This window comes from Mirounga leonina, unplaced genomic scaffold (genome assembly GCF_011800145.1).
Source record: "Mirounga leonina isolate KUSES-001 unplaced genomic scaffold, KU_Mleo_1.0 Mir_115, whole genome shotgun sequence".
Classification (NCBI taxonomy): domain Eukaryota; kingdom Metazoa; phylum Chordata; class Mammalia; order Carnivora; family Phocidae; genus Mirounga; species Mirounga leonina.
The window spans coordinates 74,140,023-74,264,565 of NW_023270268.1; the positions used below are offsets into that span (position 1 = coordinate 74,140,023).

A 124,543-nucleotide genomic window follows, 5' to 3' on the forward strand; every position below is an offset into this window, starting at 1 on the left:
CTTTCCCCTCTCCAACAAATCACTTCCTTCTTCCTCATAACGTTGTTTGAGAAACTTGACCCATCTGAGAGCTTCCCTAGTCAACCCCACCCATCCCTCAGCTCTTTTCTTCCCAATGTGCCAGCCATCTCCCACAGTGGTCGTTGCCTTGTTCTGGGTTGATTCCTTAGCTCTGTTGTCTACTTTTTATGTCTGCGCCATCTTTTCCACAGTAGGGCAAGCTCCTAAAGGCAGGCACCAGGCCTCCCTTTCTTCCGGTGTCTCCAGCTGCTTGGAGTCCTGAGTTGCCATTGAGGGATGTGGGCTCACTGACAGAAGGACTTGGTGGCCCCCAGGATCCAATCCCACTGTGCCCAACCTTCCTCTGTGTGAGCACACCTCAGTGTGCCCATTGGGCTCCTTTTGATAGGCCCAGACTCTTTGGCCATTTCCTCTTCCCACTGCAGTGTGAGCTACTCGAGGCCAGTGACCATTCTCACCTGAAATATGTAACCTAGAATACCGTTCTAGCCTTCAAGTTAATTCAGATGGTTTGGCAGTTTGGGTACATGTGGATGGTAGTTTTGAGGGTGCTGGTGGTCGTGAAGGTTTTGATAGAGGCTTTAGCAGAGATGAAGGTAGTTGGGCAGTGGTTGTGATGGTGACTCTGCTTTTGGAGTTGGGGGTAGCATAGAAAGAGGGGTCTGTCGTCTGCCTTGTGTCCTCACTGATCACATTCCTTTTGGCTTCAGCTGTTGTCTCAGTTTCTTGGCCAGGAATGTTGTCCAGAGTCTCCTCAAAAGCAGCTGTGGCATCTGAGGCCTTTTCTTTAAGTTGCAGAAATATATTGCCCTAGTGGGAGACTTGCCTGCTCAACGCTCCCCAGTGTGTTGAGCTTTGAACTTGCCCTCCTCCCGCTCCTGCCCAAGGTCACACTGTCTGGCTGCTGAGGGTGGGATGCGGCTCCTAAGCCAGACACATCCAGCACACAGGGCCAGATGGCCACTGGATTCCAGGGATGGCAGACCCAGGGACACAGATCTGGAATGGAGGCCCCAGCAGGGTACTAACCCCTTCTTCATTGCTTGGCCAAGGCCCTTGGTGTCAGGTTGTGAGGTGTGGGCTCCCGAATGAGATGGTGGAGGTGGGCCACAAGGTTCCCACTTAAAGGGAAGCCCCCATGCAGAGTATGTCTGACCCTGTGGCAGGCAGCCCACCCTTCAAGGGGCACCTTCATAGGCAGTCTCCGTGAGTCTAGCCATCATCATCACCCAAGCCATGGGGCTCCCTGTGTTCTCTTTCAAATTCTAGGGCAAGTATGGACAAAACTCAGACCCCTCTCTCCTGGTCCTCTAGGGACAACTCAAATCAGTAAGATGTCTTGGCTAAGTACCTTCCTTGCATGAGGTATTTGCACATCAAATTTCTAAACCAGGCCTCTCTACCATACTGTGAAGAAAATTGCTTCCACCTTACAGATGAAGAAGGAGAGGCTCAGAAGGGTGAGCTGATTTGTTTAATAATCCAGGTCTTCTGTCTCCACATTCAGTTTTCTCATTCCACAGCTGCCTCCCAGCTGGGACAGGCCAGCACATACTGAAAAAGAAGTTTGCTAAAGGCTAAGAGAAAACAGGTGTGAGACACTCACAGTTAGTCATGCTTCCAGAGGTTCTGATGAAGCTGAAGAAGCCTCCTGTGCAGGGCCTTGCCTGGCCCCGGGAGTACCTTTGCATCCAGCCTGATGCTGCACCCAGAAACCCCTTCTTCAGAGCTGAAATGCCCTTTCCTCTCCGCCTCCCTTCTCTGCCCACAGGGCCCCCTCCAGACCCCCTTCTGTGGCCCTGGGAGAAACAGTGGATAAGGACTGCATATCACAGCCTCGGCCCAGGGGGCTGTGCCCCAGGCAGGAGCCATTTCCCGTAACACACTGCCCCCCACTGTAGATCTCTCATCTCCCCCCAGTAGACAGGGCTCAGGTGGTTTTTCCCACCTCCAGATCTACCCAAATCCAGTGCCAAATCCAAGCTCAGTGCCTGAAGGATGTTCCATCCCACCCCCTACGTCTCCATCCACCATGAACGGGAGAGGAGACAAATACCAGGAGATACAGAAGCCACTAGAGACGGAAGAAATGAAAGGTGAGGCAGGAGAGGTCCCAAAACTTATCTCCACACACCTGAACAAAGAGGGGCTTTTCTGCATTTAACTTGCGCCATGTACCCAGTGCCTCCTGGGAGTGACTAGAAACAAATACAGGTGGCCTGACGGCCTCAGACGCTTGGGTCCAGTCCCAAGGGACTGTAGCTCTCACTAGGGAGGGTTGGGAGAGCCAGGAATCCCTAACCAAGAGAGGGCTTATAGACTCAGACACCATATCCAGGCAACCGGGGCAAGGGCCAGTGGTAGAGGACGCGGCACCGTTGGCACATTTTATTACGAGCCGTGCTTTCTTTCACTCTTGTGAGTATCCCAGTTTGACTGCTCCCCGTACAGTGCTCTACTCTACAGTTGCTGACTCTGGTCTCCAGGCTTTGCCGAAGGGGAAATGATGATGTGACATCTGACGGTTTGCAATGAACTTGGCATCTAGAATTCTGCTGAGTGTTCAGTGGGGTTCCCACAGGGAGCTGCTTTCTTTCAACCTCCACTTTGAAGGGGGGGAGGGGCAGCACTATTCAAGACTCAGCTGAGTAGCATGATACTTGTTAAGCACCTACTGTATGTAAAACATAATATTTAAGCCAGGAATGAGTAGGTATACAAAAATAAGATGATTTAATGCCTTTAAGAAGTTTGTATTCATGGGCAGAAATACAAGAAAGTAATCAGTTACAATATGCAAAGAAAAAGGAAATAAAAATAGAAAAAAATAAAAAATAATAAAAAAAATAGTAAGCAAAGGGTTGTAGGAACCTAAAGGAGTCTGAAGAGAAAGGCCTGTAGAGGAGATAATAGTTGACCTGAGTTTAAGAAAACATGGCTTATTTATTTCTTTACTTTAAGTACGCTCTGTGCTCAATGTGGGGCTTGAACTCACGACCCTGAGGTCGAGTCTCACACTCCACTGACTGAGCTAGCCAGGTGCCCCAAAACATGGCTTTTTTAAACAAGAGAGGATTGGGGCACCTGGGTGGTACAGTCGGTTAGGAGTCTGACTCTTATTTTCAGCCTAGGTCATGATCTCAAGGTTCTGAGAGTAAGCCCTGCATCCAGCTCTGCTTCATGCCTGCTTAAGATTCTGCCCCTCCCCTGCCCTCAACCAACCAACCAAGAGAGGATCAAGGGATTACAGGCTAATAGCAAAGACTTAAAGGTGTGAAAATAGTGGCCTGTTTTTAGGAATACTGAGTAGAAATGGAGGGTTGGAGCCAGATAATGAATGGCAAGCTAAAGAACATGGGCCACTATATAGGCAACTGTCCCCTGAGGAGTTTTGGTGGAAAGCATTTGACCAGCTTGCATTTTGGGTCAGCATTTCGACAGGAGTATATACAATGGTCTGGAGAAAGACACTGAGGTGGAGAGACTGGTTATGAGCTGTAGCTACAATATGGAAAAAAAGGAGGTGGGCCTTAATTAGGGCAGAGGGAGAGAGAGAAAGCGGTGGTGGTGGTGATGTTTAGGACCTGGCGTGATGGAATTTATCTGGAAGGGACAGGAGAGCTGAAATAATTCAAGGCTTCTAGCCTGGAAGACTAAGGAGGCCACAGGACTGCTCACTAAGGCAAGGAGCACTGTTAGACTTTCGAGAAGCTGTCTGAGGAACCTGGAAGATGCCAGTGGGGGCGCTCGGCACTAAGGAGATAGGCCAAGCCCGCTGCTGGTTTGTCATTGTGCCTGTAGTGAAAGATTCACCGGGGGGAGAGCAAACGCCGGGGGCAGAAGGCAGGAAATGCCTCTGTTGAAGGGGCAAAGCAGGGTGAGAAAGGTGAAGGAGACCGAGAGATAAGACCCTGTTACCTTCCTGGAAGGTAAACCCAGGGAATCAAAAAAAGGGGCTGTTTACCTTAGTGTCCAACAGAACAACCTGCGATGATGAGAATGTTCCATTCCTGCACCATCCATGACGGTAGCCACGGGTCACATGCACCTACCGAGCCCTTGGCATGTGACGAGGAGGAACTCAATTTTAACTGTAGAGCCAGCCCCCTGAATTTTTAACACAGTAGTTTACAAAAATAGCTAGGTTTAAGATACGATTTCTGCCGATGGTCAGCAGAACCAATACGAATAGCTTAAAAGCTTTCTTGGCTGCATTCGACACAATGTATTGAGAAACTTTAGAATGAGTGCCTTTGGAATGGTCCTTAATTCTCAATGAGTTCATCTGAATGAACGGGCTGAAAGGGCAACTGCACTGTTTGAACTGCTGGGAGTCCTCAACAGGCTGCTCATTTGAACTCTATTTCACCACAACTGCCCGCCTCCCCACAACCATTCACCCTCCCCACTCCACCTCTTGTGAGCAGCGTGGCAGCTTTGCCTGGGGACCGTGCCCAGGAACACAGGCGGAAGGGACCAGAGCCCACGCCCAGGATTCCAGGCACGCTGGGCCCCACACCCCTTGCAACCAACCGGCTCTGTCACTGGTCCTTCCAGCACGTAACCCCAGCACTGGATATTCAGAGCCAAGGTTCTTATACCCCAAAGCCATTCCCAGAGAACAATTTTATACGCCAAGAGTTTTACAAAATCCAAAATAATTTTATTCACTTTTTCAGATCTTTGCTTCCACGAGGTGTTCAGCAAACATGCTAAGGCGACAGAATGTCTAGTTGGTCACGACATGCAACGCTGACCGTTCGGTGGATGACAGCGGCGACCACGCCCACCTGAGCTACTGGCCCCACAGCACAGAGGGGGTTTGCGGGAACACACGGACCCACACAGCAATCAGCAACCTGAGGTAGGTCTCTTTACAGTACAAGAAACTTCTACGCCAGTGTGAGACACTGATCAGCGAGAGCTGCTTAAAGTCGCAGACTTTGGAGAGAGACAGACTCTGTGACAACTGCAGCAGGAGAGAACAGACCCACAAACTCCGGACCCCTGTCACTGAACTGTGGAGGCGTGGGGCCCGGCAAATGACACAGTGCCACTGACGAGAGCAGCCACCGCTCTGGGGCTCGGGGCCGGCAGGTGTGGGGCTGGAGAGCTCTGTGCAGCGGCCGCGTCGGGGAACCCGGGGCCGAAGCAGTCTGTGAACGGACGGGATTCTGGCTAAGAAACGACAGCAAAGAGAGGGAGGCAGGAGAGGGACTCCCCCTGTCCGAGGAACGTTCTTCTGCGACTCTCCTTCCTGACGGAGGGAGTGAAAAGGGGGCCGGGGCCGTACCCCGCTGCTCTCCTGGCAGAAACAGTGAATGACAAGAGGACAGAAAGCAGGAGCCCTGAGAATTCACGGCGCTCTGCAAGGCCTCCGGCAGCCCCCTCCGCTCCCCGTCGCCCGGGGGTGGCTGTGAGGAGGCGCAGAGGGGGCCCCCCGGACGGCCCGCTATTGCCACACGTCTTCCTTTTGGACGCCCAGAGGACCCGGCACCGTGAAACCACCAGAACGCTACCCTTCCTACAATCTAATAGCAAAATCAGATCTCTAGTACAGCAAACTGTACAAAAATGATAGAAAGGAATTCGCACTGTTATCGGGACAGTGCTTATTTTAATATAAAATAAACAGCTTACATTTTCACTGTAAATATAGGCTATGTACAGAATTATATATAGATATAGCTACACGTATAAAGCTTCATTATAGGCCTCTGATACATTTATAATAACGGTTCCCTGAACCTTTTAGAGTGCAATTAAGAACAAAAACTAAATTTTGTTTACATGAATATGGAATAAGTACAATAATCAAAATAGGACTCTCCCTAAAATTGAAACACCCAAGCCAATCCTGAACTGCTGTGCGAAAGATCAAACTGGGAAAGGCAAGGTTTCGGCAGGAGGACGCGACGAGGGGCCCGCCCTAGGCAGGGGATGGCAATGCTCCAAGGAAAAGAGCCAGCAGCGGGGAGGAGTTAGCCCTTGACAGCGACCTTGTTCTCCACTGCGGCAAACATGGCATAGAACCGGGAGCTGTCATTGGACAGAAGGACTGATGGGGTGTCGAACTCCACCACCTGCAAAGGAAGGAGACACGTCACTCGGGCTCACTCGGAGGACCACTGCCAAGGAGGGGGCAAACCCCAAAGCCCCCTGGGGGTGGAATCGCAGTGACAATTCCATGAGTCCTGCCATGCCCCAGTGGGTTCCACTTTGGGTTTTTTGTTTTTACTAATTCGGGCATAAGGGAAAGGTTAGGGACAAAGACATCCAGACCTCCTTCACATAAATCTCAGGGGGGGGAAAGTTGCAGCTCAAGTCAAGGGCATAGTAGGCAAATGTCATCTTGTTGGACAAACTGGAAAGAGAACAGCTCAAAGTACCCAGCTGGCAGAATAAAGTAAGGGATTCATTCAATTATCCACTCCTATGATGGACTTCTGTGCAGCCACTGAAAATCCTATTGTAGTAAAAAACGGAATGAAATGCTGGCAGAACCTGCCTTCCAGGAGAGAGGCAGCAAATTGTCGCCTACTCACTTTCCCAGCCTTTCTTGCCACAGGACCAAGGCATGGGGCACAGCCCTGACCGAGGAGAAGCCTCTGAGGTGCTTCTAGGACAGGCTGTTCTGCCCGGAAGACGTAGGCAGAGGACGAAGTACGCTTCCCCAGGCCTGCCCGTGTGAGGCTGAGACGGTGGGTGCTAGCACAAGACATCCTTCCCCAGGAGGGGGAAGGGAGGGGGGTGCTGGCTGGACGCTGACACAGATCCTGACATCGCTGAGCTGCCGAAGAACCAACCCTCTGGCCTCCTGCTGGGGGCTAAGAGAATCCTACTGGCCAAGCCTCTTTCCTTCTGATAGTGCGTGTCCGCAGCACAGCACGTCCTATCCGCTAGAGTCTGTGTGTACGGATGCATGAAAAATGCTGGCAGGGGGCAAATGAATGTATTCATGATGCTTATCCCTGGGGAGGTAAATGACTCATCTTATTTTTGCCTTTACGCTTTTCTCATGTTTTTCAGGATTTCCGAAAATTGCAAGGAAATTTTAATTCGCAAGAAACAAAAATGAAGGGAAGGGAAGGACAGAGTTCCTCAAAAAGAGCCAGTGGATCCCCATTCCAAAACACTAAGCCACTCATAGAAACAAAGTGGTCTAGATGTGTCCTTAAGGAAGAATTTCCCAGAAGGTGTTCTTGGTCCCCCCGCTTTATTTTATTACATTCTACTTAATACCTGTGTACAGAGTAATAGCTCTGTATATCGAAACGTGTAATAGAATCTCACTAAACATTTAGGATAATGCAAACCAAAAACCACTAATGTTAACATAATCTCAAGATGAGGAGAAAAATCATTAACTCCTATATTCTCTCGAAGTCAGCTCTGTAGAGCGCAGCCTACATCTGTTGCAGTTAATGTTTTCCTCAAGACTTCTCCACAGAGAGAGAGGGACGGGGCAGCCCGGCTGCGTAAAGTGCCGGCTTTGGCGTCGCTGGCCCAGCTCAGCTCCGACTCTCCCTTCCTGTGGACTGGAGATAGTGCAAGTTCCCTGAGCCCATCTTCTCTTCTGGAAGGCAGGCTTAACACATCCGTATCTTTCTCGGTGGTTGTGATGACTAATTACATGTTGGGGGACTGTATGTAAAGCCCTTAGCACAGTGCCTGACGTACAGTAAGCATTCAACGGAAGAGGCTATTATGGGGGCCATTATTATTAATCACACAAGTTCCCCATTGCAACTGGCTTGTTATTTCTGCCAAGCCACTAATTTCCTGCCATCCCAGGCGCACACAAAGGAGCTATCTGTCCAACATAAATTTACTTAACATCTTAAGTGACATACTTAACATCTACCATGGGCAAAGACTGTAGCATGGAGCCCTGCCAGGGACCCAAAGATGAGTAAGGCGTGACCCCTGCCCTTAGAGCGTTTACAGTCGAATAGGGGAGAGAGGGCATTAGCCAGTTACCATGACAGGAGGCAGAAGAGCCACACGAGAGGACACATAAAGTTTCAGGCGGCAGAGGCCATTAGGGCATGTAAGCTGTGTCTTTCAGAGGAACAGGAGGCTGCAGGAAGCAGACGTGGGGATGTGGCAGAGGGAACGAAAGGAAAAGGCATTGGAGGTACATGGCACTGAGTGAGGAAAGACACAGAGGAGAACCAGTTCAGGGGATGCAAGATTGTTTGTAGCCACTGGCACCTGCAAGAACAAGTGGGAAATGAAGGCGGCCGGGCTGGGCCAGATTGTGGGAGAGCTTGGAACAGCAGTGTAAGAAGTCTGGCAGCACTACGTGATTGCAAAAAGCAGACTTGAGGTGGCTGGTCTCAACACACCTTGGGCAATCCCTGTGTGCATGAGTTAATTAGTAAGCACATGAGCTCTCTGACCTAAGTCAAAGTGTCATTTTTTTTTTTTTAAAGATTCTATTTATTTATTTGAGAGAGAGAGAGAGCGCGCACAAGCAGGTGGAGTAGCAGGAAGAAGGAGAGGGAGAAGCAGGCTCCCCGTTGAGCAAGGAGCCCAATGCGGGGCTCGATCCCAGGACCCTGGGATCATGACCTGAGCCGAAGGCAGTTGCTTAACCAACTGAGCCACCCAGGCACCCCTCAAAGTGTCATTTTTACAGGCAACAAAAAAGCAGGTACTAAAGCAAAATGAGAACCAGTAAGAGTGCCCCTACTCAATCTCTGGCTTGGGAGGGTGGCATCCCTCCCAGCTGTGGCCAGATTAGAGTTGCTAAGGCTGCTTATCTGAAAGCTAAGAATCTCACTAAGATGGCAATCAGCCCAATCCTGCCAGGGGCCAGTTTTCCGCCCAGACGAGGCCACATGCCAAGCCATGGTCCCTCAGGGGCTCAGTACCTGTCCCTGGGCCAGCACCATAATCCTATCAGAGCCTAGGACTGTATGTAGGCGATGGGCAATCGTCAACATGGTGCAGTCAGCAAATGCTTCTCGGATGGTCTCCTGGATTAGCAGGTCTGTCTCCGTGTCCATGGCAGCTGTGGCTTCATCTAGAATCAAAATCTGCCACGAGAGAGGAGAAAGAGAGATCCAACCATTTCCCTAAGCCTTTGCCTTAATCTAGGTTTCACTAAAATGTATTTCATTATTTAAATTTTACACCATAATGTTTTTCCTAAGTAGGTACACACCTATGTAAAAGGACCATTTTGCTTAGAACAGATACAACTTCAAACCCATGTGTTTGCCTTCATTTCCACACACAAAAGGACATGCATGTAATATTGATGTAACAAAACACTTGCTCCTACTTGCCCTGTGACCCTGAGCATGAATAGTCATCTTTCTGGATCTTCTATTTCCAGTTACAAAATAAGGGGACTGGATTTGATGGCCTGGAGGTCTCTAAGTCTATGGTTTCCAACAGTACTACAACCACTCACTAGCCAGAAACAAAAGTCACCCTTGGAAATTAAAGGCTCAGGAAGTCTGAAGGCTCAAAAACACCTGCATACCCAGATGGTGTCAAGGTGAATTTAGAAACATCTGTGCGCATGCTCCTAAAAAGCTTCGGTGGGCTTGGAGCCAGGAATGCCTTTGGACCTCATGCTGGGAAAGGCTGTAACCCCTTCCCTGCCACTCCACAAGCCACCTTACCTTACAGTGACGGAGCAAGGCTCTTGCTATGCACAGGAGCTGCCGTTCCCCCACCGAGAAGTTATCCCCATTCTCCATCACTTCAGATTCAAGTTTCAGAGGTAGCTGAGCAATCTAGAGAGAAAGGAAGTAGAGACTAGAAGAGTCAAAAAGTAAATTTTGAAGAAAAAAAAAAACTGAACTAAATTTTATCCAAAATCCAGTGGCAAAAATAAGCTGTTCTGAAACAGATGCAACAATTACTAGCCAAGAATCTGGCTCATCTAGAAAGAAGGTACAGAGGTGATGATCATGTGTACTAGGACCCTCATTTTCTAAGACATTCCATATTTCAAATATACTATTCTGTTAGCCTCATACCATTAAAAGGTCTTAGAAATTCCAGTATTTTCATATCCCCAAATCCTGTCAGACTGTGGCCCTAATTTTTGGTTCTGAAAATATGGTCACGCCATAGGAGATGGGGAAAGTGAGATCACGCTTTCTGATTTCCAAGGCTATAGATACATGGTTGTCAAACTTGCCTTTATAATAAGCTAGGAGCCTATCCTTCAAATGAAATGGTTTGAGGAAGCCCAATATCAAAGTGATAAAGGCGGAGCTGACCTAGCTGAATCAGGGCAGGGGATCCTGAGCTTAACTCGGCTCAGGGGCATGAGAGATCCTACTCCCGGGCTGACCGTGGCCTCGGGAGGGTGTGTGCTGAGTTACCCTAAGAGATCAAGGACCCCATGTGCATGCTGCATGCTTTCTGCAGACTCGATTCATATCCAGATGCTGCAAAAGCATGTTGTACCAGTATGATGAATAAAGTAGAAATTCATTTAAAAGCATTCCAGAATTCTGAGTGTTTGTCATTAACATCTTGCTTAATCAATGGACAGCAGAAGGGCAGTATGACCATGGTTGAGGGATATCAACTTTTATGCCCTTTCTGAAATGCCTGGGAAGCCTTATCTAAAGTGATCCTACACAGATATCCTGGAAGTAAATGGACAGACCAGGCTGGACAGAGGCAGCCAGAGCAGGCTGGGGAGTGACCACAGCATCATTACGTTTCCACTCTTGAAATTCCAGCAAAGCCCTCCCTCAGGGCTTTACTTACACATTCTTTCATGTGTGTCCTTTCTAGGGCATCCCAGATCTGGTCTTCAGTGTACTGGTTGAAGGGATCCAAATTTGACCTAGAGAGAGGCACAGGAGGACTTTCTCAGTGAGCCAACATGTAAGTGACTATATTGCAAAGGCTGTCTGTGGTAAACGTTTAAACAGGCATGGGAAAAGGAGGGATCAAACTCCTCAAGGTCACAGATGCCTCGCTCCCCAACCAGCCTTAGGTAGCAGTTAGAAATGCTGGTGCCTGCCCATCACAGGAATGTATCTGAGAACAGGCTGGGCCTCTCCATCTTCTTTATAACACTTTATTTATTATAATGTCTATTATTTTTATTATGTAAATAATACAGGTTATAGAAGAATTAACAAATACAGATATGTGAAACAAAACCAAACTGATGATGTTTTAATCACCTCTAATCAGACCCTCGGAAGCAAACACTGCATTTTGGCATATACATGTCACAACACATCTCTCTGTGTGTACAATCTTAGAAAAACAGCCTCTTTCTTCCTGACGCACTAGGGTGAGAGCCTGTCAGTGAGCAAGGACCCGAGGGTGGCTGGCTCAGCGGAGGAGAAAGGAGAGCGTGAAGAGCATCTCAAGAGGAAGGAATTTACTGGTACAGAAAACCAGTTTGGGGACTCCTCTTGCCTACTGTACCAATAGCAGCTGTCTCAAGAACATCAAGGAGGATACCAAAAGGACTAGACATTTCCGGAAACGTCAAAGACAGGGGAAAGAGCTTTTTGTCATGGAGGATAAAGGTGGAGAGGTGGTGGTAGAATGGATAACTGGTGGAAATTGGGAGGCTACATTAATATTGGGGTGTCTTGTCTCCATCTAAACATGACATTTACAGGTCTAGTAACATGAAAGGTATGAGGTGTAACTTTGCTCATAAACTTATACTTCATATATGGGAAACAGGAAGTCTTTGGGAGAACTTTAGCTCTATGTCTCATTTGTCTCCAGGTTTGGGGTTACTAACTCCAGGCATGCAAATGCACGCAGGACATTATCCCAGAACTCCACCAAGCACAGGCTGGTACCTGCCTTGCTCATCCCTTTGGGCCACCTCTGGACTCTCCAGGGAGACTCTAACTGGCTCTGCTTTCTTGTGCCTCTTGCTCTTTGCACATGGAATATGTGCACCCCTCCCCACCCTTTGGCTTGAGAGACACTGGCAAAAGCAAGGGCTCTGGGGTCCGACTTGCTGATTCCTACACAGCTTCTATCTATTACAACTGTGTGACCCTGACCAAGTTAGCCTAACTTCTCTATGCCTCAGTGCCCTCATGTGTAAGACAGGGGTCAAAAAGCACCTCCTCAAGAGGTTGTGACGGCTGCATTTCACGTGTAGAAACTATTTAGAGCAGCCCCCACTGCATGGTTAGCCCTGTGCATGCAGGGGCTACGATTATGATGATGTCCTTATTGTCACTGCTGTTACTCCTTGACTAGGATTCCTTCCTGTCCTTCAGGTCACAACTTAGATGCAGAAAGCGTCTCCTGACCCTTCAAGCCTGACTTAGGTGTCCTTATGCTCACCCTCTTTCTGGCACTTGTTCATGTGTCTCTGCCCCCATTGGATCAGGATCCTTGTCTGGATCTTCTTCACTGTTGAATCCCATGTACACTGTCTAATATTTGTTGTAAGAATAAAAGAACATATAGCCTTGCTTGACTTCCTGAGAAAAGGCATCAGTATGTGACAATTTAAGCATTTTCTGTCATGACAGAGGCAAAGAACAGTGTGTTAGAGGGAGCACGTGCACATGTAGTTCCAGGCAGACTGGGTTCAAATCCCCACTCTGCTTCTTACTGTCTGCATGACCTTGGGCAAACCACTCCTCCGTCTCCTCCTCTGTAAAATGGGGATATGGTGACATGACTCAGTAGGTTGCTGTAAACATTAGAGACAGTACATACAGTGCCAGTATACAGAGCAAACATTTACTTAGTGGCAACTGTTAAATTCCCAAGATACGTGTGGACACGTTAGCTGCCTGGTTCCAGTGCTTGGTGGTTTTCTGATTTATATTCATTGCACTTTCCAAGTGGACACAATAATCCCGGGATCCTGAATACCAGGCTCAGAAAGAGTTCTGATAAAGTCCTATCTGTGCAAAGTCTGGACGGGGAAGACCGATCTTCTATAGGCATACCATCTAATATCTCATATCTCCATAGTCCTATCTCTTAAACAAGAAGGTGGTCCAATTTGCTGATAATCTAAACTGTGAAATGGCAGACCACAGGCTAAGTCTAAGGAGAAGTGTACGTGTTTCTAGCCACACTGGAAGCCCCTGACCCTCCCTATCTAACACTCCAGAGTCTGCACACACATCTGGGTTGACGAGATTACCATTTATTGTTCTGTCGGTTTTTTTTTTTTTTTTTTAAAGATTTTACTTATTTATTTGACAGAGAGAGACACAAGTGAGAGAGGGAACATAAGCAGGGGGAGTGGGAGAGGGAGAAGCAGGCTTCCCACGGAGCAGGGAGCCCGATGCGGGGCTTGATCCCAGGATCCTGGGATCATGACCTGAGCCGAAGGCAGACGCTTAATGACTGAGCCACCCAGGTGCTCCTTTTTTAAAGATTTTACTTATTTGAGTGTGAGAGAGAGTGAGAGAGAAAGTACGAGTGGGGGGGAGGTGGGAGGGTCAGATGGGGAGGGAGAAGCAGACACCCCGCTGAGTAGGGAGCCCAATGCAGGGCTCAATCCCAGGACCTTGGGATCATGACCTGAGCCGAAGGCAGACGCTTAACTGACCGAGCCAGCCAGGAGCCCCTATTGTTCTGGGGGTTTTTTGCGGTCTCTTAGGAGAATCTTCTACACTTACACACCACCAGGTTAGGGACCAACTGAAACCCATGTTCATTATCCGAAGTCTGAAGAATAAGAGATTAATCACACTCTTGCCTGGTTCAACAATGACCGACTGCTGGGAATTCCCATGGGGCAAAGTTCACAAGACAATCCTCCCCATCCAGACTTTGCACAGATAGGAGTTTATCTAGGTGGCAATGCAAGTTTTCACAATATTCTCTCCTACTTGTGTGGTCTCATATGGACCTTCTCATGTTTTATAGCAGAATTTTCGACGCTTTTGAACCGTAAACTTCAGCACTCTTCTAAAAAATCACTTTATTAACTAACCATTATTATTATTTTACCTTTTTTTTTGTTTTTAACAAGTTCCTCAGAGCTCTTTACAAGAGCCTTTTGGAAGTCCTTATCAAACCTAGAAAGAAGGGCACTCCACACATGGGCAATCGTGACTGGTTACAAATAGGGGTCATGTTCTACTTTGCCTGGTTTCCTGCTCGTAACCCTCACCATGGTCTATCTGCAGCCAAGCCACAAGACTCCATGCTGAAGAATCACCTTTGCCCTTTAGGGGGAATCAACTCTGACCTTAGGCTGTAAGAACTGCAGTCAGAAGCAATATGTGCTTCAGTGCTGGGCTGCTCTAGATCCGCATTCTCCTCTGACTATAGTTCCCATTTAGAGCTTCTGGTCCCTCTTCTTGAGCTTGAATTGCCTCCTGGCAATCCACTTCCAGTAATTCAATTCCTGTTGTGCTTCCATGTACCCGAGTTCCCATCTTGACAGCCTGCTCAGGCTCCCAAGGTTTGGGGCCCCACCTTGCCCTGGTTCTACCCCTGAGCTCCCTGGTTATAAACATCTGTCTTCTTTGGTCTCTGAATGCTGCTCATTCTCCACTGCTGAGGTATATCTGCCTGTGGAAAATCCATGTTACCGAAGGCTGGAATTTCCAGTCCCAGTAACTTGATAAATTGCCACGTATGGTTTGACATTTCGCTTTCTGGATTTCTAGTTTAGCCCATCGCCTACTGCTTCAATCTGCCCCTTCTTTACCTCTTCCTGGCAGGATTGTTTAATTGTAGGTTCTGGATTTTACCACTCATTCACATTCCTCCTACCTCTGCTGCACTGAGTCCGTTGCACAGAGGAAGACTTCAATAAATATATGCTCCAGACTGAAGGACTCTATAATGCTGGTTTCCAGGCTAGGAACATGTGGACCATTCTCCTAGACTTAGTCTAGGAAATGTTCTTTAAAACTATACAGTGATGCCTACTGTTATGGGTTCAAGTGTGTCCTCTCCAAAAAGATATGTTGAAATCCTAGCCCCTGGTATCCAAGAACGTAATCCTATTTGGAAATAGGGTCATTGCAGGTGTAATTAGTTGAAATGAGGTCATTCGGAGTAGTGGAATACAGCGGGCCCTTAATCCAATATGACTGGTGTCCTTATAAGAGAGGGTCACGTGAAGGCAGAGAAATAAAGGGAGACCATGTGACGTTGGAGGCAGAGATTGGAATGATGCACCTATAAGCCGAGGAGCACCAAAGATCACTGGCAAACCACTAGAAGGTAGAAGAGGCAAGGGAAGGATCCTCCCCTCTAGGTCTCAGAGGGAGCCTGATCCTGCTGACACCTTGATTTCAGACTTCTAGCGCCCAGAGCTGTGGGAAAAGTTCCTGTTGTTTTAAGCCACTCATTTTGTGGCACTTCGTTGTGACCTCCCTAGGGGACGAATACACCTAGGCAGCCCCTCACAGACCCCTTATCAGACTCAGAGTATGCACGTAGGTGTGCAGTTGCCTGCTCACTGAGGAGGCTGCCCCATCAGATTCTCTGTGGGTGAAGACTCAGCAGACACATGGGCAGGCTTGACGCTAGGCCTTCCCACCAGCTGAACGAGCCTCCAAAAACTAGACAATGGCTTCCAGATATATAAGGAATATTTACATACACCAGGAGGTGGTGTACATACACATTAAGGCACACCAGACTGATCTCAACAGGGAGCTCAATCAGGAATAGAAGAAAATACACCCTCATTAGAGAAGCCAGATGGCCCTGAGTCTGATCCACGAACAGAAGTGAAAGCAAAGTTATGCACCCCTAACATCAGAAGTTTTGGCTGGGTGGATGGATAGAGAAAGGCGGCGTCGGAACAGGAAGGCACCTATTTTTAGTAGTCAGAACTCCTGGGGTCCTAATGTTGCCAGAAGTGCACTTTCATCTTTGGTCCTTCGTATTTATTTTTGGCAGTATTCTAAGTTGGCCTCCTGGCCACGGCTAAAAGAGGCGAGAATCTCTGTGAGAGCGTGAGAGCATACAGGAGTGCCTCCCTGGCCCGTAAGAAGACACTGCTCCCTCACACTGTCCCGCCATGGCCATGGGCGCCTCCCGCGCGGCCTCGGGCAGGAGACCTAGGAGCACAGACCTCCTGCGAGCTGGGAGCTAGAGGACAGTGCTAAATAGTTATTCAGAGATATGGACTGGTTTTGGCCTTTAGTTGCTAAGCATCAAATCAGGTAGAAAAAAGGCTAGAGGTGGGAAAAGGGACACGGGGAAAGCAAAGTAACTGAGAAAGACTCCAGAGAGCAGCAGAGTGTGTGTGACTTTTTTTTTTCCAAGATGAGGGAGGCCTGTGCAAATCTGGAAGCAGATGAGGAGATTGTGAAGCTGCTGGAAAAAGAAAGGTAACTAAAAGCCAAGACCCCCGGAGGAGCAGGCTTAACTCTGGTGGCTGGAAAGGCGGAATGCCTCCCAAGGTCGCGGTGGAGAGTGGGTATCGTGAGAATCCCAGGAGGTGACGGAGTGAGTGTGGCGTGTAAGAGCTCCCACAGCCAGGTTCAAACGCCTATCTTTGGGCAAATTATCTACCTCTCTGGGTTTCTGTTTCTTCATCTATAAAATCAGCACAATAACCGTTCCTACTTCCCGGGGTTTTGAGAATCTGACGAATTAATACAATTAAAATGCTTAGGACAACATCTGCCACGTAGTAAGTTCTCAATAAGCTTAGTGACTTCCATTATCGTTGTTCTTTAGAGCAGCAGTGTCTGGCACAGAATGACCTTTTCCCATTTCTTTAAAGATAATTTTTTTTTTAAGATTTTTTATTTTTTATTTGACAGAGAGCACAAGCAGGGGGAGTGGCAGGCAGAGGGAAAGGGAGAAGCAGGCTCCCCACTGAGCAGGGAGCCCGATGCCGGGACTCGATCCCCGGACCCTGGGATCATGACCTGAGCCGAAGGCAGTCGCTTAACCATCTGAGGCACCCAGGCGCCCCTAAAGATAATTTTTTTAAGAGCCAGTTTAGGTTCACAGCAAAACTGAGAGGAAAGTAGAGATTTCCCATCTATCTTGCCCAGAATGACTTAACAAATGTTGGATAACACCTCGTGTTCTTGATGTAGTTATTCTAGACTCACGTTACTTTCTGATATTGAAAATAAGAAGCTTTTGGGAAATTCCAAGTTCCACAGAAGCAAAGACTATCAAAAAAAAAAAAAGAAAGAAAGAAAGAAAGAGAGAGAGAGAAAGTAAGAGAGAGAGAAGAAAGAAAGAGGAAAGGGGTCCCCCTTCAGCAACAGGATAATTCAGAGACAACAATAAGACCTTGAGATTCTAAGAAAGAAGTTGCTTCCAAGTTAGAACAGCTTCCATTCACTCTAGAGGGCTAACTGCTCCTGTCGGACTAAACCAAAGCAGAATGGGTCAGTTGTGCTCAGTCATTTTTGCCGTGATTTTGAGCTGGGGACCAGAAATATTCCTCAAAAGTAAAAAAATGTAATGGGCAGACTGAAAGGGAGTGAGGGGATGTGAATAGGAAGAAAGGAGAACACTGCCTCTTGCTGATGAATGGCCACCAAGCAGAGATGCTCCAGGGGATGAGCAGATGCCCAGTCCCCACAAGCAGACTGAGACTCACAGACAGACTATAGAGTGACAGCTGAGGACAACTAGTCTTACTGAGAGGCCAGTTAGCCACCAGCCAAGCTGAGCCGTAGACTGTCCCCAAGGATGGAATGCACTCCAGCAAGGGCTGGTTAGGGCAGAGGGGAGGGATCTCAAGAGGCACAGGGTCCTCTGTGGAAAGGAAAGGAAGGTACTAGCAAGGCCATGAAAGAGGGAAGGTCGGCAAAAATGTTTAGGGTCGGGATGAGAAGAAACCTCTTATCTTAGAGCCAGCTCTCAGGACAAAAGGCACAGGAAAGGGGCTGGTCGCAGAAACACAGGGCCTACCGCCAGATAAGGGAGGGCTGGATGCAGCTATTGGAATGGACAGAGTCTGACTAATCTAGGGAGCGATATGGCCCCAAATGATCTGGTCTGTGATTTAGGTTATATTTGTATGAGAACAATTCAGACATTTTTATCTCATCACCTTAAGTTTTACTTGAATTTGGTTTTACCTTGCTTTCACTCTGAGAGTTCCTTATGATTTTTTTTTAAAGATTTATTTATTTATTAGAGAGAGAGAGAGAACGAGTGGGAGGGGCAGAGGGAGAGAGAATTCCAAGCAGACTCTGCGCTGAGTATGGAGCCTGATGTGGGGCTCGATCCCATGACCCTGAGATCACACCCTGAGCAGAAACCAAGAGTCAGACACTCAACTGACTATGCCACCCAGGTGCCCTGAGAGTTCCTTATGTTTTAACTGCATGTTGGTATCTCAAGATGTGTCCACCCTCACTGCTGGCTAACGGTAGTAAAGATAGTTTCCATGTTCAGGGTCTCCAGGAGACCGCTGGGAAACAGCCGATCTATCCTGCCCTTGCCTTGGGAAACTCATTATAGGCTTTCTAATTTTCTAAGAAAAGCAAAAGAACACCCAAAGCTGAATGTTCTTTGGGATTTGTACGAGACCTGAGAGGACAAAAGGAAGACGACAGTAGGTCGGGGATTTAATTTGTCCTCAGGCTCTACTCCTGACTTAAAAAGCCAAAATTACTGTTGGCAGAACATGAAACTTGTATGATTTCCTAAATTTGTACAGCTGACCGCCCAAACAGCACTCTTAGCTCAATAACGAAAAACTCAGGGCAGCAGAACACCAATTACAAGCTTGTCCGTCAAGCAGCACCATGTCACTAGAGCTGGTAACAAATGGCCCCAACTCCCAGCATTTCCATGAGGTTCTACAAACAGCAGCTGCACAGGCCAGCAGGTCAATTCTTAACCCTTAATTCTAGTACATGTGCTGCCCAAACAAGCCCTTAACCACTCACTCTAGAAGCCCCTGATTCACAGCCACAAACGAAGTGCTGTAAAATTTACAAATGAAGAGTGAGGATTCCTGGTGGCAATGTATTTAACACAGCCAAGTTTAACACACCCTGTTTCTTAATTCTTTTCCAAATGATGACGAAAAAATGGTTCTTTTGTCCTGAGCTAAAAATTACAAGGCCAATTATATTCTCAAAGGCATTCTTGTGGCATCTAAAAATAGGGATTTATGGGAGGGAAGAGCAGATCTGGCAACACCTCTTGATTTCTTAATTTTAGACCTGAGTCTTCGATAAATTCTAATTCTCTTCTGACATTTGTTTGACCTTATTATCTCAGGACCCAAGGAGAATGATGGAGCAGCATCGACAGATCCAATCTATGCTGCCCAAATTCATTAGTGTTTAGAGAAAATGCCAAAATAAATACACTCAAGAGTGCGGGCAGGTGAGAATTCATTCTACCTACCAAACCTCCTTGCATCAGTGAGTTCAGGTGCCATTTCCAAAGAAAGGGAGGGGACCTAATTTTAAAGACAAGTCCATGGTTATTTGAAATTAAGTTGGTACCAATTTTTTTGAAGACTGCTAAAAATTAAAGAATTTCATTTCATTAAAAAAAGTCCAATCTAGGTCAGCTATATGGTTAAAGCTATTTTTAGTTCAAAGAAGAAGCAACTTGAACAGACATGGACAGGAATTACAGAAACCCATTGTTCCAAGGAGGCAAATGCTTAAGGCAAATGCTAAGGGTGACGGTAGGATAAGGTATAGGGAAAGTCAATGGGATTAAATATATTTCCTTCTTAGTTACTATTTTAACAGGTCAAGAGGAGGAATTTTAGGGGCACCTGGGTGGCTCAGTTGGTTAGGCATCTGCTCAGGTCATGATCCCCGGGGTCCTGGGATCGAGCCCCACATCGGGCTCCCTGCTCAGCGGGGGGTCAGCTTCTCCCTCTCCCTCTGCCCCTCCCCACCGGCTTGTGATCTCTCTCTCACAAATAACTAAGTTTTCAAAAAAAAAAAAGAAAAAAGGAGGAAATTTATCTTAGGCATCCCGGCAGATTTCAGAGAGAGAGGGGCACCATTCCAGAGTCAGAATCAAAGGTGGGCGAAGATACTGGAAAATGAAAACACCTGAGTGATAACAAGGTCTGAAAACCACCATGAGAACGGCAAACTGGAGCACATGTAGGACAGATGACAATACGGAGTGGGAGGAAGAAGGAAGATGGGATGAGGCTGACGCGCTGCTACTGTTCACTGCTCACTATGTGCCAGGCTCGGTGCGTGTGTAATTTGTATCAACTTAACCAATCTCCACAATGACAGCCCTTAATAATATCCCCACCTTACAGGTGAGGGAATGAGCTTAGACGTGGGCAGGTAACTTGCCTGAAGTCACAGGGCAGAGATCTGAGCCCAGATCTCTCTGACTTCTTCACCACATGCTTCAGGGCCCTCAGCCCCCGTTTTGTGGAGCTGCCCCTTACTTCTGCAGTAAGAAGTGGTGGGAAAAGCACTAGGCTTGAGGTCACTCGATCCCAGTCCCACATGGAGGCTCTAACGTGCCCATCTGGCCTCAAAAGGCAGCACAGAGCACACGGGCACTCAGATCCTCACCTCACGGTGCCACTGAATAGCACTGGCTCTTGAGGAATAATGGACAGCTTGCTTCGGAGGTCAGCAAGGCCAATATCACTGATTCTCACTCCGTCGATCTTTATGCAGCCTCCAGATAACTCCACCAGACGGAAGAGGGCCATCCCCAGAGAGGACTTCCCTGAGGAGTCAAAAGACATGCAGAAAAGCAGCTCAATTAGCAAATTTCATGAAGACAAAAACTGGTTTAATCCCCCCAACCTCTGGGCAAAATCATCTATTTTTCTAGTTCTCTTCAATTATTATTTCATCTGATTAAGATAATGTAGAAAGTGATAGCCAGAAACAGAAAAAAATGCACTTTCCTGAGCTACAAGTATAGACATTTAAATCACACAGCTTCAGCCTGAGAAGGAGTTTGAGGTACTACCAGGTACTCTTACTTTCATGAGAATAAATTAGAAAAATGCCTGCGTTTCACCTTAGGAGTGGGTACACGGGCTTTCACGCATCTCAGGCAAAGTGAGGAGAACAGAGTTCTTACAGCAAGGGGCTAGTGGCAAACCAGAGGACAAGATGTTTTCTCTCTCTTCTGTCCCCTTATCGTAGGTGAGAGAGAAACAAGACAAGACCCCCCACCATCCTGGGGTAAACACACAGGGAAGGAGTAAATAAGTGGCTGCAGATGACTCTACCATGATAAGGAACTGTGACAGAAGAGCAGGTCTGAGGGGCGGCTGGGTGGCTCAGTCGGTTGAGCACCTGCCTTCAGCTCAGGTGGTGATCCTAGGGTCCTGGGATCGAACCCCGCATCCAGCTCCCTGCTCAGTGGGAAGCCTGTTTCTCCCTCTGCCTCTCCCCCATGCTCTCTCTCTCTCTCAAATAAATAAATAAAATCTTAAAAAAAAAAAAAAAGGAATCACCATACTGTTAAAAAAAAAATAGATCAAGTTGTTCCACTTTAACAAAAGATGCTACCTGGACTAGAAGATTTTATAGTTCTCTGGATCTAGACTACCTTCGCACTGACGGGATGTGCTACTAAAAGAGGCCATGAAGTCCTCGCAGTGATGTCCTTGACTAGGGCCATGGCAGAGTCAGGGTCTACGAGTCGCTGAAGAAGCTTGTTCGGATTAGTTTAGACTTTGTAAGTCAGGCTATTTATAATTACTTTATTTTTTCTTATTTTTTTCCTGTCACTACTTATGGTTTAAGTCTTTTTTTTTTTAAGATTTTATTTATTTATTTATTTATTTGAGAGAGAGCATGAGAGGGGGAAGGAGCAGAGACAGAGGGACAAGCAGACTCCACACTGAGCATGGACGCAGCGCTCAATCTCACAGAGCCTGAGATCATGGCCTGAGCCGAAACCAAGAGTCGGACGCTCAACTGACTGAGCCACCCAGGCGTCCCTGGTTTAATAAAGTCTTAATGAATAGTTCAGTCTGTCCCACCTGTATTAAGGATTAAGGAGAATCACAGGAGGGGACATCAGTCAGAGCCTTCAGGACATCAGTCAGAGCTCCCAGTGTACCCCTGGGAGCCCATATAGCAGAGGGAATTTGAGGGAGAAAGCAAAGGAAGAGCTTTGGGGACAGCCACCCTCCTTGGCTGAACATTCTCCTTGCAGCGTAAAAAACCTACAGACAGGGGCACCTGGGTGGCTCAGTTGGTTAAGCGACTGCCTTCGGCTCAGGTCTTGATCCTGGAGTCCCTGGATCGAGTCCCGCATCCGGCTCCCTGCTCGGCAGGGAGTCTGCTTCTCCCTCGGACCCTCCCCCCTCTCATGTGCTCTCTCTCATTCTCTCTGTCTCAAATAAATAAATAAAATCTTAAAAAAAAAAAAAAAAACCTACAGACAGTGTACTGTTCTGACATGAAATAATTCCTTCAAATAGGAAGCAGGAAATGGCTTTTTCTTCTCTTCTTAGCAGGTTCTTTCAAGTAAATTGGCCAGAAAAGACACAAGGTTTTTGTTTTGTTTTGTTTTGAATGGAAAGAAACAAAGCAAGAAGAGTTTTGACGCCAAGGAAGCATGGAGCCCCCAGAGCTGATGAGAAGTAAACCAGAGAGACTTCTTATTCCAGGTAAACCAGTTAGTAAATGAAAACAAGCCTCAATCTTTGAAATGTTATTCAGGAAGGAAAGAGGGAAAGAAATGAATTACTCAAGTCTTGACCCTAGAAATCTAAAGAAGTAATATGATTCTAAGTGCGAAGTAAAATGCCTAAATGAGAGCCAATTCTCTATTTCTTTGCAACTGATGTCAGATCAAGAAAATAATTTCTGTCTTCAAAGAACACAGGTTTCTTATTTAGAGCTACGTTAGCATCTGATAAATACAAGTCAACACTGGCATTATGTCACAGACAACTTAAATGTTTTGTGTGTTTTGACCTCACGGAAATAAGGATATTCACTGCAGTACTATTCATAATAGTGAAAAATCGACAACAACCTCAATGCCCTACAATTGGAGACTGGTTAAATATAAATTATGATACATCCGTAAAATGGAATTTTATATCCTGCTGAATAGAATTCATGTCACAAGCTATTAATTGACATGGAAAAATATTTGGTAGATTTAAAGGCAGGCCATGAGACGGTGTGTGTAAAATGACCCCATTTTCATAAACATATTTGCTGACAGAAAAAGCCTGACAAGGGGCACCTTGGTGGTTTAGTCGGTTGGGCGTCTGCCTTTGGCTCGGGTCATGATCTCAGGATCCTGGGATAGAGTCCCACGTTGGGTTCCCTGCTCAGCAGAGTCTGCTTCTCCCTCACCCTCTGCCCCTCCCCCCACTTCAGCACGCACGCGTGCTCTCTCGCTCTCTCTCAAATAAATAAATAAAATCTTAAAAAAAAAAAAAAAGCCTGACAAGATACCTACTAAAATATTAACAGTAATTATCTCTAGATAGTGGAGTTATGGGTGCTTTTCTCCTTTTGTACTTCGTATATACTCCAAGTGTTCTGCATTGAGAATGTATACTTTTATGATCAGAAAAAGCACTAAGTGTTAAAAAAGCAGGGTTGAGAATACACTGAGAAAATTGGCTTCAGAGAGACCTTACTCATCACTCATTAATACGGAGCTGGTTTGAAGGGATGAGAGTGATAGTCAATAAACAGCAAATCATGGGCCCCACACTTTTAACTCCGACAGGTTCAAATGTTTCTCCAGAGGCCTTGGCTCGCTCTTACCTGATCCAGTCCGCCCCACGATGCCAATCTTCTCCTTGGGTTTGATGGTGAAGGACACCTTCTTCAGAACCAGAGGGAGATTTTCTTGGTACCTCATCTCTGCATTCTCAAAGGTCACCTCTCCTTCCTGGGGCCAGTCAGGGGAGGGAGCCTTGTTCTTAATTCTGGCAGGTGCTTCCAAAGAGAGAGTCTGGGGAGACAGGAGTGGCTGGGTCAGACTGACCAGCTTCTGTGGGAGCTGCGAGGCTTTCAAAGAGAAGTAAACGCCAGACAACCACAGCAGCCATACAGAAGCAGCTGCTGCCCTCTTCCCTTCCCATGGAAGATGCCCTTGGCAGCACATGCTTATTACCACTAAACCAGACAGAGTGCGATGGTGACTAACTTCACTCTTAGCCATTTACAGCGGCCACGAAGCAGCATGGGGGGGGCGGGGGGCAGTGGCCTTCCAACTGTTTTTTGTCTTAGGGAACTTCTCCACAAAACTGCCTTGGAGGCCAAGGGTGGGGCATGAGGCCTTCCACGGCTCTTCAAACACAGCCCTTTTTATTGGAATTCTTTCACAATATTCTACTTGAAATCTTGTTTCCACCATTTGAAAGCCAATCGCCCAAACCCAAAGGAAGGCAACTACCATTTCCTGAACATTTCATCAGATCCTGGCATTCGGACGTATCAGTCACCCAGGAGACATGGGCTCGAAGCTCAATCTGCCCCCAATTGTGATGTGACCTGGATATATCACTTCTTCACTCTAGGTCTTAGTTTCTCATCTGCAAGTCGTGGGGACTGGATGAGAGAATCGTGGAAATCCATTCAGCTTTAAAAATGCTGTGTAACTGCTTGGGTAATTTTTGTTACCAACAGTCCCACCTTGCAATGTTTGAAAATTCTCTGGCAACTAGTCACGGGACTTTACGGCCTCCTAGGGAAGTGAAAGCCAACAGCTGTGGAGCTATGGGCAGGGACGGGGGTGGGGCTGGGAGGGCAGGTGGAGACTGACATCTTGAACTCCAAGCTGGAAGGGCTCCGTGTTGGCAGAGGCATCCAGGTTGGGCACTGGCAGTGGGAGCCAGTCCTCAGAAATGTGACTGGTTTGTGCAGGGTCCACTCTACCATGACTGACCATCATCGTGACCTTTTTAGCAAGAGACTCTCACCAACAGCAATTTTTTTTTTTTAAGATTTTTATTTATTTATTTGAGAGAGAGAATGAGAGAGAGCATGAGAGGGAAGAGGGTCAGAGGGAGAAGCAGACTCCCTGCCGAGCAAGGAGCCCGATGCGGGACTCGATCCAGGGACTCCAGGATCATGACCTGGCCGAAGGCAGTCGCTTAACCAACTGAGCCACCCAGGCGCCCCACCAACAGCAATTTTAAATCAAACACTACACACCCAGATACTGTCCCCAGACATGAGCACTGGGCAAAGAACCCAATGGATAAATAAAAGGAACAGCTATTAGATATTTATCTGCCATAGATAGCTATCTGCCATTCTTTCTGAGAATAATAATGTATAAGTTCAAAAAATATCCTACACTTAATAAGGTTCATTGTCAAAACAGTTCAGGAAAGCATGTCTGCTGGAAAATGCAATTTACATAATATGCTAGTTCTCAACTGAAAGGGTAGTTTTTCAAAATTATGTTTCTAAGTCAATTATCTGGAAATTGAGATATATTCTTCCCACATAAACCATGATATAAATGCTGATAAAGTCTCTGGGCAGTTCCCAAAATAGGTAACTTCTCTGAACTGAGTTAAATTTGAGAGTCTTAACTACTTGTGACTCTGCTTCTCTCTATAGAAAACTGCTTTCAGCGTCCCAGCTGGGACATGCTCCGGCCGTAAGACGCTGCCCTGAGGTAGCACTGAAGGGTTACTGAGGGAAGGCAGGAAGAGTCAGTTCATCTCAGTATCAACAAAATTAAACTGGTTTCTAAACTAGGAATGCAGTTTAGAATTAGCCACGGAGCTTCTAAAATGTCAGAAGCCTGGGGCTCACCCCGGATCGACTGTATCAGAATCTCCAGAGATGAGGCCTGCGTCTGTCTCTGCCTAAAGCTCAGCAGGGATACCAACGGCCATCCCTGGTTAAGAACAAGTGAACTAGGGTCGCCTGGGTGGCTCAGCCGTTAAGCATCTGCCTTTGGCTCAGGTCATGGTTCCAGGGTCCTGGGATCGAACCCCGCATCGGGCTCCCTGCTCAGCGGGAAGCCTGCTTCTCCCTCTCCCGCTCCCCCTGCTTGTGTTCCCTCTCTCGCTGTGTCTCTCTTTGCCAAATAAATAAATAAAATCTTAAAAAAAAAACAAACAAACAAGTAAACTAGAATAAGATTTAAAACACTCCATGGGGCGCCTGGGTGGCTCAGTTGGTTAAGTGACCGCCTTCGGCTCAGGTCATGATCCTGGAGTCCCTGGATCGAGTCCCGCATCGGGCTCCCTGCTCAGCAGGGAGCCTGCTTCTCCCTCTGACCCTCCCCCCTCTCATGTACTCGCTCTCTCTCATTCTCTCTCTCTCAAATAAATAAATAAATCTTTAAAAAAAAAAAACAAAACACTCCATGGTTTTAAACACTGTAAGGAAAATGACCTACATTCTTAATCAGACACAATTCACAAAAACATTTAGAACCTCTTAGGATAATCTCTTCTCCACTCCACACAGGCTGAAGAGACTGCTGGTCCTCGCCTGTGAGAAACAAGCATCCTCCTTGCACCACCACCCAAGGCAGCAAAAGGGTAAAAGGGTCATGAAGAAAGGCTTTCGCGTCCTGACCTGGATGTAGTGGTTGATCCTCTCCACTGAGGTGAAGCGGGCTTCTGTCTCGGATGCCAGTCTGACGGTAAACTGGAACAGGCCGGTTAACTGATAATGGAAGGCAAAATCCAAGAAGGAATTCATTATGAATACATGTCAGGCCAACGCCAGAAAACATCTTCCAGCTAGGGGATTACAGCTCAATATACCAACGAACCGGGCACCGGCAGCAGCTGGTTTTACGGACCGAGTCATTCTCTAAATGTTTAACATGATGCCTACTATCCCCCAGTCCATTGCAATTCTCAACAAAGGCAGGTGGCATTGTGGGACGGCTGGCGCTGACTTCCCTGCAGCCAAAGGCTTTCCATCCATTTTCACGTTTCCAGCACGCACATCTGCAGCTGAGTAACTTCCGGGCTTCCTGCCGAGCAGCCTGCACCTACTCTGGCAGTCACAACAAATGGAGATCTATATCACCCTGTGAGCTGCTGGTGAGAATGCAGAGCCCCCTGGGCACCTCACACTGAGGATCCTGAACCACAGTACTTAGAACACCTATTCTCCCCCTGATGATCAAGTAAGTCCGTATAACATGGACAGGCATCTTTGAGAATCTGTGAAGATACATTAGCTCTTCTTGGTTTTGTTTCCCTACTTATTTGTTTTGACCTTTCTGACATGGAAAAAATGTCAAACATATACAAGAGTAGAAAGGGCAGTATAATGAACTCCCATGTCTTTAAAAACCTGTCAACTTATAGATAACATTGTTTCATCCATACCACACCACCCATCTGCATTATGTGAAAGCAAATCCCAGACATCCTATCCGTTCATTCTTAAATAATTTAGCTTGTATCTAACACATAAAGACTCTTTAAAAACACAATACCATTGTCCAACACCATGATGACATCTAAAAAATTAGTAATAATTCCTTAACATCTACAAATACTTAGTGCTCAAGTTCCCAACTGTTCTCTGAGCTATTTAAAGACCTTAAACCATCCCTAGGGGTCGGGTCTACATATGTAACAGTTTTGGGAAAATCAGGGGCCTGAAAATAAAATGCATGTAAGAAGCATATTGAGGACACAGTATTTCTTAGAAGACCAGGAAGACGCCAGAAACGAGAGGGTGGTGAACGTAGAAACCTGTAATTAAGAAACCATTTTCAAAATCGTGTTTATTTATAAATAAATGGCACCTACTTCTTTTTTTTTTTTTAAGATTTTATTTATTTATCTGAGACAGAGAGAATGAGAGAGACAGAGCACATGAGAGGGGGGAGGGTCAGAGGGAGAAGCAGGCTCCCTGCCGAGCAGGGAGCCCGATGCAGGACTCGATCCAGGGACTCCAGGATCATGACCTGAGCCGAAGGCAGTCGCTTAACCAACTGAGCCACCCAGGCGCCCAAATGGCACCTATTTCTTAAACATGTGCAACAGACTTAAATCCCTTTGTTCCTATATAACACACGTACCTCTCTCCCATCCTCTCCACCCCAGCCAAGTCCAGGCTGTTACTAAGAAAGTAGGTGGGCAGAAGCTCTAGAAGTCTCAAAGGCTGAGGGAGAGCCCCCTACCATGCCTCTCCTAGGCCAACACAGAACTCACGTGAGCAAAGGTAATGCTCCATCCCTGAGACTGACCTGGACGGCATAGGAGATGGCAAGACCCGAGTAGGCGGGGGGAATCTGCCCGTGCATGAGAACGATCATCAGCCCGGTGGTGGTGATCAGGGCAATGCTGATCAGGTCCAGCCGCACAGCCAGCCACCGCATTGCACATGTGAACAAGAAGAAAGGACCTTGGTTGTTATCCAGGAGCTCCTGGTACCTGTGAGGGTGAGAGGGCGACAGAACACCTAATAGGCAAACAAAGTACCACGCCATCCTGAGAGCGGGTGATGTCAGAGCTCTGGTGAATTATGGGGAGGACTAACTTTTAAGTACTTCCTGTTTGTCCCTAGGAGAAGGATATGGAAATCTAAGGGCTGCAGAGTATTCCAGGCTCTGCACATAGGACAACTTGGGGTTTTCTAGTTTTATTCTTTCAAAGAAACATGTTCAAGACATTAGGGAAAAATACGTATGTTAATGACAGAACAAATGCACAGGGAAAGGAGACCAAATACAGAGGCTGGTTAAGCTTCAGAAAAATGTCTTAGGTCAGGGGTCCCTTCCTCAAAGAGACAGGCTACATAGGCAAACTGCAGAAATGCACTAAGACCTGGAAAGATAAACTTGCAGACTTAAAGTGGGAAAGTGGAAAATGTCTGCTGACACACTGCTGTTGGGCAAAATGGTACTTGTTTCCAAGGCCGTGGAGCACAGAACCAGGAAGTAAACCACAGCAAAAAAGACCTGGACAACCTCTGCCATTTAAGGAGCAAGACACTACTGTCCCCAGGGGTCCTAGAGAGATCAGACCCCATCCAAAGGCTCAGGTGTCACATACACATACAATTAGAACGCCTGAGCAGGAAGTCTTGCCAAGCAAATGTGCTTTGCTTTAAAAAAAAAAATCACTTTTCCTCTTTATGTAAGATATTTGGAGAAAAATTAGGAAATGCAGTAAAGAAGAAAATGCAGTGTTCTCACCACTCAGTTAAAACCAGGGTTAATAGTCTGCTGCATCTTCTCCCAGCATTTTTTCCAATATAGTTAAATGTAGGTATGTATGTATGTATGTACATACACATGCATGGAGCGTATTTTACTGTTCTTCTCTTAAAGTGATGATTATTTTTCTGGGTCATTTAACCTAAACTTTCTTCTTTATTTAAATTTAATCATTAACATATAATGTATTAGTTTCTGAGGTAGAGTTCAGTGATTCATCAGTTGCATATAACACCCAGTACTCATTATATCACGTGCCCTCCTTGATGTCCATCACCCAGTTTTCCCATCGCCCCCACCCCTCTCCCCTCTAGCAACCCACAGTTTTTTACCTATGGTTAAGAGTCTCTTGTGGTTTGTCTCCCTCTCTGATTTCGTCTTATTTTATTTTTTCCTCTCTTCCCTTATATACATCTGTTTTGTTTCTTAAATTCCACATATGAGTGAGATCCTATAATTGTCTTTCTCTGGTTGACTTATTTTGCTTAGCATAATACCCTCTAGTTCCAGCCACATCATTGCAAATGGCAAGATTTCATTCTTTTTGATGGCTGAATAGTATTCCATTATATATATGCCATATATATATGTGCCATATATATATGCCACATATATATATGTGGCATATATATATGCCACATCTTCTTTATCCATTCATCTGTCGATGGACATCTGGGTTCTTTCCATAGTTTGGCTATTGTGGAAATTGCTGCTATAAACATTGGGGTGCATGTGCCCCTTCGGATCACTACATTTGTATCTTTGGGGTAAATACCCAGTAATGCAATTGCTGGGTCATAGGGTAGCTCTATTTTCAACTTTTTGAGGCCTTTTTTTTTTTTTTTGAGATAGAGAGAGAGCGAGCTAGTGGGGGTGGGGGGCGGAGGGAGAGGGAGAGAGAGAATCCCAAGCAGACTCTAGGCCCAACTCAGAGCCAGACATGGGGCTTGGTCTCAAGATCATGACCTGAGCCAAAATTAAGAGTCAGATACTCAACCAACTGAGCCACCCAAGTGCCCCTAAACTTTCTATTTAGATTTTCTTTTTTAAATTACTTACTTAATTTTTGGAACAGACATTAGTTTTTGGAATAGACAATTTACACATAGGATAGAATATTTAGACAGCATAAAAAGTTTTACCATGAGAAGTCAGTTTTTCTCCTGCCCATCCACCAGCTACTCAGTTCCCCTTTGGGGGTGGAAACTAGTACTTCCTTGTGTATCCTTTCAGAGATTTTCTAAATGTTATATGTACAAACACATATCTAAAAGGGAGCATATCATACACCCACATCTGTACCTTGCTCTTTCACTAATGGATTGTAGAGATCATTCCATATCAGTACCTATAGAACTGTCTCATTTTTTTTTAAGATTTATTTATTTATTTATTTATTTGAGAGGGAGAGTGAGAGAGAGCGTATGGTGGGGAGGGGCAGTGGGAGAGGGAGAAAGAATCTCCAGCAGACTCCCTGTTGAGCACAGAGCCCAATGCAGGGCTCGATCTCACGACCCTGAGATTATGACTTGAGCCGAAATCAAGAGTCAGATGCTTAACCAACTGAGTCATCAAGGCGCCCCTCTCTCATTCTTTTTAAGGGCCACATACTATTCTTATTTAACCAGCTCTCTCTTGAAGAACATTTAAATTAGTTCCAATCTCTTGTTAATACAAATCTCAATGACTGTCTATGTACATAAATTTGTCATCTAAACAATATTCAGCAGATAACATAAAATGTCGGTTTAATGTCAATGACCATCACTGTTCCAAAAAAAGGAAAGAAAAGAAAAAAGAAAAACTCCTTCAAATATAGCCATTTAGAGTCCAAAGCCAATAGACTCCAAACCTGTAGTTTTGTCTTCTCATTTGCTTAGAAAGTTCCAGCAAGTGAGTAAATTTTAATCAGAGACCATTACATCACTTGGTAATGAGCTTTATAATCCCCAGCTCTGGCCCTGAAGGGCCTCTTACACTTATTAAATGCTGGTATGTTGACTCCCCTTTGAGCCCTCCGGCCGCCATCAACACTGACCTGTGCAGAAATTCCTGCCCTTTGTTGTAGGCGTGGATGGTGGCAAGGCCCTGTATGCTGGATGTGATGTGGGAGAGGAAAGGGGACTGTGTGATGTTGTCCAGACGCTTCAGCTCTCGAATCAGGACCCTAGAGAGAGAATGAGTTCTGTGTCACAGCAGTAGACAAACAACCCTGGCTTCATCGCTGGGAGATGTGAACACTTCTTGTTTACCTGGAGACAATGTGCAGAACTGAAAAGAGGATGAAGAGGGGCCCCACCGCCACCAGGAACCACGGGAAAACTCCGGCGATCATACCAACACAGAAGAACACCAGGATGACATTTTGGATAAACATCTCGGCCTGGAATGGCAGGCGCACATCGACTGGGGAAACCACAAGGGAGCAAAGATCAGACTGCTGGGACCCACAAACAGGGAGAGTGCGACCAAAAATTTTTAAAAAACACAAAGAGGTTCCACAAATTCTCTATCTCAAATGTGTGTGTTGTCTTTTAAATCAAAGAAAAATCTAGAAACCTGCTTGATCTCATTTTTCTTGTCCCAAGGAAATCTAAGTGGTCTTTCTCCCCCAGGCCCTCTCCTGGGTTTATGAGGCTACCCAACCCCTTTAAACAATTTTCCCTTTAAAAGTCATATACTTCTGTGGTAAAATATTTGGAAAATAAATAGGCAAGAAGGAAACATAATCTTTAGTCTTACCCGTAACAATAAACTGCTGCTAACATTTGAGAAATTTTTCATTATGGAAAAATTTAAACATACACAAAAATCAAAAGAATGTAGAACCTTCAAAAGTTATCAGTATTAGGGGCGCCTGGGTGGCTCAGTTGGTTAAGCGACTGCCTTCGGCTCAGGTCATGATCCTGGAGTCCCTGGATCGAGTCCCGCATCGGGCTCCCTGTTCGGCAGGGAGCCTGCTTCTCCCTCTGACCCTCCCCCCTCTCATGCTCTATCTCATTCTCTCTCTCAAATAAATAAATAAAATCTTTAAAAAAAAAAAAGTTATCAGTATTTTTTTCATCTTCTCTAGAAGGGCTATCTCCTCCTCCCACTTTTTTTTTTTTGGCTGGAGTATTTTCATAAAAATCCCAGACATGTTGATATCACTGATTTTTTCCTTTCCACCTTTCCTCCATTTGTGTGTGTGTGTACGCATCAGTTCTGTGTATCAGTGATGGTTCTGATCCCTTGTTATCTCTGGCCATGGCTTTACATTGGCTTTATCAACATCTGAAACAAACTCCTGTGGAGGCGGCACAGGGTGATAGTTAAAAGCATTAGCTCGAGGCTAAAAAGATCTGGGCTCGATTCCCAGTTTTGTTATCTAATAGCTATGTAATCTTGGGCAAGTTATTTAACCTTTCTAGACATCAGCTTTCCCATGCATTCAGTGGGTGAATCAATACCCATCCCATAGGGCTCCTGTGAGGATGAGGATAATGTATCTAGCACACTGCTGGTTACACAGGAAGCCCTCAATAAACGTCAGGTGCTATTACTATTATACTGAGCTATGAGAAGGAGTTAAATTCTGGTGCTTGCACAGCCCACACAGCATCCAGAAAACCTGCCAGAGGTTTAAATGTCCAGGAACCAATGCACTACCCTCAAAGTAAACATGTTCTGGAATCTCAGACGCTCCCGTCCAAAGTATTTAGGCCAACTCGATCCTCTGAACTTGTTTTCAGGTTAAATGAGCTCAGGTGAGAACTTAGATGACAGGTGAAAAAACCAGATGGGTCCTTAGCTAAGTACTTAGCCTAAGTACTTAGCTAAGTACTTAGCCTAAGTACAAGTTGCAACCTGGAGAGAAGTCCAAAACTAAACTGTTCCTGGTGTGGACCCCAACAGCCGCTGTACTCTCAGAACATACGGATGGATAGGTGAGCACGCCTGGCGGGTTATTTAGAAGGCTGCAGAGCACGGGGAGCTGCAGCTTATGCTCCAGAGCATAAAAGAAGCAGTGAGAAATACCTTCGTCCATGTCTTTGGAAAACCTGTTGAGAATCCTCCCTGTGGGGGTGGTGTCAAAGAACTTCATGGGGCTTCGGAGGATCCTTCGGAAAAGTTCGTCATGGAGCCGGGAGGAGGCTCGCAGTGTGCCCTAAGGAGCAGAGGACAAAGTGATCAGGGCCCAGAGACCCAAGGACTCAGGCAGACTCAGTTCCTATTTACCCAGGTCCCAGCTCCAGAAGACATCCACTCGCAAAGCTGGAGAAGGGCAAATGGTCACAGAAGAAAGAGGTGGGTACTCGGAAAAGGCTGAGGCTAATGGGATACAGGTCATTTCAGCTAAATCCTGCTTCCAAGGAGCTCCCCTGCTCGGAATGACCCCGAGAGAGGCTGACCACACAGTCACTAGGGAGAGGAGACGCAGGAGCCACCCGCTGCATACCTTGACAAAGACAACTCCTCGAATGGCTTTCAGGATCAGCATGACTGCCATGGAGAGGGCGTAGATGCTGGCATAGTACTGCATGAGAGGATTGTCCTTCATGCTACTGCTCAGAGAGGTCTTGTTCCCTTGCGTCGCTGTGGCGTTCTGTTTGGAGGCAAGGCTCTGTGAGGTAAGACTCCTAAGGACAGCCAGGAACTCCTACTCGGGGCCATTCTCAGCTCAAAGGAAGGGGCAGGATAATGACTGTGGGGCTTGGTTGCGGCAAACACAAGGCAAGCTTTGCCCGTCCCCTTCTCGCTTTTCTAGTGGAGGAGGGCAGACAGCCTCCAGGGGTCCTGCTGCTACATAGCTGGTCAGGGAGCAACTATCCTGTGAGGCCACGTTAGGGGCTCATCTTTTGCACCCTGGGTAATCCTTGTTCACTAGTTCTTTCCATCGAAAACGAGAGCAGTTTCCCCGAGGACAGCCAGAGAATACAAAGAAACAGCGACATTCTGAGACAATACACTTTTCCCATTAGTGAGGAAACTTACCCCACTTCCTTGCTTGATCCAGTAACTCAACCACCAATTGCTGAAGGCGGTGCTGCCCACATTCAGCATGAAAAGGGATATAATGACCAGGAAAGCCAAGGGGCCCCCTGCGGCCTGGATGTAGACACCGTATACTGACCAGGGCACTGAACCCTGCCCCTTTTCTTCCAGTTGCACCAGCTGCCCTAGGTAAGAAAAAAACAAAACAAAAACACATGAACTCAGCAGGAAAAAGCTACTTTTCCAAAACTAAGTCACTTATAGGAGAGCAGACTCAAAGAAAACCTATAGTTTCACATGGCTCTAGATTAGAATTCTTTTATCCTGGCTAGAATATTCTTCCATTGAACATTTACTAAACACCACTATGAACCGGGCCCACGATGAGGCCCTGGAGCAATTAAGCCCACGTCCCTGTCCTTGAGATCTGGCAGAGGGTCTTTCCACAGCCTGGTAGGACAGACAAAATGAACACAGAATTATAATAAAATATGCTAAATGCAATGCTAGAGATATATGCAGGGCAGCACGGGAACATCCAGGTGTACCTAACCTCCTTGGGGGAGCGGTTTCAGGGAAGACTTTCTGCCCTCTGTATGGTCTCAAAAAGTACACCAGGTGGGGAAAAGGTGGGCATCAGCACAAAGGTAGGAAAACAGCCAGCCAATTCAGCAAGGATGGACCATTAAGCGCACCTAACAAGCGGCAGGAGATAAAGTCGATTACGGAAGCTTAAGAGAATGGGCTACACATGCGTGGAGATTTGACTCCCAGGCTTTGGATCTGTGGATGGCCAGATCAGCCGCCTCTGGCAGCGAGCAGCCTCGTCCATGCATCCCAGTGTCCCGTACAAATGATGGCATTTTCTATGTGTGCCCTATCAGGACCAAGATGAGAAAACACTGCTTTGAAATGGGAGGCCACTGAAAGACTTCCTGAGGGAAAGTGAGTTGGTTGGTCACCCATTTTTTTTTTTTAAAGATTTTATTTATTTATTTGAGAGAGGCAGAGAGAGCGAGAGCACATGCAGGGGGAGAGGCAGAGGGAGAAGGAGACTCCCCGCTGAGCAGGGAGCCCGACGCAGGGCTCCATCCCAGGATCCTGAGATCATGACCTGAGCTGAAGGCAGACGGTTAACCGACTGAGCCACCCAGGTGCCCCTGGTCCCCCATTTTTAACTAGACCTCTCAGCTGTCTGCATGGGGGCCAGATTTAAAAGGAAGCAGCTGTAACACTCTAGGTGCACGATGATGGGGCTAGAACCAGGGTCGTGGCAATGGGGTTGGAGGTTCGGGAGGTAAATTCATTAGACCATGGTGATCGGCTGAGGAGGAGAGAAAGGCTCAAGGGTACCTCCTGGAGGCTCCCTGGGATGGTCAGGTGACTGATGCTGATGCCCTAATACAGAGAAACAGCCCTCCAAAAAGCCAGTGCCTCTATATCACGGGCAACGTCTAATTATCTTGGAACAAGCCTCACGTGCCTGGAGTACTTGAAGAGTTGTGAGTATCCAGGTCAGGGGCTCTGTAGATGAGAACAAACATTCCCTCAGGGTTCTCTGGGGTTTTTGATACTGCCTGTGCCAGGAACAGAGAGATGACTCAGCCTTCTGTGCTGTGTTTGTTTTGTGTGTGTACAGGTATCTTAAATCACACCCAGTGCAAAGTCTCATGCCTGGTTTACGGAAAGAAAGAAAAGCGGCAGGGTGTGCTAAGTCAGGATGGTCAACTCCTAACACCAAACAACTGTGCAGTTTTAAGAACAAGGAAGTGAAAACAGGCCCAGGGCCAAAGTCCTGGATTCATAACGTGAGGTGACTCGGTGACAACAAAAGAGAGCTTTAAAACAGGGCTGCGCTCTTTGTTCTGTATCTCGGGTAAACTGGTGCAGCTTAAGATTCACAAAGGTGAAAATGCCGGAGGCATTACAAATAGTTTTCCTAACTCTCAATATTTGCTTTAGTTGATAAGATAAAGGATTTACGAAACCAGAGCCAGGACTCTGGCCGGGGAAAGTCAGGCAGGAAAAACCTGCGCTGTAACTCTTCAGCCTGGCCCTGTTGTAGCCTCATCAGAAAAAGCCAGGAGGAGGCGCCTGGGTGGCTCAGCCCGTTAAGCGGCTGCCTTCGGCTCAGGTCATAATCCTAGAGTCCCAGGATCGAGTCCCGCATCGGGCTCCCTGCTCAGTGGGGAGTCTGCTTCTCCCTCTGACCCTCCCCTCTCTCATGCTCTCTGTCTCATTCTCTCTCAAATAAATAAATAAAAAATCTTAAAAAAAAAAAAAAAGCCAGGAGGGTAACATTCTAATGAGGGGGCTACTGAAGATGTAGACACTGCTCGTGCTGAAACATCTCTTCCTGGACTGGCACTGACTTTTATTTTATTTTTAAGATTTTTATTTTTAAGTAATCTCTATACCCGAAGTGGGGCTCAGAACTCACAACTCTAAGATCAAGAGTTGCACGCTCTGCTGAGTCAGCCACAGACTGGCACTGACTTTTGTTTGTTTTTTAAGATTTTATTTATTTATTTGAGAGACAGAGCGAGAGAGCGAGCATGAGCAAAGGGGGGAAGGGCAGAGGCAGAGGGAGAAGCGGGCTCCCTGCTCAGCGGGGATGCGGGGCTTGATCCCAGGACTCCGGGATCATGACCTGAGCTGAAGGCAGATTGGCACTGACTTTTAAAGAGCAGAGGTGAGGGGTGCCCTCTGCCCTCCCCTACCCATGCTTGCTCTCTCTCTCTCTGAAATAAAATCTTCAAAAAAAAAAAAAAGCAAAGGTGAATCACGGGAAGAAGGGTATACTTCTACTCATCATTCCATTTCTCCTTACTCAAGATGACTCAGCTATGATTACAGACACCTGACCCACAGTATGTAGCCAAGGCAGAGGATTAAAGGTCATTCTTACTGTTTTGGTCTGTTTAAGCAAACAGAAGGCACCTCATAGTCTCCCAATATTATACAAGAATTTGTTATTCCAGAAATATAAGGCCAGAGGACTCTACAACACACAATGCTGTCAAACATTATGAATTACCACTTGGCATACTTTCCGATAAACTTCAATGACAAATCTAAAATCTCAAAAAAGGTCATTACCTTCCTCTGGCTTCACTGCTTTCTCCTTCTTTACTGATCCTGTTTTAGGACCTTTGTCTTGTGATTTCTTCTGTGAACCGCTGGTTTCTTTTTTTGAATTAATCTAATATTAAAAAAAAGTGTCTCTGGTTACAATACGGCCATTCAGACAAATGTCCACAGGCACACTGGAGAATCATCTTCAAGCTGCTGCTATTCTTGAGAAGAGATACATCAAACCTCTTAAAAGGGCCACTTTCTTGTGCTTCCTCAACTCCTTCAGTCTTCGGTATCTGGGTTCCTATCCTGTTATTCCATAGACATTGCTTTCCCCAATGTTCTCATCCACTCCAACTTGCCCAAAGTATTAGGGCTGGGGCATTCCCATTCCTTCATCTCTGATCTCCACATTACTAAATCCAATCATAGATCTGACCATTTCCCACTGCGACCACAGGATATACTCAAATTCAGCCTGGTTTTGCAAAACCTCCACATTCTGGCCCTAGCCCGACTCTGTATGTTCTTCTCCCATTCCTGTGACTTCTACTCTCCAGCCACACTGGATTTCACACCATTCCTCACACCATCCTGCCATTCCCCACTTCTGGACCTTTGTCCACACTGGTTCTTCACTTGGAATGCCCCTCCCCTCACCCCAACTCAGTTACAGTTATCCCCATTCGGAGGGATTCAAATCTTAAATCCTCCCTGAGGCAACTTAGACTCCTCTAGGACAGAGCTCACCCCTCCCCTGTTCTCCCAGGCACTCGGTTAGTACTTCATGATAGCATGTTGCAGCAAATGTGACCTGGTGTTACAGTTCCCTATAAGAGCATCAGAACATCGGTCTTGCTTAGCAGACTGCGAGTCCCTCGAGGATGAGATGATGTCTGACTCACGGTGGTAACCTGTACCAGACCTAGCACCAAGCACTGCCCATAATAGGACACAAAGTGACTTAATAAACATCCATCAGATTGTACCTGAGACAACAGAGGCTACTTAATGCTCCCCTTTTGAAGTTCCTCTTATTATCTTTATGTAGAAAATTCCCTTAATTTAGTTTACTACATTTACTTCTTAAAAGATTTTACTTTTAAGTAATCTCTATGCCCAACATGGGGCTCAAACCTATAACCCCGAGGTGCCTGCGTGGCACAGTTGATTGAGCATCTGACTCTTGGTTTCCACTTAGGTCATGATCTCAGGGTCATGGGATTGAGCCCCAAGTTGAGCTCTGTACTCAGTGGGGAGTCTGCTTGGTATTCTCTCTCCCTTTCCTTCTGTGCTCTCTCTCTCTCTCTCTCTCAAATAAATAAATAAATCTTTAAAAAACAAAACAAAACAAGCCTACAACCTCGAGATCAACAGTCCCATGCTCTACTGACTAAGCCAGCCAGGCGTCCTGAGCTTACTACATTTAATTCTATGTCATTGTCAGCCTCATGACCCCAGTTTGCTCTCCAACTAGACTTTTTAAACGGACAGTGAAAAAAACCAGAAAATATAAAATTTAAAGCCATGACAGAACACAAGATGGGGCTCTAATTTTATATTTACTACTGTGTATGAATAAATGCACTAAAGAGAAAATTATCATTTGCTGACCACTTACTAGTAAGATTACATATTATTTCATTTAATTGATGCAACAACTCTAAGAGGCAGGTGTCATCCCCATTTTTAAGATGAGGAAACCAAAGCTCAGGAAAGTTAAGTGACATTCCTAAGGTATGTTCTCTCTGCTGCAATACACCGATTCTCGATATTCTTTTGCTTCTTGGATGTTTCCTATTTTAATTTCTTTCCCTCTCATTTCCCCCCTCCACGTCTACAGTGAGGAGGAAAACTTCTGAAGAGTCCAAAGCACCCTGAGAGCCAGAGGGAGAGATCATAAAATCCATATCTGGATTCAGGTGTCTCAACTGAAGTTCCTGGTGACACTCTGGAACGCCTGTTATTCCTAGAGGCCTAAAACGCATCGGTCACGAACAGTTAATTATACTGTTCGTGAAATCAAACAGGATGACACCCAAGGACTGAAACAGGGCTCCCAGAAAAGGTCCCAGTAACTCTGCTTTTATCCTGTGCAGACATCAAATGACCTGGTAGCTAAGAAGTACCTTTTAGCCCAGCCTGAGTGCATGAGTGCACCCCTAGAATCCAGGGTGACCACAGAATAAGTAAGGAGTTCAAAATGAGAGCAGGGTGGCAAGAAGGAAAAACAACCTCTTTGGCGAGCTCTAACTAAATACCCCTGTTTGGGCCTAACTCGGAGCCCAGGGGAAAGCCATGGAAAACTGCCATTCTGTGTTGCCACAGGAAGCAGGGTAGCGAGGCAGAAGGAGCACGGTGACATCAAACCACCTTTGTTCTCGAGCTCTTAAGGTTTCTGATCTTCCATTCCCTCAGCTATAAAAGTGGGGGATAATCCTACTTTGCCACAGAGCTCTGTTAAAATGACTACATGGGATGACATCTATGACGTGTCTAACCCAGGAACTGGGACCACAGATGTCGGTTAATGAGTGCCAAATTAGCAGCCAAGGCACCAGGGATCATTGTCAAATGTATGCAATATTTAATTTCTCTTCCCTCACTCCTTCTTCACTTGTTTATTTAAAAAGGAGCTTCATAATCCTTCAGTCAGGAATGACAGAGTTTAGGAAGCTCAGTTACGACTGAACAACAGCATGTGCTGAGCCCATAACTTTCTCCCTGTCATTGCCTCATTAATGTGTTCTCAGTGGCAGAAGACATCGGCCCACCAGCCCCATAATCCTGCTCTCATAGAGCAGCACCAGTATGTGAACTAAAGCAAAGGAGTCTGGTCACCAGAAAATAGGGCCCCTGCCAACAAGACACAGACACTGAGTTCAGCTGGGATCTCTCCATCACTCGCTACAGTCAAGTCTCCCTCGCTAGAAAGGAGGAGATGCCCACAAACGCCATGCAAATCTTACCTCAACTGGGGGTGTCTCTCCCAGCAAGAGGTTATTAAAGATGGTAGCATAGTCACCATTTAAATTCATCAGTTCCTCGTGGGTGCCTCTTTCTGTAATACAGCCTTCTTTCATGAAGATCACGTCATCACAATCGGCCAGGTACTGGAGACAAAAAGGCAGGGACAATACAATGTTGCTGACATTTGTGCAAATACATTCAACACCCACACCTTCCTTCAGAGGTTCTCATCTGGAGGCAAGTGAGCCTCCCAGGGGACATTTGGCACTCTCTAGAGCCCTTTTTGGTTGCTACAACTGGGGATGGGTACCGCTGTCATCCAGTGGATAGAGGCCAGGGCTGCACAGGACAGCCTTCCCCCCACCCCCAACAAAGAGCAATCTGGCCCAAAATGTCAATAGTGCCAAGAGTGAGAGGACCCGGTTTCGTTTACTGTGCCTCGTGATGCGGTTCAAAGAGCATCACCTCTCGTTTTTGACACAGATCTGTTGATGGAGTCACACGAGCCTTGCATTAAACTTCACAGCCCTTCGCTGTACCCAGAAGCACATGGTTACAGACTTTCTGCGGCAGAATGGGGGATGAGCCCCCTAAACCTGACAACATATGCAAAGCAGATGGCAACATCCTGGAGCTGCTCTCCAAAGTGGCTGCTTGTCTTGGCGTGACAGAGGGAGAAGAGCTTGTTTTCCTTAAACAGTTCCCACTTGCATATAGATATTAACAAGATGCTTTCCAAACGATCTCATACGCAAACTCCAGTTGCAGCCTACTCCTCTCAGCCCTTTTACTTACTGATTTATATGCAAAAGCTAACAAGCTCTGAGGATTTCTAATTCAGATGGCCATCTGGTACATCAGTACGATGAGCTTTATTGGTACAATGGGCTGGGGGCTATCTGCTGAGAAAATAAACATTGATTCCAGGAAGCTCTAAGGAGTTCCATGGAGGGACCTGGACCAAGCCCACCTCCCTGCTTCTGATTTCCCAAGCCAAGGTGGGCAGCCTGGGCAAGAATGCCCCATACCTGTAACTGGTGGGTAACAAACAGAACTGTCTTGGACTTGAGGTGCTTCTGGATAGCACTGCTGAAGATGTGGTTGCCCACGTGGGCATCTAAGGCACTGAGGGGGTCATCCAGGATGTAGATGTCCCGGTCACTATACAAGGCCCGGGCCAGGCTGATCCTCTGGCGCTGCCCACCACTCAGGTTTGCTCCTCGCTCACCAATCTACAAGAGTCCAGAAAGCACAGTGAAGCCTCCAGCTCAAGTCCAACACCAAGCTCAGCGATCACCCCCAGTCACTGCTCCTCTGCTCCACTAACCTGCTCCTTCTACTGAATTCCCCACCTGGAGGAAGTGCCACTCTGATCCTCCAGGGCCCACCCCGGAACTGCGGGAGCCAGCCCAGAGAAGACAACTCTGCCTTCCCCAGAACTCCGCCTTGACATACCACTCCAATCCATTCTCTGTGGGCAGAAAGATCTTTCCAAAGCACAAAGTTGACCATGTCCCACCCTTGTTGAAAACTGTCTTTCAAGAGCCCTAAAGAATAAAATCTAAGCCAACATGTCATAGAAAGCAAGCTCTTTGCCACCTGGCTCCACGGCAGCTCTCAGTCTCCACTGCCAACCAAGCTCTCTTCCACTCCCCGGCATCTAAGCCATTTTAAACTGTGTGTCCATTATGAACCCTCACACCACTGTCATGCCTTTTCTGTACTGTATCTGCTCAGTTCCAGCACCCTCTCCTCTGTGAAACCTACTCCCACCCTCGTCTCTACTACTGCCCAAAAGAAAGGGGACTTTTTTTTTTTTTTAATTTTTTTTCTTAAAGTTTTGAGAGCTTTTATCAGCTTATTTTATAGTTATTTGTTCGGGTATCTCATCCTCTCAATTGTAAGCTTTTTGAGGGCACAGATCATTATCCTAGTCCTTTATATTCCTAGTGCCCAGCAGTTTCTGCATAAGGAGCTGGCACATGACAAGCCTTTGATAAATGTTACTAAATGAACACATGAATAAATCAATTGTCAAATGGTAACTGGCTCTGTAATTAAAAAAAAAAAACAAAGAACTTGTCCTTAAAAAAACACTGAATTCAGAGATTTCAAATCTGAGCATGTATCAGAATTACCTGTAGGGCTTGTTGAAACGGATGGTTGGGCCCTGCCCCTAGAGTTTCTGATTCAGTAGGTGTGGGGTGAGGCCTAAGAATCTGCATTGCTAACCAGTTCCCAATAATACTGTTGCTGCTGATCCACTATGGGTCTGGGGACTAAGATTTGAGAACCAGTGAACTAATAAAACCATTCACCAAATCCGGTTGGAAGGATTTAACTGAAGTCAGCTGAATAAAATGCTAGCTCCAGAGACCTTCAGGGCAGGTCATGGGAAACAAGAGTCAACACCAAAGAACACAAGCCAGTTCCAAAGAAACGCCTCTGCAAACTGCTCCAGGGCAGAGAGCCAAAGAGAGAAGGGGTTGTGCTAAGGCCTCTCTCTTTCTAATTGAAGAGGGCTCTCCACAGACTGTGTATGAATAAGGAGGTTGGCTGGCAGAATAAAGTTCAGAGAAGAACCTCAACAAGCACATGCTTGACTTACGGTTTTCAAATGAATATTCAGCGTAGAAAACATTAACTCTGAACCAACATTGGGATTTTGTTTAAAATCCACATGACATACAAGGCGCCAAGGTGGCTCAGTCGGTTAAGTGTCTGACTCTTGATTTCGGCTCAGGTCATGACCTCAGGGTCGTGAGATCAAGCCCGGAGTCGGACTCTTCACTGAGTGTGGAGCCTGCTTAAAATGCTCTCTCTCGGGCGCCTGGGTGGCTCAGTTGGTTGGGCGACTGCCTTCGGCTCAGGTCATGATCCTGGAGTCCCGGAATCGAGTCCCACGTCGGGCTCCCTGCTCGGTGGGGAGTCTGCCTCTCTCTCTGACCCTCCCCCCTCTCATGTTCTCTATCTCATTCTCTCTCTCAAATAAATAAATAAAATCTTTAAAAAAAAAAAAAATGCTCTCTCTCCCTTTCCCTCCATCCCCTACCCCCGCCGTGTGCACGTGCGCTCATGCACTCTCACCAAAAAAAAAAAAAAAAAATCCACATGACATGAAATATTTATATGCTGAAAACAAGTAGTGTTGATAACCCTGCCCTAAGGAACAAATGCTTTCCGAACATAAAGTCCCAGTGAAAGCAAAACTCCCCATGTAGGTGCTGCCACATTTAAGATACATTACTAGGAGGTGGCTCTGGCACCGCCCTGCCACCCATCTTCCAGAATCCTCTCTGCTCAACGCACTGCCCCATTAGGGGCAGAAGGTCGGTACCTCAGTCAGGTCACTGTTGGGAAGAATGGCCAGGTCAGGCCTCAGGCAGCAGCTGTTCAGCACAGAGTTGTATCTGAAGGACATAAAGACACTTAGCATCAGGGACATGGTTGGAACAGAGCCTGTTGACGTGGGCTGCCTTGCGTCTCACATGGCCAAGACGGAAAGCATGACAGAAACCAAACATTCCTTGCCTTTCTTCATCAAATTCCTTCCCAAAGAGGATGTTGTCTCTCAGAGTGGCATTGAGGATCCAGGCCTGCTGGGCCACATAAGCGAAGGTTCCACTGACTGCAATGCTGCCCTCTAGAAGTGTCATCTAGGGAGACAGACACCATCCAATGGCATCATGAAGCAAAACCACCACCCTACGCCAACAGAACCCCCCACAATTCCGCAACGGAGTTCAAAGTTTGGGCAATCTCCTTGGATGCTTTTTGGACCTGAATCCAGACCTCGCCTTCATTCCATAGAGAGCTACAGAAGCAAAGAAAATAAAAGTTCTCTTTGCTTAGGTGTGATGGGAACCCCGCGTAATCTAGGACTTGAGTGAACAAACACTTCATTCAGCAGCCTATAAGCTACTCCAGATCCTTTCTTCCTAATTGCAAACTCTTTTAACTAAAGGAAGGACTAGAGCAGAAGGCTCTTTCAGAAGTCCCCTGGGGAGGATGCTGCAAGGATGTAGAGCTAGTTCCTGCCTCAATTCATCTATAGAATTAATTAATCCAGGCTGTTGGCTAAAGCAGCTGCTTCTGTAAAATGAGGACCAAAGGGGGGAAAAAAATCGTTAGACATCAACTAGTATTACAGAGTATCCATTTAATGAGGATAGACCCTCTTGTTCAACGTTGAAGAGACTGTGTGATGAGCCACGTGCTTCGAATTGTGTTTCTGCCACAGTGATTGATATGATTTATCCGTTTTGTCCTCTTTCGGGGTTCCTTTTGGGACTGACAGTAGACATCTGTCTTGGGTTAGGGATGTTATAGCTTGAACAAAGTTTTGTCACCCATCCTGCACATCCAAGCTTGTCCTCTCAAACACCATTAACACACAGTGGACGTACACAGGTGCACCCAGCACACACCATTACAGCGGTACCAACCGCCCCAAAACTGGAAAGCCCCCTGCTCTGCACTCAGTGTTCAGAAACCCACGGAGGGTCTACTGCGGAAACTCAACTCTTCCAGCTGCTACGGGACGAACACGCACACTGCAGGCTGCCAACACAACTCCCAAGAAGCCAGGCCGGCCAGCATTACCAGCCCCCCGGGCACAGAGATTGCTGTCAGGATGTGACCTAGAAGCAAAGCCCCACTCCGTTTTTACCCTAACCATCCCCCATTCAATACCACCTCCCCCTTCATCTCCCATGTCTCTCATCATTGACCCTTAATCTGACCCCGAAATGATCAGAACCCCCAGGAGGTTTTGGCTGTTTACAAAGATCAAGGGCTGAGCCCAACCAATGAGGAGTCCCACAAAGCAGTGGGGTGGGGGCGCTGTAGCTCCAGATGATTTGGATGCAACCTTCCTCAGACCACGCCGGGTCCCACTGCTCCCGAGGAGAGTACCACTCTATCAACTGTGACAGTGACACTGAATAAGACAAAATATTCCATAACCGGGACACTACAAAACACCCTTCCCCAACTCCTTCTTGCATGTGTTTAATTTCCTCAGTATGGAGAAATGACTCATTGGACCTTCTCCACAGGTAGGTAAGAATGAGCTTCAGTTTATCCTCATCCCGACCATCGAAGTCAAGCTAGTTTGATTCAAGATTAAAAGCAGGTGGAAGTACCTTGTTGATTTTCCCTATTATTTGGTTTTAAAACACAGGAAAAGACAATTTGCCTTAGCTGGATGATCCCTGACCCTGCCCCCATGTGAACGCTGACAGCCCTCTGCTGGGCCCTCTGTGAACCATTCACTCTCTGCCTTGTGCTATGTTTGTGTGTCTCGAAGGTGTAACTCCCCAGCTAGGCCATCAGCTCCCAAGGGCGTAATTCTTTCAATGGTTAGGTTGTAATCAGAGCGGGGCTTTGCTTCTAGATCAAATCCTGACAGAGATCTCTCTGACAGGGAGGCTGGTAATGCTGGCCGGCCCGGCTTCTTCACTCTGTTGGCAGTCTGCAGTTTGTTCACGTCTTATCGCTGACATTTCCCAACACACTGTCTGGCATACATATGGCACTCAATAAATACATGCTGAATAAAAGAAGGCAGGAGAAATGGATGGCTCCAGCTAGGTATCAATCAGTCACTCCTCGGGTATCCACTGAGCCCACTCCCAGATACAACGCTGATAAGGGGTGGGAATGTGGGGGCAGGGGGCGGGGGCAGGGGGCAGAACACAGACCAAGGGTTCACTTTGTTTCTACCTTTCCTGACTCTCTTCGGGAAGTTAGTTCATTCTTCCCAAGACTCTTGTGAGGCAGATTCCAGGGAAAGAGGCAGAAAAGGCCAAAGACAAAACAAAATATTACCTGGCCCAAAATGGCTGAAATGAGAGAGGTTTTTCCACTTCCCACACTGCCGCAGATTCCAACCAGTTTACCCTGGACAAAGCACACAGAGAAAGGAAGGTCATTAGGGCCATGGACCACTCGTCTCTAGGGGCTGCTGACTTCTTCGAGGAAAAACACAACGACAGCCCATCAGTAATAGGAAGACGATCATCCTGGTGACCCTGCAAGTTCACTTCCCTGTTTGCTCCCTGTCAGCCACCTACTTCAGAGGGCTTCTGCGGGCGTATGTGGGAGGTAACGGATGTGTGAGCCTTTTAGAAAACGTAAATAAGCCACACACATGAAGGTATCCCACGTTACTTTTAGAAAAGCCCAGCCTCTTTCTTACTTTTTTGGCAACCCATGTTTTGTGATTATTTGTTTATTTTTGTTGTTTTTGGAAATGAGGGCAGGACTCTTGGAAATTATTTTGTTGGTTTTCATTTCATTTTATATGATGTTTTCCTCTAGGGTCTATAAATTATTTTCAATAAAAACTATGTGCACTGTTTCCATTTTTCTACAAAACATTTCCAAGAATCTGAAGACTATTGATATCATCAATCCCACTTAAAAGGGGGGGGTGGGGGTGGGGAGGAGGAAAGCCTGTGATTAACTGAATATCTCCAGGCAAAATAATGAGCTCTCAACAGGTGGTGTTCCGAGTTTTCAAGGACGGGCAGGTGATTTCAAAAGGGCCACTGTTTAGCAACCCTGCATTGGCTCAAATCCCTCAGTAAAGGGAGAGTTGGTGTGCAGAAGAGCATGGATTCTGGAGGCAGCCAGGTCGTGAATGCAACCTCAGCTCCACTAGCACCTGCCAACTGTGTGCTCGTGGTCTGGTTACTTCCACTGTCCGTCTCTCACTGGGCTTTGAGCAACTTGAGGGAAGGAGTGATCTTTGTAGAACCAAGTACAGTGTCTTAGACCAAGTATGTTGGATAAAGTTTCTGACATGGTTTCAGAGTTTGAAAGATTACAGCCTGATGGTAATGAGGAGACCAAGTCAAAGGTTCGATCTCTGCGCAAGTCAGTTAGGTTTACATAGAGAAAACTCTGTTCTCATGACTCCGTGGTGACTAACAGAGATACCAACAGTGGAATGCCCCGGGCACAGAGGATCTCAGGCAAACATTAACTTCCCTTCCCCGCCCTGAAGGGGAGAGGGGTGCACTGGAAGAATTAAGGTACCCCTCTCCAAATAGCTAAAGGTGTGTCATGTGAATGTGGGCTCTAAAGGGCTGGATGAGGATCAAAAGAGAAAGCAGAAGAGTACATTTCAGCTGAATGAGGAATAATCCTCTAATAGGGCTGATGAGAAATGTAATGGAGCTGCCTCAATAATCAAGAAAATCACTATTAAATAAGAAGCCTGTGGTGGGGGCTCCTGGGTGGCTCAGTCGTTAAGCGTCTGCCTTCGGCTCAGGTCATGATCCCAGGGTCCTGGGATCGAGCCCCACATCGGGCTCCCTGCTCCGCGGGAAGCCTGTTTCTCCCTCTCCCACTCCCCCTGCTTGTGTTCCCTCTCTCGCTGTGTCTCTCTCTGTCAAATAAATAAAATCTTTAAAAAAAAAAAAAAAGCCTGTGGTGAAGAGTTAACGGAAGTCAAAAACGGACGTGCGTGGTGGCCAGTGATGAACTACACTCGTGGTTTCAGGTGTGGTCACGAAGGACCATGTGCTCTTGGCGGCAGCTTTCAAGAGCTGGGAGCTTTTCTCTCTCCAGTTTGGCTCTGGATCCACGGAACATGCCTTAGTCAGCTGCTGATACTGATGTACGCCACGTGATAACCCACTACCCCCAGCTCCAGTTATGCCGATACACATGGCTCATCACCCTCCTTGGTCCAAGATACGCTTCTCCGGGGTTAACTGCTCTCCTCCCTTGTTTGCCTCCATACTCTTCTGAATCCAGAAGCTAGGATGTTTCTCTTCATACAGAAGTCAGATCATATCATTCTTCTCCAAACCCTCCCAAGGCTTCTCTTCCCACTCGGAGTAAAGGCAAAGTGACCAGAGGAGGCTCGGCATCCCAGCCGCCTCTCTGCCCCCGGCGTCTGCCCTTCTCTCCCGTGCTCACTCTGCTGGGGAATACGTACACTGCGCACTCGGGGCCTCTGCGCTTCTGTTCCTTCTGCCTGGAATGTTCTTCCTCCAGATACCCATATGGCTCACGCCTTCGCCTCCTTCCAGCCTTTGCTCAGATACCACTTTTTAAATGAGGCTTTCCCTCAGGCAGCCTATTTAAATTGCAACCACACCTGCTCCGGCCCACCACTCCCTCTCATCCTCAGGGCCCTTATCACCATCTGACATACCATATACTCTACTCGTTTACTATCTGTCTTTGCCCACTAAAACCTACGCTACAGGAGCACAGAGGTTTTTGTCCGTTTGGTTTCCAGCGGCTACAGCCCAGCCCCACAACGAACGGTGCCTGGCATAAAGCTGGCACTCAGAAAACAGCCGACGACAGATGTACATATACATCTGTGCCCCTCTGAATGGTCACAGACTGTGTCTGCAAAGCCCTGAACTGGACTCTCTTCCAGCCACTCTGCCCAGGAGCCCCTCGGAGAGATTCTAGTCCTGTGCTATCCAGGCTGTGACATCACACATCATAATGATCCTTCGTTTATATGAAAAATCAACAATTACAGAATCAGTATGTTGTACACCTGAAACTAATAGAACACTGGCTATTATGCTGCAATAAAAATAGATAAATAAGTAGATAAATAATTACAAGAGATCTGTCAATAAGCGCAGCCCTGAGGGCTCTTATATGGACCAGGGTCTGTGCTCTGCACAGCCTACTGGTAACGAGAAGCTCGCCCAGAGTTATGGTAACCAGAAATAATTATTACAGCTCACATACAACTATAACAATTAGAATCTATTCAGGGCAAAGTCTTGGAAAATCCACCTGAACTCTTCATTTCCTTGCTTGTCAAATGAGCATCTCATGAGATCAGCTGGTATTAAGGTCTACTGGTAGATGCCTGAAGACTCCTTTGTGGAGCTGGAGTGGCCGGATTCGCTCGTTAGTTCCAACCAGCCCCAGCCACCAGTGTAAGGAAGGCGGCTGCCCACTCGTGCCGGAGGAGATGTCCGCAGACACCTGTGGACAGACGGGGTGCAGGTGGGGAGTGGGGAGGCACCGGGCTTACCTCCTCGACTTCCAAGTCGATGCTGTACAGTGTCCTCTGCAGGCGGAGGCTCCCCAGGTGGATGTGCTTGCCCTCGTCCTCCTCGGGACTGGGCCGCTCGTCACTGTCCAGGAGGAGGTGGCCCTTCTGCTCTGCCAGGACGGCCTGCTGCTCAGCGCGCTGCAGCGGTCTCACCTTCTCTTTCTTGCCCCTGGCAGCCCTCTTGTCTTTTTTCGTTTTGGGGGTCAGCTTGGGTGAGTTCTGGATACTGGAGTGGGAGGAGTCCCATGCCAAGGTGGCATTTTTCACCTCTATCTTGATGTGAGGGCTGGCTGGTTTTTTCTTTATCATGTGAACCTCTTCCATCAGAAACAAACTCTGATAGGAGTTGTGAGAGAGGTGCAAAGATGAGACACTGGACCAAGACCAGGGGGACAAGCCTAGGGCGCGCACTCACACGGCAAAACACATCAGGCTATACAGTGGAAGGAAGCTGAAGGGCAAAAGGTAGCTCATTAGTGTAGCCCAGCCTCAGGCCCAGCGAGAGGTCACGGGGGTGTGGGGACACCCTCAGGAGGGACAGGGGCCTTCTCAACGGCCCAACACTCTACACTGCCAATCATATCCTAACCTACCTTTTCCTTTCTGCCAGTCTAGTATGGCCAAAGTGCATTTAACTAACCCGTATGCAGCCCTTTGTTCTCACCCATGACTTGCTGAAGGGCAAGCAGTAAAATGCAAGCAGAAAAACCAAAGGGCATGCTGCTCTCCTAGATGGATCCCCATCACTGTGTTTCCCTTCCAGAACACTCCTGTGGAGCCGCAAAGCCTGTGCGCTCCCCTCAGCAACCACATGGCACATGTGTGTGGGGAGAGGCGAGCCGAGATGGTGACCATGCTTAGCTTGCTTGGGTTTATCATCGGCAGAGTGCCTCTTCTTGCCAAGCTCTCATGTCTTCAAAGTTCTGCCTTGAAACTTGTGAGGATTCAAACAACCAAAGGAATGGACTTGGGAAGAAGTGAAGGGAATGTCTCTCAGAAATACACTTGGGAAGACAACAAGACTTTCCTCCCACTCATTCCCACAGTCCCTCTGAATTATGTTAGGGAAGAAAAGTGGAATGATTGAAAAGCTAAGTATTTCTGAAATGAGATTTGAAACACTGACCATAATAAACCTTATTATAAGTGCCCATGATCTTGAACCCACTTCTGACAACTCTCTTAAACTGCAGATCTCCACAGAATCCCAGCTGGATTCCCAATATGATAAAAAAAAACACAACTTTTTTTTGAAATATTAGAAAGACTTAAGATCAAAGGTGCCTTTCAGAGTCAGGACTCTGCTTATTTACTGAGAACCCCCAACTGTTTTAAAGTTTGCCGGTGTTAGTAAATGTATCATATAATCTCCCACCCCTAGAGCAAGTCCTTGCTCCTAGATCCTAAACTCCAAGCTTTGATTGCCACATCTCCTATCAGTTCCTAAACTCCAATCTTCCCAGAAGTGTCGTGGTTCTAAATACCCCAATAACCATTACTCTTCATCAACCTTAGGTTTAAGTTTCCAAAAACAGCTGTTGGTTTCATTTGTTCAGAGCCTTCTGGATTGACTGAGCTAAGAGTAACATGCCAAATATTTTGACCACGTTCAGAGTAAAACCATACGCTGACAGAATTCCCATCATTTCTCTCCTCTAAGGAGTTATTAAAGGGATCTTTCAGGCCTCATGGACTATTAAAAAAATAAGCCAGTGCTCCAGTTTGCACAGCTCCTTCCCCATTTCCTTCCCATGGGCTCCCTGCAGCCTGTCCTCCTCTTGAGACATGCGGAGGCACACAAGGGACTCACAACACTTGAATTTATATCTACTTGGACTGGCACCTGCCAGGACAACAGAATCTTAGAGGTACATAAACCATAAACCTCAACTTTACCATAGGACACCAACTATCAAAACAGAACCCTCATGCACTCAGAGTACATCTGTTGAGCAGAAGAGGAGACAGAGGTTGCCAGATAAAATACAGAACATCTAGTTAGATTTTGATTCTAGATAAACAATGAATAATTTGGTAGTATAGGTATATCCCATGTGGTTATTAACTAACTGGGGGTCCTGTCTCTTTATTTGCTAAAACTGGCAACCCTCTACTGACAACAATCTCCGAAAAGTCACAAGGTGGCTTCTTACCCCTTTCTACCTGTTATCATCCTCCTAGCAGGTGGAGAAGGTAGGGGAAGGGGAGGGTGGGGGGAAGGAGGAGAGACAGGAGGGGCAGGAGGAGCCTGCCAAGAAGAATAAGACAGAATGGAACTGAAGTCTCAAGGGGCATATAATACAGCTGTGGGTGATTTTGCTTCTATTATTAACTCTGAAGTTCCCTGGATAGAGGAGGGAGCTGTGGTGTGAAAAGCCACCTGCAAATGCAAATCCCTACTGGTAAATGGAAGAAAAGAAAGCCCTTGAGAAACATAGGGTGAACAAACCTATATTATCAACTAACAATGACAGGAGGACAATCTTATGGTCAAAACATATGCTTTCTTCCATAACTAGGTATTGCAGACTCAGCAATATAAAGCTCTGATTACAATTAGACTATTTCTTTTTTATGGCTCTGGCTCTTCGCCTTCTAGCAGCCAGGCTGGAGGGAGGGAGGGCACAGAGCTGGGGATGCATTCCTGAGGACTGGCATTCTTGCCCAAACAAAATTCACCTTGTTAACTGTAAACAAGTAGAATATAAATAAATCTTGGAAAGCTCTTCTCCATTCTTCATATTCTCCATTCGTCTCAATTTGTTCCCCCCAAACCTTCAAGCAACCAGCATCGTTTTTTCATTGTTCTGCACTAGACAAGAAGGCTTGGCAGGAATGTAGAAGCTACTCCCTGCAGGGGCATTGTCAAGGAATTCCAGCCCACACAGGTGCTGCTTCTTCCCCTCACCCTCCTGAATCTATCGACCTCTTGTATCATCTATTTGTATTACTCTGAAGGCATAAAGAAGACAGTTAAAGCATGATCAACTAACCACCTCCAGAAAAAACCTGATATTTCCTTAGCTGCACTTTGCAACATGATCTCATTATACAACTATTCCCATGTCACTGCATTCCCTGCATCAGGAGTGGTGACTACAGGGCAGGAAAAAGAAAGTATGGAAAAGGGCGTAGCATATCGACCAATCAAAATGACAAGAGCATTTTGGTAGAGGTCGATGCAACGGTAGATCAAGGTGAGGAAAAGCTGACAGTCACCTAACAGTTCGGATCTTCCGGTTTGAATCACCGAAAGAGGCCCAGGAGTTTTTTAGGACATACACCCAAGTCAGGCCAAGGAAGAAGGGCCTCGCTCTGAAGGAGAACAAAATCCTGGGAGCCCAGAACTAGATGGGCTGTCAACAAAAAGTAGAATTTCGCATTCACTTGAAAAGGTAACTATTCCCATCCCTTAATTCACTCTCCTCTACTGCCCCCTTTCTTACCAGCTGGACAAAAAGCTAGAGGTGAACAAAAGCCTTGTGTGGCCCATTGGAATAAAGGCAGCTGTGGCTTTGCCAGGACGGCTCCTGACATAGAGGAAGAGAAGGGAGCCTCTCACCTTAAATCTGTCAACGGCAACCGATGCTTCCGAGAGGGATTTTACGGAGAATGGGGTTACTTTCAAAGCAAAAGTCATGGAATTGAAGACAGTCACCACTGTGAAAGCCTGGAAATAGGAAAAGAAAAGAAACTGAGCTTGATGAGAATCTGCAACAAAAATAACAAGACATCGATTTAAGGAAGGCAGCAACCTGACTGTCAAATTGGTATGAGTCACGTATGCTTTTTTTTTTAAGATTCATTTATTTATTGGAGAGAGCGAGCATGTGCATGTGCGTGGGGGGGGAGGGGCTGAAAAGGAGGGAGACAGAATCCCAAGCAGACGTCCCCCTGGGCATGGAGCCCAACATAGGGCTTGATCTCACGACCCTGAGATCATGACCTGAGCCGAAATCAAGAGTCGGATGCTTAACCGACTGAGCCACCCAGGTGCCCCATGTATGCTTTTTTTTAAAGGTAGAGTTTTTATGAGACCTGCAATTAAAATTCTCAGTAAATCTGAACCAAAGGATGATCTGTATTTTCAGAATTAAATCCAAAGTTGGGCTGATTTAAAACAATCCACATGTTATCCGTGCTTAGGGCTGAATCGCCACTCTTCCTGGCTTAATCACATGAAAGAAAAAATACCTTCTGATTACTGGGGGCATCTCAAAATCCAGAAACAAGAGCACCAGAACATCTCTATATGTGGTATTTCTAAAATCTCCCCAAGCCCTGAGGGTTCACTGACCTGGGCCGCGGTGAGATCAAAGCCAAGGGTCATGTGAACAGAGAAGGTCACCACACTGGCAATCACCATCACAATGGGAGCCACTCCAACAGTGATGCTCTGAAAGTACCCAGCTTTTTCCAAGATCCGACGTTCCTCCTCTCGGATTTCTAAGAATAAAAAGCAAGCCAACTGATGAAAAGCAAGCCAATTTTAAAGCAAGTCAAAAGAAACCGTGGGATATTGGCCCTCTGTCACCAAAGAAGACTTGGTAGGTCTTCAGCCACATAGGTTTTAAAACAACTCCTTAACACCCATGATGCAAAACCTAGGTCAACATGACTAAGAGTTATCACTATTAATGCTGGTACATAAGCCTGAGGTTTGAAATGGAATCAAGTCACAGAATGAATCTAACAGAAAGCAGTCCCTACATATCAGTGCAATGAACATCTTCTGCCTTCAGTCTGGTTTTTCTTGCAAACATCTTACATCTAGAAGGGATGAACACAGTAATTGTATCTGCAAATGGCAGTTTTGTTTGCCTACCTGGTTGTTGTTTATTTCCAGCAAACAACAGGGAAGACTACACCACGGTAATGGAGAATTTAAAAAGAACGCAGATTTATTACAGTGCCTACCGTATGTCAGTGCTGGGTAGAGGCTTTCACACAAAAAGCAGTGAGATGATTGACAGAAGATGAGTGAAATACAATTTTTGTAGGCAGAATGATTTTTCTTAAATATTTGCAAAACAGAGACCCTTATTAACAGTGCAACCCTAGAGTACTAAAGACCATGGAGTAGGAGGTATGACAATAAAGTGGCAAGTTTTGTGTATGTGTATGTGTGTGTGTTTTTAAAAGTTTTTAAACATAAAAGCAATTCTTCTGAGAAGCTTTGTACTGACCTTAGAGTATTACCACTGCTCAAGACATTGGGAACTATCTTCAGAGCTAGCTCATATGTCATATTTTAAAAAATCTAACCCATTGCTTTCACATTTACCATATACCTTGCCTAAGTCCATAATGAGAAAGAACACTCTTCAAACCAATATACAGAGGTAAAGATACCAAAGTCAGGGGCTGAAGGATGAGTGGCCTCTCAGAAAGAAAATTATAAAACCACAGAATGAGAGAGGCAGAAAGGACCATCAGCAGTCACCCTGCTTGCAACATGCTTGGCAGATACCCAATTAGCATCCATCGGTTCCATTCCACTGGCAATGAAAGTTGCCTAACCCACTGCTGGACACCTCTGAGTGGCCACCTCCTCCTGATGACCACTGATAAATAAAGTTTATGAACTGGACACAATGTTCCTGAAGGTTTAATTGATAAATCAGACAGTTAAAATAAAACAGCTTCCTTGATCTGAACACTGGATTTCTATTCAACCTAAAACTGCATTAACTTTTGTAACTGCACTGTATTCAAGTTAGCTCACTGTGAGGTGATGGTCAATGAACAGCCCACATCTTTTATGAAGTAAGTTTAAATGGAAACATGCCTTCTTTTTTCAACTCTAAAGTGCCTTTAAATGTACCCTTCTGAAATGCCACCTTTTTTTAAGGCCCATTTTTCCAACTTCTGTTGAGACCTTTTTGAATGTCCAGTCTAATGCCAATGATTCCTCTAAGCGTTGTGGCATTCACATATTAGACATGTTTATGTGTGCATTGAATTTACTGATCAGGAGAAGCAGGATAGGACCAGGATGGGGCCTTGTGACTCAACATAAGTCAATTGTTTGAAAAGATAAGAATAAAACAACAAACCAAAAACCCCGATGACCGAGTAGCTGAGGCAGGCCCAGAGTCCAGCTGTCCTGACCCCCAGTGCGGCCCTTCTCCCCCTCCCCCAGGATCTTACACCTCACACATCTCACACCTGCGATGCACACGCGCCTTTGGCAGGTAGGGAAGGGGGGAGCTCTCAGAAGACAACTTGATAACGTTTTCTGTGATGTCTTCATAGACAGGCCACAAAATTACAGGTAGGATGACAGTATAGATAGGGGGGTTTGCAACTGAATGAACTGCTTATAACTAGCTTAGTTATCTTGGGGGAAAAAAAAATCACAATTTTCTGGTCTTAATTTCCTCCTATGCGAGATAAGATTATGAGTTCAAGTCTCTAAAATCCCTTTCAGTATAAAGATCATAAGATATTATAAGAAGATATTATGATCCTATGACATTAGGGTTCCTAGCAGCTAATGTGCTCAGGAAGCAAGGACCTTATGCCACATGCACATATGAAATCTGTAAACTCACTTTGAACAATTTGAGAAAATGCTTTGACCCAGGCATACATTTTAATAAATTTAATGTAAGTGAGGACTTCATTCATCTTCTGGACACGTTCATCTGTGGTGGTCACACATTTTCTCCTGAAATATGCAGTGATCCGTGATACAAACATCTGAAAGGAAAAGCGATGTCATGCCAAGTCAGGGCTTATTCAAATTTAAGAACTGTCTAGTCTTTCTGGGAAATAAATCTGTTTAAGATTATTATAAATAAAATGAGCATCATGTAGTTGCACTGCCTTTTAATAAAAGTGGTCTTTTAAATTATAATAAAATATTATTTAATTCTTATCCTTTTGTAAGGAAGTTAAGACAAGTAAAGTATTTGTTCTCATTGTGGTTACTGAGTGCTACCAAAGGGAAGCAGCAGAGTCCTATCAGCAGCAAATTGAGACGAAGGGACTCAGACACTACCGTGTTCTTAAGGGCAGAGTTCAGCTGCTGGCCTCCTCCTTCACTCAGACTCTCTTTTTAAAATCTCCTTAAGAGTCATGGCCTTTATTCACAGGACATCTTACTTCCTCTCAAGACAAAATTCTGCCTAGGGACTGAACACTGCCTAGCTCTTTCCAGACTTTTCCAAACCAGGTACCTGCTCTGAGGAAATTTCCAATCAGAGATGTGACACCTCAGCGACGCCTACTATATACAACCTAGTGGAGAAGTTTAAGGAGAAGCTGCTACGATACAGCAAGGAGGCTTACTCACCATTGCTGGATAAAAGAGGATAAAAACAGCTGATCCTAGGAAGCCTGTTGGTCCTAGAATAATTACGTTATAAATCATGCCTAAGATGGCAACAATGGGTCCTCCAGCCAACAAGCTGCCCACAGCGGCTGCTTCGAACATCCTCTGCCCGTCGTTGGAGCACAGGTTGATGAGCTACGAGACACAAAGAGCAATGAGAGGACCCCGCAAGGACCCCAGTCACTTGTCTCAGGAGGAAGATGAAGGGCAAAGCAGAGATCCAAATGAAAGAAAGAGCTCAAGCCGGGAGCTTTCTCTCTGCCCTGAAGCAAACACCCCTCACTCACCTCACCCACAGACTTCTCTTTAATGTTCTTTAGCTTAAGGATCTTCTTAAATGCCATGGTTAGGATGGCCCCCCGCAGGCGGACACCAGTTCGGTAATTCAATGCCCAAGTCAGCGCGAGTGACCACGAGCGCACGACTTCCGTCAGGAGGAGGCCCAGGACTAACAGCAAGCTGTACTTGAGGTTAGAATCTGTGACCTGGGTGTATTCCAAGAGGTGTTTCACCACGAAGGCCTACAGGGAGAAACACACACCACTGTCAACATCTCCACGGCACCCACACACCATGCCGCAGTTTTATGTTAAGTTAGAAAGAGGAAGCAGCTCCACTGTGACAGCGCTACATACAGAAGCAGAGGAAGACCTTGAAGGACCAAATACGACTGACGACTCGGCCGCGGATATTTACTCGAGGCGTTTCGCGGGAGGTCGGCCTCATCTGGGTTGTTTTCTTCCTTAAGGACACCACCAAAACCGTTCCTCTTTCTAATGTAACATAAACCTGTCCATAAGCTGAAATTAATTCTAAACACACGGTCATTAAAAAGTATATATTTGACCTTACTCCAGTCTCTCCACACATTGATACATGTCTTTAAATGAAATTAAGACCCTTTTTTTTTTTTTTTTTTGGATCGTTTCAAACGTGCTTATTTGATAAAAAGGAACAGTGTACCTACAGTTGGACTGGGGAAGAGTGAGAAGTGCATTTGCAAAACATTCCTGAAAATAAACATCGGCAGTTTAATAGTACAGAAGAGAGCAAACAAAGCAGACTATTCCAAAATCCAGAAACCCTCCCGTGGGCCCTCCCCACTCCCCACTCCCTCCCAAAAACGAAAACGTGTTACCTCAGGTAGCATATGTCTACCACCACCCGCGGGGAGGGAAGGCAGCCAGCCCCCAAGAACCACCGAGCGCCACCTCCAGCTCTGAGGTCCTGCAACGCCGGAGCACACACTCACACAAGGCACATTCAGCGACAGGATTCAACACCAGCAAGTGGGAGGTAATGTACTTTTATTGAAAATGAAACAAAATAGAAAATAAAAGTACCATCTTCAAAGAGTATCTCACAGACTGTACAACAGAAGGAGCATTGCGGTAACATACATGGGAACATACAGAGTCGAGTTTTTACAAGGCTGGCCATCTAACACGTCATCTGGCCTCCGACCGTTGTTTTCGCTACACACAGTGGAAATACAGAATAGAACCCATAGCTGTTGCCAGAGTCCGGAGTAGTACATCGAGCTGACGGCACTTAATCGATTAAGGCTCCTGAAGTTGCAGTGAGTCTGCAATGGGGTAGATTCTCCGAGAATAAGACCTTGCTGCTAAGGAAAGAGAATTAAAAAAAAAAACAAAACTAAACTAAAAACTCCCCCCAAAGAGGGACCTCTGCTTAAAAAAAAAAAAAAAATCCCTGGGTGCTACTGGTTCAGCAGGCTGTGACGGAGGACTTCTGTTCAGGACAGAATACAAAAATCTAGGCCTCAAGGAAAAATGGGGCGGCATCCTTCAGAGTCTTTTTTTCAAGTCCTTGCAGCTAAAATTGATCTTGCCGAAAATGAGAGAAAACAAACCATAACAAAAGAAAGCCAAACCGATCCCCTACCCTGAAGGAAGGGGGAAAAAAAAAAAAAAAAGAACGAGAAACCCCATCCACCCAACTACCCCGGATCCTTATAGCACAGGGTACTTGTAGGTGGAAGCCAGCTCTGAACGACAGACAAAAATGGAGGCCAGACACAATTGTCCTGAGGCGGCTAATGCTGAATTCCAGAACCCAGATGCTCTCTGGGTTAACTGGCATTTCTCATTTTTCCTGGAAGGAAATTAATACCAGATGTCCGCCAGATCCTAAGAGATCCCCACCAATCAGATTTCTGTCAAGCGTCAGTAAATAACCTGATCAAATAAATAGGAGATTTCAGATCCCGAGAACTATTGTATTCCACGTCTCCCCTCCCTCGGATTTTTAGGTTTATATCCATTGTTTGGGTCACCACTGCATACAGCTGGGTTGTTGGTTTACTAGCAAGAAGATTGGCTTCTTTTCCAGTATGCAATCCAAAATGTGGAACTGAGTCACTGAGTGGCAGGGTCAAAACCCCATTTTTCCTCACGTGAAGCAACTCAGTAAGATGGCGGTGCCGTAAAGCATTTTTCTCACACGCCTCAGCACTGATGGAACAGTCTCCAGAGGAAGGCGTGAAAGGACAGCAGGTTGTAGTTTGGGGTTCCTTCCTTCCCATACCTTTACAGTGCCATTTTTCAGCACTGGGTAAGAGCATTAGTACCTCCCGGAGGTGGGGAGCCGGGGGAAGGTAAAAGACATAATGAAGCTTACATTATGTAAAATTTTCGGAGGGGGGGGAAAAGAGGAAACAGCAGATTAAAGAATTTCCAACACATAGGGTTCTTTAAAAAAACAATTACATTTCAAGCCATTTTGTATGTATGGGATAAAGAAAAAAAAGTTTTCATGAAAAAAATCCAACCCAAATTTAGTTTTAAAAAAGTTACAAACTTATCATTTAAACGTAAACAAACTGGGAGAAAAACTCGAGAGATTGTCAGCATAGCTGTCTGGCTGTGGAAAGCATTCCCAGTGAATAAACATTACCTTACCTGAACTCTTGGCGAGAGATTCTGCCCAGCTTGACTCTCTCATTCTGACCGCAGAATACAGCCATCCTGAAAATTCTAAAGAACAGCTTCTGTCACTGGTTCCACTACAGAGAGACTCCCCCCAAATCCAGATCCTGACAGCATCAAGCAAGCTGCAGCTGGGGGGAGGCTGGAAGGGTGGGAAACTTACCTCTCTAGAGGCTATTCACTGCCCTTTCCCCCAAAAGGCCCCTGAGCAGAGTTAGCATTCACCAAGATACAGCACTGCAGGAGGTAGCCTTCTCTTGCAGATCTACAGGGTGGATGCTAATTCTTTACACAGAAATCATAGGTCAGGCCTGGTCTTTTTAAACTGTTCGTATCCAAGAAGGCCACATATCGTCTCTAACTTTAGCAAGTCTGGCCACTCATCTTAGGTCAGGACCATACCCTTAAGCTTTCTGGTACTCCATTAACACTATTGTGACCTCTGGACACTCTGCACAGAGCTCTGGTCCACTGGCATCACTGAAACCTTGGATCGTCCGGCCAGTTAAAAAAACATACCTACACACGAACTTGGTCGTTTATTCGTATATTCTGCATATGGCTACCAAGGTTCAGCGATGCCTGAGGGGAGAAAAGAAATATCCCCCTATCTGGGGAGTCGGTTCTTACACAGATTTCTGTAAGAACAGACTAAGCCAGTTTGAAAGTTGTGCCATATTAGAAAATGTGCAAAAATCTAAAATGGGTGTTCCTTGAAAGGATTTAAATCCACAGAACAGAAGGTATGCTCATTGCTAGCACTAATCTCAAAACCAGGCTGATTCTTCAATTTCCAATTTAAAAAGAAATTTATTTGAATTGGTACTCCAAAAAAAGAAGTTTGCTTGTAGTTTTAAATCTTTTTATCATTTAGAGAGACTATGGATGGGACCATTGCTTTCTCAATTGTTCTAGGATGGGATCTTATGAAATAACACAGGCCTTAAGTTGCTCTTATGCAAGAGGGTAGAGAGAAGGAAAAGTGTGCATGCTGTTTTCCTGTTAAAGGAAGGTTCTCGGTGTTCCCTGGTACCTAGAAGATTTTACTAGAGTTAGCATTCCAGTATGCCGTACCTTAAGAGAGAGATAAAAGAATATGCAGATGCTCAAGGGAGTGACTGTAGGCCCCCAAACTGAACATGCATAGGTAGCTTTTTTTCCCAAATAAAAAATTAAAATCTCAACAATCTATGGTATTTCTTCCCCCCCCCACCTTTTTTTTTGTTTGTTTTGTTTTTTGTTGGTTTTTCTTTTTCTTTTTTTTGGATGGGGGGAGCCAATCAACTTCTTGCACTGGCCAAATGGAATCAAGAAAGCCTATATACTGTGCTACCCAGCTCAAAGAATTCTACAGAAGATCCAGAGCAGCCACCAGCCCTGTAGTGAAACAATGACAGAAGCTCTTCTTGGGGGAAGCTGGTCCTATGAAAATGTTTGCCATTTTGGTCAGTAACATAATATTCACTTACATGGTCTCTCTTACTTAAAACTTATACAAAAGTGTGTTAGTTGCTCAATTAATATAGAAACCTAATACCAGAAAAGTAGTGTTCTCTGCTTCAGAAAAGAGATCAGAACTTTTAAAAAGGCATCAAACATTTAAAAACAAACAAACAAACAAACAGACAACAACAACAGAAATAAAACAGAAAAACTGCAAATTAGTTTTACCTAATCACCATGCATCTTAGGCACATACTTACCAGAACCATGAACCTCCAGCTTACCCACACACGGAAAACGCACAGTATAAGGAGAACTACTGCTCCGATGCCTCAAGGCAAATATGCAGAGAATAGATTTAATCAAAGTCTCAAGTGTCAGGCAGCACAGCAGGTGTAAGAAACAGGTGTCCAGGAAACAGTGTGAACGTCACTCTCTCACCTACTCTGCTTCAGCACGCACTAGGAAAAACCACGGCTGCCACCCCGACACCTGCCACACGATTTACACTATAAACCAACACTTAAAGTAGACTCCAGGTTGGACTCTAAAAAAAAGCCTCAAGGCTCCTCGGGCTTCTTCAGGCTCCCTGGCCGTGGAACCGCCAAACACGTGACAGCTCTGCCCCCAGGCGTGCGGTGCGTCACCAGCACGAGCCCAGCCGCCTACGCCACACCACACTGCTCTCGCCCACTCTCAGCACCGCCAGACACCTCGCCCCAAACCAAGACTGTCATTTCATGGCAACACGCAACAAAGAAGCACCATCCTGCGCAGAGCCGGAATCGTTCGTGTCTTCACCCGCCCCAGGAGAGCGAGCCGCTTCCGGCTCTTCTCTGGCAACACGGCCCCTCATCCTTCCGGCTGTGGACCAGCCACCATTCACTCCAAAATCAACCGTTCCCTTTCAACAGACCTAGAGGCATCACTAAGGCTGCTAACTAGCCCACCGGTGAGCACAACCCCTGCAACAGAACAAGAGTGTTAGAGCTGGCCGTGGCCGGGCCCCTGGAGACTGTCAGAAAGGATGGTTAGAACTTACTGGTCCACTGAAGCCAGCCAGCTGCGTGATCATCAGGCACACGATGGAGAGGATGAGCCTGGTGCGGCAGAAGATCCACACAACCCTTCGGAGGGAAGCAGCGTCTGGCCCAACTTCGTTCAGCTCTTCTTGCCACAGTCTCTCTAGTCTTAACAAGGGCACATGTCCTCCGTTACACGTCTGCCCAGGTGAACAGAGACCCTAGATTCCCTCCTGCCATTGCTTTCTGTCTCCAGGCTTTGACACCACTCACACGAGCCTCTTCTTTAAACTATGTACATGGACCTCACCTTCAGGGAAAAACACACCCTTTCTGGGCAACTACATATTTACCCTGTATAGGGAGGGAGCCTCTCGGGATATGGAAAATGATGAGAACCGAAGTCCTTCCTTCCCACCCAGAAAAATTATCCCTGAATAGAATTCGTTTCTGGCTAAGAACTTCCTTTCTCAAGGGCCCCCAACCCTTTCTGAAGGATCCTGTGGTCAAATGTAAAGTTGCAAACTAGATTTTAGTCATGATAATCAGCTACCACAAAAATGTATTCTGTCACAAGGCAGCAACATAATTTCCCTGTAGACTCAGGAAGAGAAGCGGGGCTGAGAGAGAGAGAGAAAGCCCGTGGTTAAAACAGGATTAAAGGTGAAATAGGAGATAAAGCAGAAGAGCAAAGAGAAAGTCATCCCCAGGCTACCCTCCCTCCGCAGGACAGCTCAGATCCTAAAAGAACACAGAGCTGAGGGCATCACACTGCCGGACCCCCCCTCCTAGCTCAGGCCCTATGCACCCACTATATGGGAGACAAGGGCGGACCAGAGAAGCCTACCTTCTGCAGTTCACATCGGAAGACTCGTACTTGGACAAAGACCACACGTCCTCCATTGAGAGCTCCCCCTTCCTGTGGGCCATGCGGGCCAGAGGAGAAAGCCAAGAAAAAGTCATGCAGGAGAAGAGCCCAGCATTGTCCACTGGGTGCTGGTGTCTAAGGAGAGAAAACCCAAAACACAAAATTGTCAATGCATACAGAGAGGCTAGCCAGCATTTATGAGACACTGTTTCGTAAACAGAGCTCCTGACTAACAACGGGTCTTCCCAAATGGTCTAATCTTAGCCCGAATTTAGCCCGAATTTTCAAAAACGCTTTTGGTGCTTCACAGACAAGTCATTAGCTGGTAGAGCCTCTTACTTGGAAGTGGTCCGGATGGGCTTCAGAGCACTTAAGCTATGATGGTACTTTCCCTTGGGATGTTCCTCATCCAGGATTCTGATCTGAGAATGCATGGAGGCATCCAGGGAAAGGCCCTCAGCTCGGGCTGCTGTTTCCAAGGCATCTTGGCATTCCAACTGTTTCAATAGAGACAGAGAAGAGGCAAAAGCACAGTTAATGAACATCAGAAAAACAGAGGGGCAAATCTACCTGACGTAACAGCTCAAACTGCAAACCAGATTGGTCTTACCTGAGAAATCCCAAGGGTCAGGGTTAAACACGAACTTGTATGCTAAGAACTTGCTTAAGGAACATTCAACCAGTTACTTAAAACTTCTCAACTCTTGAGCACTTTTAGGTTCAGAAAAACTGAACAAAAAGCACAGAGAGTTCCCGTATACCTCCTCATCTCCCTGTCTCTTCCCCATCTGTTTCCCCCATTAGCGACATCTTGCATTAGGGTGGGACGTTTGTTACAACTGATGAACCAATATTGATATGTTACATTACATAAAATACACAGTTCACTCTTTGTGTTGTACATTCGAAAACTTACGTTTCTATCACCAAAATGTTTCCCAATGTGGACTGAGAATCAATCAATGTACTACTAACTGCAAATTCTCCTGTCCATTTGCTATGACAAAAACTTCACAATCACCCCCAATTAAACAGCTCTGTCACACAGAAAAGCCAGTATGTACACAAGTCTCCCCTCTCTCTCCTTTATCAGCAACAGGGACAGCACAACAGGGGTTCTCACCCTGTGCACAGCTAAAGAGCTCCAATACGCAGATGTATGCAGCATGAAGCACAAGGTCTCATGAGTTGAAATAGAATTAACCATATTTACCACTAAGCTTATAAATTCCAATTAATCACATTAACAAAAAGGCATATCACTCAAAGTCTAACTGAGGCAGAAGAGGATGAGCCAAGAATCTGAACACCTCTACCCTTGTTTACCCTAAAAGTAACTCAAAGTTTACCCCCCTCCTGTTGTGGAAACAGAGGCATTGTTTTCCTCAGACAAGGATAATAAGTACGTCATCCTTTTCTCACATTATCACAAAGATTTCCAGCAATGACTGTGAAAGAGCAAGAAAGAATAGATCCCCAAATCAAGAAAAAGTTAAGTGGTGCAGCACCTACCACACTGTGTCTTACACAAGGCAGAGTCTCGGTTTTTATGCACCACCTCATTTCCAAGAGAACAGTGGCCACTCAAATATTAGCAGAAATGAATTCGTATATGGAGGTACCTGGATGTCTAGGCAGCTCTCTCCTCAAATACAATAGCTTTAGTTCACAACACAGTTATGCATCTTCAGATAAGATAAGGTACTGCTTAATATCAGGAAAGTACACAGCCTTGGCAACTGGGAAACACGTTTTTGTCCTTTTGACAAAGGCAAGGTAGAGCAGTTTCAAGAGAATAAGAACACAACATGACAAATGAGTCAATACCAAGAATTAACTCTTACATAAAGTCCTTAGGTATAAGGTGAACACTTATTTCCTGGTTAGGGACTGTGGTACCTAACAATGAACTAAACGCTGCTGAGAGTCAAGTACACAACAAAGGTAGGCTTTTTGTTTTTGTTTGGTTTTTGAACCTATAAGCTGCCTATAACCACAAGGAGAAGAAAACCAATGGGCTAAGAAAGGAGAAAGATACACTAAAAATACAAACATACCTACTATAAGGAAGTAGAAACTGGGACTATGGACAGAGTAGGTACAGAATGTTGTAAGGACCAGCCTTATTTAGATATCCAAAGCTTCAGAAGAAGACAAAAATCAAAATAATACCACTTCAAATACACATTGGATATCTGCCAAAATGGACTATATGCTGGGCCTTAAGGCAAACCTTAAAGCAAAGAATGACATCACATGGTTAGGTCTTGTCATTTTGATTTGTACTACCCTAATGGTTAATGATGTGGAACATCTTTTCCTGTGCTTATCTGCCACCTGTATTTCTTTTTTGGTGAAGTATCTGTTCATTTTTTGCCCATTGTCTAAGTGGATTGTTTTCTTAGTGTTGAGTTTAGAGAATTTTTTATCTACTATGGGCTCAGGTCTTTTGTCAGATGATTCAAATATATTTTCTCTCTTAATAGGGCCATTTACAGAGCACAAGTTTTAAATTTTGATCAAGCTTAATTTGTTGATTTTTTTGTTTTACGGATTGTGCTTTTTAATGTCATGTCTACAAACTCTTCATTTAACCCTAGGTCATGAATATTTTTCTCCTATGCTTTCTTCTAAAAATTTTACAGTTTCTACATTTAAATCCATCTTTCACCTTGAGTTAATTTTTGTATAAAGTGTAAGACTTAGATGAAGAATTTTTTTTTTTTTGCCTATAAGTGTCCAATTATTCCAGCATCATATGTAGAAGACTATCATCTCTTCCTTAAATTGCTTTTGTACCTATGTAAAAATCAGTTGGCCATACTTGTGTGGTTTGATTTCTGGGCTCTATGCCATTGACCTATTTGTCTATTCCTCCACTGATACCACTAACTTGATTACTGTAGCTATACATTAAGTCTTAAAATAGGGTCATGTGATATCTCTAACTTTATTCTTCCTTTTCATAACTGGTTTAGCTATCCTAGTTCTTTTGCCTAGGAGAACCAAGTTCAAGAGTTAAGAGAGTTATAAAATCTTTTGACATTGCAGCATCAGAAAAGGAAAACTTGGCATGCCATCTCTTAATATTCTCACACAAGAATGGCCTAGTAGCATTAAGAATAAACAAAAATCTTCACACCTTCTTTTATGCATTCTTTCAAGAAATGGCTTACTGAGCACCTACGTGCAAGACTGTTCCAGATGGGAATAAGAATATGCCAATTGCTACATGTATAGTACACTAATTTTTGTTCATCTCTAAAATGCCAACTTACAGCTTTCAACAAAACCTATGAACAGAAAAGCGAATGGACTTAACAAAATCCTCCTATTGCATGAGTTCTGTTCCTTTGGATATATATAATGATGTCATGTTCCATCATCTCCTGGGTCATAAGTGACTTCCTGTGTTGGAGAATGCCAAATTCAGATGTTCTTTAAAAAGACTCAGGTGTTGGGGCGCCTGGATGGCTCAGTTGGTTAAGCGACTGCCTTCGGCTCAGGTCATGATCCTGGAGTCCTGGGATTGAGTCCTGCATCGGGCTCCCTGCTCAGCAGGGAGTCTGCTTCTCCCTCTGACCCTCCCCACTCTCATGTGCTCTCTCTCATTCTCTCTCTCTCAAATAAATAAATAAAATCTTAAAAAAAAAAAAAAGACTCAGGTGATGGGGTGCCTGGGTGGCTCAGTTGGTTAGGTGTCCGACTCTTGGTTTTGGCTTGGATCATGATCTCGTGAGATCAAGGCCCATGTCGGGCTCCGCACAGAGCATGGAGCTGCTCAAGATTCTCTCCCTCTTCCTCTGCCCCTCCTCCCTCCCTCCTCCTTTCCCCCACCAAATAATAAAAATAAAAATAAAAAGACGCAGATGAGAGTTGGCAGGCAAGGTTTCATTACCCCAGACATACCATGAGTACTATACCAGCATTACCAAATGCCTGCAACATAACAGAGACTGAGGGCACTTGTACTACTTTTAATTTTAGAACAAGGCACTCAGTATAATTTTATCCTGACAAAGACAAAGCCCCATAAAAGTGGTTGAAATTGCACAATCCTCAAATTTTCACAAAATAATTAAACATGGAGTAGGAATTCCCACAATAGAGATACAAAGAAGTCTACATTGTTGACCTAAGAGAATCAAAGGTTGCCACTCTAAGTGACCCACTTTCCAAGTCATAGCCCATTTTTCCTTCTGCTTCCTATACCGTCTACCTTGTTGTCATATCTTACTGCCTAGCTGAGGATAGGGAAATATCTGACAGATGAGAGGATCTATGCGTATCTGCACCTAGCTCCTTCAGAGATAGGTCTCTCAAAATAATAAGCAACAGATGTTTTAGCTGTTGGCAAGGATTCTCGAATGTTAAAAAATCAGGAGAAAATCCTCTTTCTCCAATAAAACTATTTTCTCTTCGGTCTTAAAATATTAATACCTCCATAGATAGACTTTTCTCACAATTGGAGGCCACTGTGAAGTACAGTGATTTTGAATATGGATTTTAGAAGACAGGCGACATGGGTTCATGTGCTGATTCTGCCACCAACCTTCAGCACGTTACCTAGCCACCTTAAGCTCTATTTACTCATTTTTACAATGGTGCATGCACCCATCACAGTGTTGAGAGGAACTAATGGGATAATGAAAAGTACTTAGCTAAGTATGGGCATATAATAAACATTTTGTACGTATTAACTATGTTACCCAATTATTCATCTGATAAATCTTACAGCCTACCTCAACTATTTCCTCTCTCCTTTAGCTTTCCCTGACTCTTTTATTTATTTATTTTTGCAGTTGTTATTCTTCTTTTTTTTTTTTTTTAAGATTTTATTTATATGAAAGAGAGAGAATGAGAGTGAGAGAGCACGAGAGGGGGGAGGGTCAGAGGGAGAAGCAGACTCCCTGCCGAGCAGGGAGCCCGATGCGGGACTCGATCCCGGGACTCCAGGACCATGACCTGAGCCGAAGGCAGTCGCTTAACCAACTGAGCCACCCAGGTGCCCGTTATTCTTCTTTTTACAAACCCTTGTGTCAAATGCTAACTCTTTATAGATGCCAGCAAGGGAGGTGCTCTGCTGGATACAAACCCAGACTCAGAAGCAGCTTGTCTAAGAATGGTTTAGCACCAGGTTCCCCACCAATGTGTGTGATGGGTGAGGGGGCCAGCCCCCTTTCTGACCCCACCCTGTTCCCCCTGCAGAGGGGCAGTCTCCCTGGGCCAGTCCCAGAACCCAAGCGGTTGGGGTGGCCCCACTGCAGGGATGGTGGGAAACCAGCTACCCCAGTCCAACCAAGGCCCAGTGGTGCTGTTGATCCTTTACCTGAGCCAGATTCTCACTTAGAGGAATTCAGTCATAATCTCCTGACTCTTTTAGGATCAGAAAATTTATTTCCTCCCTCCTATGTCTTCCCTACACCTGACCACTACAATGGGTTGCTTCTGGTAAGAGCTCCTGGAGTGTAGGCTCCAGTGAAGTAAGACATTACTCTTGTTTGTATCCCTGGCCTCTGACACGGTATACAGCTTGGGACCTATTTTTCAAATGTCAATTAAGGGGCACCTGGGTGACTCAGTCATTTAAGCATCCAACTCTTGATTTTGGCTCAAGTCAGGATCTCAGCATTGTAAAATCAAGCCCTGTATGGGGCTCCAAGCTAAGTGCGGAGCCTGCTTAAGATTCTCTCTCTCCTTCTCCCTCTGCCCCTCCCCCACATGCTAACTCACTTGCACACATTCTCTCTCTCTCTAAAAAAAAAGCCAATTAAAATACCTTCATGTTGGCTCACAATCTGCATTATTATCATTTAATACTCTGTGATATACCACTGAGGAATCTTCTTAACCATTCTATTTCTGTTTAGATTCTCCACTGTTTTGCTTATTATTAATAGTATGATAAATAATTAATTTTTTTTTCTTTCTGGATTACTTAGGATAAATTCCTAAATAATGGGGATTACAGGATTACAGAGTGTAGCTCCTAGCAATTAGCCATCTATCCAGTTTGCTCAATTAACCTTATTATACAATCTGTATTCCAGTATTATTGCAAAAGAGAACTGCTGCTTTGCAAACTGGTCCCTGTACATGCATGCAGGGCAAGGAGAGCCTGAAGAAAGAGGCAGATCACTCCAGACTGGTAGGTGGCAAGTTTAATAAGCAAGGGAATTTACATGAGGCTTATCTTAGGCAGCCACAGGACGAGTAGACCTCTGTGCCTGCCCACCAAATCTCAAGAGTTTATGCAGAGGCCTTAACTGGGTTTAGTCACATAAACCATCTAATGGTCTCAACACCACACTACTACCTCACAGCTGTGTCCTGGGGACAGTTCTTTGGAGTGGGGAAGGCGAGCAGAAGCTACATTCCAACGACAGGGGAGGTCAGGAGCCTGTGATTGCCTAGGTGGAGCTCACAGGTCAGCTGGCAATCGTATCCTCCTGACGACCTTCCCTAACACTCCAGCCTTCACAACCAGCTCTTAAAATCTCACATGCCCCCCCTTCCACAACATGCCCTGAGTAGTCAGCAAGGAGTTTCCCTCGCATGGAGGTAGCCCCTTGGGTGGCTACCTGGCTGCACTGGAGGCGGATGCCACAACCAAAAGAGAAAACACACATTAAGATAATGATTCCCCAAATCAGTGTTAACTTTTCCACCAAGAGCCCCACGTTCTGAGCCACTGATTTATTAAGTCTCCTAGGCTGGGGGTCAGATCACTTAGGTCATTTACTTGTGCCCTCGTGTGATTTAATAAAAATGATACGTTAGAGACTCATCAGGTATGAACACACAGCATTCTGCTTGGAGAATGGGACAGATGGCCACGGTGAGGCAGTAACGATGTCCAAGGCCATTCTATTTTGGAGGACAGCTTTTCTCATTAGAGACATTCAGTGTTCAGTAAGGACGGGCATTGTGGGCTGTCGTTTCTGTAATGTCCTCCAGGCCAATGGAGGGAACAAAGAAGGCGGCCAAATGATTATATCAGTGGAAAACAGAATATACCCACCCAGCCTTGAGGAGAGGGAGGCTGTCAGCTTTGGGAACTTGATCTGGTTGTACACCCCGTACACACTGCTAGGGAGGCAGCACTGTTAGGCATGAGGGGATGGACCGGGGGTGGGACAGGCCAGACCAGGATGCCCACCTCTTCCCCTCTTTCAACGACACATGTTCCATTCCAGGCATAGTGGGTTTCAACAACAGGATCCCAGTGGAGACTGAACAGTTCGTCATCCAGGGATGTGAACTAAATCGCCAATCCAGGTGGGACCTCTCATTGCAAATTCCAGTAGATGACACCTTTCCAGGCGTGATGGGCTTGGTGTTCTCAGCAGCATAGCATGTTGATCCATGGTGAAAGTTGGGACAATGGCTATTTACCACGCCATCCATACCCTTATAATACACCCTGTTGGGTGCCTCAGCAGGGGTCCCCAGTCTGGCATATGGGACAAGAGGCCTTACTGGTTGATCACACAAATGTATTGTATGGGACAGTACTTGAATCCACCTGGCCAAGGTGGTTTTATCTATTAGTAATTAAATCTGCTGTTTGAGATTCCATTTCTCCTTTCTACCAACCCTACTACTTGCAGGTTATAGGGGCAATGGAACCTCCATTCAATGTCATGTTCTTTTGCCCAGTCTTCAACATCATGACCTTTGGCAAGTGACCCCTGATCACTGTCTAGTTGATTGAGGGTATCTGCACATGGTACTCAGCTTCTCTAATTCCCTCATGGTGGCAGCCCAGTTTGCATGGCAACAGGGCAAAGCTTGTGTTCACACAAACCAAGGCATATTGAGAACCCTCACTCTGACAGAGGGGGCCAATATAATCAATTTGCCAATCTCTCACGAGCTGGGAACTGCAGCGGATGGCCCCAGATTCCTTTGGCAGTTGCCTTAGGTATTGTCTGGAACACAGAGAACATGCTGTTCCTACATTAACCACATCACTGTATTTCAAGGGCAATCCGGCATCCCCAGCAATATACCATCCCACCTGGCCACAACGGGCAGCTGCTCTCCCTATGCATTCAGTCAGCCGTATCTATCTACTGAAGGACTCGTACCTGAGTTAGGGCATCAGCCTCTTAACTGTCAGGGGGCGTCAGTACCTTATAAGCTGGAAGACGTTGAGGACTGCCTCAGGTTCTTGCAGGTGAACCCAAATGTCCCCCCCACACACACATCCTGACCACATAAAGGCCCATTGATAATAATCCACTTCTCAGCTTCCCATTGTCCAAACCACAGGGTTAATTCCTTTAGAACAGCCCAAGAGTTGGTGCAAAGGGTTAACAGCTAGGACTCATGAAAGATCACCAGCCAAACCACTCTGAGTTCGGCCCACTGGCCGTTATACTGGCTGCTGCCTGAGAAGCTCTACCTGGAGGAGTGCTCTACCCACTGCTAGAAATACTGGTGTATGGGGTTTCTGCTCCTCGCACAGCTGGGACGGAAATCCTAGGGGCACTCTCTCCTTCTGTTGTCTCTGCCACAGCGCCTGACCCATATCTTCCAGAGGCACAGACACATCTAACTTAAATGGCAGTCCTGCTTGGGAGATGCCCAGAGCTTTAATCTACTTCACTAGATTTTTGTCTTCTCAAAGGAGGTGAGCTGCTCTGATCCCCAGTCCCACACATGCCCTTTCTTTACCAGGTGGCATAAGGGGGTGGAGGCACCGTGTCAGGTGGCGAATAAAAGTCTTCCCAAACTCCCAAACCTCTACAAAGGCTTGTAGCTCTTTCACGTTCTTAGGGGATGGACAGGCTTGCACCTTATTAGTACAGTTTCTGGGATAATGCCCATCTTGACTCCCAAAAACTCCACAGCAGTGCCTGGGCCTTAAATGTTCTATGGGTACACTCCTATCCTCTCCCTCACAGGTGTTCCAGCAAAATCTGCAGAGTGGGTCCTGCAGCAGAGGCAAGTCTCCACACGGTAACATTATATCATCAATGCAACGGGCCCATTTTACTGATGTGGAGAAGGAGAACAGGGACAGGTCTCAGGCTACCATCCCATGACACAATGTGGAGCTGTGTGTGTGGCCTTGGGGAAGCACATGAAAGGTCCATCACTGCCCCTCTCACATGAAGGCAAACCGATCTTAATTATCAGAACCCTGTACTTATCAGAGTCTTTTCTATGAATCTCTTTGAAGATGAAGCACTTTTGCAGGAACACTTTTGCAAAAGCATCAGAATAAAACAATAAATGTCTGTAAATGACAAAAGACTTAAAAATGGCCAGGGTTAAAGATCTGATGAGAGTTCATTATAACATGATGGACAAAGAAATTTGGTTATTTCTGTGACATTCTTTATAAAATAATAACTAGAATCATGACTGAACATTATACCAGGACATATCAGATTTTTAGGAATTTTGTGTAATTTCTGGAACAATGTAAGAAAGTTTAGCATCACTTCTTATTTGACAATGCTTCCCATGAAATTTACCATGCCAAATAAGTCTAATTAGTTCAATGTCTTCCTTTCACAAGGACAGAGAACACATCTTTTGAGATCTTCCAGGGACTCTGTGAAAAATCCCAAAGTTAGTTCAAAGTCAACAAGACTTCTTTAGAATTTGATTTATGGGAAGTTTGTCAAAAATATCAAAAGGCTTACAAGATGTCCATCGACAGATGAATGGATAAAGAAGATGTGGTATATATATACAATGGAATATTATGCAGCCATCAAAAGGAATGAGATCTTGCCATTTGTAACGACGTGGATGGAACTGGAGGGTATTATGTTGAGTGAAATAAGTCAAACAGAGAAAGACATGTATCATATGATCTCACTGATATGAGGAATTCTTAATTGCAGGAAACAAACAGGGTTGCTGGAGTGGGGGGTGGGGTGGGAGGGATGGGGTGACTGGGTGATAGACACTGGGGAGGGAATGTGCTCTGGTAAGCGCTGTGAATTGTGCAAGACTGTTGAATCTCAGATCTGTACCTCTGAAACAAATAATGCAATATATGTTAAGAAAAAAAAAAAAAGAAGAAGAAGAAGGTAGCAGGAGGGGAAGAATGAAGCGGGGGAAATCAGAGGGGTAGACGAACCATGAGAGATGATGGACTCTGAAAAACAAACTGAGGGTTCTAGAGGGGAGGGGAGTGGGAGGATGGGTTAGCCTGGTGGTGGGTATTGAGGAGGGCATATTCTGCATGGAGCACTGGGTGTTATGCACAAACAATGAATCATGGAACACTTCATCTAAAACTAATGATGTAATGTATGGGGATTAACATAAGAATAAAAAAAATCAAAAGGCTTAAAACACTTGATTAGATTATAGGCTGCTGTGAAACAATACTTAGTTATTCATTTTGCCAAAATGACAGTTAAAGACTTCAAAAACTAATACAGAAAGTTACAGAACTGTAAAAAACTTAGCTCTTTTAATATCAAAGACCTGATAAAGATAACATGAGGCACAGGAAATTATTTCCATAAAACAGAATCTTTGTTTTCTAGGCGGATTACTTGAAAGGTAAAGAAAAACCGTTCACAATCTCATCAAGAATAGACCAATAATCCAAGAAAACTTTGTCCTTTTAGCAGATGAAATAAAATTGTTTCAGTTTTACATGAGTACATTATTGATATTAAAACTTAAAACTGTGATGTGATGAGCACTGGGTGTTATACACAACTAATGAATCACTGAACTTTACATCAAAAACTAATGACGTATTATATGGTGGCTAACTGAATTTAAATAAAAAAATAAAGTACATTAAAAAAACCTTAAAACTCTTTTCCTTTAAGCCAATTAAATAGAGTTCTTTTACATAATAATTTTGACAATGCCCTCTGGAGATAGAAAAACATCACATATATAATATATATCCACAGACATACGTAACATGCAGATAGACACAAACAGAGATCCCAGAGCTTTCATTCCAAAACTCTAGCCATGAATCAGATACCACTCACATGGCTAAAGCTTTCTGGGGCAAGGGAACTTCTATAACAGTCTGTATTTTGAAAAGCCTCTTTTTTCCCCATTTATAAATTTAGCCTCTGTGGGCAGTGTTTTGGTTATCTCCTGGGGTGTTTACATTTCAAAGACATGATAAAATTTACAACTTCAAGGGGGAACAGAAAGAGTGCAAGTTTTCTCCTAGGAGTTTTTTGAGTAATTGCTATTTAGAACTTTCCTCTGTAGGAGGGGGTTGGACAGCACTGGCTCTCTCTGTTTCACTGTCAATCACCACAATATCATCCCTTTCGTTCTATTCTCTTCACTTTTTAGCAATCCCCCTCTTAGAATCCTAATCAGGCTTTGTCACACGTGCTCAGACCTCAATCCACAGCAGCCTGCACCCTCCTACCTTTGCACAATGGCACACTAGGATCTCTAACTTATTATCCTGCTCTCCCACCTTGTCTGCCATTCCCAGAGCTAGTAGGGTAGTGAACAGGCGCACATCGTTCTCTAACTTCAGCCCTTTCTAACGCAAGCTTCAGCCTCTAGCTGGGCATCAGTGGCCTGCAGAGCTGCCCACAGTAGAGAACAGCTCACTGTGGCAGCCATTCCTTTCCCTCCTTTGCCGCAGTGTGCTATGTGTCGTTTCTCAAAAGCACATCAAACCCACTGGCATTTTTAGGGTGTCCCAGTACTCGCGTGGTAGTCCACAAGCATCTAACATATAGGCCACAACTCCCCACATCAAGGTTGATAGCCAACCAGGGATTTCCCTCAAGGAGGATGCCTCTTTCCAGTGGCCATTTCTTTGGTCTCCTGGCTGGCTTGCCAATTGCTGGTTTGTAAACTGGTCCCCATACACACAAGAAGATATCAAAGAAAGAGGCAAACCATTCCAGACTGGTAGGTGGCAGGTTTAATAAACAAGGGAACTTACATGCAAGACTTTTCTTTAGTGGCCACAAGATGAGTACATCTCCACTCCCACCTGCCAGAACCTTAAAAGTTTATATAGAAGCAGTAACCAGGTTCAGTCGTGTATACAGTCCAGGTGGTCTCAACAACACATGGTTATCTCAAGGCTGTGTCCCTGGGGCAGCTTCTGGGAGAGCGGAAGGCAAGTGGCAGCCACATTCCAAGGACAGGGGTCAGAGATAAGGAGCTTCCCATTGTAAGGGTCCAGCTCACAGATCAGTTGGTAGTTGCATCCTCTTGATGACCCTCCTCCAGTGACTGTTAGCTTTAAGTATTTTGTTTTATTTTGTTGACCTGAAGCTGCCTCTATCCCACCGTCCCTGGGGCTTTAGCGAGAAATAGAGGAAGCGAGGGCAATCTTCCTTATTTGTAGCCAGATCTCAGCCAAGCATTGTTTCAAGTATTTTATAGATACTAACTCATTTAAATCCTCATAACAACTCTAGGAGTAGGTACTATTATTTCTCCTATTTTATAGCTGAGGAAAGGGAGACACTTAGATGTTAAGTAGCAGCAGGGATTTGAATGCAGGCTCCAGAGCCAAGACTCTTAATCACCATGCTACCTTCCTCTCAAAGAAAAAAACAAGCAAATAAACAGTCACTGTACAAGATGACCTCAAATGTTCCTTTCTAGACAGCGCTCCTCTTTTCCCCAGGATGAGTATCGGATTAAAATAAACTCTGACTCTCTCAACTAACCTCATGATAAGCAAATAGTAGTTTCCAAAGTCAAAGTCACAAGGACATGATCAGAACACTAGAATGTAAATAAACTTTTACTCAATTGCAAAAATGTACTTCTTGATTATTTTTAAACCACAGGTAAACAGATGTTAAAAGATAGATACATTATAGACTTGTACTGAAACATAAAATAAAATTACTTTTATACCACCCTGCCAGTAACTGCACAGATGTCTCATCCTTCTAACTATTCTACTGGCCTAACTTCTTCTCTCTAGGCTTCCTAAAAAAGCTTACCTGGCCAAGAATGCCAGGGAAAAAAAAGTATGTCTGTTCAAAGGTAAAAATAAACGGATCCTACCGTATTAACATTCTGTAAAGTGAGTTATCAACATTCTAAGGTTGGATGGATTAAAAATGGAAATGAACCAAGAGAAAAGACTTAATATATTCAAACCATAAGGGCTTACTATACGAAAGCATAAATAATATAACAGGGTAGAGAAACATGATTCAGTGAATATTGCTGGGACAAACAAGTAACAGATTAAAGATGAATTAATTGAGATCGAGGTTTCACTCTGTGATACTGTGATTTATAAGAAATATATATTTGGTGATTCAGATAACCAAAATATATTTTCATATATATTTGGTCTTCATCAACAGCTACTGGATCAAAACCCCTACTACTCCAAAACCCCTTAGAATTTCATAAGTGCTGAGAGTGATAAAGGTGTCTTTTATTGTCTTAATGAAAGTGACTTTTGGACCCCATCCAAGGTTGGGGGCTGATTGCTGGAAGAACCAACCACATGATTAAAGGGTTGAAACTTTCAATCTTGCCCCCCACCATGGGGCTGCAGGTTGAATCAGCCAATGGCCAATAACTTAGTCAATAATGACTACGTAATGAAATCTCCATAAAAACTCAAAAAGACTAGGTTTGGAGAGCTTCCAGGATGATGAACACATGGAGATTTGGAGAGACTGGTGCACCCGGAGGTCCATGCCCTTTCCCCCCATCTTGCCCTGTGTTTCTCTTCATCTGGCTGTTCATATCTTTTATCACATCCTTTAACAAACTGATAAATGTACGTAAGTGTCTCCCTGATTTCTGTGAGCTGCTCTAGCAAATTAAAAGAACTTTAAGTAGGAGGTTGTTGGAACCTCCCATCTGTAGCCAGTCGATCAGAAGTATAGGTAACAAATAACCTGGGGCTTATGACTGGCGTCTGAGGTTATGGAGTGGAGGGCAGTCTTGTAGGACCGAGCCCTTAACCTATAGAATCTGATGCTGTCTCAGGATAGTGTCAGAATTGACCTGAACTCTCAGACATCCTGCTGGTGTCCAAGAATTGCTTGGTGTTGTGTGTAGGAGATGACCCCCACGTTGGACACCGGGAACACCAACATCTAAAAGACACACCATACATAAATCTATCTGGGAGTAACCCCAAAAAGTTGCATTAAAAAGATGAAATAAATAGAAGAGAACTAAACAGCTTATTTAAAAGCTGAGCTATGGGAGGGAGAGTCTCCATTTTCCCCCAAAGCCAGAAACTTACCAAAGGCAAGATGGATGGTTTTAAATATAAAAAGGAAAACTTTTGCATAATGAAATTAACATTAAGGGGAAGGGGAATAAAGCTACAGAAATTACCCGCTCACTAATATATTTGAACAGCCAGCTTTTATTGAAAAATGTATGATTTTTGGGGGGCGCCTGGGTGGCTCAGATGGTTAGGCGTCTGCCTTCGGCTCAGGTCATGATTCCAGGGTCCTGGGATCGAGCCCCGCATAGGGCTTTCTGCTCAGTAGGGAGCCTGCTTCTCCCTCTCCCTCTGTCTCCCCCCTGCTCATGCTCTCTCTCTCTCTGTATCTCTATGTCTCAAATGAATAAATAAAATCTTTAAAAAAAAAAAAAAGAAAAATGTATGATTTTTTTAATCCATTCATTCAACAAATACTTACTGAAAGGCCTACTATGTGCCAGGCACTGCTCTAGGTGCCGGGGATGCAGGAGTGAACAGACAGACCTCACACCTCTATATCACTACCTTCATGCACATTACATTCTAGTATTTATAAAAGGCCCAAATCCAGAATAATCTACTAAATTCGTTCAAAAGCTTCTATCGCTCAGCCTCTAAATTCAATGTCACCAATTGAAAAATCTAAATTTTAAGATACAACTCTATATACTTCCAATACAAGGAGGGAAATGCTAAGACAAACACACATCATCTGAACATTGAACCGATACTTAATATGCCACAGGCAGGTACTCAGGAGAGCACTCTACATGCTCTTTGTCTTTATAATAGTAATGTATGAAGGAAAATTTTCCAAAGAGAAAAATAATTTAAATCCAACGGTTTATTAGGAACGAAATACCTAATACAAAATTAATGGCTAAACTACATTAGATCAAGTATATCAGCTCAGTGCTGTCCAATAGAAATATAATGCAAGCAATAAATGTAATTTAAGTTTTCCTAGTAGCCACATTTTTAAAAAGGTGAGATTAATTTTAATAAAATATTCTATTTAATCCAATAGATACAAATTTTATCTTTTAAATATGTGATCAATGAAATTGTAATGATGTAAAATTACTTACATTTTAATGTAATATATGTAATAAATAGTACGTTATTTAATGCAAAAATGTAATAATGAAAATTATTAATGAGATGTCTTACACTCTTTTTGTACCAAGTCTTTGAAACCCAGTGTGTATTTTCTATATCTCGCACATCTCAACTCAGAATGCACATGTTCAGCAACATGTGGCTACAGTAGGACAGTGTACATAGTCCCTTGGTTCTCAACGGAGGGTGGTTTTGCTTGTCCCGGGGGCATTTAGCAATGTTCGGAGACATTTCTGGTTGTCACAACTGTGCACCCAGTGGATAGAGGCCAGGGATGCTGCTGAACATCCTACGATGCACAGAATAACCCCCCACAACAAAGAATTCTCTGGCCCCAACGTGTCAGTAGAGCTAGGGGTAGCCCTAGATGGCTAACGAGCTTACACAGTTAGGATTGCATGTATGCTGATCTAGGGGGATGTATTTTATGAGGCCTACTTGTTATGTTACAGTATTTTAAATCCTTCTTATAAGTAACTTTGTAAAGCTTCTCCTGAGATGGGATAAGGGCACCCATTTCTCTTTATTTCCCTGAACACGGCACTGCAGGCTGCAAGGCTGTCCGCAGCCGGGTGACTCGGCCAGAGAAAGGCATCTGCAGCAGTTGATACGTTCCAAAGGGAAAAATACTGCTTGATCCAGGGACTGAGAAAACATGAAACAAGGAAATACTACTGCCACTTATATCTTCCTGAGGATTATGTAGCTAGGAGAGGCTGAGCATTTTTTGTCCTACTAAGGTGATGCTGATGGGGCACAGTGGAGGGGGGATGGGGGACTGGGGAGCTAAGGGGCCCGAAATCCACGTTCTGCTACGGTTCAAATAAAGGTCAGGGAAACACATGGTCATATTCCTGTCTATCTGGTGAGGGAAACAAGGACTCTTTGACCCATAAGCAAACAGAGATCTTGCATAAGAGACTTCCCCTCCACGGTGCACGCTAGCACCATCCCCATGGCTGTGATAATTGGCGCACCTATGACGCAGCATGGCGGCCGCTTAACTAGTTGGCCCCATGTCATTTTAACAGGCTGCCAGAGCGGAATGTCTGCTGACAGGGCAACCATGGGCTTTTCCCTGCATGGAGGCCCCTGGGACAAGGTACCAGGGGCCAGAAATCATTCCCCAGGCTGCACAATCCCTTCCTGACAGCAGGACAACAGCAGGGCAGCCTTCCTAAGCCCAGGGGCTGAGGATTCATCCAAGTTGTTCCTGAATGCAGGGAGGGCAGGAATCAACTGGCAGTGGAGAGGCGCCTCTCGGCTTCCAAGGGGATTAAAGGCTGCAACACTCTTGTCTGGCACACTCCACAAAAAATCGGTATTTGGGACACCATCTGAATGGACCGGCCTCAGATCCTACAGCACATTTTCCCTCTCCTCTCCTTAAGTCAAGATCTTAACACAGACTCAGAATGGGCAGCCTCTTATAAACCTTTCTGGCCCAAGTAAAAGCTTTTCTGTAGGTGTCCCTGCCCTATAGCTGCCTTTAGGACAAACATCTAGACAGACAAACTTATTAAGGGGAACTCTTATATCATCAAGAGACTCAAAATATTAAAAATTAAATTAAAAAGAAATTAAAATTTTCTTTTAAATTAGAAAAGAAATTAAAAAGGTGATACTCTCCCAAGACCAGCTGACTTCAGGCATTCCCATCCTCCCTACCTCCAACAAGGCAAAGAGAACTACAAAGGACATTTCCTCTCCCAGTTCTCATCCCATCCTTACTCCAGTGGGTTAGGAACATGATCTTGACTATCTCAGGCTCTTCCCTTAAGAACTTCCAAATTAGTGGCCACTTCAGTCCAGGTGAATAGCAAAATTCTAGAAGGCAACCTTCAAGAGTTCATCCATAAGACCAATGGATAGAACTTAACACCAACATCATGGTAATCAGGTATTTTTCTGCAGTTCATAATCTAGCATCTTCCAGTAATTGGCAGGAATTTGACGGCGTTTAGTTGTTTCATAAGCTAAATTCCAAGGAATTTATTCAAAGTTCAAAGTTCCTATTATGCTGGGGTGTGAGATTAACATTGTTATTAACAATGATAAGGTCTCAAAGGATTAAACTGAAATTGAACCAGAGGAGAAAAAAAGACTTACAGGAAACACTTGCAGCCCCACTGGTTGAGGGGATAAGAAGAAACTTTATTCCATGAGATCTACAGCAGAGGCTCTCTGCGCTGGCTACACATTAGGATCACAAGCACAGCTTTAAAACAACACGGATGCCTGAGTGCTACTCCAGAGACTGGTTTAATTGGTCTGGGATATGGCCCTGCATTGGCATTGTTTTTAATGTTCTTCAAGTGATTTTAATATGAAGCCTAGACTGAGATTTAGATAGTAGAATTCTGCATTTGACAAAATCTCTTCAAGACTGTCAGGCTTTAGCTTAAAAAAAAAAATCCAAAGTATAATTTGTACGTAAAACTTCCTTCAGTGACTAGCACCACGCACATGCCCACATGAGATGCTTAGTATAAGACCTTAGAGGTTCTGTCACGTGACCCCATACTGCAGAGCAGGCTGCAACCACCGACCAGGGTGAGAAGCAAACACAAAAGTGAAGATTTGGGCAGCTTGGCCATTGTTCTACTGTTAGAATACATTTAAGAAAACCAAGTGGCTGCTCAACACCTTATCTGCTCTGGTAAACAGAAGTTCTCATCTGAGTATCTAATAAGAGTTAAGTTGATTCCTTGCACAGCTAATTTACAAAATAACCTTAAATAATTAAGACATATATAAAGATCTAATTACCTAAATAGGCCAACTCCCTAAAAAGAGGATAAGAAGGGAAGGGATAGACAAGCTTAATTCTGCTAATTAGTGAATTTCAGTGTGCCAAATTAACTTCACATTAATCTGTCATTGTGATATTGACAGATTTGATCATTGCAAAGACTTCTGGAGGCCCTGTTTCCTGTTCCTGGCATTGACCTTTTTATTTTTGATTAAGAGGGGAAAAAATGGTGAGACATTAAAGAAAGCATTAGCAGAAGGCTACCTAAAAGCAGAACCAAGATTTCACTGAACAAGTTTTCATTAACCATTTGTAACATCCCAATTATATATCCTAACAAAAGAAAGACTCAGGTATTTAAAGCTGCTTAAAATACAGGAAGCTGGGGCACCTGGGTGGCTCAGTCGGTTGGGCATCTGCCTTCGGCTCGGGTCATGATCCCAGGGTGCTGCGATCGAGCCCCGCATAGGGCTCCCTGCTTTTCGGGGAGCCTGCTTCTCCCTCTCCCTCTGCCTGCCGCTCTGCCTACTTCTGCTCTCTCTCTCTGTCTCTCTGTCAAATAAATAAAATCTTTTTAAAAAATAATAAAAAAATAAAAAAAATAAAATACAGGAAGCTGTTCCAATACTTCTCTTCCCTTTTGACAGAAAGCTCCTTTAACTCAGGCCAACAGGCTCTATTTCCCTTAAGCAGCATTTCCTGGGAAAGCAGCAGTAACCCTACTGCAGCCAGCCCAGCAGAGCTCCTGATCCCGGCAGCACGCCAGCCTCCGGAGACCCACGGCACTGTGGCTTCATTTCACCACGCAGGAAAGCCACTTGGGCTCCGCACCAGTAACAGAGCTGTTGTCATCTCTGCCAGAGGACTCTGGGCTGCTATTGGAAACCAACGCCTGGCACCACGCCAGATAACCGTATCACACCCGTACTGAGCTTTATCAAGCTTTACAGATGCATACAGGGAAAAGGAAAAAAAAAGAGCAGGTGTTCTTATTCATCCTATCACTGACTGTCCAGAAAATCTGCTGAGTCACTGAGTACCAATCAAGAGAAAAATAATGCAGAGACTGCAAATACTAATCTCCTTCATCCTGCTCTCCTTCCTAACAGCAAGTGGACTCCCAGGTAATATTCTTGACTCTGAAAACACAAGGGCAAATTCACATACCCTTAGTCTATACAGAAAAGCTTTCGGAGTTCAAATCTTTGAAAGTGTAATGTACTAGACTAAACCATTTTATAACAGCAGCTGTTGCGAGGTAGAGGGATTAAGGGTAATCTATGTTTTCTACTATAATCTTCTACAAGTTGCACAGTTTCTATATTGAGACCATAATTCTTTCATAATAATATGTCTTAGAATCATATTTCTTGGAAAGAGATTAGACTCACGTCCTTGATCCCTGGGATATAACTTCAGCGCACCAAAATACTTCAAATCATTAATTATGAAAACTCCAACCAAGGCTAGAGGGTCAGTCTAACACGGAACTAAAGGAAACACAAGTGAAGGTCACTGGACTTTATGAGTACTTGCTTTGTTACCTTTTCTACGGGCAGAATATTCTAACTTGGTAGAAAGAAAATTTCACCATTTTTTTTGAGAGAAGGGAAAAAAAGAGTGAGCGGTCATAATGGCATGTGAGTTAACTTCTGCTTATTTCCATTCTTCCTCTTTTCCTGGATTAGACATGCTTGTGAAAAGCAAGTCACCCTTGGCTTTGGCCTAAGAGCAGCAGGCAAAAACTACCACCACAATAAAAAAGCTTACAGAAGTATCAAACAGCTTTGTCTTGCTTCTGCTTAAATTTTAACGTAAAGCAACTAAAATCCAAACTCTTCGGCCCATTATTCAAGAACACACATCATCTGAAACTCGCTGACCCATCCCTCTACATCTGTGACTCCACACTTCATGCATACAGCCAACAGTGCCTACTCCTCCCTCCCTATCCACAGCAATTTCCTCTGCCAGTTCTTCACTTCTCCACATTCTACCTATTCCTCAAGTCTCCAGTCAATGCTACCTCCTCCTGACATCTTCCCTGATCTCAAAGACTGAGGCATTCTTTCCTTCTTATTAATTTCCACAGCACCTAAATTACAGTCATCTATGTACATGCCTAGGAGTTTCAGGTTCTACAGCAGGACAGGCAGGCCCCTCATCAGTTTCTCTTCATCCGCACCAGCCCACTTTGTTCAGGGTTGTGTGTGCAGCTTGGAGACTGCTGAATACAAAGATGAATAAAACATCACATCTTAAAACAAACAAACCAGGGCTTGTGGAGTTAGTGATCTACATGTGCAATTGGAAGAAAAAGAGCCAGGAGAATCATGCTTCAGACACAGTCAGTGTTAAGGAGTAGTCTAGACATGAATCTTCATGTGGGTTCAAATAATGCCAGCCTAATGCCAAGCTTAGTCCTTAGTCTCAAAAAAACTAACAGCAGCAGAAGGCACTGCAATACACACCTCAGGATTCAAGGATGTCTGCTAAGCATCAAATAGTGCGTGGCCACAAGCATTAACTTAACAGTCCTAAACAAAGGGTAAGTGTGAAGATGACTGATTTTTACCTTCATTATCTCTAAGCTGATGGGACACAAACAACTATCTGAAGATGTCACTGATGAGAGCAATTTTCCCAAAGGGTATTCCAAAAGAAAGATTTGGTCACAATACAAAGAAATAGGCAAACTGTGTACTCCGTAACTTTGCTTACAGCTTGAGGAAAAAAAAAGTCACCGACCTGTTCAAAATCAGGATTTGTTTCTGGGTGCTTTGCTTCTGACTTATGGTTTGACACAGTTTCACATTTCCATGTCAACTGAACACACGAAAGGCTAATGGGGGTGAATAAAACCTTGTTTGCCAATTAAGAGCCACAGATGTATCCTTATCTTTTATTAGTTGGAGGTGTTTTTTATTTCTGATGAATACCTGGGCATCTGAGAGGTCCTGTCCCAGATTTCCTCCTTAACAACTAATACAGAAATGATAGTTACAATCATATGACATGAAATTGTAATCTAACCAGTTAGCTGCTTACATTTTTAAAAAAAAATAAATGTTTATATAGCCATTCTGCTTCCCAACCAGAAACTTTTTATCATCTTGCTGGTTCTGTCAGCAAACTGCTAACATATGAGACAAGTTCAAGATAAACGTGCCTAAGAAATTTGGGGTTTTGACAGGTAATACTCAAGAAAATTCTAGGTGGTATGTGAACGTTTAAAAACATTTGATGTTATACATTCATTTGAATGTATATGAAAACCAGGCTGCATAAACCTGTGATTTTATTGCTTTGGTCAAGGCTGAGCAAAAAGAAACCCAATAGATTAAAAGAAATACTTTCACTAAAAAAAGTTCAGAGGGTACAAGGATAAGATAAAAATCATGAAAACAGCACTCAAATTGAAAAGTCTGGGAAACATGAAAGGATAATGAAAATGAAATTCATGTGGACTCCTGAAATTTTATCAAAGTGGTGTTAGCCTTCCTGTTTCAAGATAAGACTTGATCACATGAAGGAAACTTGCTGTCTGGCAGCTGACTTAATAATTTAGGGGACAAAAGGCACAACAGTGTCTCTATTTCCAGTTCTTCTCCACTGCAGAGGAAAAGCTGGGCTGCCACCGCACATCCTAATGTCAATTCTACTCTAACCACCTGAACAGGGACCCTGGCCCCAGAAATTTCACCAGACCACAAAATAGCTTCCCACGTACCTCCTTCTGCTCTATCAGCCATCCTTGGGCAAGCTTGCTCACTCCCAAGGCTTCATCTACATGGATGCACTAACGACTTCAAATTTTTTTCTCCCGACTCCACTTTTTGCCTGTGCTCTACCTACCTACTGATCATTTTATCTGGATGTGCTCAAATTCAACATGTTCAAAGCAAACTTATTCTCACCCCCTGAATCTTCTTCTCTTCCCATACGTTGGTTTGGGGATTCATAGTTTTAAATTCTTACCACCAATCCCATAGCCCCCAGTACTTCCTTCTCCTTCCAGAGATGCCCCTAAGTATCGCCTCTCTCCTCTCTCCTCCCTATTACGCTTGGACACAGACCCCTGGCCTCTCTCATGTGGACTGGCAGAGGAGCCTCCTGACTGCTCCTTGTATTTTGTCTCTTCCTCCTATATGGGTTTTTTCCACACTGTCTCAAAACTAGTCTTCCTAAGATAAAAATCAAGTCTTAAAAATCCCTCTCAGCTCAGTATCATTAGCCATCGGGTAACACAAATGAAAACTACAATGAGATATCAGACATACCTATCAGAATGGCTAAAAGAGCACAGTGATAACACCAAATACTGGCTGGAATGCTGAGAAACAGGATCACTCATATATTGTTGGTGGGAATGTAAAAGTGTAGATAGCCACTCCAGAAAAGAGTATTGAAGTTTCTTATACAACTAAACATGCACTTAAAAAACCATATGACCCGCCAACTGCACTCCTGGGCATTTATCCAGACAAATGAAAGCTTATTCACACAAAATCCTATATGCAAATGTTCACGGCAGCTTTATTTCTAACAACTACACACTAGAAAGAACCCAGAATGTCCTTCAACAAATGAATGGTTAAACAGATTGTGGTTCCTCTGTAACATGGAATAGTACTCCCAGTTAAAAGGAAAGTACTATCTGTAATATGGACTGCTACGCACAAAAAGAAAGTTCTGATACACATAACAAAGTAGATGGATCTCAAGGGAATTACGCACAGTGAAAAAAGCCAATCTCAAAAGTTACATACTATGTGATTCCATTTATATAGCATTCTTAAAATGACAAAATTACCGAGGTGGAGAACAGATTAGAGGTTGCCTGAGCCTGGGGGAGAGGGGAAGGAAGGTGGCTATGGCTGTCAGGAAGGTGAGGGTAGCATGAGAGACCCCTGGGAGGGTACTGTTTTGTGTTCTGACCATGGTGGTGGTCACACAAATCTACACATGTGGAAAAAACTGCATAGAATATACACACACAAACTAGTACCCACAAAACTGTAAAGCTGGTTGTCTTTTTTTTTTTTTTTTAAGATTTTATTTATTTATTTTTGAGAGAGGGAGAGCGAGCACAAGTGGGGGGTAGGGGTGGGGAGGGGCAGAGGGAGAAGCAGACTCCCCACCGAGCAGGGAGCCTGATGCGAGATTTGATCGCAGGACCCCGGAATCATGACCTGAGCTGAAGGCAGACGCTTAACCCACTGAGCCACCCAGGCACCCAAAACCAGTTAAGTCTTAATAAGGTAGATGATTGTATCAATGTTGAAATACCGTACTACAGTGATGCAAGAAGTTGCCATTGGGAAAAGCTGGATAAAGTGTATATGGAATCTCTTTGTATTACTTTTTGCAACTGCATGTGGATCTATAGTTATCTCAAAATAAAAAGTGGGGGGGAACCCACCTCAATAACTTCTAAGAGCTCCCCAATGGCCATAGTAAAAGATTCCTTAGCATAACATGCAGAATTTTCTTTCAAATTCTAAGCTCCAGACAACTAGTTCTACGATCTAACATTTACTGAGCACAGGCTATGTGGCATTTTGTATGTATCATCTCATTTGATCCTCAGTGATCCTGAGTTAGGTTCTACCATCAACATCAATACCATTTCATTCATAAACCACTAAACACAGATGACACAGTAGCTTGAAAGCATCCCCACCCAGTCATGCTTCGAAGCCTGGCTCCAGTGCTACCTTTGTGAGCTTCCCCAGAGTTAAGTGCTATGCTAACAGTGCCCAGCTCTCAGAAGATATTCAATAAGTGTTGAACATAAGGCCTAGACAAATGATACAAATCAGTCACAAAACTGGCACCCTACGGATCTGACAGTGATTACATTGACTATGTTTCTCCAAAGTTAAGCTTGAATGGGAAAGCACTGTATAATACACAGTGCGGACAGAAAACCCCTTTAGTGAGAAGATGTCAATTAATAAGGCAACGGCTTTCACATACCAAAGAGGGACAGGTAATGCCAGGCTAATGAAACTCCAGTGTCAGCTGCAAAGTTCGCATGTTTCTCAAGTTTGCACGGAACAAATACATGAACACAAACCTCACCTTCCTAAACCCAATCACCCCCATTCTTCCTTGTTAGTTACTTATGCAATTGAAGAAAAGGCATGGTTGTTTGTTTTTGTTTTTGTTTTTGTTTTCAGAAGAAAGATATTTCTTCCAGTTTAAAATGTGTATTTCATTACTTTCCTTGGAGAAAACCAGATTCGTATCTAAAGGCTCCTTCACATTCATGGATTTCCTTGGAAAACTTAAGGATTATACTACAACAATCTAGAATTGTTCCAATACTCTGAAATCTGAATGAGTCCCTCCAAAGGATTTGCATTTTAGACACAGACAACAGAGGTAGGGGGAAAAAAAACAATTTTAAGTACACGCATGAAGTTTAATGGTTCATATTCCCTCTGCTCCCTCCCCAGCATTCCCACCCCCAACCCCACAAGCTGACTTCTCTTAAGCAAAGCCTTTTCAGAAGGCACCAAAGGGCAGTATAAGCCAGAGAGAGGAGAACTCAGAGGGAGAAATAGGTGGGAGGCCGAAGCCAACCTCTCCTCCTTCACGTGCACCTATAAATTCTTACCAGTGACCTAAAGCCAACAACAAAAATGAAACTTCTTTTTAATGATGCATTACAGGAGAAAAGAAGGTGTCCTGCAGCAAGCAGGTAAGAAAAGGGATTCGGGAAAGGAAATACCGACCGGTCGAGTTCTCTTGTATTTGGAGTCCTCGTGGTCTCTGTGGGGCCCAGAAGTGCTGGTTCTCTCCCTCACATTTCTGTAACCAGGACTGGGGATGATATACTCTTTTCCTATGTCGATATCCTTCATCTTCTCTGAGTGGAGGTGCCAGGGCTCACAGACTTCCGCTTTCACTTGAGAATTTCTGAAATTAAAAATCCACCGAGGAAGAACACTGCACGTCAATGATACCAGAACTTTAAAAATAATTTTTAAAAGCTTTTTAAAATTTCATCAAGGAAAGGTATTTCCTAAGTTGTGCTTAAAGCATATGCAAAAGTACTTTAAAATAGGAAAAAAGGGGGGGCGCCTGGCTGGCTCAGTATGAAGAGCCTGAGACTCTTCATCGCATCAGGGTCATGAATTCCAGCCCCACACTGGGTGTTAGAGATCAAATAAATAAATAAATAAATAACTTTGAATAAAATAAAAGGAGAAAAAAGGACAAAAGCATTAAAGTTTTCTTAGCATTATATCTACAAAAAATAATTTTTCAGAAATTTTTCAAGTGCCATTTTTTATTTTTTTTAAGATTATATTTATTTATTTGACAGAGAGAGAGAGAGAAAGAGCACAAGCAGGGGGGAGCCACAGGCAGAGGGAGAGGGAGAAGCAGGCTCCCCACTCAGGACCCTGGGATCATGACCTGAGCTGAAGGCAGACGCTCAACCGACTGAGCCACCAAGGCGCCCTGCCATTTCATTTTTTAAAGAAAAAAAATTCCAGTGTAGTAGAATCAAGAATTACCACTTCCCACCTCCAAGGGGGAAGAAAAAAGATTAGAGAAAAATAAACACACCAGTAGGGCTACTGCCCCTTTCAACTAAGCTGAAACCCAATGTATAGAGCATTTAGATAAGTCTTTAAAAAAAAAAAGGCTTTCAAGTCTGTTCCAAGCATTACAGACTCCACAATTTTAAAATGGATATCATTCCTCCTACTAAATGTTACTACATGAAAAATTACAAAGCACTTATTCTATCAATGATATATCCCAGCTCTGCATTTTTATAATCAAGTAATAGATTAGTTGTTATTTTAAAGCTTCATGAAGTTACATGGATAAAATACAAACCAATACTGCACCTTAACTTTACAAACAAATTCCCCTTGGGGCACTGAAAGTGTTCTAAAATTAGACAGTGGTGATGGTTGCACAACTCTGTGAACGTGCTACCCAAACACTGAGTTGTATACTTTAAAGGGGTGCATTTCATGGTATATAGATCATACCTCAATAAAGCTGTCATTAAAATACAATAACAAAAACAAATTCCCCATCCTGTCCTACAAAATCTTACCTAGTATCTACCTGAAACTCTGTTCTAAACCCCTGCTTGCTTGGCTACCTTTAATCAATATCCTGTATCAACTCTGGTTACTTCTGAGAAAATAAAACACATACATTCCCCTTGAAAACAATTTTTGCACTCTGAGATGGTTCAAAGTTTCCCAGATACAAGCTGATTAAACACCTTTCATACCAGCCTCACTAACAATTAAAGAAGTGTAGCTGTGTTGCCTTTTGGATTCCATAAATTCCTACCTATCACTGTGTCTTAAAAGTACTACTCTGCGGACAAAATTCTGACAGCTACAATTCATTTTTTAAGATAGCAGAGAAAAGGAGAATACTTACTAAATAAAAAAGGACTAAATCTCCTCCACACAGACGTGCTTTCAGCACACAAAAAAAACTTGACTTCTGGCCTTTCAGCAGTCTGGTTCAAGTACCCTGAGTTGATACTGCTAAATTACTTACCTTAAAAAAAAAAAAAAAGGTCACCTTGTCCAAGGACAAATGACACCATAAAGAACACCGGCTTACAACCAAGAGCACAGCAATCACGTCACTGAGACCTCATTAAGTCTAAACTATAAACAGACCTGGCATCTGCCAGTGTCCCCAATGTCGGGATGCAGCTGCAGATCAGAGTAATCCTTCTTGTTAGAGGGATCACAGAAGTCCAACCTTCCTCTCAAAAGGTTCCCTAATGGGGTAGCTGATTATGTGGAAGCTGAAAAGATTAGTCCTCCTTTATTTCAAAAATAAAAAAAAGGCAAGAGGAGGGAAGTGAGTTTGAAAAGGACACAGCCAAACTAATTCACAATACCAAAGGCCACGTCAAGAAAAACATAAAGCGCATCTCAATTGTCTAAGAACTCACGATAACCAAAGTTTGTTCCAATCACTTTATTTCAAGTTATCCTATGTATAAAGGGGGTGGGGAACAGTTTTCCATTACCTCTAACACTCTTGTTTCTTTAATTTCCTGGGAAAAGAGGCATAGCCATGAGAGTAGGCAGGCCCTGAGTAGGCACAAAGTTACCATCTCTTGGCCTTGAGCATCAGGAGGATTCCATCGTCTGTGTATCAGGGCTTTAAGACAGGGCACCCTGCACAGAGGCCACCCCAGAGCTAGGAATCCCTATCAGTTGTAGAAAGCAACTGAGAAAGGATCACTAGGCTTGACTCTTTTTGATTCTATGTGTATTTCCCTATTTTCCTCTGTTCTCCTTCACAGTTGCTCAAAAGTTGTTTTTAAATGCTAACTTGCCTCAGCTATCAAGAAAGGGAAAAAAGGAAAGGTGTTTTTTGTTTTGTTTTATGTTTAAGTCAGAGCTCTACAATGGCACTAGCAGAATAACCAAAGTGGGAGAACCCAAAGAAGTGCCCAGACTCAAAATCAATAGAGCTGAGGCCTTTGGGTCAGCTGCCTTGTTTATCAGGGTTCTCCTTCCAGTGATGAAGTGTAGACATTCTCCCTGCACAATGATGCAGAGGAAACTGCATGGGGTGGGGGGTGGGGGCTCCATAAGAACCGTAACTAGCCAGACTGGTGTCTCCAAATTGCCTTCATTACAACATTCCTTAGGTATCCAACTTCAGGAATGTCATTCAGGCCCTGCAGCGGCACAAGACCAAAGCGATTTGCCACCCTCCTGTAATGCACGTGTTGTACCTCCCACCTCCCGCACCGTTCACTTAGGCGCCAGACCCCATAACCTACCCATCTCGCCCTTCAAACCCTTCTGAAACTTTGCCAATCATTCCCGTGCCCAGCTGCCTCCTGCCTCCCCACCGCTGTGCAGAAGCCAGATGACCGCCCCCCCCCCCAACCCCGTGCAATAAGCACAAAGCAACATGCAGCTCTGTGGGGTGGTAGTGGAAAGGCACCGATGACAGTCAAGAGATTTTTGGATTCCATTCCGGGCTCTGCCCTGGGTTTGCTGTGCGTACTTCTGTCATAAACCTCCATTTATCCATTTGCAAAAAAAAAAAAAAACAAACCACGAGAGGATGACTTCTAAGGTTGCTGGCCCCTCAGAGTCGCCGGTGTGCGGCTTGAGCGGGGGTCCCCCAGGCCGCCCTCCCCACAAGCATGAGGATGGGGGCTTCTCCCGGGCCAGCCTCGCCTGGGATGCCCTGACCCTAGGGCGTTCCCACGGCCAGTTCGGGCCTGAGGAGGCCACGGCGACCCACACCCACGGGCCGCGGGCGCAGCACCCCCTGGTGGCCGCAGCCGGGAATGTAGCCAGCACTCCCGACCACTCATCCCACCCTACCTGCCTTCCGACGCCGGGACCTCACCGCGAGCCCTCCGGGGTTGCGTCCCGAGGAGGGGGCGGTGGGAGACTAGAAGGAGCCCAGGCTGCGTTTATCAGGTCTCCGGTTTCCCCCGAACTGCTCTTACCCCCGATCGGAGCCCGCCACCCCCGGAGGGAACACACAGGGGTGACCCCCGTGACAACCAAGGGAGAGGGAAGGGGTGCCGCGGGAGCAGCTACCTACCTGTGCCCCGGCTCCAGGGCGGCCGCACCGGCCACTCGACCACGCTCCCGAGCATCAGCCCCGGAGCAAAACAAGCCTTTATAGCGGCATTGGCCGCCAGACTGCGCAGGCGTGCTGCACAAAGACTCCCCAAGACTGAAGGGAATTGTAGTCCCCCTTCCAGGAGCCCGAGGCTCGACACACGGCAAAGGACTCTATTTCCCAGAAGCGCCGCAGAAGCCCTGGAGGAGGTGTAGGCTGCTCCTCCTTTCCACCGCGCTCCTGGCTCTGCACCATCCTTCTCAGAGCTTCTGCGAGCCTGTCTGGAATCTTCTCTGAGGCCGTGTGCCCCAGTGGGTGGCCGGGAGGGTTGACAGTAGCTCTGTGTGGGCGGGCAGCTCGGTGTTTGTAGGCAGGGCGGACGCGACGGTGTGCGGCCGTTTCTGCACCAGAAAACCCCATGAAGGTCATCAGCGATCAACCAGCCCCAAATCTTATCTTTTATGGTACTTACCATTTTAACGATTGTTTGCTCAGGATTCGACCCTGCATTGTGCACTATCACCTTTCTCTCATTTATCCCATTGCCCTTCACATAATCTTGTGCTACCTGGTTTCTAGATAATAATATGCGAGGATCTCCGTTTCTAGAGTAACAAGAGCCTTAGATACGGTGTGCCAACTCCTTTTGGAAATCAAACTGAGGTTCCCAAAGAGACTGATCATAGTATTTCTCTTTGTGTTTCATCTGTACCTTCAACAGGATCATAACATCACTACTCTCTGCTGAGTGCCTACCTACTCTGTGGTGCTTTACGTGAAATTCTTGTTTCTTTTAATCTCCGTAGCAACACTATGTGTAGGTATATATTTTCCATTTCAGAGATTAAAAAAAAAAAAAAGTAAAGTGACTTGTCCATTTCTATACAACTAGCTGGAGTGGACACTAAGGCATCATAAAGCTGAATTAATTAACACGGTGTTCCTACTAAGGATGGATTAATACCCCAATGCAACAGAACAAAGAGCCTAGAAACAGACTCATGCATATATGTAAACATGAACTGGCCAGGAAAACATTACAGATCAATAGGGAAAGGAAGAAGGTTGGATAAATAGTGCTGGCACAGTTGGTTATCTGTATTTTTAAAAACTCAGGGAATTACTACATCAGCCCACACAGAAAAATTAATTTCAGGTAGATCAAAGGCCTACCTGTGAAAGGGAAAACTTTAAAATGTTTAGAAGAAAATGTGAAATATCTTTATGAATTTGGGAGTAGAGAAGAACTTCCAAAACAAGTTGCAAAAACAAATAATAAAGGAAAGATTGATACATTTTTACTACATTAAAATTTAAACTTCTGTACAAGAATCATAAAGTGAAAAGTGAAACCACAAGTTATAACTGACAAAGTTTCTTGATACAAAATACGCAAATAATTTCTACAACTCAGTAAGAAATGGCAAATAACCCAGTACAAAAATAGGCAAATGATGTGAACACACATTTGCCTACAAAAATAGGCAAATTTAGTTCACATACAGTGAAGGAGACCTGGGCAGCCATTCAAACATGAAAAGACACCCAGTCAGGAAAATAATCAGGGAAATTATAGTTAAAATAGCAATGAGATACTATTTTATGCCCATCTCATGGGAAAACGTAAACACCTGACAACATCAACTGTTTTCAAGGATCTGGAAAACCAGGATATTTCACACATTGCTGGCAGAGTGAGTTATCAATCGATAGAACTACATTAAAGAGCAATTTGGCCATATTTAGTAGATTGGAAATGGGCTAGAGGGTTGTATTGTTAGACCCCTAGCAGACCCCTAAAATGTAGTGGGTTGAAGTCAAGTTTATTTCTCTCATAAATAAAAGTCTTAGATAAGTATACCAGCTCAGTAGTGTAGTCCTGCTCCTTGCAGGTGGTCAGAGACCCAGGGTGATGGTGGCTCTCTCGGGTTCAACATATAGCTCCCAAAGTTGTTCTACTCATTGCCACCACCAGTCACCCAGGTGGAAGGAAGGAAAAAGAGAATATGGAGAAGTATGACTTGGTGTTGAGGCACCAGCAGGGAAGAAACATACCTCATTTCCATTCACAGTCTATTAGTGACAATTTAGTCATATGGGCACATCTAAGTGACAGGGAGACTGGGAAATGCAATCCTCAGCCAGGCAGCTATGAGCCATCTACAGTTCCATTACAATGGAAGAAGGAAAGAACAGATTTTAGTGGAAACTAGTGGTTTCCAGCTCATATGCCTATCTGTCTCAGTGGAGGCTGCTCCGAGTAAATTAAGCCCTAAACAAAATGATCTAAGTGACTATTTTCTCAATTCTCCCAAGGATAACACATACCTAGTATCATTCTAGATGTCCAAGGGAGAAGTTAATTCATTCCACACAGTGAATACCTGAGGGCATCAAGGCTTAATGCTATTAGCGGAGAAAAGCTGCCCTAAAGGGCCACACACACACACACACACACACACACGGAGATATATTCATTGTGCATTGTTTGCGGTAGTGAAAATAATCTAAATTCCATTAACAAGAAAACAGATAACTAGATTATGGTATTCATACAATGAGATACTATATAGCAGTTAAAGAACATGGGCTATAATGTATCAGTATGTATAAGTCTCAAAAACAATCTTGAATCAAAATAAGTTACAGAAAGAAAATTGTATAGCCCCATTTGTATTAATTTTTTAAATATGTAAAAATGTGATCTGTTGTTTACAGATACACATATAAATACTTAAAAATCTAAAACATACCTGGGCACGATCAACAACAATTTCAAGGGGTCATTGAAGGTATAGCTGGTGTAGGAAGTACAAGAATAAGATCAGAGAGGGATACACAAGGGGCTTCATTTGTTTCTGTAGTATTTTATTTCTTTTTAAAATGACTTGTAAATGTTAAAGTTTCACAAAGCTTGGAGTGGGTACACAGGTCCTTCTAATATCATTTGTTGTACTTTTTGGTAGTCTTTAAGAATTTCACAATAAAAGTGTTTAATATCATAGAAACAAACCATTTCTTCCCTCACTGGGGATATGTGTGATTGAACAGAGGAATCTTGCAGATACCTGTATCTATGTTTGTATCTACTGTTGAGAATTCCTGAAACACCTCTGGCCAACTGGTTGGATAGGAAAAACTTTTCCTCAGCACACCTCAAGCCACCTTGCCAAGGAATACTAGTACTTCCAACCATGCCTCAAACACTATAGAACCAAAAGCTGCATACCTGATACCTTCATATCAAATAAAAAGCTTCTGAACTCTCCCTGAAACACTTCACATATATTGATTATAGGTTAAAAAAAAGGAAGAAGAAGAACAGATGAGCATTGCTCCAGACCTCAATACACTATGATACTGTCTGCCACCGATAGCCTGAGCCTATACTTAACTTATACGTATTTGTAAGTACAATAAGACTTATACTTATTTACATGATATTGATTGCAAAGCATCCCCTCCTTAAAATGTGTTTGTGTTGTGAAATGTCTTGGGGGGTGATATTCTCCAACCCTCAGGCAAGGGGCTAGAGTGGAGAATCTATGTAAATCCAGACTTGTACATGTTTTAAAATAATATTTATGTCATGTAATATATTAAAAATACTCATTCATTCAATATTTCATGGAGATACAGTGGAGCTAAAGCAGACAAGTTTCCTGCCATCATGGGGCTTAGAGTTCCAAGTCAACACTAATCCAAATTTAAATTATAACTGTGGCAGGTGCTAGAGAAGGAAGGTGTGAGTTGCATCTGAAGGATAGCAGGAGTTAGTGAGGTGAAGACGATGGAGGTGGGCGGAGCAAAGAGCACCCCATGAAGAAGAAACAACAAAAACCAAGTGGTAGGAGAAGGAAGGGAACATCTCCAAAGGCCTTATAGACCATGTTACAGGTCTTAGAGGAAGAGCAAAAGGCAACCATTGCAAGGTTTTAAAAAGGTGAGTGGGTTTAGGGTTGAGAAATCAAATTTGCGTTTTGAAAACTGCACAGTGGCTGGCAGACTGGAGAAAGAATTAGAGGCAGCTAGAATGAAGAGAGTCTAGCTAGGTGTGTCTATTGTCATCCAGTGAAGAGATGATGGTGGTTTGAATTAGAATTGTGGTAGAAAAGATGGAGAGAAGTGAGTGGGCTCAAAGGAAATTTAAGAGGTGGGGTGCCTGGGTGGCTCAGTCCGTTAAGTGGCTGCCTTCGGCTCCAGTCATGATCTCACGGTCCTGGGATCAAGTCTCGCTTCGAGCTCCCTGCTCAGCGGGGAGTCTGCTTCTCCCTCTGTCCCCCTCTCCCAACCCCTCCCCCGCCCCACTCGTTCATTCTCTCTCTCTTTTTTTTTAAGATTTTATTTATTTATTTGCCAGAGAGAGAGCGTGCAAGAGAGCTTGGGAATAAAAGCAGGGGGAGCACCAGGCAGAAGGAGAAGCAGGCAGAGGGAGAAGCAGGCTCCCCGCTGAACAAGGGACCCGATGTGGGACTCGATCCCAGGACCCTGGGATCATGACCTGAGCTGAAGGCAGACACTTAACCGACTGAGCCACCCAGGTGTCCATCGTTCTCTCTCTCTTTCTCAAATAAATAAATAAAACCTTTTTTTTTTTTTTAAGAAATTTAAGAGGTAAAATCAGCAGATCTTGTTGATGGATGACATAAAGTGCTTTGAGAAAGAGAGGTGTCAAGGGTAACACCTAGTTTTCTGGTTGCGAACCTGGATAGATGGTGGTACCATTGCTCATTGACAGAAGTGTTCTACTGTGGTAGCCTCTGATAGGCTCCTCTACCCAGGTTACCAGGACCTAATGTCAAATGGTAATGATCACCTCACATCTGCTGGGGCACTCACGTCAGATTCTCCTGCCTTTCGAAGACAAAATTTTACTTTTGCAGATCAACTTCACAATGAAAGTCATTTTAATGAAATAAGCTTTTTTTTCAAGTTAGCAAATAAACTGAATCTTTTATTTGACATCACAGAAACAACAGTGTGAGAGAATGATGAACCTCTCTAATGGTCTCGGGCAACCTAGAAAAGAGAAGATTTAATATGTCAACAATGCCAAAATGGGTGCAGCCACTATGGAAAACAGTATGGAGCTCCCTCAAAAAATTAAAAATAAGGGCGCCTGGGTGGCTCAGTTGGTTAAGCGACTGCCTTCGGCTCAGGTCATGATCCTGGAGTCCCTGGATCGAGTCCCGCGTCGGGCTCCCTGCTCGGCAGGGAGTCTGCTTCTCCCTCTGACCCTCCCCCCTCTCATGTGCTCTCTGTCTCTCTCATTCTCTGTCTCAAATAAATAAATAAAATCTTTAAAAAAAAAATTAAAAATAAAATTATCATATGATTCATTAATTCCACTACTGGGTATTTACCCAAAGAAAATGAAAACACCAATTTGAAAAAGATACATGCACCCCTATGTTTATTGCAGCATTATTTACAATAACTAAGACATGGAAACAACCCAAGTGTCCATCCATAGGTGAATGCATAGAGAAGATTATATATAATATATATATATGTATATAATGGAATATTACTCAGTCATAAAAAGACTGAAATCTTGCCATTTACAACAACATGGATGGATCTAGAGGGTATAAGACTAAATGAAATAAGTCAATCAGAGAAAGCCAAATACCATATGATTTCATTCGTATATGGAATTTAAGAAACAAAACAAATGAGCAGGGGAAAAAAGAGACCAATAAAAAAACAGACTCTTAAATATGGATAACAAACTGGTGGTTTTGCGGGGGGAGGGAATGAAATAGGTCAAGGGGATTAAGAGTGCACTTATCATGATGAGCACTGAGTAACGTATAGAATTGTTGACTTACTATATTGTACACCTGAAACTAATATAACACTGTTTGTTAATTATACTGGAATTTAAATTTTTTTTTAAACAAATCAGAAAAAAAAGATGTCAACAATGCCAAATGAAAGCCAAATGATATCTTTGCATGTTATATAGACAAGAGTTTCACGGTATTTTCAACAGAGAACTACAGTGGGTGAAAGGGTTCACAGCAGTATAGGGCACGTTATGATAAGTCATATCACACAGTCACCTTACGAAGGAAAGAATTACACACTTCCCACCTTCATAGTAATAATGTCCCAGGTTCATTAGCAGAAAGGGTAGTAGGTAGAAAGAAATGAAGAACTGCTTTAAAAAAATTTTTTAAGTATTGTTATATTGAGAAGCACTATCAAATTGGCCCAACAAAATAACAGGTGTTCAAAATTAGCTCCTTGGGATGCCTGGGTGGCTCAGTCGGTTAAGCGTCTGCCTTCTGCTTGGGTCAGGATCCCAGGGTCCTCTAAGAGTCCCCCATCGGGATCCTTGCTCATCAGGGAGCCTGCTTCTCCCTCTGCCTGCCGCTCCCCCTGTTTGTTCACACACACTCTCTCTCTTTCTCTCTACCTCTCTCTCTGATAAATAAATAAATAAAATCTTTTAAAAAAATTAGCTCCTTGTTAAAAAGAGGGGGAAATGGACAGTAATTATCTAATTTTAACAAAACAATATTATCCACCACATTAAATTAGTGTTGTGTTGATTCTACAGTCTTGTATGTGCATCATTTGTAAATTTATTCTGATTTTATAGTAGTATAAGAGCTGTGAGTATAAGGACTTTATATGTGGTTTTATGAATATACATACTTAAGTGTTATTACAAATAATTCAAGTCAACATCAGGGGCTTAGGAGTTTTGTTTCCCTTAAAGAGGTCTGAACCTTATTCAACTTCGGGAACCACTGAGTGATAGAATAAAACCAAACTTCAGCTAGGTATACAAGGCCTTCCATGATCTGGCCCCACATCATATCACAGTTTCATTTCCTGTTACTTTCCTACTCAAATCTGAGCTCCTCATAACACTGTAATTTCCATGTTTTTACTTTAGCTGTTCTCTCCCACCGGGAACAACCACCTAAATCTCCTCAGCTAAAATAAGCATCATAGCCCATAGACAGGCCTTGGGATTTTAATCCTCCCAGAATGACAACTACTGGTTACTTACTCAACTATATAAAATGATGCTATATGTCTGACATCTCTCCTGGTAAGATGTACATGGGCGATTCTCTCACATTATTGAGAAGTATGGATGGGCACCTGTCAGGTCGCAAAGTGGGAAGCAACAGTGTCCCACTAAACCAGAGAAGCCAAACCAAAAGTGCAGCCAAGATGGAGCCTTCTTTCTAAAACAGGCCTTCACGGCTGGAAGAGTGGTCACTCCCAGTCACTCCCCAAAACTTCTCAAGTGTTCTTTATAAATGTGGGCTTCTGGTGAGAAAAGATAAACCACTTCAGTCTATGTTTGTTATAACCTTTTTGGCATGAATATCTGTTCAGGAAAATTAGAAATCTATGCAGGCTGTATTTATTTTTCACTCAAAGTAATTCATTTATTGAATACCATGAGGAAAAAATATGTACTCTTAAAACACAAATTATATACTGGATTGATTATAAGACCACCAATGAGAAAAACCAACATTGCTTTTCAACTACTAAAACATTACTGTCTGAGCATATTTGAGAAGTAATAATACCAAAACATGTTTGTAAACTCTCATCCTAAAATTAGATCTAGGTGAATGACATGTGGTCTACAGCTGGTAGGTCATTGATCTAAAGGAAAAGAAAAAAAAAAAAAAAAGATTGTTCCTCAAGCCAGTTTATATGGCTCATGGATTCAGAAACAGCTTGAAATTTAATCTATTTTACTTTCTATTTGCTTGTAGGTTCTTAGAGTTCTAATCAAATTTCAGGTTTTAGAATACTTATCTAAAAAAAAGTACTTATCTGATTTATTTTTTAATTTCTTGGTTTATTTATACATATGATGTTTGCATTCTATATCCCATCTGTAGAATCTTCAAGTTGTTTTTTCTTCTACATTTATTCTACTTACCTAAAGCAGTGTTTCCCCAAAATAATAGATGAAGTGTTAGTCCTGCAAGATATTCTGAGAAAAAGAAATTCCCGAAGTCAACTAAGTCTGGGAAATTGTATACGTGATATTCAAGTCACATGAACATTTTAGCTAAATACTCTGAGAAATCCTGAAATAATAAAACCTATTTAGCTTCCTTTAATTCAGTATTTCCCAGAGTTATTCGAACTTGAAGTAACAAAAATAATTTTTTAGAAATGCATTCAACATCCTGTAGAACCAGTGTTCTGCAGAAAATGCTTGGAGAAATGTTGATCTAAAGTCACCTTAACCTTCCCAGAGGTTAAGATTCTCAAATGATGTAGAAGGCTGCTGGAGAGAGTGAGGGATGACCCTTATGGTAACCGAAAGCAGAGCGAGGCTGGGAGGAAAGACTGATGCTCACAGCAACCAGGGTTGCTGCAGTCAACCCAGACATTTTAAGCCCAGAATATTCCATTCAGGCTGAAGCAACCTGAGCAATCTCGAGAGAGCCAGAGTAACAATAACAGCTACTATTATTGCCGTTTTTACTTTTATTTCTGCTTCAATTCAGTAATTACTTAGAATGGAAAAGGTACCACACAAACATTATCTCTAACCACATAAAACCCCAATATGAGAGGTAAGGAAACCTTTGTTACTACATTCTTCCAGCTCAGTCTGTAAAGTTTCTTCACCGAAGCAATTGTTCTTCCCTCCTCCCCTTGTCTAGATTTTATTTATTTGACAGAGAGAGAGAGAGAGAGAGAGCACACAAGCAGGGAGAGCAGCAGAGAGAGAGGGAGAAGCGGGCTCTCTGCTGAGCAGAGAGCCCAACGCAGGGCTCAATCCTAGGACCCTGGGATCAAAACCTGAGCTGAAGACAGACACTAAACTGACTGAGCCACCCAGGCGCCCCTTCAATTGCTCTCCCTTTGTTCTCGAAGCCACTCATTACCCTCTCTGGAGCCTTCCCTAATGCAACTAATTCTAGTATAAAACAAGTTAAACCCCACTGATGACTTTGGTCTACTTAACCATACCATGTTTGGTTTCCACCATGAATCAAATAGTTGTACATGCTAGGGGCGCCTGGGTGGCTCAGTCAGTTGAGTGCCCAACTCTCGATTTTGGCTCAGGTCATGATCTCGGGGTCATGATCTCAGGGTCGTGAGATTGAGCCCTGTGTCCAGCTCTGCAGTCAGCACAGAACCTGCTTGAGATTCTCTTTTTCTCCCTCTTCCTCTGCCCCTCCCCCTGCTTGAGCATGCAATCGATCAATCAGTAAATAAAATCTTTAAAAAAAAATAGTTGTACATGCTAAATCTGACGAGACCTGTGATCACCTAGGCATGGCATGGTATTTTGAAATTACTTCCCAAAGCTCTCTTAAAATTATACAAGAGGGCGCCTGGGTGGCTCAGTTGGTTAAGTGACTGCCTTCGGCTCAGGTCATGATCCTGGAGTCCTGGGATCGAGTCCCACATCAGGCTCCCTGCTCAGCGGGGGGTCTGCTTCTCCCTCTGACCCTCTTCCCTCTCTTGCTATCTGTCTCTCACTCTCTCTCTCTCAAATAAATAAATAAAATCTTTAAAAAAAACTATTAAAATAAATAAATAAATAAATAAATAAAATTATACAAGAAAATCAATCTTAACACTCAAAGGTAAACTCAAATGCCTAAAGAGACCAAGCAGGTAACATAAATAAGGGGAGCTGGTCAGGAATAATCCATAGTTGGTGACAGACTATGTTGATCTAGAGAGAATGTTCCATCCAAAGGGCATGACCATTAACTTTGGCAGATTGTTGTCAAGTAAAAACATGAGACCAGTATTGCTTGATCTTATTTTTTCAAATGAAGCCAGAAATACAGTTTTTGTATGAGATCTCCCAATTTTTAATATGCTGACCACTAATTTCTTATAAACATTAGCAGGGCCAAAACAACATTAATTTGCAAGCTGTTAGCTCATGTTCTCATAAGTCAACTTCTACTAAACCTCCTCTCTACCCCATTGATCACTCCCTCCAACCAGTAGACCTAAGTTGCTTTTGACACACTCAAAAAATCAAAAGCTTGCTGGTAGTGAAGTCATATTTAAAACCTCAGAGTCAGAAATTGATTATAAAAAGGAGGTCCCCAGCCCCCAGTTTTTTTGAAAGATGGTAGCAAGGTTAAAATAAGTGCATGTGCCCCTCGAAATCTCTGGCAATTATTATGTGCCTTTTCTATGATGCATTATATGCCAGACTGACTCTAAGTATGAGGAGACCATTAGCACTGCTCTAGTAACCAAATTTTTTTTCTTCCTCCTCTCCAAACTGATTTGTCAGATTACTTTTGGAGATGAGATTCAGACTCAGATAGGGCACAGGGTGGGGTAGTCCTCTGTGACCTTCTCTTGTCACCAGGGGTGCTTGTTAGAGAGGTGGCTAATGCCACCTGATACATGTTTATTCAAAGCTAGGGTTCGAGGTGTTGCTTGTGGTCTTTTAAGATCAGCAGCATCACTAAGTCCCCAGAGATCCACATTATCTCAGAGAAGAGCCAAAGAGAAGAAGATGGGAAGAGGTGGGCTCCATGAGAATGGATGCTTCCTCTTCCTCATTCTCTATCTGTTGCTTCAAGGTAAGAAGGGGGACAAGAGCAAAAACAAAGCAAACATATAGCTTCTGAGAAAAAGACAAGCCAGGCTAATTTTGCTATTCCCAGATAGTCAATGCTTGGATGTTCATTTTGGTAAAAATGAAAACTCAGGACACTGGCAGCTTTGTACCTCTTTGCAAGATCCTTATCTCCCTGTGTTTCTCTTGGTCTCTTCTCTTTCCGCGTGTCTTTCTCTTTCCAGGCATATAACCTAACTGCATGTTTCTGAGTATCAACTAATGTTAAAAAGAAGACAATTTCTTCTCAGCTCTCTTGAAGTAAATTAAATGGAACAGAGAAAATGCTAAAGGGAAGAAGGTGATGAGAAGATCTGCCATGAGAAAGGGAAACATTTTCAGTAAAATTTTTTTCAATGTAGATTATTTTTCTCATTCATTATTGAAAATGAACAAGGAGGGTTAATACAAATCAGAGATAGATCTGAATAGACTACCAGAAGATGTTACCACACAATTCTATATCCTGCATCACAAGGTATGACTAGAAAAGGGCTAGGTATAAGATGGATATCAAGGAACTCTCTTTAAGATAGTCTCAGTGGTGAGAACCACTCTGGTTTAGAAGAGAACAATCACAGCACATAGTAGAGACACAGTAAATTCTTATTAACTTGAAAAACTGAGTTCCTTCCTTAAGGTCCCACATACCTCACACTCCTGACCTCATTGCCTTTATCATTAATTATCGTCTATGCTGTGTTAATATAGTGAGGAGGAGAACTGTGATTGTAAAAACTATCACTGATATCACCCAAGTGTATCAAGGATGGAAATGAACAATGGAAGGACACTAAGTGAAGGTGAAAAGGTTTGTGGTGAGATTCAGGACACTGAAAAGTGGTGGTCAGGGCTGAGTTTGCCTACATGTTTGGACAAGTTTTGCATGGGGACAGAAACAATGGAATTGAGGATGGAGCCCTGACTCAGCTCACCTCATCAACTTCCACCATTTGCCTATGAGCCCAGGCCACATTCCCTGGTTCAGGTAGGAGGAGCTCACATGCTTCTCCCATGGCCCCTGTTTTCTCTTTGTGCAGAAACACCAGCCAGTCCCCAGTCCTGGCACTCTTCTCACAGGGTCTCTGCTCTCTGCAGGAAGAGGAGACACATTCACCATCAACTGCTCAGGCTTTGACCAGTACGGGGTGGATCCTGCTGCCTTCCAAGCAGTGTTTGACAGAAAGGCCTTCCGTCCAGTCGTCAACTACAGCGTCCCCACTCATGTCAACATCTCCTTCACTATGTCTGCCATTGTGGAAGTGGTAAGTCCTGACTCAACACCGTAATGGGCTAAGCAGGGGTAAGCAGTGGGTTCCCTGCTTGAATTTTGTAAAATGAAAATCTCATTCTTTGGGGTGGGAAGACATGACAAGGAATGCTTCATGAAGTGACATCGTGGCAGGTAAAATCTGTCCCTTTATGGACTACTCCATAAGAAACATAATCCCAATGGACTTTCATACTTTTTATTTTCACTTATATTTTCCTTGTACCCTGGATTCTTTGACTTATATTTTTCAGTGGTTTATGATTAAAAATCACCAATTGCCACATAGAACAGCCTTGAAAATGAGTAGGAGTTGGGTGGTGGCATTGGTCTTGACTTCATGGCGTCAATGATCCCAGATGAAAATTGTTTTTTCAGGATGCTCAGCTTCAACTGATGACATCTTTCCTGTGGCTAAACGTGGTATGATAGACTGTTTCCCCTTTACTATGGTACTTCCCTTTTTCCACTCCTGGGCACAGATTACAATGGATAAAGCTGAGAATACTCACGAATTAGACAAATTGAAACAGAGCCAGACTAACAAAAACACAAAACTTCCTGATTATCCTTCCAGTTTTGGAGTGCAGAGATGGGGCACAGGGAGAAGGTAGCATAAACTAAGGTCATGGAAGATAATACTTAAGTGGCTGCATCCCAGGGACTCCAAAGCTAAGGTCAAGGTCTCCCTTGAGAGCATTGAGGGAGAAGTAGAAGAAAGACTTTGTTAATGACGTAGTGATAGCTGTCACCAGAGAGGGGGTAAAAGAATGAGGAATTGAGAGAAAAAAGAAATGTAGGGACGCCTGCATGGCTCAGTTGTTTAAGCCGCTGCCTTTGGCCCTGGTCATGATCCCAGGGTCCTGGGATCAAGTCCCACATCGGGCTCCTTGCTCAGCAGGGAGCCTGCTTCTCCCTCTCTCTCCCTTCGCTTGTGCTCTCTCTGTCAAATAAATAAAATCTTAAAAAAGAAAGAAAGAAAGAAAGAAATGTAAAGTGCAGGAGACAGAGTGTAACTAAAACTAGTTCCTACATCATTTGTCCCACACCATGGTTTCCTATAGATCTGGTACAATCCATTCATCAGGTGGAACCCAGAAGAATGTGGGGGCATGAGGAAGATCAGCATAGCAGCTGAGAATCTTTGGCTTCCAGATATCTTCAATGAAGAGTTGTGAGTATCAGGGCTGAAAAAAGCAAGAAGGAAACCCTATTTCCAAGGAAGGGAATGATATAACCAATAGGGGGCACATGAAGACTCAGTTTAGAAGGAGCAATGTCTGATTTGAACTTACAAAACCCCCAGAACATAGCTATAGGTGGAAGGGGGAAGTCAAATGAGTGGGGTTGGAGCACAGGAATGGTATGACCTGAGAAATAAAGACCCACACTATCCACCTTCCCATCCCTCTCACATAGAGCATGGATGTGGATCAGACAGCTACAGGTCTCATGGCTTATGTCAACAGTGAAGGTCTCATCAAATATGATAAGCCAGTGAAGGTGGTCAGCATCTGTAACCTGGACATCTTCTATTTCCCCTTTGATGAACAGAACTGCACACTCACCTTCAGCTCATTCATCTACACAGGTGAGTGAGGCTCTTTATAGTAGCCTATTGAGAGGCAGAGAAGGGGTGTTTTTTTTAAGACCTTTTTTAAAAAAGATATTTTATTTATTTATTTGAGAGACAGAAAGAGAATGAGAGAGAGCACGAGCAGGGTGAGGGGCACAGGGAGAAGCAGACTGCCTGCTGAGCAGGGAGCCTGATTCAGGGCTGGATCCCAGGACCCTGAGATCATGACCTGAGCTGAAGGCAAACACTTAACCAACTGGGCCACCCAGGCACCCCCAGAGAAAGGGTTTTGAGAAAGAAGAGGCCAGGAAGTTGGGAATAGTGAGGAGGATCTCACTGAAAGGGGTGTGGAAACTAAGTGGTAAGGAATTCAACAGTCTGGGAAAGGCGGTTGGGAGTATTTGGGAGGCTGAGTTCTGGGTCTCCTTTGCAGTGGAGAATGTCATCCTGGGCATGGAGAAGAAAGCGCAGGAGATTTTGAACACATCAAAGAGCCTCATTCGGAGCAAGGGGGAATGGGTACTTTTGGGTATCCACCAGAGAATGATGAAGATGACTGTGGGCACCAACCAGTATGACCAAATCATTTTCTATGTGAGCTGGAGGGCCGTGGTTGTGATTGTGGTTGTGATGCATAGTTTATGTCCCCTACCAGAATGTAAGCCCTCCCACTACAAAGTAAGCTCCATAAGGGTGGAGATTTTTTATCACTTTTTTCACTGATAAATCTTCACTACCTGCCGGCAGAGAGAGGGAATAGTGCCCCATTCAAGATGACCCTTCCGCTGGGTTACAGTATCTAGAATGCAGTAAATATTGATTAAATAAATCCTCCCAGAGGGGGGAAAACAAAAGCTCCCACGGGACTGACTCATAGTGAAAGTGAGCTTCCCAACCCCCATGACTATCAGAACTCTTCAGAAGGCACGAATTTTTATGTTTATTTTTAAAAAGAAATGGTGGAAAAGTTATGAAACACTGTCTATGGGATATTATGCTTCCAAATCCTGGTGACCCCTAAATTATCTGCCACTGTCTTGCTTTCCCTCCCACTGGTCTTGAATGGCCACCAGCAAAGTCACTAGAGATTAGAGCTTGATGAGGAAAGCAAGCAGTAATACAAGGATAAAATGCACATGATACCTAAGAATTTGGTCCCACAGTTCTGCCAAGAGCCCTACATAGATAGGGCTAAAAATGGAAGTGGAGAAAGTTGACACCTTGGGACAGCAAGGAATGAGATACATGTCAGTGGTAAGCAGCATGGCAGAATCCAACCCTGGAAAGGCAGTCTGTGGTGATTAAGATGACTTTGTTGGAAAGAGGGGACAGTGAAAGGGACTCGAGGTAACATTTCCTTCCTAGACAGTTTGGTCTGGGACATATCTCAACTCTTGATCTTAACCAGCTCAGCAGCCCCCCAGCCTATTCCTCACTCGCTCCCCTCTCTCCTCCCCCCAGGTGGCCATCAGGCGTCGGCCCAGACTCTATGTCATAAACCTCCTGGTGCCCAGTGGTTTTATGGTTGCCATCGACACCCTCAGCTTCTACCTGCCGGCAGAAAGCGGGAATTGTGCCCCATTCAAGATGACCCTTCTGCTGGGCTACAATGTCTTCCTGCTTATATGAATGACTTTCTCCCTGCGACTGGCACCCCCCTCATCAGTATGGCCCCTCCCTCCATCAGGAGAATAAAAGCAAGTTGGGGGGGGTGGGGTGGGGACATGGACCAATGGAACCAGGTCAGAGTGAAAAGAAATCCTGGAAAGGGCCTTCTGGGAAAGGAGGAAACACAAAGTCCTGGGAGGTACCTCTGGCCCTCACGCAGACCCATCTTCCCTCTAGGTGTCTACTTTGCCCTGTGTCTGTCCCTGATGGTGGTCAGCCTGCTAGAGACCATCTTCATCACCTACCTGCTGCACCTGGCCACCACCCAGCCCCCACCCATGCCTCGGTGGCTCCACCCTCTGCTCCTCTACTGGGCCAGCCCAAGGAAATGCTGCCCCACTGCACCCCAGAAGGGAAATAAGGGCCAGGGCCCCACCCCCACCCATCTGCCTGGTGAGGGTTCAGCACTGCGTACATTTCCTCTTCCCACACAGTCATTTCTCTGCTCCTGTCTCCTTCCCTGGCCCCCTCCCTCCCCAGGGGCACTTCACGGCCCATGGCTGAGTCTCTGTCTCTGTAGGTGTGAAGGAGCCCGTGGAGTTGGTGGGAAAGGTGTCAGATCCCAGACAGGCAGAGTTAAATGGGAGCCCTGAGTCAACAAGGGCCCAGCAGGAAGAAGAGACTCAGAGGCAGCGCTTGGTCGACCTGTGGGTGAAATTCAGCCACATGATGGACACCCTGCTCTTCCGCCTCTACCTGCTCTTCATGGCCACCTCCGTGGTCACCGTCATCATCCTCTGGAACACCTAGGCAAATGCCCACTGCAAGCTCCAGTCTGGAACTTCTCTTGCCTCTAGAAACCAGTCAAGCTCCCATGTGTGTCCAAATCCCAGCCTCACAGCCCTGGCAACCAATCTGTTTTCGACTCAGTCCTTCCGTGCAGTGTCAGACCAGACCTGGATAATTGCCTATGCCTCCCAGAGTTAGGGCCTTGCTCCTGCACGCCATCAGCCCCCTTCATTCCTCCCTTATGTGCTGCCTGCCTGGCTCCTCAGGATTCAAGTTCCTGGAATACTTTCTTGATTGACTCACCCCCAATAAACCTTTGCAGAAAGCACTGGCTCTTCCCTACATTATATTACAGTATCAGAAATCTTGGATTGAGAGTCTTCTTGGAGAAGCTACTCATTACCACAGTAAAAGGGATTTTTTAAGTCTATTAGACAACTTGTGAAAGCAGGGAGAGGGGAGTGAAGGGTTCAAAACCTATTACAAGGAATTATAATAAAACAGGGATTAATCTCCTAAATCTAGTTATCCTGGATTTAAGCTTTAGAAATTAATAATGTGCCAGAATCAGGCATCTCTTACTTAAAGAATGAAGCATTTTGTCACAGCCTGACATATGACTCATTCATCCTTAAGCATTTAGATGTTAACATAATCCCGAATTACCATTAACTATGTTGCAATCAAAGTGGATGTGGATGTGCCCTTAATCTTTCGAAGGAAAGAACACAAGGCCAAGGAAAGCACATTTGAAAATGGCATCTGCTTTACTTGGGAATAACACAAATGCCCCCATATGAACTGGAAAATTCCCCTTCCTAGCACTTGCCTTATGGTTTTGCAAGTGTTTGTCTTTTGGCCCATCTCTCCCACTAGCTGTCTGGGGGATGGAGAGGCTCCACGGTGTCGCTGTACATGGGAGCTGTGACATGATTTGCTGGACACCCCAGGTTCAGGAAAGCACAGATATGAGAGCAAATTAATTACAACACACACAAAATCTTTTCTTTTTAGCAACCATTTCTTTTCCTTTCTTTCGTTATTCTACTACTTTCTATCTCCAGCCTAAGAGATTAACGGTAGTGTTTACTAAACAATATTTCCTGTGTTCCTCCTCTCTGCTGCTCTTCCTCGAACTTCTTTGGCTCCCTCCCTAGGGAGCTGTAGATGTCCAAAGGGTGGCAAGGCTATCAATGTTCACGAGAAGGGTTGCTGTTGGTAGTGTGGGCCCAAGGTCCCACCCCAGTGTTTGCTGCAGGAGCATCTGCCCCGCAGAGCCCAAGCTAGTCGGGGCAGATGTCCCCAGCTGGATGTTGAGTCACCAGGACCAGCTATTACTTGTTCTTTCCTTGCAGTCCCCTACCGCTGGGACTCGGGCAGGAGTCCTTAGGAAGCTGGGAGTATTGAGGCAGAAGCACCCTGCTAAACTCTAAATCGCCCCTTGCACTCAGGCCCATGGTCTTCCAACTCAACTTGTGTTCCTTAATTCTCCTTTTCTTTGATCTGCATTTTTTTTTCCAGGAATGTCTTTGGCTTCTCAGTTTGTAAGGCCCTGTCAAGCACCCCCTCACCACCACCAGCGTTCCAGGCATGTCCAAAAACTAGTGTATACACAATCTGGGCTCAAATCAGGAGCCCCTGACATTCACCTAAATAAATCAGCATATCTGTTATTATTTCCTCAAGTCCTCTACTCACAGCTTTCTACAAAGTGGGCGTTTAAAAAGGACACAATATAGTAATAATAATAACCAACATTTATTAAGTTAGGAATATGTGTCAGGCAGTCTCCTAAGGGTCTTAGATAAATAACCACATTTAATCCTACAGTAACCCTATGAAGTAGGAACTATAGATCCACAAACCCTTGGAGCCAAATGTGTTTTGGAATTTGGAATTTTTCAGATTTTAAAAAGGAAATAATCATGCATGTACTGAATGGGGTAGGGGCAATGCCCTATAATCAAACACATTAACATTTCTGCAGTGAAATCTACGAATATTCACAGTAGGGAGCAGAAATGAAATTGGGGTAGTCTCGCATTAGTTCAGGTCAGGTTTTGCCACCAAATAATTTGTGAAAAATCATTTGGTTTTCAAAGCTCTTTAGGTTTTAGTGCTGTGGGTTTGTATTATTGCCCCCATTTTATATATTCAGACACAGGAGATGAAATAAATGAAGGCAATGAAGCACGGAGGTGAAGTGACAACCACGCAGCTATCTCCCAGGTGCCCCAGCTAGAAAGTGACTGAGCCGTGGTTAGCTACTGGACTCTAAACCTCCGCCTCACTGCCCTCCAAACTGAGGACGAGAACTGGACAGGGTCTCTAAGAGTCCCGTGCTGAGATGTCAGTTCCATTAGCTGATGCCTTAGGAGAATTAAGACAGAAAGAGCAAGGCCTTGCTCAGGGTCCCAAAGACAAACTTCCTTTCAAATTTCCTTTTATTCCCTCCCTCAGTCTTCCCCACTCCTCCCCTCTCCCCTCCACCCCCATCATAAGTCATAACAGGCAAGTTCACTACTTGCTTTCTGTAGGGTATATTTCCCCAGTTCTCATCTGGGAAATCCACCTTTCCTTTGTACTCTATGGGTTTCATTTTTTACTGCTCATACATACTCTATGGCCAGATACTTTCGGATCTTCTACTCCTCTGCCCTATCCCAAAACGGTTATCTCACCTGGAAACTCATTCTTGACTTTGCTAAGAAGCTCATTGACCCAGCTTTTTTTTTGCGGGGGGGTCCTGAAATTATTTAAGATCAATTTGTGGGATTCTCGTTTTCCCACCCATCTTCATGGTACATATTTTTCTGCTTATTTTCTTCACATTTTTTCTGACACATAGCTTTATGTTTTATTCGAACAGGGGATATGTAATGTGTCTTTTTTGACACATGAATTAAGAAACTAGATCTCCTCTCAGTGAGAGAAGGCATAATATAATTATAGTGATTTTATCTTCTCCACAAGCAAAATCTGAGCACACGATCTTAACACACAAATGATAATTGTGTGGAACCTTGCAACCATAACTCTCCCAGAAAATTTACAGATATAGTTGCTGCCTTTCTGTTCCATCTATAACAGTCAGAAATAAAAGTGTCCAATAAGCACACTTGGGTGCCAATGATTCTCCTCTTATTATGGGGCAAACCTCTGAAAGGCTTTGCAAGGTAATTTAGAAAAATTTAGGAAAATCTTCAGAAAAATCTGCCAACGGGCAACTGGTCCTGCCTGGGCTAGCTTGCATATGATGTCTTGTCTCTGCAGGATAGCCCTTCACCTTGTCCATTCATCTGCAGTGCTACCTGTGGTTCTCACTTCCTTTCTCTAAACTATTGTAGGCAGTATTTCTCCATGTTTTCCACATTTTCTTTCAGCTCCATATTAACCTGACAATATGTATTATCTCATTTCCATCTTTGTTCTCCTCCTCTGGGTCCACTCTAGGATGTGAAGTCACAGATTTCATTTCAAGCCCATCCTTTCCCTCCTCCAATTTCTTTCTTTTTTTTAAGGTTTTATTTTGTTTGTTTGTCAGAGAGAGAGAGCATGCGCACAAGCAGGGGGAGCGGCAGGCAGAGGGAGAAGGAGAAGCAGACTCTCCGCTGACCAAAGAGCCTGACGCGGTACTCGATCCCAGGACCCTGAGATCATGACCTGAGCTGAAGGCAGACAATTAACCAACTGAGGGCATCCCTCCCTCCTCCAATTTCTGACCCCTCCCTTCAATAACTTCTCCTTTTTGATCATTCATTAGCACTGGTTCTTCTAAATGGCAAGGTGGCGGGAATAGTATAACAGGGAGACTTTGGAATCTGGCAACCTTGGGTTCTAATCTGACTGCATTACTTGTTGGGTAAAAACTTGTACAAATGGATTCACCCCACGAGCCTAAATTTCATTTGTGAAGTGGAGCTAAAAAAGCAGGTTAAATTATTTTTAAAATATGAATTAAAAAATCATTTACAAGCTTACAGAAACTAGAAAGCCAAATGTGATGCACCAGAGAGCATCTATTTATCATGCAGACTGAGACTTAGTATGCAAAATCGACTTTTAGGTGGGAGGCCACAGACACAAAGAATTACTGGCTTTCTAGTTCAGCCCCCTCATTTTTTAGGCGAGAAAAATGAAGTGATAAGTGTGGGGTTGTCATACTTCAAGAAAGCCTGGGATCAGAGCCTGGGCCTGTCAAAGTGGCAGTTCAGATGAGTACTTGTCCGTGGCACTCTTTTTCCAGGTGTGTTTCAGAGTCCCAAGACCTTCCTCCTCTCCTGCTCCAGATGCCAAAGCCAACCTGACCCCAGCTAGTGACCCACTCTGTAGTTTGGATGTTCTAGTTGCCTTTGTACTCCTAGATCCTTAGCCCTGGCCAATGGCCTGTGTGTGTGACTGCCATCCATCAGGGCTGCCAAACAATGGCCCTCATTTCCCCTTTCTACCATCTCATTCTGCCCTTGCCAGGTTACAGCTATATTCCCAAACCTGACCCACCAGGGACCCAGATGAGTAGTGGGACCATGCAGTGTGATCCCGCTTGGAATAAGCTAAGGAGAAAGTGATTGGTGTCTGTGACTTACAAAACTACAGCTCCTGTCCTCACTGTTTACCTTTGAATCCAAGCATTGTCTAGGCTTAGGGATTTCACTGGTGGGAAACTAGGGGCCTAATAATCCAGTCCAAAAGACTTCCCAGCTATGGAGTGATAAAAAGAGCAAGGAAACAACAATGGAATCAGACCTCGGTTTGAATCTGGATTCTACCTATTTCTACCTGTGTAGGACATGGAGCAAGATTTTTTTTACCTTCTTTACCTCAGTTTTCTTCCTCTGTAAAATGGGAGTAATACCACTGACCTCTCCAAGTAGTTGGGAGGATAAGAATACTGCAAGTAAAGTGCCTACCACAGTGAAGCTCACATGGCACAAACTCAATTAATGGTAGCTCTGGTTAGGTCTCTGTTGGAAACTTAGATGGGGGGCAGTCAGAAATAAAAGGCTGGGCCCTGGCTCTAGGCCTCTGTATCTCATCTACTGTACCAACCCCCTTCTCTACCAAATGGCACCCAAGATGGAGGCCCACACCTTAGCCACACCACGGGAATAGCAAGCAACTTCTCTGATGCGGCCTCAGAACCCCAATGAGGTGCCCTACCACCTTCCCTACATCTGCCCAAGGTACCTGTGTGTCTCTCCCCATCCACAGTGAACTGATGGCCAGATACTGAACTAACATTTATTGACTGCTAACTACTATATGCCACCCACTGGGTGGGGACGGTGGGGCGGGGGCGGCGCGAACGATGGGTAGAACAAGACGTGCCTCTTGCTTTCCATGAGGTTACTGAGCAGGAGAGGAGATGCCTTACTGCTTTATTCCTCCTGCCTCCATCATATGCATTTCCCGGCAGCTAAATCTACTTTTGAGTCCAACCTATAGACTTTGGTCCAGTTTTTTAGCCAACCTTGATAAAGGCAAGATACCCATCAATGGTCTTCAGCTGCCTTTCATCAGGGCTTGAAGTTAATCCCCTGTTCCTAGACCTAAGGTCTGGTAGCCAGCCTACCTGTGGAACTCAAGTGTACTAGGAAATCCTTCACTCTTAGCCAATCCAGGAATCCAGTGCCCCACAGGTGTATCCCTGGATATAGACACAGTAGTACTTTGGTCCTACCTGGCATGATGACCATATAGACACAGTCGTACTTTGGTCCTACATGGCATGATGGCCCAATCCTCTACCCAAGTTTCCAAAACAGGGAAGAAATGCCTTACAGAGCTGCTGGGGCTGAGGCACTGTAGATATTTCAAACCTTACACAGAAAATATGTCTCTCCTGTGCTTTCCTACTTTGGGCCCCTCAGTCATTCCTGCCTTCCTCAGCTCTTTCTATTTAGGGCTGTCATAATCTTCCATTCTGAACAAAGTTTCTTTTGTATTCTAGGTCTGATCCTTCCCCCTTTCTGCAAGAGAAAAATTTCCAAGTCTTTCTGGAAATGTAACTAAGATACTTAATAGAACAATGCTCCAATTCACTCATTTGGTCCAATTGTGTTTTCTATAGAGATGTCACATAAGATATAATATTGATACGTGCCATTAAGATTGATGTTATCTGAGATTACTAGTTTATGATAATGTATAACACTACTGACAACACAAAGACATTAAAAACGGTTCTGCTACCTTAATTTTATGACTTCTATTATCATGTGTAAAGTAAAAAATGTATAGAAAATTTGGTTTAGGGAAAATGAATCAGAAAGGCAGAGGGATTGAAAGGAGGAAATCTTGTTAGGGGCTGTTGAAGAAATATTGACAATAGATGATGAAGGCAGGAATCAAGCTTTATAATTTGGCATTTGCAATTATCCTTAATGAATACATAACCAAATTATTAAATATTGTCACCTTTCCAAATCTGCAGATACCCTAGTCTTAGAAGAACTTGATTCTTACTTCCCTAGCCCTCATCCTCTCATTAAGGCAAGTTATTTTGTTATTGATCTCAGCACCTTGCTGCCAAACAGGTGCTTCTCCCTTAGTGTTGGCCCAACTCCCATCCCTGCCTGGAGCCCGGAAGGCATACCAGCATGGGGGCAAAACAGGACACTCCACTGTGCCCTCTCTGGCCACAGCCTCTCACCAGGGAGTGGTCACCTGTCATGAGCGCTATTCAAAACCAGAAACCAAGGTGTGGTCTGAGCTCCTTTAAGCTCAAGAGTCTAGGGGCTCCTGGTGAATCCCCAGAGAAGAGTCCAGAAGAGGAGGATGGAAGGGGGGTGGCCTGTGGAGGGGGGAGTCCTCCTCTACCTCACTGTCAGCCTTCTGCTTCCAGGTAAGATGGGGCAAGAACAGGGAAGACCAGAATGTGGTTCTCAAGGATATCTGGGAACTTCCTTGCAGCACTTGGAGAACATTCAGAATTAACATGCTAAGGATTTCTTCCCTAATATCTGTGTCTTGATTGTGTGTGTGTGTGTGGCAGATAGAAAGACATTCCACTGATCAGTACACAGAGACTTCTCTATTCCTGTCCATACAGGAATCTGCCAAACTGTCCCACTTCACTACCTCTCCAATTCCACCTTTTCTTTCACTTCCGCTGTCCCTCCCACCACACCCTCATCCCACTCTCCCTGTCTTCTTCCCTTAATATGGTATCTGTGAGAAGAGTTGCCACGGATTTTAAATGTGCCATGAAGGAGTAAATGTAAAATACTGAGGGAGATTAGGAATCAATTTGAGGTAGGAGTAGATACTTGGCTTACATGAGGGAATATTTGTTCCTAGTTTGGGTATATACCTTAAATATTATGGAAAGAGATGGAGTTGTAGAGGAGCAAGCAGAGCAAAAGATCACATAAAACTGGAAATGGGGTAAGATTCTGCCCAGGTACTACCAAGATGGCTCCCTGGTCATAGCCAAGAGACAACCTCTGCTCAGGTCTTACTATATGATTGGCATATAGTATAACCTCAGTGATATCACCTAATTATCCCAATGCTGGAAATAAATCCCAAGATATCTGAAGTCACTAAGTCTGAGAAGGGCAAAATAAATGCATAGCACCAAGGTACACACCAATTCAGAATACCTACTACATGTTACCCACATCTACCTAGAAAGTACAATTGTTAACTTCTCTTATTTTCTTGATAAATCAGTTCTTATCTTCAGTAAATATAAGTCCCTGAGAATGAGGAAGAGAAATACACTATAGCAGATTTCTAAGTGACTCGGATGACAAGCTTTAAGGCAGTGCTGAGAGGGGCTCCTAGGTAGACCCAAGAAGCCTGTGATGGGTACACTTGAGGACTTGTTGAAGTGGCTGCCATTGTACCAAGGCCAAGTTTACATACAGATTTGGGTAGGTTTTGCATGAGGACAAAACAATAGGAATGAGAATAGAGCCCTGGTCTAGCTCACCAGATCAACTCCCACCATTTGCCTACCAGATCAGCCTATCCTCTCTGGCCTGGAAGGAAGGGCTTCGGCCTTGGGGAATCTTGGCCCAGGAAGGAGGGCTCACCACTCCTCCCAGTATGCCACCTGTTTTCTCTCTGCAGAGAGATTTCAGCCCTGGCCATAGAGGCCTTCTCTCACAGGGTCTCTGCTCACCACAGGAAGAGGAGACAGATTCACCATCAATTGCTCAGGCTTTGACCGGAACGGGGTGGATCCTGCTGCCTTCCAAGCAGTGTTTGACAGAAAGGCCTTCCGTCCAGTCGTCAACTACAGCATCCCCACTCATGTCAACATCTCCTTCACCCTGTCTGCCATCCTGGAAGTGGTGAGACCTGGTCCCCACTTTCCATTTTTCTAATAGGGAACGAGGATCCTCTGCCCTGTCAACACAATACTGTACTGGTCCAGTGGTGAACAACAGGTCCTCTAAATGGATTCTGCACAAATTAGAGGATTTTCCTATGGGATGGGGAGACATAAAGAAGAATGCTGCAGTGGTATTTTTTCAGGAAGGATTCCTTCTTGAGTGCTGCCCTTTCTGGAAATGTTCCAGGAAGAAGTGTCTCTATGTCAGTTAAAACCTGAATTGTCCCTAGATACAAAGGGAGACAAGCAAGGAAAAGACAGTTGAGCACCCAGAACTATGCCTGGCCCAATAAATTAGTAAATATTGGTAAGAATATGAGGTGGGCATGGGCAAAGTCTTTTTGTACTAATAATCCTGGATGGGAATTTCTTTACCAGAATGCACAGCTCCAGCTTCTGACATCACTTCTGTGGGTCAATTTGGTAAGGCAGATTCAACTATCCCCTTCCCACTTTCATTTGTAAGTATAAATTTGAGGAGTAACTTAGGGGTTTCCTAGTCCCAACCTCCACTAAATCTATAATCTTTCTGGGACCAAATCACTCCATCTTGAAATGGACTGGCCTTGGGCACACACATCTCCCTGAGCAGCTTACAAAGGGGGAAATGGTGATCCAAGACAATGGCCAAATGGTTTGCAGGCCAATATATTGGTGTGCTCCTGGGACCAAAGGGTTTTAGGCTATACTTAAGGTCTGCCTGGAAAAAAGGCCATTACAGGGTACTTTACCAATAACACTTGGCGAGATAAAGAAGGGGGAGACAGGCTGGGGTCATTAGGGACATGAGTCGGGGAAAGAAGATCAGAGTTCAAAGAAGAATGGGAAGGGCAGGAGAAGCTGACTGAATAAACTCTAGCATTGCTCATCTCTGTTTCCCACTGCCCTGGCTACAGATGTGGGACAATCCTTTCATCCGCTGGAACACAGAAGAGTGTGTCAGCCTCAAAATACTCACTGTCTCGGCTGAAAACCTGTGGCTCCCAGACATCTTCATTTTGGAATTGTGCGAATTGGGGTGGGGGGTAGTTGGGGAAGGCCAGCACGAAGCCCATCTGCAAAGAGCAGCCTTGGGTCAGTGCAGGGCACAGGAACATCAGAAGGTTCAGACTGGGGCTCAGCCTCAATTAATTGACTGCCACAAAATACAGGTGTACAAGAGACAAGATAGAGTGACAGTAGAGAAAGAGTCAAAAGGGGAGCACAGTAGGGGAAGATGTGGAAGGGGAGGGGAAAAAAAAGTTAAGGAAGGCACCCCAGCACCCACTCCCTCCCTCTCATGAGCAGCATGGATGTGGATCAAGCACCTCCAGGTCTCACCGCCTTCGTTAACAGTGAAGGTTGAAGTACGACAGGCCAGTGCGCGTGACCAGCATCTGTAACCTGGACATCTTCTACTTTCCTTTTGACCAACAGAACTGCACGCTCACCTTCAGTTCCTTCCTCTATACAGGTGAGCAAGACATGTTTTGCTAGTTATTCAAGATTCGGGGAAGATATTAAAAAGAGAGAGAGAGAGAGAACTACAGGAGCACCTGGCTGGCTAAGTTTGAAGTGCATGTGACTCTTGATCTCCAGGTTGTGAGTTCAAGCCCCACGGTGGGTGTAGTGATTACTAAAATAAACAAACAAACAAACTTAAAAAAAAAAGAACTACTGCTTGAGATCTTGGGTGGCCCTTGTGCCAAATGAGGCCCATCTGACCCTAGGCTGCTATAGAGCTCCTGCTCTACAATTTTTAGTTGAAAACTTTTTTTTTTATTAACATATAATGTATTATTTGTTTCAGGGGTACAGGTCTGTGATTCATGAGTCTTACAAAATTCACAGCACTCACCATAGCACATACCCTCCCCAATGTCCATCACCCAGCACCCCTGTCCCTCTCACCCCCCACCACTCCAGCAACCCTCAGTTTGTTTCCTGAGATTAAGAGTCTCTTATGGTTTGTCTCCCTCTCTGGTTTCGTCTTGTTTCATTTTTCCCTCCCTTCCCCTATGATCCTCTGTCTTGTTTCTCAAAATCCTCATATCAGTGAGATCATATGATACTTGTCTTTCTCTGATTGACTTACTTCGCTTTAGTTGAAAACTTTTAATTTTGATAGCTAACACACTTAAACCAGTAAACACTGAATGCCACCAGGTGTCATGTGGTAGATTTGGGTATATTAATCATTATAATGGACATGCATGTAGTTATGAAAAGGTTGAGCTGTTCAAGTTTGATTCCACTAAAACAACATCATACAACTAGGGAATGGAGAAGGAAAATAGGAATCATTGCTAAAGTTCTTGACTCACATTTGAGTCATATCCAATGTTCCCATAACCACTTTGACTCATTCCTGTTTTCAACCAAAAAAAAAAAAAAAAAATCAATGCTACAGCCTGTACACACATGAATTGTGGTCCTGTAACCCACTTTTGAGAAAACCTGGATGCCTTGCCTTAAAGGAACAGAAAGGAAAATTTGCTGAAGAAGCTCAGCGGGGGAGGAATTTAATTTGGGGGCAGGAAGCTTGGAAGCACTTCTGGACTGAGCTGCCCTTGGCCTTCCTTATAGTGGACAGCATGCTACTGGGCATGGACAAGGAAGTGTGGGAGATAACAGACACATCTCGTAACCTCATCCAGACCCAGGGAGAGTGGGAGCTCCTGGGCATCAACAAGGCCACCCCAAAGATGTTGGTGGGCAGCAACCTATATGACCAGATTATGTTCTATGTAAGTCCAAGAGTCCCCTGTTCGACTTCTGATCCCAGTTCCTCTATGATTTTCCTCTTGATCTAAGGCACTTTGGGATGTAAAAAGAATTTCCAGGGGGCTAAGCACTGCTCCCCACTCCACCCTCTATCCTAACTGCCCTGAAGAAGGATCACCAGGGCTTCCCCTTCCCCCACCCTTTCCCACTTCTCCACCCTACAGAAAGGAGGAGCTGCTGGGCTCTTACAAGCTCTACTGTTCAGAATGGAGCAGCCATCTCTGTGATGGTCCAAAGGGCCCTACTTGCCCCTAAAAGTCTATAATTGCTGTGTTCCCAGCAGGTTGGCCATATGAAAATTAGACAACAAAGCAGGGCACTTCTGTAGAGGATACAATTAAATGCATGTGTTACCTAAAGCAATCATCCTACAGCCAGCCAAACAGTACACCAGCAAGGATTACAGTCAAATACACAGGAGCCCTCTGGGCGCCTGGGTGGCTCAGCTGCTTAAACATCTGCCTTCGGTTCAGGTCATGATCCCAGGGTCCTGGGATCGAGCCCCACATTGGGCTCCCTGTTCAGTGGGGAGCCTGCTTCTCCCTCTGCATCTCTCTCTGCTGCTCCCCTGCTTGTGCACTCTCTCTCTGTGTGTGTCAAATAAATAAAATCTTTAATATATATATATTATATTATATATATATACATATACATATGTATATATATATATATATCCTGACATCAGGATATTTGCCACATTCTCCACAATCTCTCCTCCCCCCAGGTGGCCATCAGGCGCAGGCCCAGCCTCTACGTCATAAACCTCCTGGTGCCCAGCGGCTTTCTGGTTGCCATTGACGCCCTCAGCTTCTACCTGCCAGCAGAAAGCAAGAATCGTGCCCCATTCAAGATGATCCTTCTGCTGGGCTACAACATCTTCCTACTCATGATGAATGACTTACTCCCAGCCAGTGGCAACCCCCTCATCAGTATGGCCCCTCTCACTTTCCAGGGAAGCAAAGGCAGGAGGGCGTAGGGAGGAGAACCAGGAACTGGCTGTCTCTCCACTTAAGGAGGGAAGGGGTTTCCAGGAAAGACTGGATTTGGAGAAAGTCTTAAGAAAAGTGTAGAGATGAATCTGCCCTGGTTTACTTATAATTTGTTTTGCCCTCAGGTGTCTACTTTGCCCTGTGTCTGTCCCTGATGGTGGTCAGCCTGCTAGAGACCATCTTCATCACCTACCTGCTGCACCTGGCCACCACCCAGCCCCCACCCATGCCTCAGTGGCTTCATTCTCTTCTCCTCTGCTGCACCAGCCCAATGAAATGCTGCCCCACTGCACCCCAGAAGAGAAATAAAGGCCTGGGCCTCCCCCCGGCCCACCTGCCTGGTAAGGGTTCAGCACTGCGTACATTTCCTCTTCCCACACAGTCATTTCTCTGCTCCTGTCTCCTTCCCTGGCCCCCTCCCTCCCCAGGGGCACTTCACGGCCCATGGCTGAGTCTCTGTCTCTGTAGGTGTGAAGGAGCCCGTGGAGTTGGTGGGAAATGTGTCAGGTCCCAGACAGGCAGAGTCAAATGGGTGTCCTGGGTCAACAAGGGCCCAGCAGGAAGAAGAGACTCAGAGGCAGCTCTTGGTCGACCTGTGGGTGAGGTTCAGCCACATGATGGACACCCTGCTCTTCTGCCTCTACCTGCTCTTCATGGCCACCTCCGTGGTCACCGTCATCATCCTCTGGAACACCTAGGCAGACATCCACATCCACTTCTCTCGGCAAACCACAGTGGGAGTTTCTTGGTGTTAGAGCCAGTCAGACCTGGGCCCCTTTTCTGATCTTAGCTACTTACCCCCAGTGACTACCATGTCCCCATCTATACCCCTCGAATTCTAACCCTACGGAACAGGTTCAGAATTGCCCCCAAACAATGTCCTGATTTCTCATATGCTATGGTTCTCGTTCCGACACACTTTCCTTAGCCACACCTAACTTCTGACTCTGTTATCAATGGAGGTCAGGGTCAGCAGAGTCTCTCCTTGATTGATTGTCCCAAAACACAACTTTTCAGGCAGCACTGGCTCCTCAATACATTTCGGATAGGTCCACAAACACTGGAGCAGAGTCCTCTGCAGACACTTTTGATAGTTCACTCTAAACAAGTGTAATCTGATTTGATTTGACGTCTTTCAGACACTTTCACGGTTTTAAAAAAAATGGAAAGGTCAAGTCTCATTTGTAAGAAATCACTATAAAATATTTATAATTGCAAAATGTTTCTTTCATCAACCACTTTCATTTCACTTGCCTTTACCACTCTCATTCCTGAAATTGTTCTTTGAAATAAATGATATATTGTATCTTTCCCCCCTTCCTCTGAATTCACAAAATCAAACAGGGCCTTTTGAATAAATGCTTGGGGCATTTGGGTGGCTCAGTCAGTTAAGCGTCTCTTGATTTCCGCTCAGATCATGATCTCAGGGTTGTGAGATCAAGCCCTGCTTGGGGCTCCACGCTCAACAGAGTCTGCTTGAGATTCTCTCTCTCCCTCTGCCTCTGCCCCTCTCCCCAACTTGCGCTCGCTCTCTCAAAATAAATAAATAAAATCTGATGTACATGCTTGGAGGAGGTCCAGGAAGACTAGTTAAGGATCTCAATTAAAGGGCTCAAGTTAAATAAATTGTCATATAGCCACACAATTAAATGCTTTGTAGCCATTTAAAGTGAGAATATAGGTCAATGTTAATACCACGGGAACAGGTCCATGATATATAAAATGGAAAAAACAAGTTACAAAGCAGTTTTTATATATAAGTTATGTTTAAAAAAAAGAAAAGAAAAGAAAAAGAGGGCTGAAGAGAAGTGCAGAGAAAAAGGTACAGATGGCTAGAGACCAAAACATAAGCAAACTTTGTCCTGGATAATGGGACAAGAAATGGTTACTATTTTCTATCTTCATCTGTGTTTTCTTAATTGTTTTCAATGAGCCTGTATTATTTTTACTATCAAAAAAACCCCTAATTTTTTAAGTGTTCCTTATTAATAGTACTTTACACCTTCATGGGCAGCTATGATCTTGGGAAAGATTCTAACAGCTGGCCCTCAGGAGATCCTGACAGAAGTTGAAAAGGGAAGTAAAAGAATACCAAAGACAAATTTCTGAATTATATTTCAATTAGGTGAATACATTTCAGAGATTTCTTTATATTTCTGCCTCCCCTAAGAGAGTGTGTGTCTCTGTGTGGGTCAGGTACAATGTCTCATTCATTTTTATAACTCAGTATATGGTATTATGCCTGACATACCATGGGTGCTTAATACAGACTCACTGAATGATTAAATGTATGCATGAATGCAAGCCAACCAAGAATCAGTATTTTACTATCCCTAGGTGTAATCCCTTTATCCCATCCTGGTATATTTTATTTTATTTTTCCATATCTCATGTGGAAAATTAGCAACCCATTTTTATGCATCAACTTTACCTTTGAGTCCTTAGAGATGTTAATTATACACCAACAGGCATTTCTGCTTGCACATTCTCATGTGTTTCCTTCTTTCCATTACTCGGAACATATTTCTCATGCAGAAACTTGTCCTTGACTTTTGCCAGTAGCATAAAATGAAGAGTGTTTACCACATCTTTGAGGAATTTCAAATTTCTTAAGATCACTTTTGCATCATTTCTTTTCCCTTTCCCATCTCCACATTTATATTTCTCTAGATGTCATTTTGTAATTTTTTTCTACCTTATTGAAATGTGACTTTAGGTTTTCTGTGCCAAGATCATTATAATTGACAATATCCTTTGCAAAAGAACATCCTGTTCATATGTTAGGGTTGAGGTGAGCCTTGTGGTCTAAGATATGACCTACAAATGAAGAGAAACATTTTAAGCCAGTACGAGCTTAGACTTGTCATCAGGAACATTAGGAGTATTTCAGTTTTGGAGGGGGTGCTTCTGGTTCCTGCCATCCTTCTCCCATTTAAAAGATATATATAAATAGTAGCCCTTGTGATAATAACTTTATTTCCTTTTCCTCCAGGTTCTATTGTAAACCCCTATTAAGAGTGTGCATTGGAAATTTATGAACTGTTTATAAAAACCAGACCACGGGATGCCTGGGTGGCTCAGTAGTTAAGCGTCTGCCTTCGGCTCAGTTCATGATCCCAGGGTCCTGCGATCAAGCCCCGAACTGGGCTCCCTGCTCAGTGGAAGTCTGCTTCTCCCTCTGCCCCTCTCCCCCACTTGTGCACTCTCCCTCTCTCAAAAAAAACCAAAAACAAAAAAACCCAGCCCACTGGCCCTGGATATGTTACTGTCCTCAAATGTTTGATCATGTTTCTAACTTCTTGAGTTGTCGTTTCTACCAGCTTCCCACTCTCTTTTCATTAGCAGCATCCAGGGGTATTCTCACAACCTTTTCACATCTCAGTGTTTATTTTCTCTCTCTCTTTTTTTTTTTAACTCAGGTATAGCAGACATACAATGTTACGTTACCTTGTACAACATAGTGATCTGACAACTCTATACGCTATGCTCTGCTCACCGAAGGGGTAGCTCCCATCTGTCCCCATACAACGTTGTGACAGTACCATTGACTGTATTCCCTAGGCTGTGCCTTTCATCCCCATGACTTAGTCACTCCCTACCTGGAAGCCTGTACCTCCCTCTCCCCTTCACCATTTTGCTCAACCCCCACCCCTCTGGCAACCAGCAGTTTGTTCCCTGTATTTATGTGAATACCTTTTTGTTGTTTGTTGGCTGTTTGTGTTTTCTCTTCTATAAAGTGCCAATTCATGTCTTCAGTCCATTTTTCTTTTTTTTTTTTAAAGATTTTATTTATTGGACAGAGAGAGACACAGCGAGAGAGAGAACACAAGCGGGGGAGTGGGAAAGGGAGAAGCAGGCTTCCCGCTGAGCAGGGAGCCCGATGCGGGGCTCGATCCCAGGACCCTGGGATCCTGACCTGAGCCGAAGGCAGACGCTTAATGACTGAGCCACCCAGGCGCCCCTTCAGTCCATTTTTCTGATAGGGTTTTTTGTCATTGTTATTCATTTATAGGCATGTTTTATGTATTTTCTACTATTCTTCCGTCAGTTATGTGTTGCAAAGATATTTTCCTGGTTTATGATATTTGACTTTTCACATTTACTGTCCTTTTTTTTTTTATTCATGAGAGACAGAGCGAGAGAGAAAGGCAGAGGGAGAAGCAGGCTCCCAAGGAGCAGGGAGCCCAATGCGGGACTCGATCCCAGGACCCTGAGATCATGACCTGAGCCGAAGGCAGACGCTCAACCATCTGAGCCACCCAGGCGCCCTGTCCTTTTTTTTTTTTAAGATTTTATTTATTTATTTGAGAGAGAGACAGAGAGAGTGAGAGAGAACACGAGTGGGGTGAGGGACAGAGGGAGAAGCAGACTCACTGCTGAGCAGGGAGTCTGATACAGGGCTCGATCCTGGGACTCTGGGATCATGAACTGAGCCAAAGGCAGATGCTTAACTGACTAAGCCACCCAGGTGCCCCACATTTAGTGTCCTTTAATGAAAATAAATTTAACATTTTTTTAATGCTGAATTTATCAATCATTTCCTTTATGTTTGTGATTTTAGGGTCCTATTTTCAGAAGTCCTTCCTTATCCAAAGTTCTAAACCCTGAAAAATGCAGAGAAACTGGATCATTCATACGTTGTGGGTGGGAATGTAAAATGGTAGTGCCACTCTGGAAAAGAGTATTGCAATTTCTTTAAAAACTGTACATGCCAATACCATACCATCTAGCAATTCTACTTCTGAGTATTTATTCCAGAAGACTTTTGTTCACACAAAAACCTGTAGACAAACATTTATAACAGGTATACATGTAATAGACAAAAACTATAAAGAACTCTGTGAAAAAATGTATATTTGGTCTCTGCTCCCAGTTCCTGACACAGAGTTCATAAATCCTTTGGAATTTCCTAGATAATAAGAGCATCTTTTGTTCTAATGAGGTGACTCTTTGTAGGCTCCTGGATAGCTTCAGGATGGGGACCACCAGAAAGACGAAGGTATGACTGGAAGCTTGGAACTCTCAGCCCCAATCCCCACCCTCTAGGGAGGGGAGAGGGGCTAGAGATTGAGTTAATAATTGATCATGGCTACATAATGAAGCCTCCATAAAAAATCCTTAAACTATGCAGTTTGGAGACCTTCCAGGTTGGTGACACATCTACACGCTGGAACTCCATGGAGACAGAAGCTCCTGCCCTCAGGGCCCTTCCAGATCTCACCCTGTGTACCTTTTCATCTGGATGTTCATCTGTATACTTTATTATAAACTTTTTAGC

The 124,543-nt window shown here is 44.6% G+C and overlaps 2 protein-coding genes across 7 annotated transcripts; one reads left to right on the forward strand and one right to left on the reverse strand.

Moving 5' to 3' along the window:
* Positions 1 to 4,662: 4,662 nt before the first annotated feature.
* Positions 4,663 to 91,512, reverse strand: ABCC5 (ATP binding cassette subfamily C member 5). 6 transcript variants are annotated; one of them, XM_034999692.1, is made up of 30 exons: positions 91,318 to 91,512; positions 87,486 to 87,669; positions 63,047 to 63,204; positions 62,687 to 62,842; positions 61,860 to 62,007; positions 56,714 to 56,947; positions 56,388 to 56,561; positions 55,645 to 55,792; positions 53,388 to 53,536; positions 52,653 to 52,760; positions 49,070 to 49,426; positions 45,880 to 45,951; positions 43,582 to 43,706; positions 43,388 to 43,460; positions 41,079 to 41,282; positions 40,050 to 40,193; positions 37,105 to 37,207; positions 34,006 to 34,190; positions 33,470 to 33,616; positions 33,049 to 33,178; positions 31,284 to 31,437; positions 31,070 to 31,198; positions 28,060 to 28,246; positions 26,424 to 26,513; positions 23,643 to 23,832; positions 20,457 to 20,616; positions 10,762 to 10,840; positions 9,657 to 9,770; positions 8,898 to 9,062; positions 4,663 to 6,104 (listed from the first exon to the last, which is right to left on the reverse strand). In XM_034999692.1, the coding sequence occupies exons 2-30, from the start codon at positions 87,612 to 87,614 to the stop codon at positions 6,003 to 6,005; spliced, it is 4,314 nt and encodes a 1,437-aa protein (XP_034855583.1). In that variant the 5' UTR covers positions 87,615 to 87,669; positions 91,318 to 91,512; the 3' UTR covers positions 4,663 to 6,002. The 6 variants fall into 6 exon arrangements, with proteins under 6 accessions (XP_034855583.1, XP_034855584.1, XP_034855585.1 ...); XM_034999693.1 differs by lacking the exon at positions 91,318 to 91,512 and adding an exon at positions 89,164 to 90,358; XM_034999694.1 differs by lacking the exons at positions 4,663 to 6,104; positions 8,898 to 9,062; positions 10,762 to 10,840 and having other exon boundaries at positions 9,663 to 9,770.
* Positions 91,513 to 113,949: 22,437 nt separating this feature from the next.
* Positions 113,950 to 119,963, forward strand: LOC118006882 (5-hydroxytryptamine receptor 3C-like). The gene is given in 10 exon segments (XM_034999699.1): positions 113,950 to 114,016; positions 115,306 to 115,472; positions 115,892 to 115,936; positions 116,410 to 116,519; positions 116,801 to 116,853; positions 116,856 to 116,966; positions 118,079 to 118,239; positions 119,001 to 119,205; positions 119,391 to 119,606; positions 119,734 to 119,963. Coding segments are annotated over 10 exon segments (1,365 nt in total).
* Positions 119,964 to 124,543: the final 4,580 nt, after the last annotated feature.

Bases quoted from the DNA above. Each gene is read 5' to 3' on its own strand.
- ABCC5 (XM_034999692.1), bottom strand. From the start codon at position 87,614: ATGAAGGATATCGACATAGGAAAAGAGTATATCATCCCCAGTCCTGGT. The intron at 63,205-87,485 runs GTCGGTATTTCC...CTATTGAAACAG, and splicing joins AATACAAGAGAACTCGACCG to TTGGAATGCCAAGATGCCTT. The intron at 40,194-41,078 runs GTATGGGGCATT...TTTTGTCTCCAG, and splicing joins TTGTTACCCACCAGTTACAG to TACCTGGCCGATTGTGATGA.